The sequence below is a fragment of the Pezoporus flaviventris genome, unplaced genomic scaffold (genome assembly GCF_033815535.1).
Source record: "Pezoporus flaviventris isolate CSIRO_AGI_PZ_B2104156 unplaced genomic scaffold, CSIRO_AGI_Pfla_v1 ptg000002l, whole genome shotgun sequence".
Taxonomy (NCBI): domain Eukaryota; kingdom Metazoa; phylum Chordata; class Aves; order Psittaciformes; family Psittacidae; genus Pezoporus; species Pezoporus flaviventris.
In genome coordinates this window covers 37,057,719-37,201,897 of record NW_026892550.1, presented here as the reverse complement: position 1 = coordinate 37,201,897, position 144,179 = coordinate 37,057,719, and the positions used below count along the sequence as shown (strand labels likewise).

At 39.6% G+C, this 144,179-nt stretch overlaps 2 protein-coding genes across 5 annotated transcripts; both read right to left on the bottom strand.

Annotated features, from left to right (window-relative positions):
* Positions 1-11,207: 11,207 nt before the first annotated feature.
* Positions 11,208-19,007, bottom strand: MFAP3L (microfibril associated protein 3 like). 2 transcript variants are annotated; one of them, XM_061475312.1, is made up of 2 exons: positions 18,100-19,007; positions 11,208-13,678 (listed from the first exon to the last, which is right to left on the bottom strand). In XM_061475312.1, the coding sequence occupies exons 1-2, from the start codon at positions 18,380-18,382 to the stop codon at positions 12,816-12,818; spliced, it is 1,146 nt and encodes a 381-aa protein (XP_061331296.1). In that variant the 5' UTR covers positions 18,383-19,007; the 3' UTR covers positions 11,208-12,815. The 2 variants fall into 2 exon arrangements, with proteins under 2 accessions (XP_061331296.1, XP_061331287.1); XM_061475303.1 differs by having other exon boundaries at positions 11,208-13,681; positions 18,100-19,006.
* Positions 19,008-59,944: 40,937 nt separating this feature from the next.
* Positions 59,945-124,016, bottom strand: AADAT (aminoadipate aminotransferase). Of its 3 annotated transcripts, XM_061475058.1 has the most exons (14): positions 124,011-124,016; positions 75,410-75,479; positions 73,572-73,740; positions 72,367-72,499; positions 71,632-71,706; positions 70,140-70,337; positions 69,345-69,410; positions 68,078-68,160; positions 66,774-66,870; positions 65,886-65,947; positions 63,598-63,662; positions 62,566-62,672; positions 61,803-61,904; positions 59,945-60,775 (listed from the first exon to the last, which is right to left on the bottom strand). In XM_061475058.1, exons 2-14 carry the CDS (start codon positions 75,474-75,476, stop codon positions 60,734-60,736), a joined length of 1,266 nt encoding a protein of 421 aa, XP_061331042.1. In that variant the 5' UTR covers positions 75,477-75,479; positions 124,011-124,016; the 3' UTR covers positions 59,945-60,733. The 3 variants fall into 3 exon arrangements, 2 of the variants coding, with proteins under 2 accessions (XP_061331042.1, XP_061331052.1); XM_061475068.1 differs by lacking the exon at positions 124,011-124,016 and having other exon boundaries at positions 66,807-66,870; positions 75,410-75,476; XR_009747151.1 differs by lacking the exons at positions 62,566-62,672; positions 124,011-124,016 and having other exon boundaries at positions 75,410-75,476.
* Between the last annotated feature and the right edge of the window lie 20,163 nt (positions 124,017-144,179).

Here is a 144,179-nt window from a genome sequence, read left to right as displayed (position 1 = left end):
CCCTACTCCCGGAGGGTTGGAGAGGAGAATCTAAAAGAATGCAACTCCCACGGCTTGAGATAAGAACAGTTTAGTAACTAAGGTGTAACACAAATCACTACTGTTACCACCAATAATAATAATGATAAAGGAAATAACAAGGGAAGAGAATACAACACCTCAGCACCAGCCAACCGATAACTCGCCCCCCCCCCCAGCCCGACCAAGCACCGACCGATACCTCCTCCAACCCTGCAGTCTCCCAGCCCTTCCGGCTAACTCCCAGTTACATCCTGGGCATGACGTGCTGTGGTATGGAATACCTCTTTGGTCAGTTTGGGTCAGGTGTCCTGTCTCTGCTTCCTCCCGGCTTCCCCTCCTCCCTGGCAGAGCATGAGGCTCACAAAGTCCTTGGCCAAACCAAAACATCGTGGTTATCAGCTCTGTTCCTGAGCTGAAAGTCTAAACACAGCACTGCACCAGCTACCAAAAAGGAGAAAAATGACTGCTACTGCTGAACCCAGGACAAGAATATTTAGCACTTAATATTCCAACTATATTGTAACTCGTAAGTCTTAACTACTTATTCTGCAGTGATATTTCCCTAACTAAATGAGCTACCAGTATGATCTTTCTAAAAAGTCAAGCTGAGCAAGCAAGCTAGCCAACAGGTGTTCTGATGCATGTGAATTGATTGGGATGAAATGCAGTGCTGAGAACTGACATCTCATTTTAAACATGGAGTGTTTAATTGTCTCCATAAAGTGTGTTTTATATCTCCATTCTTCTGAGAGGCTTCTCCTCTCAGTCTTTGGGAATGATCATGCGCATAGTATGCACCCCATTATGAATCTGTAGGAAAATCTTGGGAGAAAAAGAAAGGCCACATGTAGGCAATAATGGGGAACAAAGAAGCACTAGCAGAAAAAAGACTGATGGCAAATATTGGGAAAGAGCCTGCACCCTTCACAATGGTACTATTCATATATATAAATTGCATGCTTATGTGTTTTTCTGGATCTGGGCCTAACTGCGCAACTGGATTTCTTTCAAGCAGCAAGTAAGTGCAAGCAAAATCAGAACACAAATTTAGACTTAGATTCCTCTGGTGGAGGGTGCAGTTCAGGTCAGCAACTCAGAAAGTTAAGGGCTGTAAAGGAAAGCTGCAAAAGACCTGGAAAAGGGAAGAGAGTAGAAAGTGCCTTTGCACAGTGGTGGTTTAGTGTTAGTATTTAAAATTGAAGATGTTTATTTGTTGAGCTAGAAGGTTGTTTTCCTCCTCTTAATCTTTGGTTGTATTTTAAGAGAATGGGACTGGATGTGGACTTAAGTCCTTTAGAGGTAAAGAGCAAGGGTATATTTTGGTCTCTGAGTACGCTGACTCCTGTTTCAGTGCAGAATAAGGTTTTGGGAGCTTTTGTAATAGTGCATTATGAAACTCTGATTTGGTAGTGGATGGAGGACTGTGAAGGATATCAAGGGTATGAGGTGTGGTAACATATTGGTGAGTATCCTGAGTGCTGTGCAGTGTAGAACTGACATGCATGTGGGTCACAGCAGATTCCCTCAGATCTGAGCAATGTTAATATGCAGAAGGCAGATACAGCTTGTTCATCTGCTGGATCAGAGATCCTGTTTCCTTGCTTAATCTGTTCTTTTGTCAGGTAGCCAGTTGGAAGCCTAAGCTCTGTGTCAGATATTTTCTTACTTTTAATGCTTGTGTTTCATAATAAAAACATGAGAGGTGTGGAAATTGCAACTTGGTCATTTTCATTTTGAAGCAGTTAATTCATTTGAATGGAAAATTAATGGCTATTCTAACCCATATTTTTCTCTACATAGATATACATAGAAACAGAAAAAGCATTTATTAATTGAGGATAAATTAATGTCATTCAAAAATCTAGTAAAGCAGGAAGATAATTAGATTAATGTGTAAAATACAATATTTGAGCCCATCAGATTTAACAAATGTGACACTGTGCTTTATTTAATGCATGCAAATGAAACCTCACATGAGATTAGAGAATGCAGAGCTTTGTAGTGCAGAATCTTCCATTACCATTCCAACCACATAGCCATAATCATAAGTCACTCATGACAAAAATCAATGATCTTAGTTTTTTGACAGCTTTTGTTCTGTGTTCCTAGGAACTGTTTTCTATCTTTCTCAAGAGGGCATTTAGAATTTAAGCTCCTTCTCTCTGCTTGTTTATTATGTGTAGTGCCATTCATTTGCCAAGTGACCATGGTGCCAAGTTCCAGCTTGGCATTTGTGGAACATTTTCCTTTCAGTCCCTTGAGAATACATGCTTTGGCCTCTCAGAAGCCAGCAATTTCTCAGCACTCTAATGAAGAGGTGTGGTCTAGGCTGAAGTGGGCAGAAAAGTTACCAGCGTCTGTCTCAGTGTTTGCGGCTATAACATGGCACAAATGATTAAGTTATTGATGACAACTTTTGAAAGAAAAAATAGGAAGGAATACTTATTATTTTCTGTTTCTGTATTTGAATAAAATCTTTCTAATTGCATGGGTAGAGCATTTGTAGTACATATTATATCCAATAGGAGACTCTTAAGAGAAGAGAAAAAATGTGCAGCAGTAAACCAGACTTTTAAAAGATTGTGTAGTTCTGCTCAGTAAAGTTGGCCTTTTACAATCCATTATATGGCAAGTCAATATAAAGGGAGCAGATCTCATTTACAAACTTGGAATTCCCACTGTAGTTGCTTTCCAACAGAGTACCTAATCAAAAGCATTTGTTACCAATTCTGCTAATTGACAGTGCCTTGGAACCTTTTATTCTGTTATGTAGAAGCAAGATGAGGACAACCGCCATCACTGAAAAAATATTGATTTTGCTAGGATATCCTGTGTTTGTTCTGCAAATTGCAAATAGACACAGAACACAATTTATAGCATTGTGAGAAGAAAGTGTTGTGATTAAGTCTGGAATCTGTTCTCTTAACCCTTCATTGCTCAATTTGCACAGGTTTAAAAAAAAAACCCATATAGTCCTCTCCTTTAAAATACAGCAATAGATCAAGTTGTAGTTTGTTAAAACTGGCCAGCATCCTCTCATTATGAAATGAGAAGATGAATAAGCATACAGGGCTTAACCAGGCAGAGGCTGTAAATCTGTTAATTCATTTTGAAGTGCCTAGCTTCTGAACATCCTCCTTTAGAACAGAATAGTTGGTCTGTTAGGTCTCTGAGGACTAGCTTTTTGCTTGTGTGCTGGCAAGTGAATCCCATGCCTTCTTTTATGTTAGTAATAGGGAGAGACAGGGCAAGAAAAGCCAAAACAAATGTCCATTAGGATTAGACAGCCTTGTAGCTGCTCAGTAAGAAGCAAAAACTGGCTGGTCAGAGCCTGACTAGGCAGAAGGACAAGGAGCTGTTGCTGAGCTGGCGATGGGTGACAGTTCTTTGGAGACGAGTGTGTAGGGACAGGGAGCTGATTTTGCTGGAGGTGTTTTCAGCAGGAAGTGTGTGATTGTCATCTTAGTTCTATGCCTATTGGACTGGACCACTGCCTCCAGCTCACTCCCCCCTGCCCATTCTCACCTGCTTCTGCTTTTTTTCCGGACTCACAGCATCACTGCCCTTTTCCATTCAACGCTGGCAGGCCCCTGGGAACATCTTTATCTGGTATGGTACAAAGGCAAGTGCACATCTGTCAGTACAGCTGAGACACATTTGCATGGTTTTCAGCAGTTGCCTCACTGAAGAGTCCCTACTTAGTCTTCCTTGAAGAACTATGAGGTAGTGCTAGAGCAAATAAAGAAGAGGTGTAGTCTGGTCATGATATCAAGCCAAAAGGAAGGACTTGGGTTCTCATGGAAGGTTGTCTGACTCCACCATCCCGGCACAAAGCCTTTAGTGATGCTCCCAGTGCCCTTCTCTAGTCAGGAAACAGGCTTGAGTTTCAGGTGCAGTGCCATCACCTGAACAGTTTGGGGCCTGCATCTTGCAGCGTCATCCATAGACTCCAGGACATTACCAATTTACATGCTATGGAGTAACACTGCCCTCCTTATAGTATCATGGATTACTGTGAGAAGTGTCTTTAGCTGCTGTCCGATAACTGACAGCTACCTACTGGGAGTGATGAGTTTCCATACTGCAGTGACCTCCATCATTGGTGATGGAGCTCCTGCATCAGTTTCACAAGTAAGGACCTCAGTAATCACCTAGCTGGCAGCTGGGGGGTTTGGGGCTGTTTTCTTTTTTCTGAAAACCAATTGAAACATGAAGTACTTGAGAGGCTTTCAGTCCCTGCTTCCCTGATGAGAAGGGATGGGTTTTCTCTGGAGTTTTTTTTTCCTGAAATTGGTGTAGAGTAAGTGCATAGTTCTCAGTGGCACTGCATTGTGGCACTGTATCATATAACATTTGGCTAATGTTCTGGGGCTATTTCTGGTAACTGCAAAGGGAGTTACAGTGCCAGGGTAGGTATATGTTCTAATAAAATAACTAGCAGTCTGATGCAGACTACATGTATAACAGATTTGAAGCCTTTCACCTCATTCATGATGTATATATTAAAGAATGAGCTCTGTGCTTAGCGGAGATTACAGGGGGATTATGAAATATAGAAACTGTAGTTGCAAAAAGCAGCTTTATTTGGCAGCATATTACTGTCATTTTACTGAACACATGAAAAACTGGAGTTTCTAGTTAAAACAGAAAAAGAGACTCCATCAACATGTAAATATCAGCCTATATAGAAATACAGCATTTCCGTTAAAAGAATGCAAAAAAGCATTTATCAATGCATTTGAAATAAATATCATTTACATAGTGTCACCAAGCTGTCCGCAGTCCTTTCACAAATATCTAATGTATCGACACCCCTGCACTTGGCATGCTATCCAATGAATAAGATAAACCAATCCACATAACGGATAGCTGATGTAAAAGTGTAGGGATGGTGCAAATGTGCTATTCCATCAATGATCAGAGGCTAAGCCAAAAGAAACATGTTATTTAAGGCTTTTTTGAAATGAACAAACAAAAGAACATATATTCATAGACCCATATGTGACTGAGGACACTTATTTCACTTGTATCTTGGGAATTACAGCTTTACCTGTTCTGTTGGTGCTGCTCTGCAAAAGAAATCTGCTGCAGCCTATTGATTAGCTCATCCTGCACCAACCTGGGAACAGTAATATGTACATCAGTGTAATTAAAAATGAATTATACAGATGGGTGTGAGTGATCTTGCTCCAAAACAGGCAACTGAAAAAACATTAGGATCCTCTGATGTTTTAAAACATGAGGGACTTCAGTGCAAACAACCCAAAATCCAAGCAGTAAAACAAAACACACAAAAAACCAAAAGGTATCCAAATGGGATGGGGAGGGGAAGAATGAAGATAAATCTTTGATGGAACATTGATTTTTATACATAAAGAGGAGATCATACAGGGTATAGACTATTTAACCAAGAAGAAGACAGCAGAAAAGAAATGCACCTTCACCAATCCCTTAAGGAAGCTGCAGTCACCTAAGCAGAACCATAGAAAGGACTAGAAATATCTTCCCTGATAAATGGTATCCTGAGAGATGGGCTGAGCAATATGTTTTGTACTTTCATGATAATTTACTTTCGGGGTTGGTGGTGAAAATGTCATTGGTTTTAGGAATCTCCTTTTTCTCCACTTGAGTATGTTTAAAAGCACATCAAAGCATGATTAAATGAGTTAGAATTTAATATACTTTGAAGATAAATCACCTCTGGATGTTTTGAATGAGGAGAAAGATTTTCCATTTTAATCTTCTTAAATTTCTTTCTATTTTTTACCACCTTTTCCTGAGGCAGTTTACTCTGTGCATATTAGAGAGAAGGATAATGAAGCATTTTTATCAGGCAGCATCCATGCTTACCTCCTTAGAAGGGAGGTTCTTTTCTGGCTGATTTTTGTTATTACTCTTTTTTTTTTTTTTAATCTTTCTTTCTGGCTAAGGTAGTGTTCCCCAGCAGGAATGAGATAACGGATACCCAAACAACTCAGGAGCTATCTGTCCATCAGGGCTAATCTTGAGGTAGAAGCAACAAGAGGCTTCAGAAAGAGGGAAGTGGTGGCAGCATTTAGTTTTCTTCTCCATAATTATTAATTGAGAATGACCGGTGCCATTAATAAATGAGTGGTTTATTGGGTGGTATAATCAAAACCTATGCAAGAGAAGGCAGACATCTCAGAAAAACTTGCTCATGCATCTCAACTGGAAGCTCCCAAACTCTGTGGCTAGACACTAAGACAGGAGTGGCTGGCCAGATCTTTGGCAGGCCTTTGATGCATAGCTAAATAGTCAAAAATAGTAGATGAGGGAGGCAAGGCTCCTTCTGATAACTCTTGTACTATTTCCATATCTAAGGTGCTTGCTTACATAGGGAAGTTCTGCTTAGAGTAGATACTAAAGGAATCTGTTCTCAAAATAGAATGTGGCTACAGAAGAGCAGACTGATTTGATACTGATGCTAAATTTCTGTTTAACCATAAACAGGGGTTTACATGTATTCTCCATCCTATACAAGGTTGACTGTTAATTTTTCTCATCCTTGCCTCATCTCGTTGTGGTATGGAATAGCTTTTCATTGCATAACTTGAGCGGCCTAAGTCTACCACAATTACTGTTTGCTGCTATGCAGTCTGATTTTGTATAAGGAATAGGGAACTTAGCTTCAGTTTATATTACTGTCTTTGCCGAATTTATAGACTTATATATGATGCTATGGATTCACAAGTCAGCCTTTACTCTAAGAGTATGACTCAGTTTGGGCCTGGGAGCCAGACAGCTAAACATAGTACATAGCATTAGAGCCTGGTACAGTTGGTGGAAAAATAAAATCCATTTTGGAACGTAATGAAAGGTCAGTTTGGAACAGAGGTACCTGGAGTGCAGAAACACTTGTCCTGACCACTAATTTCACTCTGTTCTCACTTGAGAAGTAACACTGCAGAAGTGGCAGGGACAGAAAAAAGCACAGGAAGGTAAGATAGGGAGAGGAAGAGATGGAAGAAATGGATGCTGAGAAGGAACTGATTCTCAAGTCTTAGCTGGTTATTCCAGGAACTAGTGCACAATGCAAGTTAGAAAACCAGCAGTCCTGTGGGAAAGTGGTGTTGCAGCACTGCAAGGAACTGGGCTACCAGCCCTGAGCTACGCACCAGCTTTCCTTGGCTCAAGTCTTAGTAGGAGAGCAGAGACCCCACTGTCCACAGGTTTGTCTCTGTGCAGATACTACCCACCAGCAGCTTTTAGTTTGGGGGTGCCTCTGTAGTACTAATGTAAGGCAGCCTCCTCCACATGATATAAAGATCTTCATAAGAAACACTGAGACTGGGAGCAGCCTGTTTCAGTGTTCAGAAGTGTAGCTCATTGGGACCAACTGCTTGGTGGTACCCTACCTTCCTGAAAAATGCTCCAGCAAAGCTGTTGCAGGAGTTCAGCATGCTGGAGGGGAGCAGCCTGAGGTGGTGCTGTTCTAGATGAAAAAAACCATCACAGTGTATCGAACTGCAAGACAAGGTCCCATGCTGAGACAGTAAAATAGCATATGTCTCTAGCCATATGTATTCCATTTTTATGATGAGTTTGTGACTTCTTCACGATTTTTTGTAGATATCTGTCCACAAATTGTGGCTGTCTCACCACCAGTAACTCAGACAAGACTGCTGAATAAAAATGCTTCTGAAAATATTTTTCAAAATTGAAGCACTCTTTCAACAGCAGAGTTAAAACACAAAATAGCTATTGTTTTCCTGCTGTTGGATATGTTCTTCAGCCTAGAACAGGCAGCTGGCAAGAGCAAATCTTTCATGTGTGAAAGGGCAAGTCCCCCATTCCATCTCTGTCAATGACTGCCACTGACTGCTAGCTGGGTAGCAGAGCCAGGACAAGGTATTACAGTGTCTGCTTCAACCAAGTCCTGCTGAAGACTATTAGGGAGTGATACAGTCCAACTGCTGTGGTACAGGAAAGCCATTTCACCTCATCCTTTTAGGGTGGGTGAAGGAATGGGGGCGTGGGTATAGCCACTCAAGATTTTATTTAGTCTTGGTGCTAGGGTGCCTCTGGGAGAAGAGGCACTTATTTGTTGGCCCCAGTTCTGAAACAGCAGCAATACTTTTTGCAAGGCCCCATGACAAGGCTCAGAGAAGAAACAGCAGACAAAGGAAGTCCTCTGGATTACATGCAGAACTGCTGATATGTTTCCAAAGAGAGACTGCTTACATACATGAACAATTTAGGCTATTGATAACAATACTGATTAATAATTAAGTCTGCATTCTGATAACAACAACAGCTCCCTTTCAGACCTTTATTAAAACTTCCTTTTTAGGTAATTAATTCTTTTTTCCTGATCAAAGTTTCTGGAATATTAGCAGATGTACAATGGAATACATAATTCACTTCCATTTGAGTTGGAGCAACAGCATACTCTTACTAAGAAACTATCATCTTTTTAAGTATGTACAAACTCTGCATACTCTGTGCAAATTCTTTATTGAAACAACAATCAATTTACAAGCTGGATCACATTTCATTTTGCCACTTCAGCATGAACTGGTCTCTTTGTGGTTTACGGCTGCGAACTATAAAATCATAAGTTATTTAAATCAAAATACAGTAACCACTTCTCAAAAGAACACATTCATATCTGTCTTACATTTCTCGTAAAATCAAAAAGGATTTCATAATAAATGAAATATAACTTAAGATACTTTAGTGCAAGCATTTCCTTTGCATCTAAGAAGCTTTCAGCTGTCCCACTAAGTATGGCATACTTAAGAGGCCTACTCTTAAAACAGCATACTGCCAAGAAACTCCATGAGAAATTTCAAAATTCGACACTGTTAACACTTTCCCGAATTAACTGATCTGAACCAAACTGAATGTCAGAAAGCCCTAGTTATAAGTTACAGTACTTGTGTCGAAAAGTAACTGCAAATCGAGGAACTGACATAGTATGTACATTAGAATAAACCAGGCACTGATTAAAAAGAAAAATAAATCAACATCTGCCATATATGCCATTCTGCAAATCTTATGGCTATACAGTAATTCTTTAGCACAGGAACAAAGGGCTGTGCCTTCCCTAATACCAATAAACCTGCATTAAAATTCTGATCTATGGGTTCTTTTAAAATTGTTCAATGACAATCTCAAAAAATGACTGAAGGGCAGGTTTCATCACAAGCATACTCAAACCAGAGAACAAAAAAGGATCAGCAGTAAACAAATGCTGCTCATAAAGAAAATGTTGAGTAAGTAGATAGTACTCTCTTCAAGTGGTCTGATCAATGTGGTCTTAGATTTAGCAAAAAAAAAAAGAATAGTAAGTGTAAAATTCAAATCTAACAATGCTTTCTTGTGCTGCAGAAATCTAGTGATGTTTCATGAAGCTTTGGCAAAAATATTTTACAATGGTGTAAATATAATCTGCAGATCTCTTTTCCTTTCCAAAGCTGCCCTTTAGAATGCAAATTTAGAATGCCATTCAGAATGCAAATTCAGTTAGAATGGATTTTCCAGATTGAGTACGGTAAGAACCATTAATGTTTAGTGCTATAATATATAGAGCATAGTCTGTGACAGGAACAGATAGCTGTAATGTCCCTGAAGTACCTAAGTCGCATGGAAATACATTACAAGCAAATATTAGTATTTTCTTAGAGCCATCATTATTTTTATATTTGTTAATTGTGTTCTCATACCATAAAATGGCCATTCCCTAAGAAATACTGCAGGACAGAATTGTCTACTTTATAATAGCACAGACAGAAAGTTTGGAACAGGGAAGATGGGTTTGTGTCTTGCTTCCCATCTCTCTCTCTCACAAAGGAAGTGCCTGAAAGTATGTAGAAAGCTTTAGGCTTTACACATATTATATCACAGAGTCATAGAATCGTTTGGGTCAGAAGAGATCTTTAAGATAATTAAATGGATGCATAAAGATCCTGAGCAGCATACATGAAAGCAGAAAACATACTTAAATCAGACCCATTACAGTCTGGATTTTCTTCAGATACAGTGCTGTTCTGCTTTTATTCCCATAACATCACAAAGCTGAAGAATTTATAGCAGACTGGCTGGTGCACTGGACCTGTTACATGCATCTAAGCCAAATCACTGTTGCTCATATGTGATTTGCAATGTACATTTGTGTGTGCTTCAAACACATGCATTTTATGGGCAATCTCTGGGGGAAAAAAGAAGTCTTTATCTTCAAGGAAGTTTACACAGAGATCTTGAAGAAAACCATAGGGATTGATTGCTTTCTAATGTATCTCAGTAAAAATAAACAGGATAGAGGACAGTCTGAGGGCAGCAGCTGGATCAGAACTGCCTGGTACCAATCACCATATGAATACATGAAGGGGGCTGGTCTCTACTGTAAGAAGTTTATAATTAGAAAAAAATTAAAATATTTTAATAAATAACTTTGAAACTTTTTCTTTTTTTAAGTGTAATTTAGAACCTATTTTTATGTTTTCAAGGAAAACATTCTTGCTCATCTGTGCAACCTTAGCTGGGCACCAGGCAGGTAACTTCAGAATGCGTGAGCATTGTTTGTAAATGCTGGTCAGGCAGAAAAATCAAGATGCCTATATTCAGGAGTTTAAGGTGAATTAAAGGAATTTAGTGCAAGTTCCTGCTTTTGTTTCTGCCCTCAGCCTTTTTCGTAGCAGAAGCAAATTAAGTAACTTGAAAAACTGACGCAAACACTAAATAGAAACATAGTTTGGATGCAGACAAGAAGTTAACAGTTTGCTTCAGTAGTATTTTCAATCACACTGGTCAGAAGTGAGGTTCTTTATGGTATTCCCTTAATTTACCCTGTGTTCGAGATTTACATTACTTTACTGGACCTAAAATATTTCCAGGCACTGGAATGGACTTTGCCCTTTTTTTCCTTTTGGGAATGTGCAAATGCATTTTGTATAGATGCCTGCCATTGTGGTGAGCACAAGCAAACATTAGGCAATACCGCAATTTTCACAAGTTGGTCACAAAATCTTAAGTCCCTTATTAACCATGGTTGTTTTTTTTTTAAATAACTTTAGAAAGGTACATATGGAGCCTTCTCTACATCACCTACTTAAGTCATGGGGTGTTCCTGTATTATGCTGCTAGTGAAGCTCTGCAGTTTAACGTGAGGAAGTTGAGATAAAATGTCTGTTCATTATCAATGAATTTTTTAGAGAGCTACAACATTGACTTTGTTTGCTCTCAATTACCTGTGCAGTTAATATACCTGACTGCCTTGAATGGACACCTTATGTAGATGTGGGCACTTCAGTAAAATGTCCAGAGAGCCATCCACACCTCATCTCCCCAGAGACCTAAGTGACTTCCGCAATATGCTTAATTCCAGATTAGTTTTGAGTAGCTGTACTTACACTACAGTCCTTCTTAAAAACTGTAAGGTGACAGTTTGTTCATTACTTCCAAATTAAAGTGTGCCAGGTGATTAAGTAATATGTTATGAATCTTACGCAACTCCTCCTTGGAAGAGCTTTCATTCCAGACTCACTCCAGAGAAGGTCCTCTTTATAGTCTACTTGCAATAGGAATTATCACTTCCTTTCCACTCCTGGCATTTCCTGGCATAAACATTGACCCTTTTTAATGCCCCAGTCACTGTGATGATTAAAGCTTTATTGGGGTAGGGACACATGTACTCAAGCAGTGAACATCCTACACAGGTAGGAGGTAAAATAACAAAGCAATTACAATGTAGTAAACAGTTTGTGTGTGATCGTCATATTGGAATTTCACAGGACAATTATATTATTTTGTTTTTTTAGTTTGGATAAAACACTGTCAGACTCATAGATGAATTTAGGTTTGATCTTCAAAATACGAATCTGCACCAAATTGAGAATCCCAATAAAAGGGTCTTCTGCCATTTCAGCCTTGTTACCAGCTGATTACTGGCATTCGCAGGACTGTTAAGGAACCTGCGTATCTTTTGGTAAGGTAGTGCATACTTACTCCTACCAAATTACTACCAAAAAAACTCCAAACAAACAAAACCCAAAGACATCTTGCATATTTGCAGCTATTTTCCATATAAACTTCTGGCAAAGTTAGAAACGGTCAATTATAAAAAAATCCATGCAGAGTTGTTGGATTGGAACTTTCTGTGAGATGTTTACACACTTTCCCATCTGTAAAATATACCTCAAAGTTGTTTCTTGATGTGAAAAAAACACAATTGTTGGCATCTTCATTCCATGGAAAAAGGGAAACTATTTCCCCTGTGCCTGAGCAGTGCAGTCTCAAATGAAATGGAAACATTTTAACTTTCTTTAATAGCCCTCTAAATGACAATGCAGCTGAACAAACGGGTTTTTTAAATGGGACCTATTAGGATTTGATTTGGCTACTGGAGTGCTGCCTCTTGGGCAATATTTCAAATTCACAAGATAATATCTGCAAAAATGCTGTAGATGGAAATAAGAGAGTCAAGGAGGAAAATGAAAACCAGTTTTATGTTTAGTAAGTTCAAGTGTCCTGCATCGAAGACTACCAGTGACTTTCAGGAGGCCACTATAGGGAACTCCAACCTAGAAAATGCTGAGGTAAATGTTTCTTGGAAATACTCCTAATCAAAAAGAGCAATTAATATTAATGTAATAGCAATTACTCTGCCATACATCATGGTAAACTAAAGTCAAACTGAGAAGAAAGTGCCAAATAATCCACATACATGCTTTTGCTATGATAGTCTCCAGGTAAGGCTTAGCGGCAATTACAATATGTATTTTTAAAAGAGCTCCACCTGATTTTCCTGCTATGCATAGATTCAGGAGTAACTATCATACATGGCTTTCATATATAATGCATGTATTTTTGTCATTTGCCAATGCTGTGTCATCAGAACTGAGTTCAGCAGAAGGCTCAGGAAGGGGTTCTGCAGGAAGTGCTGGTGTTTGAGAAGTGTCCTCTTCCTTGCTGTCCAGCTGCATGCTTTCTTGTGACTGACCGTCCATGCAGTCCTTTTTAGACAATGGGTGAACTGATACTTTTATTGCAATCTGTTGAGGTGGCTCGTGCAGTGATGATGCATCGGAGTCACCTGTGGGAGAGTCACTGCGCTTCAAAGCATTTGGGATCATGTATAGCTCATCTGTTTCAGTGGTTTCCTGGCCTTCTGCTGTCTGCCGTACAAAATTCTGTCCTTGCTCCTCCAGACCGACAACCTCCATAATTTCTTCCATTATAGTCCTGCAGTTCATGATGAGAGGTGGCAAAGGTACGCTCCGAGCAAGCTCTTCGATATAGCGAGCAAATTCCATGGTCTTGAACTGGGTTACTTTGGCAAGCTCAAGTGTTTTGGCTGAAGTGATAATTGGGATACGCTTTGCAATCTCAAAGGCTTTCTGGAGTTTCTCTGCCCCTTCTGTTCTGAAGAATTCATTGATTGCTTTCTCAGTTTTCTTCAGATGACTGCTCATCATACATAACCGAGTAATGTTCAGTATCATAACAATGGTAAAAGCTACAAGGCAGACAATCATGTAATAGATGCCCATATCTCCGGAGGTGAAGACAACCCTCAGAGTCACAGTATTGTTAACACTGCCGTACGTATTAGATGCAACACATGTGTATTTACCTCTGTCTTCAAAAGACACGCTGGTAATGTTTAGTAGCCCATTGTCAAGAAACCACCATTTTCCTGCTGGAGAGGAGACAGAGTAACTTAATTAGAAGCATTTTGTTCACATAATCATCATAGTTTTAAACATCATCTTTGTCAAACTGGCTTCAGATTTTGGAAGAAGGAAATAATGTTCACAAGAAGACAAAGAATTTACCATCACAAAGGCCTCTCTATCCCTAGATGTGTTACTATAAAATCCTGACATCAACTGTGAATAATCTGATCATGCCCTGAAAGAGTCTCATGAAAAAAATTAATATGCATGACATCTATCACAATCTTACGGCCAGTTAAGTTACACAGATAGAACTACTTACCCCAGAGAGCCTCCCAAACGCATGCCACACTTCCTTAAAAAACAGTAACAATGGGATTGTGAGGCAGACAAACCTACTAAGCCCTCCTTATTTTATTCCCTGACAATGCATTTTCTTACAATTGGGTTCTTTTTGGTGTTTTGTTACAGTATCTCATATAATTCTGTTAATGTAAACTTTAAACCCCTAAAATTTCAGAGATCATATACTATGCTGCCTACTCTCTGAGGTTTTCAAAATCTAATTTTGAAAGATGATTTTAAAAAGAAGAAATAGGAACCAGGGAGTAAAATGGATGGGAAAGGGAAAAGACATGACAGAGAACACCTTTTTTGCCAGTGTGAACTTCTACACATCACGATGGAACTTATTTTACTTTTAAGAGTCATTTCTATCAATTAAATGTAAGTGGTATTTTTAGTCGTTATATGCAGTTGTACATTTCATATCCTTTGAACCTGGCACAGCAGAACAATTTAGCTATTAAATTGAGACTAAACAACATGCTAAAATCCAGTGCTGCTATCACTGCTAAAGTGATTCAAGATTCAGCTCATTACTGTGTTTGGCATTACATATTGGTAATGAATTAGATTTTCAGTTCCCCGAGTGAGTTTCATTTTTATTCAACTATCACTACCATTTTAGACCTGAGGATGTATATATTTTTTTTTTTTTGCATTATTTGGTGTGATATGACTTATTAAATTACAACTTTGATATAAAAAACATGATTCAACTACAATGGGAAAATCTGGTATCAATTCTTTCATTCATGTAAACCTATCCCTAGAAGGGTTCACATGGTGAAAAAAAACAGCCACAAAGTGTAGGAGTGCCTCCGTGCCTTCTGAACACTTTCCACAGAGTGATGTCATACAGATTTCCTTTTAGAACAATGACACAGGCCTATGTAAGATGGCAAGATCATCTAATACGGCTGCTCAGAGGCAGGCTCAACTGTTTTCAATCTCTGTAACGCAATCCCAAGCAGGCACCTGGCAGATATCTGCTGAAGGCAGTAATGGAATCTTCCACAGGAAGGAACTTCAGGTGTGCACCTATCTTTACTATCAGAAAGTTGGTTTTCCTTAATCCTAACCAGTTTAAGTCTATTAACATGAGCATTGTTTTTACTTGGGGTTGCAACACACTCTCTTTGTGGCAAAAGCTATCGCTAACCCACCCAAGCCCCTTTGGACCCCAGCTGTCTTTGCACAGTTCCTACATGTGCCCACACAGAAAATTTGCTCACAGCTCCCTGAAAAACAGTTGTGTCATGCAGCACAAGTGGGAAATGGCTCCAGAAGCCCCTACAAAATGCACAGGAGACAGCAGATCCTGTGGGAGCAGGTCAGGCTTTGCTTTTATCTGCATGCCAGCCTGGAGAGTTAGCCTGGTGGCAGAAACAGATGCCAAAGGATGTGCTGAAAGTAGATTAAAACAAAATAGGAAATTCAGTTTTGCTGTCTTACTAGCCATACTGAATGATGAAGAAAAAGCTGGAGCAGGACTTTTTACAAGGGCATATAGTGATAGGATGAGGGGGAATAGTTTTAAACTGAAAGAGGGGAGATTTAGATTAGACATTGAGGAAAATATTCTTCATTATGAGGGTGGTGAGACACTGGCACAGGTTGCCCAGAGAAGCTGTGGATGCCCATCCCTGGCAGTGTTCAAGGCCAGGCTGGATGGTGCTTTGAGCAACCTGGTGTAGTGGAAGGTGATCTTGCTTGTGACAGGGGTGTTGGAACTAGGTGATCTTCAAGGTCCCTTTCAACCCAAACCATTCTATGATTCTACTAAGGCATCTAAGCAAACACACAGAATCTGTGATGAGAGGACTAAAACCTCTGTGCAGTGCAGGTAAATGCACTCCTGTCACATGTTGGTGTACACTTTGCTTCTACATTTATTTTATCCTTTACATAGTTCTTTGGTTTTTGAAAAGATTATTTTTTTTACATTATTTCTTTCAAGGAAGAATCTGTGGGCAATTTTGAAACTCATTAGTCAAAAAAAGCCTTTATGTCAGAGTACTTACGGGCTTTTAGCATTTTGAAAGTTTTTCTAATTAAGCATGGCTTATAGAAACCTATATAGAAAGTATTCCCACAAGATCCTTGCCTCAATTCCTGTGTGGACACTTCTTAATTACATCTTTTTATCTGCTTACTTACAATTTTTAACTTATCTGAAACACTGGGTTTTGCCCTAGTGTAATTCTTGAAAACAGCTGCATCACTTTGCCTGAAATTTAGAAATATAGAATAAATAAAAAGCTCAGTCTAAAGCAGACCTTCACATAAACAAATCACCCCAATCTTCTAAAGTTAGGCAAATTCAGAGGACAACACTCTTATAGAGGAAATGTCATGGGATGCCCAGGGAAGTTGGGAATGCTCCATTCCTGGTGGTGTTCAAGGCCAGGACGGACAGAACCTTGGGTGGCATGGTTTAGTGGGAGGTGTCCCTGCCCATGGCAGGGGGTTGAAACTAGATGATCTTAAGATCCTTTCCAACCCTAACTATTCTATGATTCTATGATTCTATCTGTAATAGGTAACACTTCTTTCTCCATCTCTAGAATAAGAAAAAAATACAGAGTATTGGCTGCTCAGTATTTCTTTGAATTGAAATGTTGGCAAAGTGGGTGTTTATTAATTGTTAAATGATAAGCTGCCTTGCTGATGTATCCTGGCTCCAGCTGTTATAAAAGACGTAACAGCACTGAACTGTGACTCAATGACTGCATCTGGGCCAGTGGATCCTGGCAGACAGTATAAGCCTAACAAGAAAACAATGATTAGGAAAGGTATCATTTCTGGGTTTTGGTAACAATTCAACGCCATATGCAACGTAACTGTATACATAGTAAGGAAAGGCCTTGAGCTAGGAAACATTTCTTATAGGAAGGCAGTCATTTTTTTAAGGGGGGAAGTGCCCTGTTGAAAGTCCAAGTGATGTTGTCTTAATACTACATATGCAATTTTTACTGACTTGGTCAAAGTTTTTGCTCAGCTACCTAAATATTTGTGTTAGTACCTGCCTCTCTCACTTGACTATACAAAGACCTAAAGTTAGATGCCTAACGAAAGGGGAAAATTTCTATTAGTGAGCCTTAGGAAACCACTCCAGTGCACTAATTACAGTATGTTGCTATGACTGCACAGATTACACCTGAAAACACTAGCTCAAGTAGTTCCTATTTCTAGCTTTACTCAGAAAATTATGAAATACTATCATGTAAAATGTAACCAATTATGCAGTAAGCTTTTACAGATACACTATGCTCTTGAGTATCCAGCTGGGTCAATCATTACTCCTGTCATAGCAGCATTCTCCCTCAGGTCAGCTATTAGTTAGGCAAGCTATTTTGAATTTAGTATGAATAACTAGTTTATTTCATGATGCTGTGAACAAAGCAGTCAGTATGGAAGGATTACATGAGCAAAACACCTTCCCCCCACCTCCAATGAAATGTTCCCTAGAACTATAACTAGGATTATAACCTAACCCTTCCATTTAAGGAAAACAAGCTTGTGTAATTAAGGTCTCCAGCAAATGCAACTGAAGAGTCTTAACTAAAGCCAGGAAGGCTCAGACTGCTTGTCCTTCTGACTGCTGCCCTATATAGCTTTCTGTTGGTCATTCAGGGCATCTCCTGCATCTCACCCTTCATGGCACTACACATAAAGACCACAGGTGTATCAGGGAGTTAGCTGTGTTGAATTCACATCAACAAATTACTGTCATATGTCAAGAGAATCCTCCCTTGAGTTGGAAAACAGCTTTTTAATCTTTTTTGGTTCCAGAGAAGAACAAAAGAGGACAGAAAGGGAAACAAGATCAAACCCGAAACCTTCCAGGGAAAGAAGCCTGTCTACACGTTCTGTTAAATGTTTCAGCTTCATGCTTTGTGTTGCTTTAAATAACAACAAAATGTTACTGTTTTCTTCCAAGGTGCACACAACAAATTTATGGCTGCCACTGTGTTTTCACACAGTTTCACACAGGAAAATACCACAGTCAGACTATTAAATTCAGGTAATTAGTCAACCTGCTGAAATCCGAAGTGCCTCTGGACAGGCTATATCAGTGAGAACATGAAGATCTTACCTTTATTCTCCTCCTCTTTGAGTAGGTAGCCGTTGGAATTGTACCATCTGTAATGTGGACTAGGGCTACCTTGGACATTGCAGTCAATCAAGGCACTACTCCCCTCCTTGACTATAATATGGTCGATGTGGGAGATCACCGAGGGCACGGATCCCGTGTTCATGTCAGTGCGGTTGAAAGTGCTATTAGTCACATCCTCAGCAGTTGCTAAAGCTGCTAATAAGATGACAAGGCGTGTGGTAGGCAGAAAGTACAAAAAGTGGTGGCTGTTCAGTATGTTCATTTTCCTTCAGCGGTATACATACACAACTGGCTGGGGACTGGGATTGGTTCCGTTCAACACAGGCCCATGACGTGAGGAGGTCACAGGAGAGTTCTACCTTGATCTGTGCAATTTAATGTTTAAAGTATCCTATAAAATAAATAAATAAGTACAATGAGATGGATGTATAAACAATCCATTAGATGTGCTCTTTTAAAATAGTGACACATCCATTAATGCATTTCACAATCATCAGCTCAGTGTCTTGTCTAAATGCTAAAGTTATCACAGTCCTTATTCTTACTGGAAAAAGATGCATACATTTTCCTGATAATAGTGTTGTTCAGTGTGGCAGGCGTGGGAGAAAGCTTTTATCACCTAGACACTTAGCAGCAATTTAGCTAGAGCAGCAGCTACAGTTGTATGCCAAAAGTTCGACTGATTTTTCTCTTTTTTTTTAACATTTGCAAAATCAACAGGAGAAACAAAGGTACAGCACATTAAAGCTGTCACTATGGATTCAGTGCTGTAACTATGTCACGTGCATGAGTTTAGGTGAATCGTGGAGCATGGTGTAAGAAAGAACTGGTCCAGGAAAAGTTTTCGGAGTTGCTGTTGGAATCCTTAATATACACAATTTTGTCCAAATACAGCACATACAGGAAAGGCCATTCACTTTAAGCTGCTGCATTTTTTTAAGTCATCTGAGATAAAACATAGCATGAAAGAATATTCTTAAAAGAGGATATTTGGTACTTGGTAAAGTCATTTCAATGTCATTTTTAGAGCAGACTGTCACGGTTTAAGCCCAGCCAGCAACTAAGTACCAAATGAAGCTGGGACTTTTCCATTCCTTATGTGGCACATACTTTTTGCACACTCTCACAAAGTATTTTCCCTCAACTTATCATCTACAATGAGCCCTTTCTTACACAGTGATTTCAAATTGTAGACAGAGGAGGGGGGTTTACAAATGTGTTCTGTACTGCAGTCATAATGCTTTCAGCAAACACAACTGGCATTCAGTACTGAGTCAGGACACAACATATGCCTCGAAATGAGCACCTCTGAAAATTTCACTCAAGAGTCTAAAGGTCATAAGTTATGCTAAAATCACATCAGAGTATCCAACTACATTGGTTTTACTCATGTGTTTCAAAGGTAAATAACTGAAACTTGGTGAAACTTACTAGTTAGAGGAGTGTACCTGGAATCCAAATACAGGTAACTATCTAAAAAAATTTCCCCAAATGAAGATTTCACTTGCAAAATTGTTTATATTTTGTTAAAAATCTGGTTGACACTGTGGTAACTCCTCTACCATAGCACAGAAAATGACTGCTGACAAGGCTACTTCAGTTCCATATATAAAGGAAACACTAAAATAAAAACAAATGAACAATCCCATTCCCCCTTTTTTTCTTTATTCAAAAAGGAAAGAAAACAATATTACTGTTTTTCACTGGTAATATTTGACTTAGGTTATTTTCTTCTCCATTCACCGTTCTCTGTAAAGTAATGAACTTAATTTCATACAAATAGATACAACTGTTATTAAAAGAGCAAGAGAGTTTCCTCCATTTTGCAGGACAAATCACTACTAGAAATGACAAACTATGTGCTTTTAGATAAGCTGCACACATGGTGTGGATGCCTGTCACAGCTCCAAGTTTGCCCTCATTTTTCTCTGTTTTTCTAATTATTGAATGTGGAAATCTTTTGTCTTGAAAAGTCAGAATAATTTTTTACTTTAAATTAGTATGCAATTCTCATTTGTCATATAAAGCTATAAAAACTTTAGAAATCCATTTTAAATTATGCAATATGCGTAGAGCCTGTGGGTTTGAAGTTCTGTATAGGTACAGCCTGTCTGAATCTGCACTTTGGAAAAAATCCTTCAATTCTGCCTATTCAATTCAGTAACTATTTACATCTCATTTCTATTGCTCCATTAACCTTGGAGACAGCCATTCTATATGGTCACACATATTCACTCTCTAAAATGTTTCTGTGCAGTGTTATAGATCTGCATTGCGCCATACACAAAAGCCAAAAGACACGTCACACTTCTTGGCAAGGGAGCAAGAACAAAGACTGGCTGGATTAAGACAATGGGAAGGGCAAAAGAACAACATAAACTGATTACGCTTTGTGTTGCTAATTACTAACTGTGGCTTGTTGTTACTGTATTTGAGCCTACCATATTTTTTGATGACAGTAAAATCAGTAGCAATCAAAAAAGGTGTTTACCATGGAAAGCAATTAAATAGCATCACCCCAATGGGTGAATAGAAAACCTGTATGGAAGGACCTGCAGTGTATTGGGAAGCTTAAGGCAGGTGCCTACTCTGTATGTTTACTCGTGTTTAATGCAGAGCATATAAAAGCAAAATATAATGGTAACAAACATGACTGGTTCTTAATATGGTCAAAGGGCCAATTACTTGTCTGAAAATAACAGTGACTCCCTCATTCTGGCACGAAATTGAACCATAAATAGCAACACTAAATGTTAAGAAATAGAGCCAAATAATTTATGCCTACTGTGGGAAATGCATACCTACTCATGTCACTCCTGGGAATGTATGTTCCAATATATGTTCCTGGAACAAAGAATATTAAGAAAACACTAAATACTTCTGCAGATACATTTCTGTTTGAAATAAATAAAGTTTGATGGCTTGTAAGAGGAATAAGCCGGCACTACATTTAAAGCAGAATGTCTGGAAATGGTGGCTACTGCTTTCATGTGCCATCCAGGGAAATGCTCTGGATGTTCAAGGAGTCTGGGAGAGAGATCTCTGAAGAACGATGTTTTAAACTGCAAGTTTAGACAAATGTTCCAGGGCAACTAGGAAGGGGCAGGGAATCTTTTCTTTGGCATGCATCCTCTGCACTGCTAGTGGGGAACAAAAAAAATGAAGGAAACCAAAGAAGGCTTTCTCAGACTCACTTAGAACCAGAAAGCTCAAAGATGGACATGAAAGGACCTGCAGGCCCAAGACCCTCTGCTAACCTGTTGGACAGAACCAAAAATGATGGAGTCAGGTTAGGAAAGCAGGAAGAAGCAGAGAGAAAGAGCTGAAAGAGTAGAAAATGTGCTCACATCAGACTCTGGTGCAAAGGAAAGTTTCTGTTCTACTGCTTTGCTCCAGGCACAACAGCAGCCTGAGGACATCAGGGAAAACAAATTTGGAAGCCAGCTGCTTTGTTAAACATAAATGACGTAACGGGTTATGATCCAATCACACAACTAAATGGGGAGAAGGCTAAGGAGATCAAAATAGGACTGCTAGTGACATCTGCCCACTTCCGGCAAAGAAGCTAGACAATCCAGAGTATAGGAGAAGTGGGTACAGTGCCACCCTGGATCTTGGCCATGAGAGGCAGCTATCAGCTGTGGCCCATGATAAACCTGATGAAGGCAGGCAAAATTGTAACCTTTTAATCTAACTTAAAAGTCAGAGAAAGCTGCACTGACCAGACTAAACCAAAGATTCCTGTAATAACTCCTCAAGACTGACAGTAACTCACAAAACTCATGAAGGAAGCCATCTGCAATGCTGAGTATCGCTCTCTAGGAACAGACTGAGTCTCTGGGAGCACTTTTGCCACAAAAGGGTCATTATAAGTTTCTGGTCATGGAATGAATGTAAGCATTCCCTTCTCCCATCCCAAAGCACATGACCTACTTGTAAAAGACTTATATAGAGTAAAAGTTCACAATATTTAATTTGGTTACATAGACTTCCTTTTTTTTTTTTTCCCTCTTTTTATCTCTTAACTGTGGTGCATGAAAAGCAAAAAGAACACCTCCGGCTACTCTGAGCTACCTTTTCCACCCAAAGTTGTAGTCAGGGACAGGCTTACTCCCAAGATGGAAAACAGAGGAATCCCCCAACTCTCCTTCAGGACCTAGAATTTATATATATAGGTAACTGGCTCTGCCACATTTTATCTGTAGCAACATTTGCCACTGGTTGCCAGTGATCCTTACATTTAATAGTTTTGTTTTTTTTCTTACCCAACCCAAATGGTATAAACTGAAAATCTGAAAGTAATAAATCTACTGCTTATGGGATTAACTTTCACGGAAAACTGCACGAGACTTGAGCCACATGAGGGACCTATGACAGGCTTTTCTTCCAAGTGACATGATATCCAACTCTACTGTGCTCTCTATGCACTTCCATCCAGAGATGTGCTCCAGAACAAACACAGCTGCAGGATCATGGCACTCTGTGTATCAGGGACAAAAACTGAGGATAAAATTTCTCTGTCCAAAATCAAGCATCAGTCTGAACAGAAGTCCCAGCTTGGACTGGCTGGGAACATTAATCACTCAAGAGACATGTTTTGATCGACCATTTATTTTTTCATGTCACAGATGACTTTGCTTCCCAGTACTACCACCACCAAAGAAAATTACTACAAGTGAGGGGCTACATTTGCAAATACTGCATTTGTGCAGAACAACATGATGACAGAGCACAAAAGAACAGAAAAGCAGGGCAGTGGTGCATACCTTTTCCTGGCTCTCTCACTTCTGTAAGACTGCCCTGTTCTTGTTCTTGGAATAATGTGTAATCCTATTAACTGTGAGGCTGTTCAATTCAGAAGTAAAGTACAAGAAACCAGCTTATTGTATAATGCATAAATTATGTTCCTATAGCTTTAGCATCCCAATGCTGTCTTGGCTTGTAAGTGATCAAGAAAACAAAATAATTTTCATTCTAGTTCTCATTTGTCTATAAATAAATATCAAGGATGATGCTACAAAACAAAACTAGAGCTAATTCAGTATTATTTAGAAACTAAGTACTACCTTTCCTGGTTTCCATGGGCAATGCCTTTACAGAGTGGGCAAAAGTAAAAGCTAACAGGTTTTATGGGAACAGGAATGCAAATGAAGGAACTTATGCCACATAGAAGGCTAGAAGCTCAGTGCCAGTTCACAGGCTTAAGAATGAGAACCACCTCCTGAAAAGGTTAAGCTATTAGGGGCTCAGACAGGCTCTGTTCATTCCCTTTGGGGGGATTTCAGTCCTTTATAACTTTGTGTTTTTCAGTGTCCCTGGCTATGCTGAACAGGCTGCATGCTGGTGATGCTTGTAAGATGAAGAGCTTTCCTCTGCACATCTTAACTGGGGCTTCCTATTTGGGTAGCAGCTCCCAACTATGGGTGTGTTTCAGCCTCTTCAGCTGCCTGAGCATGTTTTAGAAACTTCTCATCAGGGCCGTGTGGTACTGCCCCGGCCACATATGCTCAGCCACCTGGTGAAAGAGTGCAGAGAAGACAAACTCAGGCTTCTCTTGGGAGTTGTGCAGTGAAAGGACAAGAGACAAGGGACCCAAGCTGCAACAACAGAAATTATGATTGTTTATGAAGAAATTTTTAAGCATGAGGTCAGTGAAACCCTGCAACAGGTTTCCCAGAGGGGCTGTGGAATCTCCATACTTTGAGATGTTCAAAACATGACTACCCACAGTCTGAGAAAACTGGTCTACACTGGCCAGGCTCTGAGCAGGGTACGGGATCAGATGGCCTTCAGAGGCCCCCTCTATCCTAAAGAAACTCTAATACTCAAGAAACACAGATGCAAGAATCGCCTTGTGGAAAAGTTATTGTGAAAAAATAAGGCTACTCTTAACAATTTCTATATGGGATGCTGGGAAATTGCCTTCATGTTCTCCATAATCCTTTTATATTTGAGTAGCAGTACTTCAGAATGACAAGACAAGCTGAGGATATTGACTACAGCTTGAAAAATAAAGTTGTTTGGCCTTCTCCATTATACTTACATGGTAAGTACAATGATAAGTCCTCTACCATATAGAGAGGACTTATTTCCAGCCTAGATAACTACTGAAATATCATTTATTCGGGGTGTCTGCAATAGTGAATGTTGCAGATCTACATGGGAATGTTTTTTTCCCCATGTAGATAGCCAGACTCTCAAGTTCATGGGTTATTATCTGCTGATAAAACCAACTTCTTCATGCTAGAGAACTGTCAGTTGTGCTGAATTTAATCTCGAAATAGAATAAAGCAGAAATAAGCCAGACTGGAATGCCGACTAAGGTAACTTTTTCAGACTACTGACTTCAGAGGGTTGATGAATAAGAAGAGATGTTATTAAAAATACACACAATATTGAATGGTATAAAGAAGACAGCTGAGGCATAAGTATTTACTGCTTCTCATAATATTAAACAGAGAAACTGCAGTGAAACTGAGGTGGAAGATGGGGCACTGGGAGGAAAGAGAAAGAATTTTTTTTTGACTAACAATGACTAGACTGCAATTCCTTGACACAAGATAAAATAAATGCTGGGAATTTAGGAAGATTCAAGAGAAACTGTATATAATTTACCTGTGCATATAATTTACCTGTGCAGGTTCATAGATTATGATGGTATGTGCAGAATGTGGGGACTTAACTCTTTTCTGTGTGTTCACTGTCCTCCGAGTGTATGGCCCTGGGCAGTGAACAAAACAGGCTGTCAATATGGCAATTTGGAGCCCTTTTCTAGGACTCCCATCTAAAAGAAACGATAATAAAGAAGCCTACAAATTAATTTTGTGTTTTGTAGGCACTGGTAAGCTATTACAGGCAAACATTTGTCAATCAGTTTTGCAAGGTGACGATAAATAACAAAAGAAAATGGAAAAATCAGAGGCTGTAGCTTATTCTGCTATTAATGCCAGAAATTGAGTTAAATTTGTAATGAGTATTTTCTAAAGTTATTTTGCTCTGAACACATTCAATACTGTAGGGGGTAACAGAGTAAAGTCAGTGACTGTAAAGATTCACTTATCTTAGTGTCATGCTTACACAGTGTATGAATTAAATGCTAGGGCCAGGCTGGATGGGGCTTTGAGCAATCTGGTCTAGTGGAAGATGACCTTGCTCGTGACAGGGGTGTTGGAACTAGAAGAGCTTCAAGGTCCCTTTCAACCCAAACCATTCAATGATTCAGTGAATAAACTCCAGCAAGAAAGCACCAAGCAATAAGGTCATTCCACATTTTGTATGTGTGATTGAAAGTAAATGCTATATCCAGACTTTTGGTGGAGGGAAAGAAGCACATGCCGTTCTGTTCAGCAATGGTACAGTGAAGGAGCTCTTGGTACAGTGAAGGAGCTCTTCATGTTGCCTTTATGAGTGTGTAAATGTTTTAGAATATTTTTACTGTAAATTTATTTCTCTTCTGTTTTGTTCCTCTTTATCCTACTTCATGTCTCGATATTGCAAAACTAGAGAGCATATGGTATCCTAGAGCCTTTAAGACCCCTTTCACTTTAAGTATTTGATTGGATTCATTGATTTAACTATGTCTTTGAATCGTCTGATGTGCACTCCCCTCATGTCAATTAACATTCAGAAACCCTAATCCATTAATCTAAAAATGTATTGATGAAAGTAGGTAATCATAAAAGAGATTATTTAAAAGTACCTTAGGAATGCCAAATCTCTGAAAAGTTCCCTTTTGGTGTCACAGCTCTTGTAATCCCAGCATCTCTGCTCCATCAAATCAATTTATTGCAAAACACACTGAAGTAACAAGAACAGTCAGGCAACTTGGATACTTAACTTTTCATTAAATAAGCTATAGTTTGTATGTGCATTTTCATATGGACTGAGAAATTTATTGTTCTTTCTTTAAGGTATTTTAATGACTTCAGTGAAAACATAGTTTTATATTCAGTCAAGAAACTTGCTGGTTTTAATCGAAACAGGTACTGGGGTGGAAACATCCTACTGAGTTGTGGGCTACCCTGATCATAAGGCAAATTCAACACTATGAATAGTGGAGACTTTTTAAGGCCCAGGTCATGCTTGGTTTATGCACTCTTTACAGAATTTTTAATCTTACAAATAAATACTTTGTTTACTTAGATTATCTAGATTTATTTAGCATTTATATTTATTTGGAGGCTGGACAACTATCACTTAATGTAGTTTTGTATACAAAGCTATTATTCCAGAAACATCCCTATGGCTTTAAGAGATACTTGCTTAACTCCTTGCAAGCTTTCAGCATAGCTGTTGTCATGCTGCTGCAGTACATGCAGATGGATCAATGCTTAAAAGTCCCCTTTGTTGAGAAAGGGGGAACAAAGAAGATGCACAGAGAATCTCTCCCACACTTCCATATACCTCTTTGTGCTGCCTGGACTCACCAAGTTCTACATATCTATCATTTTCTTTACTCACCTCTTATCTTTTATTTATACTGGCACTCTGTAAGCATTATTCTGTCAACAGTTTAAATAAGCAAAGTCAGCAAATACAACAGATCTCATATGCTCTTAGCATGGCTTAAGTGACCCTGCTAAGGACACAGCAATACAGAATGCATTCACTTTACCGATTCACTTCCCTCCACTTCCTCTTTCGAGCTGCTCCCCAAAGCTAACCATCCTTTAAGCACACCTATTTGTTTTCTTTTCCCAAATGAAGACTAAAAATTCCAGATGTAGGACATTAAAACAAGACATAAAGTGAAAAATTAAGTTTTGCTTAAACAAAGACATGATGGGCTTTGCAGGGCTAAAGATGTCTTCTATTTAAACTCTGATTTTTTTATGTGCTTTGAATAAGTGAATGTTTTCAATGCACTGATCTAGTTTTCATTATACTTTTTTAACAAAAGGGTCCCATTTTAGTTGGAATATAAAAAAGAAAAAAACCCAAACCAAAACAGGAGAAAACAGACATGCGTACAGATAATTCTTCTCTATCCCTATAGAACTGCAAGATGGATGTAATTTTTAATGACTGGCTTTCACATTTATTGGTTTCCAGGATACAGGGCAAAGAGGTTACACGTGGATGCCATGATTAGGATTAACCCTGTCAGAGGGGGAATTTATAGGAAATCTAACCATTCATGACTGATTGCAGTAGAAAAGGATTATTTCAGGTTGAAAGTGCCTGTGCCTGTTTCCTCCTCAAGTAACAAAGGGGATAGCAGATAGGATTCAAACCAGTTTGCCCTGCATCACACAACAACTTCAGTCTTGCCTGTACATAAAAGCAATCAATTCTGTTCTTTCCAAGCATGTATATAGAAGGCCATGTATGTGCAATAATTTAGTTGGAAACCCTCAAGAGTTTATACTAAAGAACCTCTGTAATTTCAGACTTTTGTGCCAGTTATTTCTACATCAGTTTGAAAAGTAACATTAAAGTAACATAAGTTTTTTCAGCACCCACTATTTTCAGTAGGGTAGCTGCCGTGCCACATATGTGCTCTGGCCCTACATGACTTAAAAACCTCAGTAGAAATACCTTCTTGGTATAAAACTCTAGAGTGACAGAACCATGTCAATTAACTAAGTTTGGGCTAGGTAGGTTATTCTTAATGCAGTTCCTCTGCACACAGTGGCCCTCTCCAAAATATGATACTTACACGCATGTGTAGAGAGTTCCTTATTTCTGATAAACTGGTGCTACTCATTGTAACTACTTTTATTCGGAAATAAGAGCCCACTACAAAAATTTCTTGGATAGCTAAATCAAAATCACTAAATCTCTTTGAATTTTTCAGTCTTGAAACAAACAGGTACAAGTTTTGTCTGCCCTTCACAGCCTTCCTGGCAGATAAAAGACAGGATACTCTAAAATGCTGCAACAAATTATTTCAATCATAGTAACTAGTGAAAAGGAATAGCATCTCCACTGTCTTGGAAATAATGTTTCCAAGATGGGTCTGTATGTGGATAGAAAATGCCACCGATTTAGTTAAGAGAACTAAAAAAAAAAAAATTAAGATTACAAAGGGACATTTGTGAAGGCACACAAGTCAGCATGGATGGACAGCAGCTCAGAATCGCAGGAATGAAAAATTCCAGAAAGTATCCAGCAATTTGGTCTTACACCACTGTCTTCTGGTAACATTAATCTGGTCCAGGATGTCTCAAAGTAAGATCTTCACACCTGCAAAAACTTTTCATAAAGGTGCAAAATGCTTATAGAGAAATAAGACCCTGCTAGCAAAGTCTGGTACTGGTTCCTTTAGCTTCTGGCAAGCTCATTCTTCCTGTTCTAAGTTGCATCCATATCTCAGTGGTGCCTTACACCGGCAAGAAGTTTAAACCGCAATATAAATTACAGCCCCCAGATTCCAAACTTTCTGGGCAAGAACTGAAATGGTGATTGGTTTTGTTCCATTTAAATCAGTCCCCACAGCACTGTGTCACAAACGTGACCCTCTCCTAAACTGTATGGCACGGCTTTGCATATTTCTGTTGGTCGGTTTTGGTTTTTTCCCCTGTGAAAACGGGATGAACATTATTTTAAATTTAAAGCTCTCCTAAGAAGCTAGGTTCCTGTGCTAACTCCATCCTCCTCTATATTAGCACAGGACCTGTCTAATTGCAGGGAGGCACAGGGGACAGGACAAGGAGACAAATGGAGCTGTACAATACATATCACTTCCGAACTCACTGTCACACTCCCACCATGTGTTAAATGTTTTAAGAGCAACTGATTTTATCTCACCACTTTCAGCATGGGAAACACGCCTTGGACAAATACAACATATCACTATATTAGAGTGGGAAGAAAGCCCTTTTTTTTGGTGGATGTCCTGCTGCTTATCTAGGCCCCCCCGACACCTACAAATTCTTCAGAAATAAAGGGTGTACAATGTGTACTCCAGCTGTGTAAGCTGCACTCAACATCAACTGATGTTGATATACTGCAATCTAAATACGAAGGCTTTCTAATAAAAAAGGATTCTGACTACACCAACCACAAGTAGATCAGTGGTGCTGTTGCTAACTGTACATGCTAAGCCAGACAAAAGATTCCTGCCGTGCAAACATCATCTCCATTGAAAACAGACTGGCTGTATTTTGTCATAACTGCAGTGAAGAGAGAAACTCTTCCACAGTGTTAATGGCTCTAAACAACTAAAATGCTACATTTTCCCCCTTTTAACTCCTTTGTCCTTTTCCTTTTGAAGTAACTTTACAGCCTTTCAGGCAAATACATAACAAATTAGGTCGCATTTAGTATTTAGCACTGCTTTGCTTACACAGCTGGTGCTTTTATTTCTGGAGCTGGGTTATGAGGGAAGCTCCATTTGAGATGCTTCAATTTAACAACTGGACAAAGACTGTTATAAAGTGTAGTCTCTTATAAGGCTCTCCAGCTCAATGCACTAGAAAACTGCTTGCTCAGTAGAACTCTCTGTTCTCCTCAGCTCTCCTCCTATACTGTTCCAATTTGCCCCATTAAGAAATAGTACCTAATAGTTATTTCAAGACCGCTCTCGAGTTTTAGATTCTTGTTCCCTCAGGGCACTTCCAAAATTGAGTTTTATCTTATTAGACCATCCTGTGAAGTAAAAGGTAATTAAAGGAAAGCATCAGGAGGCAGCTTTTAAATTTAAAGCTCTCCTAAGAAACCAGTTCCACTGAAGAGCACAGGACTGCTGCCTTCCTTTCTCCGTCCCAGCGTGGGACAGCATCCCGAGCCGACGGTCTCCAGCAGGGGACTCGTTAGGTCTCTTGCCTGAAGCAGCACATCTTCCAACAAGCCCCGGTGCTGATCTGAATTAATCTTCTGAACTTTGATGCTGAACACAGCATTACCCCACTCCCGTTACGCGGGGTAGCTGCTGCTCTCCACAGCGGGCTACCCGTCAACTGCCGAGGACTGCCGCCGCGGGAGAAGCACGGTGCCGGGCATGCCAGGCTCTCAGCTATTCCCCCGGGCACGGTCACCGTCCCCGCGCTCCAGCCCTCCGCCCGCTCCCAGGCTCACCGCAGCGCCTCTGCGCCGGGACCGCGGAGCTCCGCAGTCCCCGCAGCACGGCGTCCGGCGCGCAGGTCGCAGGCAGCCGCGGCAGGTGCCGGCGAGGCCGGTCGAGGCGGCGGCGGGCAGCGCCTGCCCGAGACCACCGCTCGCTCTACCGCAGGAAGAACCGCGGTCCGCGCCCCCACAGCACCAGCTCACCTGCCCGCCGGCTGTTGCCACCGCCCGCGGCAGCGCCCACCGCCGCCGCCGCCGTGCCCCTCAGAGCGCCCCGCGCTGCGCCATGCCGGGGCCGGGGCGGGCGGAGCGCGGCGCCGCCGCAGTGCCGTGCCGTGCCGTGCCGTGCCGTGCCGTGCCGTGCCGTGCCGTGCCGTGCCTTGCCTTGCGCAGCCCTACCCTCCGCTCCGCTCCCCTCCGCCGCTGCCGGCTCCGACAGGGGAAAGTAGGTCAGGGCGGTACTGAGCATGCTCAGGGCCGGGCCGGGGGGTGGCCCCGGGGCCCGTAGGGGGCGGCAGCACCCGGGTCCTCCGGGGAGAGGTGGGAGTTGGGGTGCTGGGGCCCCCGTAGGGTCGGCGGGGGTCGTGCGGCGGCCAGGAGCGAGGCGGCGGAGCGTGACACGGGGCGGCGGTGGTAGGAACGGGGGTGTCAGTCAGCCGTCCCCGCGAGTTCCCTTTGCCCCTGCGGTGCGGCGGGAGCGCTTTGCCAGGCCGGCCGCGCAGCCGCGCCGCCGGGATGCGCACGCCTGTCCTCACATCGCTGATAAGCTATCTCCGCGGGAGCCAGGGCTGCAGGAAAAGAGGGGAAGGCCAACCTGTTCGGATAGTCTTCGAGATCAGAATGCTGTCCTTCAGAGAAATGGCACGCGTGGTTTTCCCGCAGGACTGTATTCATAAGGGGATTACAGTACCCAGCGCCGCTTCAAAGCCAGTCTGTGGAGGTCCCAGCTTGCGGGAAGCTGAAGCTGGCTCTGTAGGTATCCAAGTCACAAGAAAGTAAAGCTGTCTTTTAGGCTGAGCAAAACTGATTGTGGTTGGTGCTACCTGTGCAGGCTGTGCACTTGCTCAAAATGGATTGGTATGTAGATGGGCAGCTGCAGGCAGGAGTCTGGCAGGTACCTGCTCTGTGCCTGTGCTGTCCTGTGCCATTTGCCTGTACTTCCTTCCCGACCTTGTGACATCAGAAGAGAAGGACGAAGGGCTATCTTCAACTGAGCATGAAGGGCAGCAGGTTAAACCATGGAGGTTTATGCTTCCAGATGTTTGTAATTCTCCTATAGAGAATTGGCTTGGACCTTGCTTTTGATATCCTCTTCAGATTGCTTTCCGGGCACTAGTAACTTAAGATTCTCTGCTCCAGATAAGAGTAATCAGATAAGTGAGCATTTGCTGAAACTGCTGGAAAAATGGGGGTTAGGACTGCATCTCATTGCACGGGGAGGAATACGTAGCATATTTCAAAGCAGGTCTCCAACCTGCCTAGGGAAAACTGAAGAGGGATAGCAAGGAAGGCCTGAGAAACAGAGAGGAAGACCCACTCCAGGAAACTGGACTAATTAACACCAAGGTTCTGGGCCCCTGGACCCACCACCTTGCATGCTGTTCAGAAGTGGCTGCAGTGGTTGAACACAGGTGCAGCCAGTGCTCAGGAGTAGTGTAGGCACTGGTGAGACCAGGGCTGCTGACAGCCAGGGCGTCTTGTGTTCAGGGTCTCCAGTATGGAAAAATTTGCAGACTCTGAGGAAGGCGTATCTAATATAGTCAGTCTTGGCCAGAGCCAAGTGCCAACTGAGTGAATAGGTCAAGGAGTGTGCTTCTTACTCATCCATTTTCCCAGCATAACACTTTCTTGATGGGAGGAGCTGTTTTGGTCATAGGACCTTGTTTAACACTGTCTTGTGAGGTGTGCTACCTTGGCACCACTTACTATGCATTTGATTTTCCTTCTTCCTATGTTTAAGTAAGTACTGGTTTTGAACAGTCAAGTGGCTTATATTTATTGCTTAATGATGGAGCAGTTAGGTAACTGAGTCCCCATCCTCACAAACTCTTTCAAGTCCAGTAGCACCCAGCAGCTTTCTGAATGCATGTCAGGTCTGTGTGAGATGAGGCTGAATGTTTGTATTTGGAAAAGTCATACAGTTTTCCTTAGTCTCATGAAAGTGGCTTCCCTTTCAGTGTCCTCAGGTTTCAGTGAACATTAGCCTGAACACAGCTGTAGGAATTTTGATGCCCACACACCTGGGACTTCTGTCTCTTCCCAGCACTTGCACATCTCAGTGTGGAGCATGACCCCACTGCTGACAGCAAAGGCACCACATGATTTGCTCTGTGCCCTTTCCATGGAGATCAGTGTCTCCTATGTCTGGTGTGGCCTGTGCTTGTCCTCCCATTCACAATAGCTGTTCTGGGGATAACTCCCCAGGGAGATGTAGCTATGTAGAGTACCATGAGAAGTCTCTTGTTGATCTTCGTGGTCTGCAGCAGGTAGGAAGCAGGACTTAAACCACCGCAGCAATTAAAAGCAGTAGCTATCCTGCAGAGCTTCCTTTGATTCAGTGCTTCCTTGATGTCCCTTTCTTCCCCATCTCCTAGTTTTGCCACTGACACGTAGTAGCAATGAGGAAGACAGCTGAGCTGTGAGGGCAAGCTGCCTGTTCCAGCACCCATGGCACGCAGCCGCGATCTGACAATGAACTCCCAAAGACAGGTGAGGAACTGCCTTCTAGCAGGTCAGGCTGCCTTCCTCAGGCTTGAAGTGCCTGATTTTCTCCCTTGCTTCCAGCGTTAGGTATACCCAACTGGTATATCATCTGTACCTCAGAAGATGCAAGTTTGGCAGGCTTTCTGAAACTAACTCTGCGCCCTGGTGGCTAAACTTGATGGTTTTGGTGCATAGGAAAAAAACAGCTAAGGTCTGTGGGAGAAAGCAGGAGAGCTGGCTTCTAGTTTGTGCTTTGTCCAGAGTGGAGCAAGGTCTGAAATCCCAGTCTTGTCAAATGAGTACATGGACTCTCCACCTTTCCAATAATGCTTGCACCAGCTGCATACAGAAGACTGGTGCACTGAGTGGAGCAGGGGCTATAACTCAGGTCTTCCGGATGTGTACTGTAGTTTAAGATTAGCTATGAAAATTCCCTAATCTATCTAAGTTTATGCACCTGTGAAAGCACATAAATAATAAAACTGACAATGTTGTTATTTTCTTTGATAATGCCTGCCATAGTTAAACACTGGTGTTTTAGACAGTACAACACTGAGCAAATTTTACATCTATAATATCATAGTATCCTTTAAGAAAAAGCAGCCTTTTACCTTAGAAACAGCAAAACTTTGGCATTTCTGATAGTTGTATCCAAACAGCATGATCAGGGAAGCCTTGTAATCATGCTGTTAGTAGTCTAAGATAAGATTAAATTGTACATTCTCTGTAATTACAGTCCCTCCATCCACTAGTCAGAGTGGGACACAGGAGTGCCCGAGACAAGCTTGTGTGCCACACAACATAAAGTAGCAGCAGAGAAACAAAAGAAAAAGGGAAGTTTTCAAATAATATTGAAGAAAATAGCTGTATTAATGTGACAGTCATAGAATCATAGAATCATAGAATAGTTAGGGTTAGAAAGGACCTTAAGATCATCAGGTTCCAACCCCCCTGCCATGGGCAGGGACACCCTCACCACACCATGCCGCCCAAGGCTCTGTCCACCCCAGCCTTGAACACTGCTAGGGATGGAGCATTCACAACTTCCTTGGGCAGCCCATTCCAGTGCCTCAACACCCTTACAGTAAAGGACTTCCTCCTTATATTCAATCTGAACTTTCCCTGTTTAAGTTTGAACCCATTACTCTTTGTCCTATCCCTACAGTTCCTAATGAAGAGTCATCCTAAAGTTGGTTAAAAACAAGTATAGGTTAATGTTCTCACCTACAACATTCAAGAATGCAATATTGAACTTTGGTTGATTTTTACTTGTATATTGATACATGAGGGGATATTTCATTTGGAAATCACGTTGACATATTTCAGGTAAAGTAGAAATGAAATTTTTGATGATTAGAAATGCCTTTTTCCATGTGGTGATGTTACTCATTTCTTTTTTAAAATTTCTAGACCCCAGTACAATTAGATCTTGCATGAATGCTAATGAGAAAATGCTGACTTTATTATTACGTATATCCTCACCATGCTATATTAACTCAATTTGTTTTCTGAAAGATGTGCTGCATTTTATTTTTATTTGTATCTGTTACTTAAGATTGTTACATTAGTCATGTAATCATATGAAAGACTGCAGTTCCAAGCTATACTAGCACTGCATTCTTAATTGAGTAGCACCCCAGTTTTGGGGAAGGATATGGACACCTGAAAGGCATGGATCTGGCCTAAAACTGATTTTGGTTGGGAGGAAGATGCAGAAATGCTATGGTCCTGGGAGCTCCAGGCCTGCTCCAAATGTGTCGGACTCCTGTGGGATGAGGTGTTGCAGGAGGGAATGGGCATTCCTACCTCAAACCGGAAAACTAGGGTGTATCTACTTCAAAATATTTTATTTATTAACTTATTTAAACCATCATACATTCTTGTGGCAAGTGAAAAAGGACACACTTCTTTCGATGCCTCATCAGGGAGAGAGCTTGCTTTGTATCAGACCCCTTGGAAATATCTTACTCGGGATTGTGTCCTAGAGCACTGTGGCTTACATCATGGCTTGTGTTTTTTTCTTGTTTCTCCTCCCTATCTTTTGAAATAACTCAAAATAAGTTAAAAAAGATTATGCACGAAGCTCATGAACTTTTGATGATTTTTATTTGTACCTCACAATACCATGTAATGATAACTATTTCTCTTCTGCACTTCTGGATTTGTTACTTTGGTGGTGGTTCCTTGTTCCTTTTCCTACTTCCTCTACAAGTGTAAGAATGGGAATGACCAATTAAATTTTATTCCTCCCTATGCCTTTTTTAAGGAATGAGGTTACGAAAGTAACCTGGTTTTATACTTTTACTGTGATCCTTCTTTTTGCTCCTCCCAGAGGAAGAAAATCCTTGTCTTGTTGAGGAAGACCTTCTCTGCAGTGATCTACTTTAATCACTTACTTCTGAGGGAATTTCCTTCCTGAACTATATTGCAGGCACAGTCCATAAATGAAACAAACCCACCAATTACATGGGTGCTATAATATTAGTTTACACAAATGCAAAAGGTATTTTTCTTGAAATTACCTCTTTAAGGTTATCTTGGCTTTGCAGTACATTTTCTTGAGGTAAAGATCTCTCCCTCTCCTATAGCATGTATGTGGATAGTTTCTACATGCACTTGTGTTGTTGCTCAGGCTCTTCAGTGATGTGTGTCACAGGAGGCCTAGCCATGTGGATATGCTAAGCCAAGGACAGATATGTCTGCATAAATTATTGGCAGCTGAGGAGAGGGTGAAATCCACACCTCTTGTGATTGGAAGGGAAAATTCCACTGTGAGGTCACAGGAAACTCCGTTCAGAGGGTTTGGCACCACTGTTTAAAAGCTGCCAAGCTCTTTAGGACATGAAGAAATAAAAGACTGGTGAAAGCTCTTCTGTCCCCATCCTCTTCCCCACCCCCAGCAACTTGCAGAAAAGCTTTCCATCTGTAAGTTGACGCCAACTGAGAGCATTTCTTAAAAAAGTTTTTGTTTCTTTCTTTTTCTGCACCTCACCACCGCTTTCTTGCCCATGATTTCCTGTACATTTCCTTCTAGCTAATGAAAACTAGAGTCATGGTATTGCTTCAGAGGACACTGATGAGATGAAACTTGAAGCTAGAAATGAAGAGTCGCTGAGCCAGGAACAGAAGGATCTTGGTTCTCTGTTAAAGCCTAAGAGGGCTTTTGTCTTTAGACAGAAATACTAGGTGATAAATGGATTAGTGAGGACCCTGGGTGAGCCAAAGGCCTAAGGGTCAAAACAATTGGTTTATAGTTGCCCTAATAGTATCAGATACCTCAGATTGTTTAATTATTTTCTACACCAAATAGTCTTATTTATTTCAACTTCTGTTGTATGAAACAATCGCCTTTGCTGACCTTGCCTGGCCCGTAGCTCTCCAGCTGAATAAACGGAGATAGGGCAGCAAAAACAAATCTACGCCACGAATAAGCTTTTGAAACATTAGTGTTTACCATTCACTGCATGAACTTACTATCAGGCATTATACCACCATGGAAACACTCTACAACTGCATGTCATGAATGTAAAATAATATGAAGCACAGAATACAGTGCTGAATTGCACATTGAGAAGATACTCGGAATGCTGCATGACCTTCAGCAAGATTCAGTGTTTATGTCAGTGAGAAAGTGAAGCCAAATTATTCATGAGGCTGAAAGGGGGAGAAAAGACATGTGATCTGGGAGCAGTTAGAATTATGTTAGTCTTGTGGGAAAAGATCGAGACGATCACGTTAATATTACCATTTCTGTTACACTCTCACCAGAAGCAGAATTTTAGGAATGTGTCAAGCTTTGTGTGTATTATCCAACTGCAAAAAGACAGTAGGATTTTACAGTGTCAATTGATGCAGGTTTTATTCCTTTTTGAGGCTGTATTTTTACAAAGCAAATGCTTTCAGAAACAAGGTGAATCAATAGGTGTGACTTGTCAGTAAGGTGGCTATAGGATGAGGGAAACGTTTAAGGAATATAATGTAATCATGCATTAATATGTAAAAAAACAAAAGAAAACACCAAAATATGACAAAAAACTATTAAGGATTTTGTAAAATAAAAACAAATCCCAAAACTATTTTTAGTGATGTAGTCAAAGGTATGTTCTTTAGTGACACTCCATGCTTCCCCGAGGAAGTTGAGTATATTATTGCAGGAAATAATAGGAAATGTGACTTTGAAGATACTGTTTATCACTAGGAATGAGAATTCTGTTTTTCTGCATGGTCTGCAGTCGGGTAGTGCTACTGAGGGGCACTGGTGTAATAGAGGTAGAATTTGTCCTCACACAGAAGGTGTGCCAGGCTGGGCACATTTCAGAAGCCCTGTGTGTCATCAGCCCATGCATTTTCTTATTAGATCTTCACAAAAGAGAACATGTAATTTCTCTGTATGAATAAATATAGTATTTCCACTAATCCTCTAATTCCACAGTATAATAGTGAAATTAAATATGTGAGTAATTTTAGTGAGGCAAGCCAAACCTGGCACATACCAAAAGAGAAGCAAAAGTATTGGGTGTCTGATGTCTGAATCTTTTCTGCTAAAGAAAACCATATAAAATGTGGCTTGGTATTTTTTTCTGTAGCCATATCAGCTTACCTGCAGGTTGATATTAGTGGTCATCCACATATAATTTCAGAAGCTGTTGACACAACCAGAATGACCACATTTATATCCACTTCATGGATATCCAGCTATCCTTCAAGCATGTGCCCAAACAACCTTGGGACAATTATAAAGGAATTAACTTAATAGAATCATTACGAGTGTTTGAAATACAGTGGGGTGCTTCTTGCTGCTTCGGCTGGAAAAGCAGATTCAGAGAATTGTTGTTTTAAGAAACCAAAGCCTTACCCATTTGCAGCCAGTTATTTTGAAGTCAAACTGGGCTGAACAGTTTGGTTCCTGGCACATAAAGAAAGCATTTCTGATTCTGATTACTCGCACCTCCATGGGAGCTCAGAACCAAGGTATATTTGTGATTGTATTTGCTGTTGCTGTATGCTGTACCTTGTGATACTATTAAAATCTGTATAGATTCTCATTTATATACGGGTCCTGTAATTATTCAATCTTTGTTTAGCACTGAGTGCATCAGGCTTTCCTTCCATCTGCTTCTGAGGGGGGTCCCAACTTGTGAACATATTCTCTACCCACCGAGGTCATAATTTCTCATAGTGACAAACATGGTACAGAATTCCCTTTTTGGGGTCCTCTTCTTCTGCTCAGTCCCTAGAAAATGGTGAACACTACAACATGCAGTTGAACTGATTCTGGTCCTGAAAGCCACTTTTGCTGGTCACTTTCAGTAAGATTTGTGGGGTTTTTTTTTCTTTTCCCATGACTTTATTCTGCAGCTGGGAACTGTAGTGGATTCTAACATTAAATAGTGTGGTTTTTGTCTTGTCAGTTTTGTGGTATAAACAATTGTCTAAATGAAACTCATTTTTAACAAAGTTCATTTTTAATACTGTGTTTAGGTTCAAGATTTGTCACTATCTTAAAATCTAACTTCTACATTTCCTAGTTTACATTAGATCACTTAATCCAGCATGTGTTTGTGCCTTTTCAGATATCAGTTCATTCTGCTAATTAAACATACTTACCCAGTACTTGAACCTTTATCCAGGAGCATTTTCAGCTCAGGACTCTCATCTTTGGCATAACGTAACCCTGCCATCTACTGGAAAGTCTTCAGTAATGGTTTTTGTTTGTGAAATTGGGGTGGGGAATATCTACAGTTTTTACCTACAAAGGTGGCCACTTCTAATTCTGAAAAGCAGAGGCTGATTTCCTGTTGTTCAGGGGAAACGTGTCTGAAATGCAAAGACTATGAGTTTTCTGGGAGGGGATCAAATATGTGGTAAACAAGAGCTTTTCCTTTCCGTCTCGGACAGCCAACATTTTCTCCATCAAAGCTTTTCAAATCTCCCATCCTCCACTCTAGCTACTTTCTGGATGGTGTCCCAGGGCTAGCAAGGATTGCTGGGTTGTTCCCTGTCCTCCCAGATCTCTGCATGGTCAGAAAGACTGGGAGCTCACTGGGCAGTTGGGAATGTGACTGTGACAGGGACTGTGAGAATGAAGACCTTGGGCCCACTGTAGGAGAGGATCTGGTTTGAGACCATCTTAAGAACCTGAACGTACACAGGTCCATGGGTCCTGATGAAATCCATCCGCGGGTCCTGAAGGAGCTGGCGAATGAAGTTGCTAAGCCGCTGGCCATCATATTTGAAAAACCATGGCAGTCAGGTGAAGTTCCTGATGACTGGAAAAAGGGAAATATAACCCCCATTTTCAAGAAGGGGAAAATGGATGACCCAGGGAATTACAGACCAGTCAGTCTCACCTCTGTGCCTGGCAAAATCTTAGAGCAGATTCTCCTGGAAGGCATGCTAAGGCACATGAAAATCAACAAGGTGCTTGGTGACAGCCAGCATGGCTTCACTAAGGCCAAATCCTGCCTGACCAATTTGGTGGCCTTCTATGATGGGGCTATGGAACTGATGGACAGGGGTAGAGCAGTTGATGTCATCTACCTGGACTTGTGCAAAGTGTTTGACACTGTCCCACACGACATCCTTGTCTCTAAATTGGAGAGACATCAATTTGATGGATGGACCACTCAGTAGATAAAAGAACTGGCTGGATGGCTGCATGCAAAGAGTTGTGGTCGATGGCTCAATGTCCGGCTGGAGACAGTAACGAGTGATGTCCCTCAGGGATCGGTGTTGGGACCAGTCTTGTTCAACATCTTTGTCACTGACATGGACAGTGGGATTGAGTGCGCCCTCAGCAAGTTTGCCGATGACACCAAGCTGTGTGGTTTGGTTAGTACACTGGAGGGAAGGAATGCCATCCAGAGGGACCTTGACACGCTTGTGAGGTGGGCTGATGCCAACCTTATGAAGTTTAACCATGCCAAGTGCAAGGTCCTACACCTGGGTCGGAGCAATCCCAGGCACAGCTACAGGTTGGGCAGAGAAGAGATTCAGAGCAGCCCTGTGGAGAAGGACTTGGGAGTGCTGGTTGATGGAAAACTTACCATGAGCCGTCAGTGTGCGCTTGCAGCCCAGAAAGCCAACCGTATCCTGGGCTGCATCAAAAGGAGCGTGACCAGCAGGTCAAAGGAGGTGATCCTGCCCCTCTACTCTGCTCTTGTGAGACCTCACTTGGAGTATTGTGTGCAGTTCTGGTGTCCTCAACATAAAAAGGACATGGAACTGTTGGAACAAGTCCAGAGGAGGGCCACGAGGATGATCAGGGGACTGGAGCACCTCCCGTATGAAGACAGGCTGAGGAAGTTGGGGCTGTTCAGCCTGGAGTAAAGAAGGCTGCATGGAGACCTCATAGCAGCCTTCCAGTATCTGAAGGGGGCCTATAGGGATGCTGGGGAGGGACTCTTCATGAGAGACTGCAGTGATAGGACAAGGGGTAACAGGTTAAAACTTAAACAGGGGAAGTTTAGATTGGATATAAGGAGGAAGTTCTTTCCTGTTAGGGTGGTGAGGCACTGGAATGGGCTGCCCAGGGAGGTTGTGAATGCTCCATCCCTGGCAGTGTTCAAGACCAGGTTGGACGAGGCCTTGGGTGAGATTGTTTAGTGTGAGGTGTCCCTGCCCATGGCAGGGGGGTTGGAACGAGATGATCTTAAGGTCCTTTCCAACCCTAACGATTCTGAGATTCTATAATTCTATGATTCTATGAATGCACAGCTCCTTTAACAACTCAGAGGTTCTGCATGTGTGCATCTGATTTCCCTTTAAGCATGTGTCTGGACCCTGGTGATCATGAAGTATTCATCTGGAGAGAAGGCAGAAGCAAGCATGGATAGACCAACTGATAGACCAGCTGTGCTGAAGGAGCTGTGCATATTTCTCCGCTGCTAGTCTCTGCTAGCAGGTGATGCTGTGGAAGAGGCTCTGGGGCTACTTGGTCCAATTTTGTCCTCTTGTCTGTAGGCTACTTTGTAGCTGGTAGATTGCTGGCATCTGGAAGTACTGGGTCTAGTAATAGATGAAGGCTTTTCTTGGCTTTCTGTGCTCATGTTTTTCTTTCCCTGTGTATTTGTATAGCTGAGATGAGCAAAGAAGTTCTTGTAACTTGGTCAGACATATGCTGTTATGTCTGCCACGTCTGTGCTTCTGGAGGCATCTACTCTCTCTTTAGGGGTGAGTTTTGCTGTAGTTATTCCATAAGACTCCCCCCGGAATTAAGCCTATAGCTTTGTGTGAAAGTCAATCTAAAGAGCAAAAGGAATTATGTCCTCTGGAAGAGAGGGAAAGACAATCCAACTCAAAACAGTAAAGCAAAATTTGTCCCGTAAATAGTTGAAGGGATTCATAAGTCATCTGGCATTGGTTTGTAAGGTCTGGAAGCTATGTCCCCATTTAATCAATTGCCATGCAGAGATTCATAGCTAAAACTGCCCATACAGGGGTCTGTACTGTTAGCACAATACAGGCAACTTCATCAGCTCCAGTACAGCTGTATGTTTTGTACAGTGTTTAGTCCCAGCAAATAAACTCAGTGGTGACTGTTGTTGTGCTTATCAGGACATAGTGCTTGATCAGACTTGGACATCTTGGGTTGTGTCACTGTAAGGTGCTCACTGCAGAAGCAGCAAGGTTAGATGTGCTAGCACCTGGCAATGCAGCTATGCCAAACTGTAACTGGCTTAGCAACCGTGACAGCTACCCATTAGCAAGCAGAAGCTTCTCCAGAATGGTTTTTTAAGTGTAAACAGCTGTACAAATGAAGTATATTAAGCATCTGCTTCAGTTTTGGTTTTAAGATTAGATTAAAAAGCAAGATAGAGCAAGCAGGCAATTTTAAGGATTATCATGTAATGGCAGAGCTGTAATCAAAGTGTCATTAGTGCTTTCTTTCCTCCACACACTATTTTTCAAAAGAGATGGTACTTAGTAGGAGACCATTCTGTTATGGAGGAAATGATGTAACTTTCTCTTTGCTAGCACAAAAGACCAAAATTGTTATCTACTCTTCATTAAAATTGTCATTTTACAGCTCACCTCCTCACAGAAAGACCTTGAGTAGGGTTCATATTACTTCCAGATAGCAAAAGAAAAAAAAGTAATTGGTAGCAGCACATTGTCTGGATGTTAATATTTCAGCTTTACCTTTGTTGAAGAAATAATTTATTCCCACCATATATTAGAAGGGAGGAGGCTTGGCACAGGCATGGGCTTACTTAAATTTAAGCTCAAAACCATTTCAGGTTATTTAGTCTTATGGAGGATTTTCTCCTACACTATAATAGATGGAAGGTTTAGATGGCAAAGTTTTAAAGCCCCAAACATGGGATATAATTCATCTGGGACTGTATTGGGATAAACTGCAGAAAGTACTGCATCAGAGATGGGGCTGATGGGGTCAGCCTTTGGGTTTTGCAGAAAAATCTTTGCTCTAAGCACAGACAGGGGTAGTTTCATAGGGAGAGAACACAGGAAATGATCAAGCTGCTCATGATCAGAGGACAAACAAGAATGCTATTTTGGGTGGTTGCCACTGAAATCGGTTCTGATTTTCTGCTTCAGCATTGAACTAGCAATGCTTGTACTTAGGCTGAGAGAAGGGTGGCATGGGGTGGGACGAGGTGCTGTGATGTTGCTCAACCTCCCTGCAAATGCCACGTCTCTTTCATGCAGTCAGCCAACTGATGTGAGTTGGGATATTTTTTTCCTCCAGCTGCAGTGTATCTCTGTGTATTACACTGAAGTATTTCTTGAACAAAAGCAGGACAATTTTAGTCATGGCTAGATCGTAAAGGGAACCAAGGGTATTCTGGTCTAGCTTCTCCTGTCACACCACAATACAGTATGTGGGGCAGTAGTAGGAAAAATCTCTTTCCTCTCCCCTGCAGTTCACCTCCTGAAGAAACAGCTATGTCTGCTCTCTGCAGAGCATGTTATTATTTGCCCATATGCCTCCTTTTTTCCTCCTGATAGTTTTTAAAAGCTCATTAGAACTGCTTCTTCCTTTCACAATCCATTTCACAGGGATCTGATATTTATGCATTATAAAACTTGCCTTTTGTCTACAACACAGGTTGATTTTGCTGCCTGCTCTCATTGTTCTTAAGCCTGCATTAATGAGACATCGTAGGAAAAATCCTAACAGGTACTGGCAGATTGCTTAAGATGGAGAAAGTGGTACCATCTGCTAGAATAAATAAAATTGCAAGAAATTCCAAGGCCCACAGACTGCCAAAATATACATTGTTACAGAGTCAAATAGGGTAATTCTTATTTGCAGAAAGTTACCTATGTACTTTTCAGGATAGATGTACTAAACTTCTTTGAAAAACAGGAAGCACAGAGCAGAGTATCCATCTGCACAGCCTCCCACGAGCAACCAGCCCTGCTCTGAAGGTGGGAATGGCTGCTGTGAATACATTGACCATGGTCAGGAAAGGGGAAAAACAGTAACTCCAACTGGCAGAACAAACAGGATATATTTGCCTTCTTCTGTGTTCTGTAGAATGTTATTCTGCCTTTTATTTTCATTTGTGACAAATACATGTCACCTTTAGCACTTGCACTGGGTTGCAGTGAGTTGTATGTCCACTCTGAAGAAGAGGATGGTGTCTGTGCTTGCTTACAGTGGAGATGCTCTGAAGGAAAGCAGTGCTGTGGCAGTACACCTTGAGATGCTCTGGAGGAAAGCAATGCAGTGGCAGTGCACCTTGAGATGCTCTTTACCCCATTCTTCCTGCTTGTACAGGCCAGGAGTCATCTTAGGTCATAAACCCAGCTGGTAAACCCAGCCACCTCACAGATGTGGTGGAGCAAACACTCAAGCTATCCACATCAGGTATTTGGTGGGAAGTGTAGCTGTCATTTCAAGCAAATAGGTATTTCAAGGCAACTGATTCCTCACAGCAACAGGAGCACATGGCTTTGTCTTCACCTCAAATGAACTGATATGTGGGTAATTGGCTTCTCTCTGCATGATATATATAGCCCATGTATTGATGACAAGAAGTTGTTGGAAGTATTTGCAGCGCTGGAAAAAGAAACCATTTCCACTCTTGTTTATTGAAAGATACATAATTTTGCTTGAACAGTTTATTTCTGGAATCCAGAGAAAGCTTAATCACTTTAGAAAGCTAATTTACAAAAATGCTGGAAAATGCCACAGTCCGGAGGGTAACTTATCATGTGTACTGCAGGACTTATAAAAGCAAACAGTATTTAAGCATAAAAAGTGAAAAAAAAAAATTGATAGTATATCTATGATTTTGATAGAAAAATTAGGTAGGATATCAAGATGTATGAGAAAAATCAGTACTCTATATTTTATTTTGAAAATCTAAATTGCTGGTAAAATGAATTACTGTAACATCTGTCGATTTGAAGCTCAACTGAGACTTTTTAAATATAAAAATTAAATGGTTATTCACTCAAATGTCATTCATTTGCATAAAGATAAAGCAAACTGTCAGTTCATCTGAGTGGGGATTTCCTATTACTTTTTTTGCTTGGATATAGTTTATGAAGACGTTTTCAAAACAAAACTTTTTCTTTTGAAACAAGATTATTATTAAAAATTACCAAGGCATTAAGGATGCAAATGAGATTTAAATATTGTCACATTTCTTTGTGGAATGTAAGGCCAAGTGCATCAGACTTGCTTAGGTCCTGTGTACACAGAGGTGCTGCTGGGTGGTCGCATGCTGCTCTTGTGGTTCTCTCCTCCTTCACATGCTGTGCCAGAAGGATTGGAAATGCTCAGATTTTACATGGGGAATATAGAATTTATTCTTTTGGGTCTGTTACTTCATATTTTACTATCTCAGAGCACTAGAAAAAGTTTATGAAACCACTGCGTGTAGGCAGCCACTTTTAGTATTGCAAACATTATGGTTGACACGGTAGTGACACTGCTGAGCAGCCAGTATTTCTTTCAAACTGAGTTCTTGGGAGGCTTGTTGAGCATAAACACACTTATTAAAAAGTGCACAAAATTGCTGTTCGCTTTGGTCACACTGTTCATACACCAGTAAAATGGGGGTAGTAGGTTCATAATTAGGTTACAGAGGTCATTGCTGGATGTTCTGTTTGCATATACTGTGTAAGGTATTACTATTTGGAGTTAATTGTGCAATTCTTAATAGTTACTGAAGGTAAGATGGCTACTTTTTTTTGATGTCTGAGTGAAGTTAGAGACACAATTTCTATACATTAATGAATGCAGGTTTCAAAAAGTGCCAGTTCACAAGAGAATTTTGTTTCTGATCTCATGCAATTTCTCTTACAGTTTCTGATAGTGTCCTAAAATCTTGCTGTTGAAAATATAGAAAAAAGCAAGTGTCATAAAAAAAGAGAAGCTGGAGTTGACTTAATCCAAATACCAGCAACTAACATACTGACTGCTAATATCAAACTGTAATACTGTGCCTGCAAGGAACTTTAGGCAGTAGTGTCATTTAACACATTAAAAACCCCAGGCAAACTTTCCATCTTGCGTCCCCTCCATGACATTCCACTTGATGGCATGTTGAGCCTTTGTTCTCTCAAATCATGATGACTTGACTCACTTAAGTCAAGTTTAGGGGGGGCATATAAGATAATGTCTTATGCTTCCAATTTTAAACTTTAATGCAGCAATTTGTCAATATCTGAAATGACCCTCCTCTGAAATGAACTGAATAACCAGTCTGAGGGAGTAGGGGAGAAATGGGATGCATTGCTACCTCCCTGGGACAGTCTCCAACACCCAGAATCAGCAAACACAGTGGTGTCTGTGAAAGCTGTCTGGTGAAATATACAAATTGTATATGATCTAGAGATAGATGGTTCAGCTCTGGAGAAAAGCATATGGAAGCAGTGAAATATATTGGGAAAACTGCAGTGATTTGTTATGTTGCATTTGCTCCCTTTCCTTGGGCAGATGGGTGACTTTGCTCTGTGCCTTCTGAGCAGCAGAGCTTGGCACTGCAGATGCCCAGTGTTGATTCTGTCCTGCTCATCTCACCTGTGCCATACACTTTGCATCAAAACAGCTCAGAGAAGTTTGCAACAATATGTATAGCTCAAAGTTGCCAGGCATTAACAGTTATGAGTTTTCCAGTGTTGTAAAAATGAATTTGGTTAAAAATAATGAAAACAGCCACACATTAGCAAACTGGGTGGCTTTTTGGATGGGCCCATTAGGTAGAGAGAAAGCTAAAGCATGTGTCATTATCTTGCTTTTTGGTACTCAAGCCGGTGTTGGTCACTGTAGACAAATCCATTGTCAGGCACTGTAGACAAATCCGTTGTCTGCCTGGGCTGACTGACTCTTGTGAATGGCTATGAGTTCATCACTACCATGTCTGGAACTGCTGAGATGTCCAATGCATTGGTTCCTGGATTTTCTAATCCAGAGGGTGAGAGCCAGTAAGTATTTTCGGAATATTCCTATGACAGAGGAAAGGAGGGCATGTGTTTATGTGTCTTGAGGAGTCTTGAGAGTTCAGACATACCAAGCAGAGCTTCTACCTTAGTCTTCAGAAATAGCCAGCTTCGCTAGAATGGTACCATGCCACAACTAATAAGCCTTCTCTTTCAGTTTTACACATATCACCACTCTAACGTAGCTTCACTCCTGCCAGCTGCAAAGTGAACCATCTCTGCTAATTGCGGAATGGGCTCCATCCCCTTTAGCCATCATTTGCTCAATCAGGTTGTAGGGCTCCCCTCATGAGGCTGCAGATTCATTTGTGCAGCAAAGAGGTATTGCTTCCAGGAATGAATAATAATTATGATCTACTCTGCATTTTACAGCCGAAGCTCCCAACTGTCAAATGAAGATTTTATCTACATAGTAGTCCTACTGTGAAAATACCTACATTGCTTATTATGCAGCATTCCAATACTAGGGTAGTCTCCAACAAGCAGAAACAATGCTGCTTCTGAATTTGTTCAGAATACCACTTCTTAGGTCTGTGTGACTTCAAGTAATTACTGACATGCAGGATCACATACCAGCTTTAGGCTTTTAAGAGAGTTTTTGATAGCTAATTTCACCACTACCTGGCAGATCCTTCTCGCCTAGCATTACACCGATCCAGGCTCAAAGTAAACAGAATAGGCTATAATGTCATGACAATTTCAGATGTGATTATAGGCTATAAATAACTTAGTAAAGGGTTATCACAGACTCTCTAGGCTGATGGACAGAAGAGGTTATGGCTAACAGGAGCTGGGAAAGAATGTAATTCCTTAATTTAAATGTAGAACAAGTTTAGGGTCAATGAATGCATTTGTGATGGATGTGCAAGCCAACTCCAGTGGGGACATAAACCCAAAGTTGTTAATTGCATTTTAGTTGCCAGATGGAAAATGGATGTAAATATTTGACAGTAGTGCAGTGCAACTGCTGTTAAGTGTCAGTTTATATGATTTGGGCACTCATCAGTTTTTTAAAACAAATCATTTGCATATGAAGGCAAACAAAAGTGAGGAAGATTTGACAGGATTCAGCAGGATTAAAATTAAGCATCTCAGTCATCAGCTTTAGTTTTCCTCACAGCACTCTCATATGTTTTTCTGACAAGCTTAGGTATAAGAGCTATCCATTCCCTGCCATCTGTGGAGGTTATGCTTCCTTGAGTCAGAAGCTTAATCTGAGCCTAACAGAGCTTCAGACAAGTAATTGCAAATCTTTTGGGCTATTTTCTGACAAATAACCTGTTCAACTATTTACAGAAATAACTGAGGGTTTTTCTATTTTGTGGAAGTACCATTCCTATTAGTAGTGAAGGAAGACTTAGGTGCCACTTTGGTTATGTTTTTTGTATGAATGTCTCTTGCCAATACCATAGCAAAGGAGGATGTATTGCAGACCTAGAAAACTCCTGTAAAGTCCTTTCTGCTAATTGTAAAGTGATTCAAAGTGACTGTAGGACCAGAAATGTGTGTCTAGTTTTGTACTGGAAGAAAGTGAGTCAGTGGCTTGGTTACAAGTGTGATTGATGTTAGAACAAATATTGAAGATGGAAAGAAAGCCAAGACTATTGCCAGGATATTTCTTAGACTTTAGACAGCTCTTTGTTGGGGTTTTGGTTTTGGTTTTTTGTTGGGGTTTTTTGGTTTGTTTTTTTTTTTCACTCTAAAGTTTGTTTGTTTTTTTTTTTCTAGTTTCCTTTTGGTTTTGGCATGATGTTTGTAAATTGCATAATGTTCCCAGGTATTTATAAAGAAAAATTAATCAAGAAATTAATTTTGGGGCTTCCAAGAACCAGCAAGCTCACACCATTTAGAATTCTCTATAGTTTGTGTAAATACATTTTACATACTTATATCTAAGATTCAGGCCAGGTTTCACTGGGGCTGAAAGAAATTAGTGGAAGTGCTGTTACTGGAGTCAGCAGTTCTGAGTATGTGAGTGTGGTCACTCAGAAGACCTTCTAGGCTGATGGTGGCCTTATAATAGAATTCATACTTCTTCTAGTGTTTTACATTTCTTTAGTGTAAAAACTATAAAAGTGCTAAAAGTTCACACCCTAGTCTTGCTAATCTTGTTATCTCTGTGGTGATACTTCTTGCTACTTGCTGATCATGTTACCTCTGCAAAGAATCAGGTAAACAATTGGAAGAACCTTTTTCGTCAGTAAGTGAGAGATTCACCCACCCTGAGGGTTTCCCTCAGGCTTGTCTCCCCAGGCTTTTATACATGCCTGAGGAGACAAGCATTTTTCTCGGTTGGCATTTTCTGTGTCCATTTCATTTAATGAAATGCTATTACATTCTCAGAGGAAACAATGTGCTAATAATGGATCAGATCCAAATCACTGTAATAACCATGTGATTCCCCCTTCCCACCCTCTGAAATTTTATTGCCTTTTGAAAGAAAACATCACTTGACTCACGGCATATTCAGAACAACAAAAATTCACAATGCAGGAAAAACTACTTGAGGAATAAGTTGGTGTTTTTTTTCCCCTGGATAGTTTTTACTTACCCCCCTCTCTGTGGCTTCTTCCATGATTAGCTGTTGTGTTTTGGAGGTTTCCTTAATTGTAATCCATAAAACCATTCCAGTGCATAAACAGTCCTACTCTGCCAAGGCAGGCAAAAAAAAAGATACAAAATTAATGTTTTATTGATCCTGCAGCTCTCCAACAATGTCATACTGAAAGTAACTTCAAGATGGGCAAGATTTAATTTGCCATCCAGTTGTTTTATAGCCATGTTTTATGCAATGACCAAGCAATTCTTTCTTTTTCTGGAGCCTAGGCTAGGTTTCCCTTTGTCAGTCAATGATAATTCCAAATCACTGATGTACGCAGTTCAGCATAACTTAATCAATGCTTGCTTTAAGTTAAATATTTGTTAAAAAGAATTTTAGAAGCATAATTATCCTCCATTACTACCAGATGTGTGCTGACACAAAAGGTGCAGGAATGCTGTCTTCATTTGCACTAGTAATGGTCATGCTAATTTGATTTCTGTGCAGCAGATGTGTGCGCATGCAAGGATCCATGTGTAGACCCTCTGGACAGGTTTTCAGAGTCTGGCAGCTTGGTACCCTGCCTTTTCCCATCATTTCATTATGTGATCTGTGCCTGCTGCTCAATCATTATATTTGAGGCAAATCATGGAAGCAGTTTGCCTCGTATTTCACTGTGAAAGTTGTAACTTTAAAATCATGCCTCCTCTTGAAAAAATACTGTTTCTAGTCAGCCCAGTTGCAGGTAGCACTTTTTGGTGAGAGGCCTGCTAACTCCAGTAGCTACTGCCTCTTAGAAGTGTTGGGCTGTAGGCTCATTGACAGTGTCAATTTTAAGTTGTTTGAGTAATGATTATTCTCTCAGACGATCTATTTAATTTTTACCCATTTTCTGCTCATTGTCGAAGAAGCTAAACACTGTTTTGTGCAACGTCCAGCTTACCAGGTCAATTTTGCTGGCATTTGTTCTTTTAAATAAAACAGACACATCACAAAACAACTTCGGGGGAACATGCATGTCTTCTATAATTACCTCTGAGTAAACTTATGCTTTGAATGTAAATCTGAACTGCAGGGTTGTTCGATGCAGTTAGAAAGCGTTCTAAATAGTTTTAATATGTGTAGCACTCTTAAAAAGGGAAGTCCAGCTTGTTTAGCGAGCCATGCCTTGCATAGATCATTTACCCCACAGACACCAACTACTTCTGCCGTTTATCAGGTGAAAAAATATTTCCCTGAAGAACATGAACCCAGTGTACTCTGTATTATGCAGCTTGTATACAAGCTTATAGTCTGCAAGCCAGCATTCAGTTTCCTTAGCAGTGTGTTTCAGACACTGCTGGTCACTCAGACTAAGCAGCTCATGTCCTAAAGGCAGTAGGACAGGCACAAAACTTTCCTGTTCTGAGCACAAGCTGCAGAGGCTTGTGACCATTAATGGTCACTTACTGACCATTTCCTCTGGCACAAGCAGTAATATGGATTAAAAAAATAAACTAAAATGAGGTTATGTTTTATGCTTTGTCTGGAAGTCATGACTTACCTAAGGAGAGATGAATATAGCAGTGTGCAATCACTTCGCATCACCAGAGTGACTCCAAAGTTAGGTCCTCCTCTGTCTGTGAGGCTCCTGCTCTTGGCAGTGCTCAGAATATTTTATATCTTTGCTAGGCAAAAGATGTCACCAGACCTGCCTCCAGTCGCTGGCCCTTGACAGGCAGCAGGACAACCCTTGGCAGAGCCAGGGTGATTTGCCTTTGGATTCCTGTGACGTTCCTGCAGCAGATGAGTCACCTGCTTTGTGAGCACTGCAGTATGACGGGCTGACATGCCTAGCTCCTGCTGGCACACTGCTCTCTGATACCTTCTGGTAGAGCTGCAGGTATCACTTACAATATGTGATGACTTGGGTCATTTAGGCTCTCTGCTCTTTGCCTCTGTCTGTTTCATTTCTTCTGTGTGAGGAGCTCACTGAAGATGCGTGGCAGGGTGTCCCTTTCAGGATGGGCTCCCAGCTGAAATCTCCCTAACTCTCATGTTCAGAAAGCTGTGAAAATTGTCCAGTTCATCCACGTGTAGTCCTTACTGTCTGTCTACACTTCTGTATGGAAGTGCCTTTGCGCTCTGGGTGAAGAGGGGCTTCTCTGCCAAGCCAGTTTTTAATAGCCTGGCGAGGTGTTACAATGAGTGTGACCTGTAAGTTGAAAGCCATAGATGATTATGTTAGTTTAAACCTTTTCGATGTAGTCTGGCTCTATGCGTGTGTAAGTCTACAGATGCAGACTCACATCCAAGAACAGGCAGAGGCTGCGCTACCTCTTTCCCTTGTTTGATTATGTGGCTCACCACTACTGCTAATGGATTATATTCACAGCTATTCCCAGCTGCTCTTAGTTATAGTTTAGTCTCATTAGATGCTTACTTTAAATGTAGGCAGGGAAAAAAAGACACAAAAAAAGGGCAATTTGTTATCAGATGTAATACTTTTGCCTCGTAAAACCTTCTCGATTATTAACTTTAAGTTAGTCAATCATGTGTTCTGATGCTATAGTGTAAGTAGTAATGTGGCTTCCAAGGTAATATGAGACAGCACAAATGCACAGCAGACATTCTTATCTCTAAAACATCATTGTATTCCTACTACAAGAAAAATAAGTCAATTTTCATGCAAACTCAAAGAAATGCTGATTCTTATCAAGCTTTGAGCATTTTTAATGTGTTTGAAGTTCTCTTGGCACTGCTTCTGCCTTAATGAAAGACAGTTTTCTGCAAGATAGACAGATCTGAAAGGCTGGTACTCCTGGCTGTGTATTTCCTTCCAAATTAAGGTTACGTGTCCTAATGCAATAATTAACAGTTATTAATAGGGCCCCCAAACTAAACTGAGAGGTGTGATCCACTGTCATTGTGAAATGAGCTCTGAGATGGGAGGTTGTGTCACTGGATAACACGGTGGGGTAAAGTAGAGTTTAACCTCCAGCGATAAAAGAAAAAAGGCAAACCTTGTGTTCATAACAGGGAACCTGGGAAGCCTTTTAGGGTTTTGTCATAAAGCACTGAGCTGTGTTTATGTTGGGATCCTAAAGCAGTTTTGATGATTAGCTCTGGCTGGGATGAAAGTAAGGAGTCAGACTGAGTAAAACCATGATTTATGAAACCTAAAAAGTAATACTAAACTCCATCATAATGCTAGTTGTAGTTTCTAGCTGTCCCAGAAGAGGTATGGGACAAAACCACATCTGGGAAAAAGAAATGGGGTACAAAGGCCGGAGCTAGAGTTGGAGCTTGAGTTCACATTGCTCCAGAGTAAAGGAGAGTGCCTGCAAGGGGAAATGCTGTCCTCTGTTTCAGATGGCAGGTTGGTGGCAGGGTAGGAAATTCCACTGTGAAAGGATGGAGGTGAGATTGAGATACATGTTGAGTCAAGGCTAATTGTTTCAGACTTACTCAGGAAATGATGCTGAATTTCATTTCTGAGCCACCTTTTGTTCTGGGGCTTAAATGCAAGGTTGGGGAAAAGATTAGTAAGTGTTGCTGACAAGCTGGTTACACAGAGATGGCCACACTATATTGGGTGTCAGCACCAGTTTGTATCACTGTGATGTTCAGTACATGTAGGACTGGATGGTGTCACTAGGTTAGGGGAAACTCTGGGCTTCTATTTACAATTACAGTGATTCTACAGATGGAAGGGTGGAAAAACTCAAGATGCAAGCCTGTTTAAACTGATGTGGATTGACCTGCAAAAATGTAGAAATAGAATTTATCAATGATGGGTATTTTTCAGGAGGCTGAGATAGAACTGCAGGTAAACACTTCTGAAATATAATTTTCTTCTTTGAATTTGCTTGGATGTTGGCACATACAGCAGCAGCACAGATGCTACCGATGTGCATGGAGCACACTGACCTTTCGGCAGTTTGCCGGTGTGTCAAGCATTGTATCCTTCTGGGCTCTGGGAAATCTCAGGATGCTGGAAGCAAACCCAAGTAAAAGTATAAAAAAATCAATGCTTTTGATTTCAAAGAACAGCAAAGACATGAGTCAGTCACAGAGACGTCATTCCTTACTGCTCTCCCTGTCATGTTCAGCCATAATTTCATTGGAAATCAATTTTAAGTGCTATCCTAGATGGAGCTTCTTCTATTTTTCCCAAGTCCTTCGATTTCTTTTTTCTTCATGCCAACTTTAAAAAGAAAAACAAAGTTGGTGGCTGACCAGTGGCAATTGATGAGTTAATTGAATGCCTGGCTTTGGGAGGAAGCTACCAGGCCAAAAGTGCAGCTAACTATTGCCTAACCACTGGAGAAACTGTCCAGCCTGCTGGTATCTGGCTGCATAACCCCTGGGGAATAGCTGTTTCTCATGCCGAGGATACCTGAAACTAAAAAAAAAAGGCAATGTCAAATTCTGCTGTACATTACATGTGTTCTGTAAATGTAAGTTATAGTAGACTTTGGTCTGTAATGCACCACTACGATTACACGTTTGTCATGGTTCAACACTATCCGTCAATTAAGCACCACACAGCTGCTTGCTCACTCCCCCATGCAGTGGGATGGGGGAAGAATCAGAAGAGTAAAAGTGAGAAAACTCAAGAGTTGAGATAAAGACAGTTTAATAGCTAAAGAAAAAGCCACACACACAAGCAAGGCAAAACAAAGAATTAATTCTCTATTTCCCATTGGCAGGCAGGTGTTCAGCCATCTCCAGGTAAGCAGGGCTCCCTCACACGTAATGGTTACTTGGGAAGACAAATGCCATCACCCTGAATGTCCCCATTTCCTTCTTCTCCCAGCTTTATATACCGAGCATAACCCATATGGTCATTTGGGGTCAGCTGTCCTGGCTGTGTCCCTTCTCAACTTCTTGTGCACCTCCAGCCTCCTCTCTGGTGTGCGGATGTGAGAAGCGCAAAAGGCCTGGACTCTGTGTAAGCACTACTCAGAAATAACTAAACCATGCCTGAATTATCAATGCTGTTTAAAGCACAAATCCAAACAAATCCAAAACATAGCCCATGCTAGCTACTATGAAGAAAATGAGCTCTATCCCAGCCAAAACCAGCACAATGAAGGAAGGTCTTGTGGCTGAATCATAGAACTGAAAGTCAAAAGATCTAGGTTTTCATCTTTACCACGATGTTCCAAACTACAGAATAAAAATATTTGAAGTATGAGGTGAAGGTACCATATTTTGTAAAGTTCATCTTAGGAACAAAATGCTTTGTCTGGGTCCTCTAACATGTTGCATGCCTACAACCATCTCAGCTTGTGAGCCCTGGCATGATCTAGTTCACTTTCTTACCTGCAAGCAGGTACTTTTCCCTACTTTTGCTCTGATGTGCACAGAGAAAAAGCATCAAAACAAATGCATATGATCTGCAGCAGTTTCTATTAGACTGTGGTTTTGCTTCATTAGAATCTGTTAGATTTAATCATGTTTTTGGAAGCTAAAGAGTCACCGCACTTTCAACGAGTGGGTTTTTGTGGTGCAATTATTGTCTCCTATTATATCATATGCACATTGTGCATTATGTGAAGTAGCTCTGCCTTAGTTTGCTTTATCAACAATCATTAAAAGTAAAAATTAAATATAGAAGGGAGTTATCATGTACATTGGAGTGTAAGGTTTCATCGATAGACAGAGGGGCGATGCCTATTTGGTGTTTGCCTTTGCTAAGTAATACAAAGCCTGCTTGCCAAGGACGAGCCCCAGAGGAATCATAAATCTACACATTTGCTTGTTTAAAGTATAATCAGAAGAGGCCACTCTGATCACTGATAGGTGAAATGAGAACGGACAGTACTTGATTCCTCAAAGATTTACCAGGGAGAAGGACTACTATAATCAGGACACTACTTTGAAGCACTGCAGAGGGCATACTGCTCAGAAGCGTGGTGTCAGAGGGAGAAGGGATGTTCTTAGACCTGTGTTATGAAGCACTTCTTTTCTGCTGACCTTGGCTATGCCTTTAGAGGTTTGCCTTACACAGCACATGACATTCTAGTTTAAAAATATTTTCTTAGCAAAGACTATTGACGACTTGAGGCTCTTTGTTCACTTGACTGCTACAGAAATGAACATGTTCTGGAGGTTGGTAGTATGAGAAAACGTTTGTGTTTGCCCAGAAGAGATGATTTTGAAGAACAAATTAAACCTGACCACTTTAGCTTCAGTGTTGGTGGAAAGAAAAGGTAGTATCTTATGCTTTTAATATTAATTTAAACAGCCTAGATGGCACAGAAATAGCCTGGATGGCTTTTCTGGTACAGTGTAAAGAGGCAATCTCTTCAACTTTGTATCTCTGTGAAGGTTTAAGTGAAGCCTAGGAGAGCTTCACTGTGTAGAACTAATGTCTGTGGGAGCAGAGCTCCAGGGAAGCTGAATTTTAGGGCAAGTTCAGTGATGAGTCTGTGGAAATTCTACTTCTCCAGCTAGCTTGGCCAACACCACCTGCTGGGATCTTTGAGGAGGGAATTGGTGCATTTAGCATCCCTTACAGCGTGTTGGTGACCCTCCGCTGTCAAGTGCACTGCTGGAGTACAGGAAGCTCTCAAGGTGAGTATTGTGTTAACCAGCAGAACTGCCAAGGCAGACTGATAGGATCAACACTCACAACCTGCTTTACTCTGCAGAGGTCCATAACATAAGCACCAGTGAGTTTAAGCAGCTCCTTGAATTTGCATATAAACAGTTGTATACATTTCACTATTGCAATAGTCTAAATGGGTTGTATGGGCTCTGATTTGACTGAATGACAGCTTGGATGGCCTCTAACTGCCAAAATACATTTAAAGCAAAGGATTCTTTCAGTATGTTTTACTATTTGAGTATTTTAACTGGGGCAGATGAAAATACGTTGCTCCTTGTGAAAGAAAAATAATTCATGACAGGAATACTAAAAACCACAAGCAAGTACTTATCTATTCCCACTGAAGAATGTAATATGGGTCACCCTCTGTCAAACGAAATCAAAATCGTGCAAGGAAAAAGGAAACTGTATTTAAAAAGGAGCTATATTCTACATTTCCTTCATATCACTGAAGCATACTGACAGAGAAGTAGTGTGATCTGTGATTGTCTAACAAGGATGAGTGGAATTAAATTATATTGCTCCTGGAGCTGTTTTATTCCTCTCAGCATACTCACTCACTAGGGAAATTGAGGAATGATTACAGGCTGGGTGAACTAGAGGGTTTTCTAACACCTGCATGTGCAGAACCAGTATTTTTCTCTTTGAGTTATATTCTGGTTATATTCCCCTGTAGGAGGGCCAGAAAAGTAACTGAAGTCTGCTCAAAGTTACATTACAAATTTGTCATTGACAAAAGGTGCCTTTCATTTACACAGACTTATTGCTGCAAGTTTGTGGTGACTCAGCGAGCTGAGGAGTTCGGCTGTCAAATAAAATAGTCTCTCGTGGCACAATGCCAGAGTTCAGTGTGCTTTCACTTAGTGTTATCAGAAACTTGAAAGTCAATAAAATTTATAGCAGCAAAATTTTCCAGCAGGTCCACGACCTTGCTAGAGAAAGTTGTGCATTCAGCAGTCCCAGCAACTGTCTCTCACTGTTCAGAGGCTGAGTCCTTGCTGTGGTGTGTCTAGGCTACCTTTTGTACAGGAGGAAAAAGATGGAGTTTCATGATGTTTTAAAATCTAGTCTTATGACATGGTGTGATTTAAACTAGATTATATGTGATAAAATTGCTATGTAATGAATCAGTCTCTCCATCTTGCTTTATCAAGAAGTGTAAGGCAACAGCTCTCCATAGAACTTTGAAAAGGGATAATTTTCCTTTCTGATGGGGGAAGTAAGAAGAAGCTTCAGGGGGAAGAAATCTGGATTATTTTTCTGGTCATTCTGCATATTGCTTTCTAGCTGGAAAGAGTTCTGTTACTTTATTATAAGCTCAGTCCTTCAGTTCGTGAAGGCATTTGCCAAATTTTCTGAAAATATTCTGGAGAACTAAAACTGAATGTAAATTCAAGAAATCCTATTCACATGTTGCACAGCCTAGAGAGTGCATATTTTCACTTCAACACTCTGATGAAACAGACTGCATATTGTTGCGTCAGGCTTCATGACATTAGCGAGAGCTCACTGATGGCATTTCTGAAGTTTCCAATCACCTGGATGCTCTGTGCTGTCAGGGTTGTATTCTTTCTCTTTCCTTCTCAATAGGATGATCCCTCTCTCTTGTTAATCACAGAATCATGGTGAAAATGTATGTAAATCAAGGAACAGAAATACCTTCATGTTATTATTTTGAAGTCACATCACAGCATATTCACTGGCTGTATCAATCCAGACCTGATTTACCGGAAGCTGAAAATAAAAAGAAAATATAACTTTAAAGGTATTCTCCTAGCAGGAAATCTAGCAGCATTCTCAAAAAGAGTCAACAAGGCTCTTATCCTTTTGTGGTGATACCTGAGCTTTGCAGGGTCACACAATAGCTTCCACAGCCATTACAAGGCACTGGTATTCCTGGTAGCAACGTTAGAAGAATGAAAATGTGTGTTTCTTTGTATTTGCAGAATGCTTTTCATTCAGAATGACTACAGTTCAAACACTGCAATCGTTCTGTTCCCATCTAAAACACAGTCTACAGTGGGCTGTTCAAAAACTGTTATTAAATACTAAAAAAACCAAGACAGTTTAGGGCATGCACCAGTAGAGCTCAATAGAGATCTTTTAAATATTAGCCCCAGTATATCACAATTCATATTGCAATGGCAGAACTGAAAGTGCTGTAGGCCACAGGGTTTTAAAATACAAGGTTCCGCACACACAAACTAATTTTAAAGGATGAAGTTTAAAATGAAATTTAGGGGACAACCCTCCAAAACTAAATCAAGTGTTTTCCACGAGAACTCCGTTCTTTGACACCACCACTGATGCTCAGGAACTCGCATTCAGTTAGATGAAATAATCCTCTGCACACTCACAGTTTAATGTAAGAACTGTCATATTGGATACACACATACATTCTTTCTTCTAGTGAATTCCCCATAAAAATCTTTTCTTCTCAATTATTCATTAATCAGCACAGCAGTGCTGAAGGGCTCTCTTTAGAAAGTAAAGGGGAATATTTTCCTTTAGAGTAATGAGCTGCAGGAACCTAAAATTTGTAAATGTATTTTATGCAGAAGTTCAGGAGTTATGTTGAAGTTGTTATCATTAGTATTTCCACTCTCCCAGGGAAGAACTGCTGCCCATTGCTACATCAGTAAAACCTGCAAAGCAGAAGTGGATGCGTTGCACAAGTCTGAATGTGTGGAGCAATAGGGTGGGTTGATATTTATGTCCCTTGTACAGAATAGTTTGGGTCATATACCGCAGGTATTTGTTCAGAATTTCTAGGTCTTTCTAATCTGCCAAACTCTGAAAATCCACTGGAACCAAAGTGTAGGTACAAGAGAATGGGCAGGTATTGATCACTCAGAAACAAGTCTGGAGACTCAGCCTGCCAGAACTGCCCGCACGTTGGGCAGTTCTCTACAGCACTGCTGTAAGCTCTTCCACAGTTACCCATATCCAGCACCAGAGGATGTGCTTATGACACCAAGCCCTTTCTCTCCCCTGTATCTTCTCTTCCCAAGCAGTGGATTGTGCCACTTGTAGCAGATTAAATCTGCTGTGAAAGAGAGGTTATTTGTTCTTAGATGGATGAAACAGAAAGGGAAAAACAAACCTTTCATTTGCCATGTAATTTCTTTCTATGTGAACCTGTTGCCTTTTGTCCTTTGCCTTTTGTCTCTACATGGCTTCCTCCAGGAACATTTAATTACAGTGAATGCCTTCTCCCAGGAGTCCAGAAATTCTGCTTTCAGAGGTGCAGGGAAACAGTATGTGCATAAGATTTCACTGCCATTGTTCAATTTGCATTGTTCAGGGTATTAATTTAATTTTAGATGCCTCACCACAGTCAAGGAAAAAATCTCTAAATTAAATTAGCTGATAGCAAAAGCATCTAATGTGCAGCAAATGGGATTGCATTTTGCTTCCATTCAACTAAATTAATATTTAGTTAAGTGGTGTATTATTCAACACATCACCAATACAGAGCTTGCTTAATAATGATATTTTGATTATGTTTTTCTAATTCAGGTCAGGCTGAATGACAATATGACAGTAGTATTTGACAATAGCATTCGCTTGAGAGCTAAAATCAGTCTTACATAAGATTTACATTTATTTGATGTGGACTATTGTACAGGGGGGTTGTACAAGGGCAGTAGGTAAATTGTACAGGGGGGTTGTACAATGGGGTACTGCTTAAATTACATAGCTTACTTAACAGATATATCACTCAGCAAATACCTATCGTGCTTTACCAGGCAGTACCAGAACATAACCTCCTAATAAGGAAAACAGTTACTTAAGTTTCAGAAAAAAACATTTGGACAGAGACCAGACTCATCCAGGCTCCTAAAGAGCATGCGTGAGGACCAATGGTGAAAAGTTCAGGTCCAAGGAAGACTCTTTACTTCATCTGAAGACCCCTGCCCACGACCACCAGGAGGCACTGCGCATGAGCAGAAGACCTGAGCTCATTATAATACGAAGCGGGAATAGGACATAAATATGTATAGGTGTATTGTGTAACCTAATGCATATGTAGAAATTTAGAGGATAAATGTAGAGGAAATGACACTGAGGCGCGCATGCCTTTGGAGGAGTAATCCCCCATGCGTCTTCAGCTGAATAAATGCATACCTACTTTACAACTTTAACGGGTTGTGGAGTCTATTCCGATATCATATTCCTCTGCAAAATGTTTTAATTAAACAGACACACAAATTCATTCTGTTGTATAAAATGTTTTAATAAATTGAACCCAGAATAAAAATTACCTTACTTCTTAGCAAAGTCAGACCTTCCAAAATTTCTGTGTGTGGTTGAGAAACCAAGTTGAAACATGAACACTTGCTGTTAAGCAGCACTACGCAGAAGGCACCGATAGTTTGGACCTCCCATTAGCACCATCACACATTGTATAAAAGGAGAAGTTTGTCTTCAAGGACAGAGGTGGTGCCCTAAGAACAGCTTTGGGACTGTGGGCTCTCCCTGGAGAATCTGTACAGTTAAAACTTTCTGAAGGTTCTGTATTTGTTGCCAGGAATCAAATGTTTGGGATGATAAGGGCCAAGAGATTAGAAATCAAAACATTTCTTTATTTTTCCATTTTGCTTGCTTTGTACACCTGGCAGTGTCAGAATATTGTCCATTCCACTATGTACCCTGTTTAGTTACTCATGCTCCCCATTCAAAAGCACATCTGATTGATTAACTAAGAGCAGGTAGCAGTTCTATTAGCACATCCACATGCCTTTGCAAACCACAGAATTTCTAACACAGGTACAGAGTAATTGTTCACAGACTGAAGCTAGAAGCCAGAAATCAGAAAACCTTGTACAAGTTAGAAAATGAACTATAATCATAGCCTAATTTTGCTGGATCAGTTTCAGTTTTTCCACACCCGTACATCAGTTTTACCTGAAAAATGTTAGTAAAATTAAATATTGATCTTCATGATCTTCACATCTTCAAAACCAGATGCCATATAACAGGACAAGAAGGAAAGTGACACACAAGACAATTCCAGCATAAGGTGTTCGAGGAATGTGTCAGTTGGGATTAAGTAATAGTGGCTAAAATCACCTCAGGTGCGACTTCCTAAGTAACTGATTTCCCTCTTTTGCAACCCAAATGGAAAACAAAAGCCAAAACAAAAATCAATTCAAATGTAACAAAACCATGGATTTGACGGGAAACAGAACATTTTGTGTTAGAGTATTTTAAATGCTTCTGAATTTGAATAAACTTAGCGATGCAATGACCTGTCAAAGTAAACCCCCAAAAAGTGTTCTGATGAAATACAAATGTTAGTAAACATTTTCTGGAGATGATTTTGATTGCTGCAAGATCTCTATTTAGCTTTTTCATAAAGCTTCTTTTATAAGGTCAGCCAGTCTCTTGAAGGCCTGCAATGACACAAATATGGCTCACATTTATACTCCAGCATTACTTAAACAGGCAACATGTCAAACCTGTAAAGCTACTGAAACCAACTTACCCATATACAAACTCAGTATTTTATACTGCAAAATTCTGCTGATATTCCCTGTTTTCCTTTTATAATGTATAGGTCTGGAGGTTCCAAAGGTGAAAAGTAAAGGAAGAACAGTTGAATTGGGAAGCATATAAAAGATACCTTTGACTATCAATAGTATGGTTGTGAATTTTACAAAGAAGGAAGGAACAGAACTACAAAAGAAGGAATAGAAAGGCAGTAGAAGCACTTAGAAATTACAAACCTTCACAACTGAATGAAAGTACAACTACAAATACCAAACTGTTTCAAGCACCTGAATCAAATGAGTATTAAATCTGCACAAATAAAGGTCTCCTATCTATCCACTGAATTTATAGATATAGCCAAATATCATCCAAACTGTAAAATACATAGATTTGTTCCTGAGAAATGAAATACAATGTATATTTCAATTGTATGCAAGAAAAACAATATTCTTTCTTATAAAGGATTGACAACACACAGAGAAACAGGTAATTCAATCTCAGGAATGGAAAGTCTGGAAAATAAAAGATATATGATGCCTGCTAATGCTAAAGCAAATAGCAAAACTTACTCTAGCCTCCAGTAAAGCCTTTATGGGTAATATCTGGGGGGGGGGTTAAGTGTGAGAATCTCCATATATGATATTCACAGAAAAATTTCAAGCGGTCCTAAAAATCTGGTACCTTTCAGGTCATTTGGATATGAACGTCTTGGCTAAGAAACAGCTAATACTGCTTCAAAAGTACTGCTTCATAACCCAAGTACTAAACAAATGTTTAAAGACGTTTACTAAAATGTTTACTAAAACATTTACAAATGTTTAAAAAAGTACTAACACTCAAGAAAACACATAAGGAGAAATAAGGAGAAATAAGGGAGCATTATTACATGAGATACTGTCTTGGTAAGAAAGTAAAAGGAAAAAACCTCACCAGATCCATCTGGGCTGGAGAAGACAAAGAGAAGGAGGCTCTGACGTAAGAACTCGGCTCTGAACTATTGATATTGAATGCTCCTCCAGGAACCAGTAGCACCTAAGAAAAATTGATTAGCCACCTGGTTATTGCCACTTGTGCAGTTTTAAAACACTATGTTAAATTAAATTTGACAGGTGTCACTGCTGAAAACACAGGGATCAGAACATGGCATAATGTATTTCTTCAAAATCAGAAGCCAAAAATAGCATTTGAGTCAGACTTTTCAAAACAAAATCAAAGTGCTCTTACATTTTGTTTACCTAGGCTGGTGGGTTACCAGGTCTGCCTTATCATCACAATGTTTTGAGGCACTGGTAAGGTGGGATGCGGTTTGCTCAGTACACAGTGCTGGCTCTTACAGAAATAAAATCCCACTTAATTTCTCTTATTGAAAAGAGATAGTGGACAGCCATTATTCATATAGGTATGTATATTAATATTCTGTATGTATGTATGTTGTATACATGATGTATTGTGCTATTATAATAGTTTAAATTTAAGTAAGCTGATTAAATATCAACATCTGAATAGAGACATGAAAATATTTTATTAATTAGTCACTATGTGACCGTGCCTGACTTGCAGACTCAGTGACGGTAGGTGGCAAGTTACCCTGCTTTTTTACGTATGCGCATATGTGTGGATAGAGATGGTAAAATTATTTTATCCTTCCCTCATTTCATTTTAACATCATAAGCCATTAAACCATAGGTTATACTTCTTTCTGCAAAGCTTTTTCCATGATGAGCTGCTGTGTATCAGAAATACCCTTAATTTTGATCCATAAGAACATCCCAGCAGCAGGAGGGTACCATTCTGCCAAGTCTGGGGAGAAGGAGAGAAAGAGAAAACAAAGGAATTGGGAAAGAAACTTCCACCCCATCTTTAACCGATATGTCATCAATTCAGTGAATAGTAGATTTGTTGCCCTGATAACCTCAAAGGGAAGGTAGGCCACATATCCTGATGCATTGTTCAAAATTGCAACACATTTTAGGGTAGCCCAGTGGTATTACACTGTTTTGATACTTTGGGAACTGAGACAAAGAGGGCCTCGCCAGGTCAACAACCCCCGTTTTTTCACATCCATGCAGAAAAAAAAAGAAATACTTCATCTCTAAACCCTGGAATTAGCAAGAGTAAGTACATTAATGATTGCGTGGTACCCAAGCACTCATGTCCCATGAAAGTATCATCTAAGGTAGGTGGGCAGTTCTTCAACAGTTATTGCTGATTCCACTTAAACTGACTAAAAGGAGTGAATCCCTAAGTGTAGTTGCATTATTGTTGATCAAATTTTTCTGCGCTGTGTGATTAACCACAAAAGGGAACATCTGAAATTGATTTCTGACAAAAAAATTGATTATCATTACTGCTGTATCTATCATTTATTTCTTTGAAATTAAAGCCACTGAATCTGATGACTATTTCAGAGATTTTAAGGACAGAGATTTTAAACATAAACAGCATAAGAACATACTGGAGCGAAATATATGCTCTTTGTAAAAGTGCTTTATGCAGTAATGTGGTGAGCTTTGTACTCATCACAATCCCCTTGTCCCACCAGAAAAGCATGAAAACAGCAGTACCAGGTAATTTGTCCTAAGCTGAATATTTAATGTCATTGATTTGCTGTAGTGCTTATCTGTCACTTCAGTCAAGAGATGAACTTTAGTGATTTTTCTTGAACACAAACATGATAAACAGTTTGGAAAAAAATTAAGTAATTAGCTATGTTGCACTCACTGACCTTTTAACCACTTGTCAGCAGCAGTGAGCATTGCATCCCGTTGGGCCCTGTAGAACTCTACCACTCTGAAAGTAAATTATCAGTTCAAAGTCATGATCTCATAGAGCTTCAGAGTACATTTCCTTCCAAAGGCAGAAACAAAGCTTTTCTACTTGAACAACTTAAGTGTACACTTAATGGAAATATAAACATATCCTAGATGGGCAAATACAGTATACTGTGTGTATAAAACTTTGTATATGTATCAGAGAGGTCTTGAATGCTTCAGCATGTCTCCAACAAAGCGCAGATCAACCACACGGAGAAAGTGCCTGCCTTAACTTTACATAGGTCATGAAAACTTTTTCAATATTATATCCATTCTGTCTGTAACAGTGAATGCAAGCCCTGTCAGCAATATTTACTGCACAAAATGGGCGTATCGAAGAGAATTAAGGACCTTACACATATGCAAAAGCACAGACTCAACATTTGTGCCTTTGGGTTGATTTCTGTAATAGGTACACATGGAAATGGTATTTCACAAAACATATGATAAATGTATCACGGCTATTTGACAGCTTCCCCTTTTCTACACTTCTGAATCTATCTCCTTCTCACGTTAAATGAAGCTTACAAATAATTCACTCTCTTCCTGGGGAAAATGAGGAAAATGACCTGAACCCAAGTTTCAACATGGACAAGTCTTTCTTTTGTTAACATGAGACACCTGTGCCAGGGGAGACACAAGAGAAATGCCTGATACAGAGTTCATAAATCAGATGGCAAATGTGCTCCCAACTCTAGAGAAAACATAATCAGTAGTTTTCATAATTTAATATTTTTTCTTATATACTCTCTGAACCAATAGCTTTAATTTGTGGGTGCATTTTAGTACACCTGATAGACAAACACCAACATAGACTCTATCTATAGTTCTGGGACTCAGCCTACACCAATTGCTACATTCTACATGAAATGGTGAATCTCACTTTTACCACATCACAAATTCTGTTGCAAGATTTTGCCTCCCTGGTACAATTTTTCTCTCATGTCAGAATGAAATTAGAAGTAGTAGTAAGACAAGACTTCCACAAAAATGTAACTGCTTCAAACAACAGACTAACTCCTACTCAAATGCATACTCTAACAAGTCAGTCTTGTCCAAATAAAATCACCTGGAAGATAGTCCAGTCAGCTGTTTGGCCTCATCAATAAGTCACCTGACAACAAAGCCTAAAAGGTTATAGAGGACTGCAGCTAATCTACTGCAATACTATTTTCATTATCTCAGAGGAAGAATGATCTTCTGGCTTAAGCAGGCATGCCTTTTGGCCTAGAAGAAGGAGGTAAGTGGAGAGATGCACTTGGGATATGTTTTTCAAAGTGCTGAAAGTTGAGCTGAAGCGTGGTTCAAGTTTCCTTGCAAAGCCCATCTTTATGCTCCTAATCTTTAAAACAAGGGCTAGGGCTGCTGTGTCAGCTTTGGGGGTTTTGCTGCTTTTTTTAATGCTGGTATTTACAGTATGGACAACAGGCAGGTGCTGTGGGGATAGAAGTGCCTGTTACAGTGAGGTATAAGAACTTTTTCTATGTTTTGCTCATATTCCTATTTATAGGTTTCTGTAGAGTTTACCCCTGCAAAAGTAGGAAGCTTGGGGTTCTAATAGAAACCAAGTATGGTGTCTGAAATGAACCATGGATAGTCAAGAGAAACTACGCTCCTCCAGCATAATAAATAAAAGCAAAATGCATGTCAGTCAGTATACAAAAAAATGTTCTGTTTCCAAGAATGGCAATAAAGGCAATGCTTAGCAAACGCAGGTGAACCTTGCTGTAGATCTTTCCATCAGCATCCAAAATCATTAGACTAAGGATGTTAAGAGGGTGAATCCCTGCTGAGTTAATGAGGCAAGAATTCCCTTTATTGAAGCCATGTTGACCATTTCTCAGTAGATATGTGCTCAGTGATCTTAGCCTTTGCTATAGACTGTACCACATCAGCAGAGAGTTGCTGCCTGGGAGCTCCCAAGATCCTCTTGCATTCCCTTCACATGGGAGCTTGCCTAATGACTGGGCCTATGGATTGCCAGACTGCTGATTTGTAGTGGTAGGTTATATGCATTGACTTGCACATCTGCAGTTTCACACTGAGCTCCTTCAAGACTCTTCTGTGAATACTGTCAGTCTTGATGATCTGGCTTAATAGTGATCCAACTCTTCTGACTTTTTGCTGCAAAGAATGTTTTACATAGGAAACAAGAAGCAGAAGGACAAATGATGGGATTCAGCATACGACATGACCCTACCTTTCTGTATGCTCCAAGAAACCCTTTTCTCCCCATTGCTGAAGCAGCTGTAATATCATAATCTAGAGAAATAAAACATATCATCAGAACAGGACTGTTCTGCGATCATCGTAAGATACATTTCCTGATGCATTATTCAAAATTCCACACAAGCAAGAATTGCCTTTAAGATCTCTTGGAGCCTTTTATAAACAGAGGTGGCAACAGAAACAGGCCATTGTAGTTCATGTTACTGCTGTCTCTAAGGATCATGGCAGTGTTTGGATGTTGGGATGGAGGGAGTTAAAAATGGATGGAGAGCTAAATATGACAATCAGGAAGAAAAAGGAAGGCAGTGTATGTTGATTTACTGTTGTGCCCATAACAGCCTCTTTGCTTTAATGTTGCCTCTCACAAACTAATGGAGCTGGAAGACGGAAGTAATATTTAGATGAGCTCAATGTCTCCTTTCCTTATAATTAACCATAATGGGGCAGTAGATGGTAGACTTCTTTGTAAGGTTTTTGTGGGCTGCCAGTATTGTTCTAATTATAAAATAATTGGGGAAAAAAACCAACCAAGTCAAGCAAAACCCAACCCTGAGTGCTTCTTCCAGTGTATGTTTTCCATTGAGGCTTTTCAAGGGAACCTACTAGCAAGAGATAAAGTATTTTACATCTTTATTCTTGAAATCTCAGAGTTAAGGGCATATTAGCTGTGCCTTCTGTGCACTGAGACACCATCTATCCCTGGTTCTAACTTCTATGGCAGTTTGTCTTCCCTTGGCAGAATTGATAATGTATGTGCTTATAAACAAAACTGCAAAAGTGCAAAGCAGTTTGTGGTTTCTTATGACCTGGAATATCTTAGCTTTTCTAAATATAATTCAGTTGACAGTTCAGTACTTGCCTGTGTGAAAGTGCTGGTGTGCATCGTTGAAACCTGTATGTGTAGAATAACTCTGTCGATAAGAGGCTTGGGTCCTGTCAGAAAACCTATTCTTAACCTACAGAACAAAACAACAGAAAAAAGTTACTATAGAAATGCAATGGGCTAATACTTCACGAGAGTTACGGTTTAACTTCTCACTGGGAGAACATATAACAATTTCATTGGTTTTGTAAGGATCTTTTATGCTTTTAAGTTTATCTGTACTTTAATACTGCCCTAAGCCCCAGGCTTATGCAACTTATGACTATTCAAAGTAATGAAATAAAAACATTTAAGGTTTTTTAATGCTTACAGTAGCTTCTTAGTTCTGACACTTCAGAACATATCCCATATTTTTAAGTTTTCCTCTACAATCATAAAGATTTAGATGACTCAAAGATAAGGGATTGCACATAATGAGAAATCATGAGTGCTCAGGCTTTCTGAAAAACAGATGGAAGCAATGAACAGCTTTACTCTTTCACTCCCTTTCAGTACTGCAGGATAAATGGAATTTAGACTGATAAACTAAATTTTTATTCCTGCTTCAATTCTAATGATTCATCTTTAGGGACTGGCTCAAGTTTTTCTTTGAAGAAAAATAGAACCAGTAAACTTATATGTCTGATAAAGACAAAAATGAACCATGGCTTTTCAGTGTCACTTTTGAAGTGCAATCACACTTAGCATCATGTTATTGCCTCACTTTCTCAGGTATAGGGTTATAATGACTAGCTGCCAGTGCAGAATTCATATTATTTTCTTATATTTCATACCAAACAAAAGCAAGTTAATCAAATATGTTCATTTATGTGAAAGCCAAAACAGCCAGCCTAGTTTTTCAGGCAGAGAATTGTACGCCTAGAAGACTAGAAAGCACTACAATGCTACGAACAGTTTGTGGAGAATGCCATCATCTCTTTCTATACTACAAGTTTAGAGAGACTGCAGGAATGGTAAGAGATAGGAGAAATGGAAGAAGAAGAGAGAAAAGCTGCTAGGAGTTCCAGGAACACAGCTAGATCCAGCATCTGTCTTTCTGCCTAGATGGTGCCTGCAAGAATGGACTGCCTGGAGGGTCAGTATCAGAAGAGAAACAGAAACTGGAGTTACATGACTGCCAAGAGGTAACATGAAAAGTGAGTGGACTGCAAAAGCTGTGGATCCAAAAGTGCATTCCAGAAATGGATAGATATTAGATGAAAAAACTGACATGTCTGATCATTTTATATGAAGTCTTGTGCCTTAACAGGCAGTGCTGAGCAGTCCAAAGCTTGCCTTACCCAGATGAGAGAATTTTAGAGAAAGAGTCAGTTCTGATAACTCGACCATCCACATCCATTGAGAGGAAAGTTGGAGCCCATGGCTTGGGAGAAAAAGAAAAGTAAATTCAAGATGCTAGTCAAGATTATGATGTAATAATTTTATTTACTATGAAGACATAATTAATTTCTTAATGAATTATTTTGATAGTAAGTAATTTGATGTGCATTCAAAGAAAAATAATGCAGTAAATTGCTGGCAAGGGCTGTTTAGGGTATCTGTCTGTGATTACAATACTCCATGAAAGTCATCAAGAAAGCAGCCTTGTTTTTTTGATGCTTAGCCCACTGTTCAGCACACAAGTGCTCAGTTCAAGTTTTGGTATGAAGCCAAAGTAGAAGAGAAAAATAATTATTTCTTCGCCAAGATTTTTTTGTGGAGTGAACAGACACTGTAATTTCTAAGATGAGGCTCCGTGGCTTTTAGATTTATCTTAAAAAATAATAATAATAAAATAAATCAGAAGCTATGGCCAAATTTTGATGGACTTCAGCACACTTTTTCCTTATCAGTAGTTCTACGTTTACGCCTTCTCCCCTTACACTCTCTAGAAAAGCTGTGTAATGCTATTCAACAAGTGAAGCGGTTTTATTGCCTCCTTCCATAAAAACATATTGCAAAACAGAAAATGCTGAACCAGTGTTCAACATTCTACTGGTGTTTTACTGCTTTGTAAGACCAGCTTCTAGGTACTTGTGCAGACTGTGTTACTGTAGACCCCTGTGTGAAGATGGGTCAACAGCCAATTGTTACCCATCTGGGGAACATTTACATGAAGAAAAGAACCTGCCTATCCAGTAGCACTCCCTGTGGTATCTGGGAAAATTCTCTCAGGTTCTCCAGAAGGCCAAGGGGTAAAATTAGCATATAGTGGATTGGGAGTAGGCAATCTTCCACTGAAAGACTGGGCTGAAGGGATCACTAAGGGGCTGCTGTTTTCAAGTGCTGCTTCAGTGGCATACTTGTTTTGCTCTGGAGGCAAAGTCTTAGCTATTTTGACTACTGCAGGAAACTCTGTCCTGTAATAAGGCCTGAGGAATATAAACATGCCTGAGGCAATGAAATGCCAAAAAGGGGACAACAACTGAAAGTAGCATAGACCGTGAGGCCTACAGCTATCCTGGAGTAGGACATGAAGAAGGAACATGCAGGAAGATCCATGGCTCATATCTTGGGTCTCTCCTGGACCAGAAAAGGTATAGCTAAGGATTATGGAAGACAAATTACCTTTTCAAACTGAACAAAGTAGTAAGGATCATCTTCTATTATGAGAAAATCATATTTTCTTGCAAGCTAAAGAAATTAATAAAAAGAAAGGATTTATTAAAATGTAAAGACACTGTAAATTAAGTACTTACTCTACCCTGGGCCTATTACCAGGACCAGAAGGATGAAATTCTTTCCTGTTAGGGTGGTGAGGCACTGGAATGGGTTGCCCAGGGAAGTTGTGAATGCTCCATCCCTGGCAGTGTTCAAGACCAGGTTGGACGAGGCCTTGGGCGACATGATTTAGCGTAAGCTGTCCCTGCCCACAGCAGGGGGGTTGGAACTAGATGATCTTAAGGTCCTTTCCAACCCTAATTATTCTATGATTCTATATTATCCTGTGTATTGCTCATTCGCTGTATACAAGGCCCTATCAAGAGAAGCTTTCAAATGCCCAATTTGGACACCAAGCAATTATAAGAGTAAACATGGTACCTGCTGTACAAAGTCAAGTGTAATAACTGAATCTGTACCATATTAGTGTTCCAGCTGTGTAGGAATCTTGCAGTAAGTCCAGTTAGAAGCCCATGGCAAAGATACTGGCAAACAATGGGGTACTATTGCAAAAAACAATTTATCTAATGCATAGTCTGCCCCTGAAGAGTTGTCATGAAAGAGGTTCTGCTAGAACCAAGTTTGAGGAGGAGTGTCTACTGGACCAATAATTGGCCCAAATACCACACATAGGATATCTTCAACTGAGACTGACACTTCTCTGTTTCCAGCTACAAGGCTCACAAGGCCCCAGCTACATACCTGGTAAATCTCTTTCTTGCGCTCTGTGGTCAGAGAGTTTCCAGTTGGGTTGCAGCCATTTGGAACAGTATACAGGAATTTTGGAAGGTGACGGCTATCATCTGGGCTCCAAGTAGATAGAATTTCTTTTAGAGCATTTGGAATAATGCCATGTTGGTCACTAGGAACATTAATTATGTTACAACCCAGTGGTCTCAGCTGTTGACAGAAGGAACAAAACTGTCACAATCCCATAATTCAAAGGTCTTACTTTTGTCATCAACATTGTTAGATTTCACTAATACACAGTCCTTCTGAATTTATAGCTATAATCTCAAGCTCCATTTGCTCATGATTAAAAAGAGGTTGCCTGAATTTGCTGTGGAGCTTGTCAAATTTACCACATTACTCTTTATTTGGCCTGTTAAGCCATCTGAGGAGAAAGGGGTAGCTCTTATGTCCAATTGCTCCTCTTCTCTAGGAAATTGCATATGGTTTTTGCAATCAAAAAGGGATTTTGTGAATTTGAACTGTGTTCTCTCAGGACTCCCTTGGTCTCACTACAGATGCTATGTTCACAGTACCTTCATTTCCTACTGACATTTTGCATTCTACTTCAGTGGAAGTGCCAGAACTGCAAGCTACCTCTCACTGACAAAGGACAAAGAATCTGTTCTTAACAGATATACTCAGCAATACAAAAGGGAATAGAATGATGCTACTGCAATGACACATTAACAGCAGTACGAAAAAATACAGGTAAAATTCCAACAAAAAAGCATGTTGTCTCCCCTCTATGGAATTTCAATTTGTACCAGGTAGCAGTCTCCATTTTTAAACAAAAATGCAAGCTGCTGCATTGCCAAAATATATTCCTAACAAAGTATATTTATTAGACAAGATATTCAAACTTGGCACAGTAAACATCAACATTCCTTTTGAAGCATGAGGACATGACTGAAATTGTGTATTATCCATTCTAACCCTTCTTTTCTTATGCATGTTGAGCTGACATTTGAGTACATACTGATAGTTATTTTTCAGAAGTAAAATTTGCTATTTTTGTATAGTTCTTAATAATTCACCTCTTCATACTCATATAAGGATGTGTTAGGCCTATTCCAATTTTATACTATCCATAGCTATGGTATAATCAGACCACAAAATACTTCAGGTGAATGTGCTGACATGTTAAAATACCCACTTGTTATAACTTTGTTTCAACAGAACTAGGTTATAATGGCTTTCTTTCCCATCCCAAATGTGACCCTAGTCCTTGAATGAATTAGGATAGAAGTTCCTCTTCCAAATCCCAGAATAATTTTTATAGAACTTAGTAGAGGGGCTTCTATGAATTAAGATTTATGAACTTAACTTGACTAACACTAAAAACGTGATTCCTAAATATCTTTTCACAGTAAACAGAGCATATATAAGCCTGCAGATCAAGTACTAAATTGCTGTTTACTTCAAAAGTAACCTTCACAATGTTGTGTAGCTAAAAAATACTTACAGCTGCTAGTGTTCCAGAGTATGTTGGTGCATCCAAGAGGATGTTGTCCCCAGGGTTAATGAGCATTTCAAACACCTGTAAAAGAGTATTTTAAAAGATTGTGCTATTCTTGTATACATGCTTCATACTTCTGACTTCTTCATGGGATTAAAAATCTTGATTAGGTATTAGTAATTCCCTAACCACATAATTATGCTGTCTGTGAGAAAAGCATTGAAGTGATTGGATAAAAAAAAAAAAAAAAAGAAGCTTTAGAGCCAAAAGAAGCTGGGTAATCAGCTATAGAATACCAATCTGAAATGGAAAGACAGCGCTCTATTACACAGTAGAAACAGTACTTCAGTTAGGAAGTCAGGATCAACTGAGTGAGTGGACTGGAAAGGGTAATTAAGTGAAACAATTAGAGTCGAGTTACAGTAACACAAATAATGCACTTATGTACTTATTACTGCACTACCCGAGTAATGTAAAATGTTACCTTAACAGAGTATTTTCTGACAGGCTCTGGTTTACCTCAGCATTTATGACAGCGAGACTGCCACACCAGTTTTATTTCAGTTCTATTACCTTGTATTGATAATACTGGGACATGTATTTAATAAAGTACCCTGTTCATAGTTATACAATGGCATGTCATGCCATATATAACTGAATAATGAATCATGTATAACTGAACTAATGGGAGAACAAACATCTCAAAGAAATACTTTTAACATATGAAACTTTCAGTCTTACTTTACCCAAGCCTTCCTGACTGCCGGTTGTGATACACACTTCCATTTGTCCTTGCTCAGGACCGTAGTTGGCTGTGGGGGGATTATGTAGATTTCGCTGGAAATTCTTTAGCCAAGATAAAAGCTCTGGAACCCTGAAATGTGAATAAATAAGGTGTATACAGTGTCTTCTATAGGCCAAAGCTAGGCTGTTCCTTTAAATCACTGCCAAATCTAGCACACAGTCCTAAGTCTGATTTCAGCTGTCATACAGATACACTTTGATGTTCATTTTATGACTACTTTATCAAACCATGAAAATCAGACAAATGTTTCTTATGGGAAAGCAGAAGAGATGGGCATCTGTGGTTCGTATACCAAATCATCTGAAATGGGCAGAAATGATTTGACAAGGATGGAATAGGGGTGGAGGCTGAACTATGTCCACTCTTAGGAGTGATCTTCCCATACTCAAACTTGGCAGTGTGGCAAAACTTTCAATGCTGCTAGTAATAGGCTGCAGCTAATAAGGATTTCTGAAACAGGTTTTTTAAAAAAACAGGTATTAAGATCTTTCAGGATGTTCACAAATGGCTGGGCTCATTTCAGTATCAAGAAAAGTCTGAACTTCACTGATTAATGCCCTGCTTGCATCTATAAATTGTGTACCTAAATATTTTTGCCAACTTGTCACAAGGCTGACTCAGTGCTGTCTGCTGGGGCGTTCACATGACTGCTAAAGTAACTTACTGATATGCAATTTCTGTACTAGAAATGACAATACTATAAATAGTTTCAACTATCACTAGCAATATATATTGATTTCAGTCTATGGTACCAAAGGAAAGTAACCCAAACACTCCAGAATGTGGGAAATATGTAGTGCAATGCAGCATCTTTTAATGAGGATCTTACTGCAAAACACAGAATGATTCCTCCTAGTGATCTGGGAGTCTGGAGTCTCAAGTACTAACAGACAGGAAATGCTCTGGCATGAGAATTACTAGTATTAGGTTTGTGTTAACTTTTTAAAATCGCTTATCTGCTGAAAACTTTCCACTTAAACCAAAATGTAAATAGTGAGGCAAATTGAGAGAAGTTAAACCTTTTTTGTAAAACAGATTTTATAACCAGGTTTTAAAAACACAGGTGAATTAATACAATAATAAAGGATTTTGTGATCCCTTAATTCTGGTATCTTGACATGCAAGCAGTTGTGAAGGATACCCTGCTGAGGCTGAGTATTGGAGAGCTCTCTTCATCAACTCTTCCCCAATCTCAATAGCACTTCCATGTCCAATGGCAACAGTAGCCTTCTTAAATGGAAAAAGGTCAGGGTTTGGTGCTCCTCCAGCCAGAGAGATGAGAGATGGAGGAGACTTCTCCATCAATTCAGCTAGAGTAAAAGGAAAAAAAACCTTGGTTACAATTTGATTATTGCAACACTGATCATATCCTTTAGTCAGTATGCAATTATACTCCAGAGAAGCTTGTTCCATTTCTAACTTCTTTTTAAACTGTCATGAATTCAGACGGATAATGATTCTTTTCAAACTCACCTTTCTACCCAGATTAAATGTGTGCGTGCGTGTGTGTGTGTGTGTGTGTGTGTGTGTGGCAAGGGTACATGAATGAGACTGACCAAAAAAAAAAAAATATCTTTAAAGTAAACCATAAACAGCTTTTTGTAATCTTATGTGGTCTGTTCTACTATTACAACAACTCGTTCTGTGACCGGTGTCTTTTAAGCTTCAAGAATTCAAAATCTTACTATCTTCTGTTTAGACTGACTTGGCATGATTGGCTTTTGGTTCAGTGTCACTTTAGTTTATGTGGCTGGCAGTAGTGCATCTACACTGATAGTTATGTATATGATTATAGCTTTTTCCACAAGGAATGGGAAAGTCTGACTGCCCAGCTTCAGTGGTGGAGGCACTGTGCAAGTAATTCAGTATGAAGGAAAAGTTAACAACTCTTGCTTTAAAGTCTGTTTCATAATCACTCAGACCCAATCTATGCAGCACAGACTAGACCTTAATCCAGCAAGAGCACTAGACTGCATTAAAGCTAAGAGCTCACAATATAGCAGCCATGTGGACTTGACAGTTTTACATCAGGTATGAGAGGACAGATGACACCAGATCTGGCTTAAAGCCTCCTGTTACAGAGTTTATTCTCCACTATTACTTAGCAAACTTGAACATGGGGAGTTAATTTTTATTTGTTCAGTAACAGGGGTCATGTCTGTGACTTTTGGTCTGGTAGACAGATTTACTTTGTCATCAAAACTGCAGCCTCAGTGTGTCTTTCTGCACAAGCTGTGTTAATTAGCACTGGTGTTATGATGTGTATCAGTGTATTACTTGAAAAAAGTACAGAGACTGTCTATAGTGAGTTAGTTGATTTAGCATGGAGCATTTTAAGCAGAACAGCAAATGCCAGCCCCTTACAAAGAGAGGTAATTGACCCCTGAAGGTCCAACTAGTGATGTATGTCTCATACTCTGATTCTGTCAGGTCCCTGTAGGTTTCAACTGAGTAAATAAATAGGCAGTTAACCTTTTCTATCTGTCACAGAAGACTACGTAACACGGTAGCCTGAAGATAGCATAATGCAGAAAAGGAAAGTGTAGCAACACTGAGGGGGTTGTTGTGGTGAGGAATTTATGGACAGGACACAGGAAAGCTACATGTAAAGAAGCTGGGCCTGAATTTCAAGTCATTAACAGTTGCTTGTTCCTGGGCACCCAGAGGAAATTCAGTGGAAAACTGTGCCAAAAGCCCTCCTTCAGAGGCAGTAGCAGAGATTTTCCAGACCCATGCTGAAGTGACAGTACTCTCTCTCTTCTGTCTGGATGGGTTCAAGGCTATCCACTTTCTTCTTCTTTACACCTCCTTGACATCTCAACTTGACAAAAGCAAAAACAGTTAACTGGCCTTGCTATCAGCTTACAGCATGGTTTTCTTTCAAGCCTTTTCAAGCCCTCAGCGATGATACCCCAGAAAAGTCCAGAATGTAGAACAATACCCTTCTAGAGAACCTGGAAAGAATGGGCAAATACTCACTCAGAAGTCTTATTGGAGATGCTTTTCTTGCTGCACTCACAGTGGTGATGAACCGAGAGTAATTCATGTCTAAAAGGAAAGTCATTGGTTGGACATGAAGCTAGAAAAGTGAATAGGAACCCTAGTGCCTCTCACACAAATAATGCTTCCAATTTATCATTTCCATAGATGTGCTCTATCATAAATTAAATGTCACTTTATGTTAACATCAGCGCTGGAATTTATTTCCCTCTTTGAATTAATGGGAAAGATCTCACCTTCATACTCACAGGTTCTATCACAGCCTCCCAGTGACCACTGTGACACTGGTGTAGTGAGATGCTGTTCTAATAAACAGATAGTGGTATAGCTTTGATCTGGGGAATTTTGGTGTGCCAGTGAACAAGAAAAAGCCCTTTACTGCCAGCTGTGGAGTTAAAAAGGCAAATTACAAATTCGAAGATCTGTCAGATCTTGAAGAACTATTAGCTTTCTAATGAGAATCCAGCTTTATGTAGCTGTATTAGGTCTTGCATTTAAACTGATTTAACTGTTGCAAGCCATCAGTGAATCAGTGCCTCAAAACGGTTCAGATGTGGTTTTCCCCCCTTTCTCCTGGTGCCCACAGAGATTTGGTGGATAGTGAACCGCAGGCTCGTGGGAAGCCTCAAGGCCTGTTGTCGCAGGAAAACAACTCGGTAAAGGAGAGCCCAGGAATGAATCAAAGGGCAAAAAGACTGGCACTTTGGCCAAGCTTCCAAGTGTGCTTCTCCCGAGCTCAACAAATAATCCCCCTGGCAACTACAGCAACACGTACGTGCTTGCAGCTGTTAAAACTGATCTGTCGATCAAGGCTGCTTTAAAGAATAAAACCAACCTCCTGCTTTCTGAAGGTACCGTTCTTCACCCTCCTCCGCGTAACGCCCCAAAGCGTGCTTCCCCCAGCAGAGGCGCACCAAGGCCCTGCCGCAGCGGTGCTGATGTATACAAAGGCTGCGCTCCAGGGCAGCGCTTCTCCCCCGACAACCCACCGCTGCCCCACTTCCCGGAAGGGGACACCCCGGCCGCCCCGCCCCGCCTGCCCTCCGCTGCCCCGGCACCTCACGGCGGGCTGGGGAGGACCCTGAGGCGGCCGTATGCCGGGCCGCGTTCGCACCTACCGGCAGGCCAGGGCGCAGCGGGCAGCGGCGGTGGGCGCCGCTGCTGGGCATGTGCAGGCCCGCCCGCTCCGTGGCCGCGGGGGAGGTCCCTGGGCGTCGGGCCGGGCAGCGGCGCGGGCTGCCCGCGGTCTGTGCGGGGCTGAGGGGCAGCTCGGCTGGGATTCGCTGGGCGGGTTTGGACACCGATCCTGTGTAGATTCCTGCACAAGTCAAAACGCACCGCTCCCCAGTCAGCTGCTCCCGTGTAGTGTCCTTAAAGCCGGCGTGGAGCCCCATAGGTGCGGGAGAGGGGAGGGAGTGACACAGGGAAAGCAAGTGCCTGGAAAACATAGGGTTAAGATACTTTCAACTTAACTTAGGTCTAAGATAGAGAACAATGTTTGTGTTGTAAGTTTGTGGTGTGATAACAATTCAGTGGTCTTACTAACAGAAGTTAATTATTTCTTTCCATCCTTCTAATTATCAGTTAGTTTGGAGTCTGACTCCCGAACATCCGCTAGCTTAGGATACTCCTTGTCTGCCCATCCTGTTCTGCTTGCAGTAAATTTTGTACGAAGGTCATGCTATTCTAAATCTTTGCCAGCTACCAGAAACTTACAGATCTGTCTGGTTTCAGCTGGTTTTGTGGTTACTGGGGCATCCAACTGTGCCAAAGGTGAAAAGTGCACTGTGAGGAAGACTGCTTACTGCATCTTGCAGACCCCTGCCCACGACCATCGGAGGGCAGTGTGCAAGTGCCAAAAGGGAGGACACTTATGCGAATGAGTACCTAAACTAATTGTAATATCCCCTCCACTCTGTCGGGAACCTAATGAACATGTATGTTTGTGTGTAATAAATACCTGCCTGCTTAACCCTTTGGTGTGCAAGTTAGGAGGAGCGATCCCCCTTGCACCTGGCATCGTAATAAACATAGCTGCTTTATAACTCTGAGTTGTAGAGTCTGATTCCGTGTTTCAGGAGTGGGGGAACGTAGTCGTGCGGAGAGAAGTGCTGCGAGGCTGAAGCAAAGGTTGGTTATGGGGAGAGCGGAGGAGGTGAAACCGCTTGTTTTTCCTTCATCTGGGAGGATGGAATAGTGGGCTTGGCCTGCTTGATCAATGTATTTGTTTTCTAATAAAACAATCATAAGTCACTAGAAAGAGGCTGTGGAACAGAACCATATCTGGTGGTGCCTTACATACGAATTAGGTAATTGAGTAACCACGGGCTTTGTTTTTATTACACTCTAAGCTTCATAAAGCAGTCAGTCTGTGCCTCCGCCCCTTGATGGGGCTTCCTCTTCTGGAGCTGTACAGGTTGAAGGAACTACCTTTGGTTAAAGCCCAGCAAGAACCTTCTCATTTTTCAACTGAATTACGCTCTAATCCACTTTATCATGTTTTCACTACAGCTTCTGTTGATAAAAGGAAGCAAGATGAAAGATGTCCTCCACCAACTTCTTTTTTCTTTCCAACAGGTGAGCAGGTTCGGTTGTCCTGGGTTCAGCAGTAGCAGTCATTTTTTCTCCTTCTTAGTAGCTGGTGCAGCACTGTGTTTTTGACTTTCAGCCTGGGAACAGTGCTGATAATCCCGATGTTGTTAGTTACTGCTCAAATGTTTAGACTGGCCATAGGACTTTGTGAGTCTCATGCTCTCCCAGGGAGGAGGGGAAGCCGGGAGGAAGCAGAGATAGGACACCTGACCCAAACTGACCAAAGAGGTATTCCATACCACAACACGTCATGCCTGGGAGGTAGCGGGGAGTTACCGGGAAGGGCACTCTCGGTCCGTCTTGTTTTGGTGGGTGGTACCGTATTCTCTTCCCTTGTTATTTCCCTTATCATTATTATTGTTGGTGGTAGCAGTAGTGGTTTATGTTATACCTTAGTTACTGGACTGTTCTCAAACCGCGGGAGTTACATTCTTTCGATTCTCCTCCCCATCCCTCCGGGAGTTGGGGGAGTAGAAACTGTGTGGTGTGGCTGACTGGGTTTAAACCACAACATCAGTGCAAGGAAAAGCAGGATCCGTAGTGTTGTGACACGTCCCTTCCTCCCTAGGTGCCATGTGCTGTGCTTTGGGCAGCGCATATGATGGGAGTTGCTGCTGCCGGTGCTTAGGTCCAGAGACACGATGGTGTTTCCTGGTCTTTGGACTTAAGTGCTTCAGGGCTGGTATGGGCCTTGCTCCTGAGAGCAAAGTGGAAGGGAGGGGTCTAGCTGTAAAGTGGCCTGAAAAAACAGTGCAGGGATGTATTAAATGAAAAAACAGTGCAGGGATGTGTTAAATCAGGCACATGCAGCATGTAGGTCTTCCTAGTCAGCTTAGAGGTGGGAGAGTAAAAATGCTGTAAGGGATCACTGGAGCATTTCTAGTCTTTGAATCAGTAAATCACCAGGATTTAAGGTGCCTTGTGCTTAAGGCACCTTTTAAACTGGCACCCATTAAAACCTGCTCAAGGCAAAGCTGAGGTATGACAACAAGGTGGCTCTAAAAAAGTGAGGCAGCACCATAACAAGATACCTTTTCCTCTATAATTTGGGTGACTGCATGATGCTCAGATCTGCTGAAAGGCTCCATAAGTAGATGAAGTGGATTGAAATAGAAATGGAGTTCCTTCTTAGTTTGTGATGGAAGTTCTTGTCAGTGAGGAAGGATTGTTTGCTTAGTTGGTATGTGAATGCTGTTACGCTGAAAATCAAATTTTGTCACTAAATTTTGGTAATTGCCTTCCAATACTGTGATGTACAGACAAGAATGTAAGACAGGCATATAAATATGAAATAACTTAGAGAATGACAGCCTGTAAGAAAACCACTGGGTATACTGATTGTGTCCCCAAGCAGCCACATATGGGGAGATGCCAAACTTGTGTGGGGAGCTGGCTGTGAACCAGTTGAATTTGAGCTGGTTTTTGTGTACTTTCATGTGTTCATTTTCTGGGTTTCAGTGCTGCAGTTTGTGGCATAGGCCAAAGCCCAAAGAAGTCAAAAGCAACATTTTCATTGATTTCTGTGGGCTTTGTCTGCTCTCTTGGCAAATTATAATGTCATCCTATTGAAACAAATTTGAAAGGAAAAAAAGGGAGTCATAAAGTGTACCAATGCCTGGATGCCGATGCCCACTGTATTCATATGGCGGATTTCTGCATTATTTTCTATTCCTTAGCAACCACAAATTGAGTGCTCTGTTTTTCTACTATGTAAGAATAGTTATTTTCTTGTTCTTTGTGTATTACATGCACACTTAGAACAATGGCTCTTCGTTGTAAGCCTCGGCTAATTCAGGAAGCATTGTTAAGGCCCAAGGTTGTTTCTAATGAGGAACATCTCCTGTCATCTAAAAATGTATTCTGCCTCAAAATCTCTATATGCTGATGCTAAGCTAGGGCGTAACACCATTATGTGTTAAAAACCCCAAAGCAACCAACAAACAGAATGAAAATCCCTAAAGAAATTTGATTTAGGAGAACAAGGACATTAGGCAAATGATTTTTTTTGCACTATTTTATTCTCCTCTATGGACTTCAAATATGCCAAAACAATATTCCTTTTAAGAGGAGCAAGAGGAGAGCAAAGAATTGAGACAGTGAACACCAAAATTCAACAGAGATGTGTCTTTTGCAACTGTATCAATTTTAGTGTAAAGTGTAAGTAACCCTTAGGGAGCTACATTGTAGCCTGGGATTTTACAATTCTTCATAGTTTTAAAGCAAGTTTACTCTATTTAGTGCCCTATTTGAAGTGATAATTTAACATCTACTAAATGTGAATCTATGGAAAATAGGATACTCTCTGCAGAGGACCTAGTCGGGAGTAAAACCATTAGAGTTCAAACCTGAGTCAGTGGTGGTGTGGTTGGTTCAAGCGATGTAAAGGTAGCTTGTGAAAAGCATGGTTTGGAGGCCCGCACCGGCTCTCTTTGTCCATGAGATGGCGCATACGCACTTCGTTTCCAGGTAGTGGACTCGAGCAAAGTACAAATTTCAGATTAAATCATATTGGCATATTTTATTTGGCTGTAATTGCTTCACTGCAGGCAGTTTCTGAAACTCGAAATTAAGAGTCCCACCTGAACAGCTTGGCTATCTGCATTTCAGTTAATGGGTTAAGTTTTGGCCAGTAATGCTTATTACTAGTTGTACATCACAATTAAAATGTGGTACTGTCAAAATAGGGTGATGACGTGAAGGTGGAAATTTTAACGTGATAGACTGGAATGGCTGCCCATGTGAAAACAGCATAAAACCAGAAAATGGGTAAGTGTGAGATCAGCCATTTTAAACATCAGAAGCAAATTGCTGCTGCCAAGGCCTGCCTTCTGCAGGAAAAATGCTGACTTTGGCAGTACCTTTGTGTTTGCAGAACACCCTGTATGCAGCAAACTATCACTGATGCGCAGAAGCTGCAAAGATCAGGAAGGTCTCAGCAGTGCAGAGCAGTTTGAATCTAGGATGTAAACATCCACTGACACAGTTACTGCAAAGATCAAAGGTACCTCCTGTTCCTGTGGGAAGCTAAAACTGCTAGGAGAATGTTGGCTCTGTGTCTAGAGAGAATTAGTGGAAGAGATGTGACATTAGCTGTCCTTTGGCTTACAGATTACTTCAGTAATTTCCTGACTCTTTGTTTGTCTTCACTGTAAGCTTCTTGGGAAAGTAACTCTCTTATTCTTCCTTTATGTAGTGCCTTTTTCAGTGGGACCCTGATCTTGCTGGCCCCTAATCAGAGCTATTGCAAACCAAGTAGAGTGGTGTCACTTGCTCTTTTCCCTCTCTTTTGAGGTAACTGCATAGTAAAAACCTCATCTTAGCATCTTTATCGAGGGTTTTAGAACTTGATGCATCCCAAAAATGGGAGAGGGCTTAGGAAGTGGTGAAGAAAGATTCTGAAACAGTTACAAATCTGGCTGCCTATCCAAATAAAATTAAACAGCAGCTTGTAAACAGATCTTGTTGACCACCTCAGAGTTAAGAGGACATTCTTGTCAGTGTGCTTTCTGCTGGTGCTCATCATTTGGTCTTTTATTTTTAAAGGCCACTTCCTATACTTCAGAGACTGTTAGACAAAAGTAATGAGAGATCCATGTTATTCATAATAGTCATAACAGCTGTCAGATGATACTGTCTTAGAGTGAAGGACTTATGGTTCTGCAGAGTGACAGCTGTGGCTTGTATATGTTTAAAGTAACAGTCTGTGCTTGAAAGGAGGTTTCAGCTGGATATGTAGCAGTCATTTTCTGATTGACAAGCATTGACGTGTACCAGGGCTGTCATCATTGTTTTCATCTTATCCCTCTTCCAACCAAGCAGAAAGAAAGGCATGGTATCTAGGAAAATAGTTTTCTAGATATGCTACTACAAACTCTAGAAAAGCTGAATTTTGCAGTAACATTGGAGTATTGTGTGCAGTTTTGGTGTCCTCAGCATAAGAAGGACATGGAACTGTTGGAACAAGTCCGGATGAGGCCATGAGGATGATCAGGGGACTGGAGCACCTCCTGCATGAAGATAGGCTGAGAAAGTTGGGGCTGTTCAGCCTGGAGAAGAGAAGGCTGCATGGAGACCTCATAGCAGCCTTCCAGTACCTGAAGGCTGCTATCTCTGGCCTACAAGGATGTTTCGTCAGGGGTTCTATCAACAGGGCAAGGGATAATGGGTTTAGAGTTAGACAGGAGAAGTTCAGGTTAGATATAAGAAAGAAGTTCTTTACTTTGAGGGTGGTGAGGCGCTGGAATGGTTGTCAGAGGAAATTGTGAACGCTACATCCCTGACAGTGTTCAAGGCCAGGTTGGACAGGTCTTTGAGCAACCTGGTCTAGTGTGAGATGTCCAACCCTTGATGATCTTAAGGTTCTTTCCAGCTCTAACTATTCTATAATTCTATATTCTTCAAAAGCAGTTGTTTATTCCGGAATGCATTCCTTTGATAGGATGTCTAATACAATGAAGTGTTTTCCTTAGGTATGTATCAGACACTCCTGTGCTTTTTTTGGAGAGGAAAAAAAAAAAGCCGGGAGTGATATTTTTCAGATCACTTTGTTCATAGTATAGAAACTGAAATTGGATGGAGCAAAGATCAATAATGTACCCAGTTAATACACTAACGTATAAATGAAATGAATCATAAGAAATGAAATGACTTTTCCTGACAATCTTGAGATAAATATTGTTCCATAATACCTCAGTCTTGTCGATTTGAAATTATTATAGACAAACAGTTGCTGACATGTGAACTCCATTGTGTAAATCTCCCAGGAAGTGGGTACTCGCTATTATTTGCAACATACATTATTCCCTAGGCTCAGCCTTTATTACCCATTTTCATTTAGTGCAGGCAAAAGCTTTTCTCCCTTGGCCTGGTATGATGTTCTGTTCCTAGCAAGGTCATATGTTTTAGTCTGACGCAAGAGTGGCATGGAATAATGAATGATCCTAAAGGCAGAATGAGATCATGGAAGAGTAAATTGTTGTTTCGTTCTTGTCGTTGCCTGGAGAAAAAAAATGTTTCTCAGGTATGGTGACAGCTGGTACCAGCAATGGTTTCTTGTGTATTTTGAAGTTTGTCTGTTCAGCGTGGAAAAATTTGCTGGTTTTGTATCTGGTCTTCACACTGCTAAGGATACCTCTTTGTTGCTAATTCTTGTTTACAATTCAGACTCTTGTCATAAGAGTAAGTTTACCTCATCTTGGGCATTTATCTGTTTAATTTTAATTTCTGGGTCTTGCTTTTGTAAACAAATAATTCAGACTATTCCTCTATATCCTACTGTGACTCATCTTACATTCAGCAGTTGATAGAATTGTTCCATTAGCTTTTGTTCTTCAGAGCCAAGTTTCTTCAGTTCATATTCAAATTACATCTGTAGTAAAAAGAAAATTACTTCTGAGAAGAGATGTCTACATGTGTTACCAGAGTGGGGTGTGGATAAGCAAGTCCTCGTATCAGTCAGTCTTGCAGTGGTTGTCTGCCTGCAGTCATTACATGGCTCCAGAGATGATACAGAATTCCTAAAGCAGCCTGAAGGTGCTTCTGTCACTCTGAATGTGCAGGAATCTGGGGAGATTGCCTTATGTAGCTATTGCCTTTGAAGTGTGCGGATTCTCTCCTGTGCTGTGTACCCTATGATATCCAGTCTTAGCTTAATATACTTCACCATTATAGCTTGTAACTAGGACTCTAAAAATCTTGGAGAACTCTGGAAAAGTATATTTGTAGAGACTTATTAAATGGACCAACTCCATCTCCTGATTAACTTCACTAGTGGCTATTGTTCTAGTATGTTGACATGCCATAGGACACTTTGGCATATCACATGTAACTCGCTGTTGGCCAATGCCTTTGAGATTCAAACCTAAAATTGATGAGAAACTTCAGAAGCTGCAGATTCTGTCCTTTGTAAAAGTTTTCTATAATGTTGACAGCAAGTTAATCTCCAATGAAGGTTAAATGTCCTTTATACTTGAATGAAGTTACAAAAGGACTAGGCATGAATGGGAAGAACTGAGAGGGTGAGTGCCATCCATTCATAGCAGTGCTTCAGGGACACTTTGTGTATTTATTTTGTTATTTCCTCAGAACATCTCTCATTTTGTCTTTCTTTTTTCTCTCATATTTGAGGGTATTGTCTCTGTCAGAACATGCTCAAAGCACCAGGTTTCTGTTCTGTGGACAGTATCTGCTCCTTTCCTAGTGAAATTTCTGAATTGCCTGTGGTTCTGATAATGTTAATACGTTCATTCAGGTTGAAGCAAGGTCTCTTTTTAATTATGGCACCTTTCTCTACTCTGTAATCCTTATTTAAACAAGTGCTGAGCCTTGCAATCCCAAGAGTTGGAAAAATATGCATTGTTGCTCAGATTCTTGGGCTTTTATCCTTGCAGGTGGTCATGGTGATCCTTTTTCATGAAGTATATTCATGTCTGCCTGAGTTCTGCAGTGCTGCAGGGTCGTTGGGTATCATCTCAATTTTTTTACTTTCTTTTATTTTCTTCATTGCTCAGTCCCTTGTTTCTCTTCCTGCTTTCCTCTTGTACCTCTAGCTCTGTAACTGGTTTCTTGAACTTCTTTGTCCTTTTGCTTTCTTTTGTGTCATGTTCTCTCATATTATATGGAACAGCACCCCGGTTAAAGTGCATCTGATTTCTCCTCTCATTTCAATGGATATCTTTAACCAACCTTTTAGTTTATAACCAAGGTACATTTTGTTGTTTACATGCTACTTGATACCAAATGTGGTGTGTTTTAGTTGTTTTTTCCAAACACAAAACTGTCCTTGGGCAGTGACAAACTGTTTTACTGCTACTGTGTCTAATTCTCTAATGCACAATGTAACTTTTGTAGGACAGTCAGAATAATGTATTATCTGTTGGAATAACAGGAAATATTGAAGCAAAATCATGATTGCTGCAGTTTGGTAGAGCTTGGAAATGCTTCTTTAGTGGTGGTGGATATAGATTGAATAAGGTTATATTAATTCATCATCAAATAACAAAAAGAAGGTTCTAGGAGGGATAGTTTTATCTTGTTTTTAAATAGTACAGTTGGTTTCTTCTGATGTTGAACTCCTCAGTCTCACTTTGTAAAATAGCTTTATTCCTGTGTCAAGTGAGTCTTGATATGCTATCATTGTTGAGTGTATTTTGTATTTCATTGTTTCTCTCCCAGACAAGTTCCTCATCCTTTTTCCTCTTATCTGGGGCATGATTCAAAATCCTCAAAGAGACAGGCTCAGCCAAGCTCAGTTTTACGATTTGGATTTGTAAAGCGCACTCGCTTTCTGTGTTTTCACATACCACTAAATTTAAAAAATGATAAATGGTTCTGCAAACACCAACAAGCTGTGAACTTGTACTTCTCTGTCAGCATATTCAGAGGAAGCAATTGCATTCACAGAAAGAATGATAAAATTGACTATCATATGGGCTATGAACAGCATTTTAATGGCATTTTAGCATTCATCAAAAGCTCTTAGCTATGCAGTTGCTTTTGTTTTGCTCCCTGTTTGCATTCATTCTATAAGTCACTGCTTTTAAAATGGATTTAGACGGTGCTTTTCTAATACTGTCAGCAGTTAAATGTGTGAAAGTTAGTTCCTTGGGAATTAAGTTATATAAATTAGTCTGATTAATTAGTAAAACTAAGGGAGGGATTAGTACAAGTAAGATGAACTGTGGAATGACAGAAGTAAACATAGAAAACAAGAATATTCACAAGACAAATTCAGTAGGTGGCAAAATAAAATGGCTTCATATATAGAGTATGTCTGAATGTCCTTCATTTCTCTGAAGCACTAAGTATATATGTAAGTAAATGGTTACCTGTTTTTGTGAGAGTGTCCTTGGAATCCCAGAAATTAAGAATCAAAATTCTAAGCCACATAAGAGTTTAGAAGATTCTTTAGAGAAGTTCCTTGTTTCTGTGGTGTGCAGGAATACTTAGGAAAAATTATCACATGGATATGGGACTGGTAGGTGGTTGGAAAGATTGATGAATGTTGTGGGATTGCCTGAAGTAGCTGGGGTCAGGATTTGAATGAATGTGCTTTCACTTTTAGGATGGCTGCTTGTTGCCCATGCAGGTACTTCAAGCTGAAACTTGCAGTAAATTTTTGGAAAACTGGACTTAGCATACTTACCTTGGGCCTAACTTACCCAGATGCCAGCTTTGCTCCGACTGCAGCTACCATAGGCAGAGGTAAGGATGAGCCAAATATATGAAAATATAATTCAGAAAACTAATCACCTTATTGAGTGTTCTTGGAACGTGGCCCAACATTCTTGACATTTATCGTGTTCTGCAGTACAGGGTATATACCCCAGTAATACCCATGCCTCTTGGGTATTAGAGTTTTTTAAAACTCAGTACAAAACTCTCAGACTGAAGGAGTTTTGAAGTTTTCTTTACTCTATACTGCAAGAAAATCATGATTCCAAAAGGGAAGCATGTGGTCGATTCCTGGCTACCTGTTTACAAAAGACTGTTGAGATGCTGCGCTGGATATTTGCTATTGAACCTTAGACATGTCAAGCTTGGTAAAATACTGGTGTTTTTATTCTCTTTACTGTCTTGAAAGTGTTGCAGCTTCTGAGGCTACCTGGGCTGAGGTGTAATAGACGCCTTTTGAAGATTTCCTATCAGGTGGCATGCTTGAGCCTCCTCCAGCTGTCAGTCAGTTTGATAGTTCTGGCTTCTATGGCATGAGTCTCTTGAAACTAAAGCATCTGGGGGTGGTGAAATGCTCTTGAAAAGATTCTGTGACTGAGCTTCACTGGAGGAGGGGTGGGGGTGGAGGAGAGTACTTTATGTACAGGGCTGTGAGCCTGCAAGAGTGGAAGGAGTGAGGCTCAAATGGCAGAGTGAGAAAGCCATAGATGAGGAGCCATAGCCATCTTGTAGACATCTGGGCTGTGGCCAACAGTAAGTGGAAATAAATGCGAGTGCCAGAGGTGAGCGGAATATAATGTATGAGAAGTTTTTATGTTTGTTTCTTAAATGAGTTCCACTGTCAAATGCTTACAGATATTTTTCTCTCTCATAATGAAAATTAACATCAGTTTCAAAATGGAAATATTACTATGCATTGATCTGTTTGTAAGAAGACATCATATACCCTGTCTTCAGACTTATTTATTTAGATGTTGCTGCTGTTTTCTAAAGGCTTTTGAATTACCTACTTGAAACATTGTTTTTGCTAACCTTCCTCTGTAATTTAGCTGTTTCATGTCAAGTGAAGTTCAGTTTGGATAGAGCTGCATCAAAATTTTGGACTCTAGTTTCATACCATACAAAACTGAAAATTTTAACATCCTCCCCCCCCCCCCCCTTGGTTTGATGGCTCTCTAATGTAATATTAAATGACTACAGATTCTGATGTATTTTAGTTTTGCTTGTAAGTAAGTGGAAAGTAAAATATTTTGTCACATATTTCAGCACAACTTTAGACATTTACAGGCGTGCTTGGGTATCACTGAGGCAGCTTGAAAGCCTGACCAGTTCTCCTGATTATTCTCTCTTGCAGGAGTGATGAGCATACTGTGTAATTCTGGGACTTCATATAAAGTAAATCTTGCAGAAAGTAGCAGAAAGGCCTTGGAATCCATGGGGTAATAAAGACTGTATGGGCTTAATGAGAGAGTTTGAAGTCTGAAACTGTGCTGTGCAGTGCTGGACAGTTGAGAGGGAAGCTGTCCAGCTGAGCTTGCCTGCTTACTTAGCAAAAGCTGTTGTATTGAAAGATAAGTGGGGAAATTCTTAACTTTACTGGCATATTCCTCAGATCCCTATGCATCTTTGATTATTTCCCAATTTACAGAATATCTGTAATGAATGCAGTATTCCATAATAACCTGTTCTTTAAAAAGCTTTTAGCCTAACTGGTCACTTCAAAAGTTTTTCTTCAGCTTTGAAGGATACCTTTTGAAGCTGTGGAAAGCATAAGCCAGCTCATAGGATTTCCACCCCTGCTCTAGGGGACTGATAGGACTAGCCTTGGTGGAAGAAATTCTTTTTGTGTTGCAGTTGCCCTTCCTTAAAGGAATCTTCCTATAGTTTAAGGCAGAAGCTTCTTTCCCCAACCTGTAAATCAGAGTTTCAAGGCAGAGAACATTATGGCGCTAAATATTCAGAGAGATGAGGTCTAATCTACCCATTTTCTCCTTGTAATTTGTATCCACAGCATTTCATTCCACCAGAAGAAATTGCAGAAAATGCATATTCAAGCCTCTTGACTATCTGTATTTCCCATATGAGTGCATAGATGGAAAGGATGGTGAAATTTGCACTGGAAACAAAATTTTAAGTTAAAAATCAGTTGTCATTGGAAGAAGCTGCTTTGAAAATTTGATCTGATAACTCATGAAGATTTTTGGTTGCTAAATAGTATGCATACAGAGTGTGGGAATAAGATACTTTTATAGGTTTGAGGATCACATCTAAACTGATTAGGGATCTGTGAAGGTGCTTGTGTCAGGGTGAATAAATTGAGAAACTGAATGTATTTTGAGCATCTTAGTCAAGACTTGCATAAAAGAAAGTGATTTTTCTACTATTGCCCTATCAGTTGTTTACTTTTTATCTCTATTTTTCAGTGTCCCTAGAAGATAGGGCAACTATGACCTTTTATATTTTATAAGCCATGTTAGCTGCTCTGCTTTCCATAAAGAAATTCTTATTTATCTGATTGTCAATTGACTTTTGTTTATCCAGCTGTAGTCTTTGTTTTGCAAGTTCCTGTAAACAAAACTGGCAGTAAGCTTTCAATAAATCTGTTAAAATGATGGCTTACTTAATGTCTGTTGCCATGAGGAGAATCCAGTGTTATATGGAAGATTTTGAGGTTTGAATGAAGTGTAAGAGTGTTTTTGAAAACTTCCAAGAGAGGATAAATCCCTCATCTTGATTGAAATATTGTTTATAAGCCAATTTTCAAACTCTTCCCCATATGCTCTGAAGGTATTTCAGACTTTTCTTCACAGAAATACACCATTGACAAAACTGATGTTTGTTTCGTGAAACTTAACTTCGATATAAAGGCCTCTCCTGAAAAACAGACCCTCTCAAAGCTTTGCCATATATCTGTATTATATTTGTTTGCATTTTGGCCTGACTTTCTTGCAATGTCTTGGGTTAGGAAAAGTCATCCAAGAGGCTGTTGTGACGAGGTTTTGGAATTGTCTGAACAGTTTTCCCTCCTGCTTTTATGCTGATACTATCTTTAATGTACCTGGCAGTGTAATGCAGTGTGAGTAAAATTTCTTTTTATTCATTTGGGCTGGATTACGTTGCTTTCATTCACAGGGTAACTGTTTGCTATAGTGTGGTCATAGACATGATATGTGTCAACTCGCAGACTAGACTGAACTGGAAGTGCAAACACCTGAAAGTGATGGCCTTTATGTCACTTCACTGCCTAGGACAGAAGGGTGTCTGCAGTAGTTAGAACAAGAGTACACAGTACAAAATATTAGTTGGAATGCATACACTAACTTCTTGTTTTGTATTTGTCATGGTGTCTGAAGTATGAAGCACTGATTACTATTGATGACAGCATGCCAGAGGCTGGATGTCAGCTCTTGTGTTCAAGGCATGTTTTGTAATTCATTTTCTGTCTAAATTCTTGAGGCATCCTCCTGTATTTGACATCTTTTGTACAAGACATAAGTAATAATCCTACAAGATTAATTAGAATATGCCTAAGCTGCAAAGGCTGAATTTCATAGCTGTTTGGACTTCAGTGTTTGCTTCCAATTATAAAGCATAAAATGAGTAGGTTTAGTTTTTAGACTCATGAAATCAGAGTTATTTAACATTGAGTTCTCTCAGCCCTGACTTCAGTGAAGCAGTCTGGTTCAGTGAACAGAAAACAAATAAATTTTTAAGGTAATCTTTGAAATTCAAGAACATAGGCTTTAGATGCATATAAAAGCTTCCTCCCTACCACATTATTTTCTTTTCTGTGTTTTTTGTGAACAGTTAAATTTCTGAGGTAGAACTCGCACAAAAATAGTAAATGGAGAAGAAAACATTCTTTTATTATACTTTACATCCAGATCACACTTCTCTTCATGTCAGCTGAAGATGCAGCTGTTCTTTCAGATAGTTGATTTATGTCACCCACAATTAAAATGTCCTTGCTATTTAAAAAAGTGCTTCTCAGCATGCCTAAAAAGGTTGTCAAAACAATGGGTTATTCACAGTGAGAGAAAGGCTCTTAATGCTTTATAGAAGACTGATGCAATGACTTGATTAGAAAAATCTGGTTTTAGCTGATTTCAGATGAAGTCATATGTTTTCTGGTATCTTGACTGTTAGTTTAAAACCGCACCTTCCTGATTTGGAGATGGAAAGTTATGCTGTATTTATGATTTCTGATTTATACAACATATTTACAAGTACATTCATACTTACCTCTTTCAATATTGCCATTTCGATCAAACACTTCATTTCTTGCACCAAATGCATTATTTGCTATAGGTACTCAGGGCTTTGCAGTCCAAACTTTCTAAACTCCTAACCCTTGATTATTGATAAAGAAAGCTGCATTCTGATATTAGTGAGTGCTTTAAGGAAAGCCACATCCTGAGGCTTGTTCTTGCTTACTTCATGATGTTTGGGCATTTCTAAAATATTGAATACCCTCTCACCCTCCCTCAACTTCTGTTCGTTCAAGTTTATGAAAAGGTTGAGTTGACACAACTCAACATTGTAGTGACATTTTAGCAATGTAATTTTGAACTCCTTGCTGCCTTCTGGAATTCAGTATCCCAAACCAGACACGTAGCTATCTTGCTCAGTGTGTGTGGGAGGGCTCCTCTGCTTTTGAGTGCGAGATTCTGGTGCATAAACTCCTAACTAAATGAGTAATGGCTGTATTTGTGTCTTTTGTACTTGTTAGGATCCTTACCTCGTAGGGCTGCCCAGCTCCAGATTGTGGTGGTATTTTTTTGCTGTAGTTCAAACCCCACACTTCTCCAGGAAGCTGCCTGGGAAGCAGCAGTTAGACTCTTTGCTGGAATACTGTAAAACAGACTCTTATTCCCTTTCTCAGTGAAAGCTCCTGACTGCAAAGTTACGGGTGTTTTGTAATGTGAAGTTTTTCCAGTTTGAAGCTGTTCTTCTCTTGATAATAAAATGTGGTGTTCACAGATGGGATGCCTGTGATTGTGGATGGAGGGTTATATAGATCCTTTTTCGGTGAAACAACAGCATGCACTGAAGCAGGAGCTGGAGCCCAGCTTGTTGGTCTGATCAATAGGACTGTGGAGTGTACTTCTGGGTTCAGGCTCACAGAAGCTATTACTCCTTTCTGAACTGCAATAGCTTCAACTGAAGAGTTCCAAATTTCATAGCAAGCGTTAGCTAAGAAAAATACCTGCTAGCTCGACTGTTGTAGCAATTGAGTAGCTAGACTGCTTGCCTGCCAGCCATAGTTTAAATAAAGAGACTTGCATGTTTTTTTTTGTTTGAACTGTTTCGAAGCATAATTCCCAATTAAAGGTTGTGAATTTCAAGTGGGGGAGGCCTTTGCAGTGCGAAAACAAGACGTGTCTTTTACTTTTTCTGTGGTCTGGTCAGCATGAGAAGATTTGTTAATCCTTCCCATATATTTATAATTACCACTTGTGTTATTAGGGGGGAAACAGAAAGGCTCTTGGGGTTTGTGTGATTTGTTGCAGTTTGAAGATGCTTAAAAATTGAATACTGCGGTTCTAAGGATTGTAGTGTCTAGGTCTTTTAAAAAGAGCAAAGTACCTAAATTCAATTAACATTTGATCTGTTGCACCTGTGCCGCTTAAGCCTGGAGACTTTTTTTTCTATTTTGAGAGGGCTAAGCCATTCATGCGTTTCCCATTATCCCTTCTGTGCACAGATGTGCTCAGTGTGATTGTCATTGTATTCCTTAGAGATGGCTGCAAGTCAGTGTGGCAAAGGGTTTATGACATTGATGTGAGTTTTACATGAGGACTTCTAACAGTTGAATGCTCTTGCTACTCTTTGAATCTCAGTGACTCTACCATTTTCATGTTGCACGTGGAAGGAAGTTTATTCCTACAAACCCTACTAAATAGGCACTATTTCTCTTTTCCCTTTCCTTCTCCATCATCTGCTTGTTAACTACATGATGTGCATGTCGCTTGACTAATTTTTGCAGCAGGCATTATGGTGATAAAACCCCAATGAAACTGATAGGAATTAGCTTAGGATTTCACATTTAACTCAGTGTATGTTTTTAATATTCTCTCTTACCTGTGGAAGGAAATGTCTCTCATCTAGGAAGACTACGTGCTGATCTTTATGTACATATTCCATGGCTACTTTTTCGCCGCATTTAAAATCAAGATGCTTGTAGTCTCATTATGTTAAAAAGTTCAAACTGTCTAAATTGTAATGTTCAATTGCAAGAAAAAATATCCCTGTTCATAGAAGTATACTTTGAGGCATAATACAGGTTGCTGCAGGTAAAGGGAATTTGCACTTTGGAAAAGTAAATGTGGTATGGTCATGAAAACAATGGAGATGCTTCTCCTTCAGAGAGTGCTCTCTATGAAATATAAAATAAACCAGCCTGAGTTTAGTCAGGCTTGTCTCACCATATCCTAGGGTGGCAGTTGCTTGGCCTCCTTTGCTTCATGTCTGTTACAAGATTAAGAAAGCAATAAAGAATCACAAGAGAAACATAAAATCAACATCTAGCAGGACAATTAGCAATCTATTCAGAGCTTATCACTGTACAAATTAAGATCGATTACATTTTGCTACTGTCTTTAATTTAATGAGGGTAGCAGCTGCTTTGCTGCTTCTTATAGGAGTCACATAATTACAACACTGTGTAGAGGGGCTTTATTTATTTTTTATACGCACAGAAGGTGGCAGAGTATTCAGCAAGTAGTATTTCAGGGGAAAAAACTGCCTGTACTAGGACTCTTCCGTCAGTCCCCCAGCTCTGTATCACTTCTGGTATATCTTCACCAGTTTCCATTATTCAAAACCTCATTTTACCATTAAATGATAAGAAAATATTTTCCACAGATAATGGAGTTAAGGGGAAGTCTGGAAAAGTCAATAAACCATTATGAGAATCATAAACACAATAATTTCACAAAAATGATAAATGCCCTGCTCAAAGCTGCAGCTGTATTGCTGTGGTTTATGACAGACTAATGATTTAGCTGTTACCTTATTGTTTTGGTTTAGAGGACAGTAACTTATTGTTTCCAGTTGATTTTTAAGTCTTCCAGAAGAAGGGTTCAGGCTAGTCAGATTGAGTTTATGGTGACTAGACTTCATTAACTCTCAACTGCTGGCAAAGAGGTAAGTTTCTTCCAGTGATGATTTAAAGTAACAAACAAGTTTTGTTCTGAATTGACTCCTAAGGAAGGACACTCTGTCTCTCCATAAACAGAGCCATGTGAACATTTGTAAATGCTCCACAAGTGAGTTTTGAAACCTTAAGTTTCAGAGGCTCACATAGCTTAATGCTGAGATTCCTAATTTTGGCATAAAGATTTTTGGTGTTACGGCAGAATAACACTAATATGGTGTAAGTGTGGGAATAATTGGGTTATGGGGTTTGGTTCTGTTTATATTGGAATTTGAATGGGGCATTTGGATCACATAACATTTTTTTCTCCAAAGTTTGAGTAAGTCAGAATGAAAAGCAAATTACTGTGTGAAGTTGACTTCAGCGTTTAAAGAATATGAGGTTTAAGGGTTTTGATGCCAGAAGTTTCTCAATGTGTATTTTATATATATGAAAATATTGTACATATATATGTGTACTTCAAAAACTAAAGGTTAGGGAAGTGTGGCACTTTCAAAATGCTTCAAAGAGTTTTTATAATATGAAAAGTTTATTGTAACTGACAAATTGTAAAAGCATTTTATATTCCCATGAATATTTTGCTAAAAGCTTGGGTATTCTTTTCTTTTTTACATGGTCTAATGTTTTATTAGGTCTGTATGTCTCGGTCTTACTCTTTAGTGTATCTATAGTGCCGAGATAGTGTAGATATATTTCTGTACTGTGAAAGAAAGGCATATTGATCTGATACCAGCTTTTCATTTGTAGGCGTGATTGGATATAAAATGTATCAAGTGAGCCACTTCTATTTAATTTGAAGGCTGTAGAGGATGGGGCTAAGGAGTTACTATTTCAAGGAGCACTGGATCTACAAGCTTAGAATAATAAAAAGAAATTAGGTTTGGCTGACGGCTGCCTCAGAAAGATGCACCCTGAAATGAGCAGAAATTGTAAAGAGAGGAGTTATTACATTTTGTGGCTTAAGACTTTCAGCCTGAACCCTCGTGCCCTGATGCAGTTATTGTTTCTGATTGGAAAGGTTATAATGAATTGTTTGAATTCACTCATATGAGTAGTTTCTTATCTCAAAAGCAGCTAGCTGTGGGGACTGGCTGAAGCAGAGGGGCTGGGGTCTAGGCTATGGTTTGCATGGTCTGGAGAAGCCCAGATGCAGGCTGTCTTGGGCAGATGCTTTGAGGCTGAGAGTTTTGTCTCTTTCCCTAACATATTTCTTTACTTTACAGACTAGAGGCAGAGTCTGACCTGGAGGGGCAGGTTTGTTGGCTAATGTGCTTTTCAGTCCAGATTCCCCCAGCCTCTCACTTCAGGGTTGGGGCTGGTTAATATTGTTCTCAACTGCATGCTCCTGTTTTTCTCCTTGTGAAAGGGTGAGGGCGGTAACATGTGAGGTAGGGTCTGAGTGCAAAGAAATGCTCCAAGGCCCTACCTTAGGACTGCATTTGGAAGGAAATGAATGGTGGGTCTGAAGAGCCCAATATGCATGCAAATTTTTTATCCTGTGTGAAGGAGCTCTATCGCTGTGGATGGGGCTATGTTTTGGATGGATTTAAGGTAGCTAACTGAACACAGACTGGGGTAAAATCCTGTGTCTATCATTGAGGAAAGAAATTGCTTCAATATTAGGTGACAGAATGCATACCTAACCAGAACATAATAGGAACTGAGTGTTTTGAACTTGATCAAAGCTCAGGTGTTGGACACATTTCCACTTGCTTCTCTTACATTAAGCAAGCAGCTGTTTTTATCACTTGTTTAACTGCAGCTTCTTAAGTCTAAGATGGACAATAATACAGACCATCTGACCCCTGGATTAGCTTCATTTTCCTCTTGAAAATAAGTCTCTTCTGTTCTATGCCGTTTGTCTTGACCATAATAGCACTTGTATTCAGTTCATCGTCTTTGTAGCTAATCACAGTATCTAGTCTCTTCTGTCCCTGAAATTAAAACATCAGCATTTTCCAAGCTCTCATATCCTAGTTCAGTTACAAATGGTAGCTTGATTCTCAAATCTGTCCTTTCTCTTTGAAAATCTTTGTATTTTTAAATGTAGCTTTATATTGTGGGACTGCACCTCTGAAAAATGTCATCAGACTTGAGGCATAGCCTGAAATTTCTCAAGGCAAATAGTTTACAAAATCTAGGGCAGAGCAATCTTGCCTTTGTAACAGGAAAAAAGTATATAAGAAGTATAATTCTGTTTGCCTGTATGATACATAGAGCTCTGTTTACATAATTCATATTATGATCATGCTTATTTGCTTGAACAAGAGAGGACATTGTACATGGATTTTTCAAGTCTTATGAGTCCTTTCTGAATTTTTTGAACTCTCTCAAAAAAAAAAGGATATATAAAATTTATGTGACTTAAATATTTAAACATGGTTTTCCCTTAAATATTTTTGAAATCATGCAGGGATCTGCTTTTTATCCCTTGTTAATTTAGGTTTTAAGAGAATTAAATCATTAAAAACAGTGAGATTTGCACTGCACTGTTAAAGTTAATGAGAGGTTTATAGTTTATAGCAATGGGCTTGCAGGATCAGTAGTCACCCAAGTACTTTTAAATAAGGTCCTAATTACAAATAGAAACATATTGAGTATGTGTAGGAACATTCATCTCTGCTGGAGTAGAACATCGGTGCCTATTCATTTTGCTAGATAACCATCCTCCCACCCTCTTGTCTTGTATCAGCTTAACAACATTGCAGAGACAGTTTTCATTTCTGGCCAGTGAAAATTTTTAGGGAGTGCCTATCTTTTAAAAGCAATGAAATTAAGGACAAATTTACTAAAAAGTCAGCTGTTACGACACTTTTGCTTGATTGGCAAAGGAGAGCCCTAGCTTCAGGCATTCTTTGTGTTGCTTATTGATACAATGTTGTGTCTGCTTTCCAGGAGCTGTGAAGAAAATCTCTTCCAAGGAGTTTGCAGTCTAATTCCCTAAACCTACATTGGAATGCAAGGAACAGAAGGCTGCAGACTTGTTTCTTACTGCTTTGTAAAGTAAATGTCCATGTAGGTGCCTGTATCCATTGTGCTTTCCACACTGATCAAAGTATAAGGAGGGGAGAAAGGAAACAGAAGAGATATTACTGCTTTTAAACACAATGCTTTTTTAACACTCCAAGTAGTGTTGTTGGTTTTTCCCCTCACAGTTCCTTCCAATAGACAGAGGGCTGCATATGGCTTTGCAATTCCACCTAGAGGTGGGATGTTTCAAAATTAGGTAAATGGATACAAAATTTGTGACAAATTTCACATCATTGTGTGAAGGCACGGGATCTGAGCCTATACTTAATGGTATGTAGTTATACGGTGACTATGTTCTTTGAAATACTGATGCTCCAAGAAGGACCTACCTGCGTCAGGTGACCATGTGGAAGTTCCATGGTTTGGATCAGCTTTACCAGGCAGCTGACATTTGTTAGTACTAACAGTGATTACCTAAGAAAGGCTGCATTGTGTGTTTTAACCAGAAATCCATTATGTTACTCCTTGTCAAAAACTTGCAAAACAATGGCTAGTCATTCAATTTTATTTCTTGGCATTAAGTAGTTCCAGAAGCTAAGTGTTAGTAAAATCTGCAGTTTATTTACGATTACAAGAAATAAAAGCTGTGGTCACAGTGTAAAGTAGTAGTTAAACAGGTTAAGCAAAGTTCTTTAAACAAGAATTGAAATTGAGTATTTAAATTGGCTGACATACCAGTGGGAGGTGTATTTGGTTCTTCACCTTGGACTTATCTAGTATTTTCCTGACTTGTAGGTGAAGGAGAATAACAGATATTACAAAAAAAAAAAATTACATTATATAATTTTACACCACTGGTATATTTGACTCAGCTTGTGAAGAAATTTTAACCAAAAGAGCAGAAATCAGAGAGATCTTTCTGTCATAATGTAATTCTGTTGCTGCTCAGTTGCATCCATGCAACTTAGTCCCACTCAGCTGAAGCATCTTAGTTGCAGTGAATTTGGGTAACAGAGCTGGGCTTTAAAAAAAAGAGTTTATTTGGTGACATTAAAAACTGTTTGAGTAGGGATTTCAGTGATGACACTGTGTCACTGGGGATTACCTGGGTATTTTTTAGTAATGCTGTTAACACAAATGTTGACAGAATCTTTGAATATGATGGGAAGGGTACTGTAACATGGTGAGTGTGTGTATACCCATGATTTGATTTATAGCTTATATCCCACATATTGATAACTTTGGTCTTGGAGAATAAAGCCTGTAATGGAGTGGGAAAGATGCTCAGTTTCCTAGTATAAGCTTGAAAAACTGCATTTAGGATGTTGTGACACAGCATAACTATCTATGTTTAATGTAAAATAGTAAGTGAATGTTGCTTAGGTTTCAGATACATGACACTCAAGGTAGTTTTTAAAGCTCGTCTGTTATGTTTCAGGAAACCTTCTGACCTGCTGCTCTCTAACCATTAGGCTTACCCAAGGGCATACTTGCTACTGCTTTTATTCTGTTTCTGATATGCGAGCAAATTGGCACAATGTATGAATAGCCCCAGCTGCGCAGAAAGAGACCTGCTTTGCTTCTCACTCTGTCTCCCCTGGGCAAATCTGATATGGAGATGCTCACTATAACTTTTCGTACCTGTGGGGAAAATGCATGAGAAATCCTGCTAGAAGGATAATCATTCAAGCGTGATAAACCACTGAAAACCAAATAGTTGTCCTTCAGTGACACCTGCTCTCCTCTCATTTTCATTTCTGAAAAGTTAACTGATGAAAGGACTATGTTCTCCCCCTTCGCATATTGCATTAACATTGAGGAATATGGTGTCTGTGTTGCATTACCTTTCATTGTTCTTTGTAAAGCAACTACAAAAAGTAAGCTCATCAGAAAAGAAAGTAACACACCTTCACTGATGGATTGTGCTTAACTATTGCTTATTACCGTAGCTTTTGAAGAATTTCAAAACTGTAATAATTCATTTATTTGTGTGGTACTTATTATGCAAGTCATAGGAAAAAAGCATGGATTTCAAAAAGCTTTTGATCTGGGACTTAAAGCCTCTGACTTTGTAATTCTTGTAACTTCTACCAACTATAAGTAGAGATAGCGTTATTCTTGGGCCAAATGCATTATTTTTTTGCACAAGTTTCATAGAGAATCTCTGTAGTCATTTAATGATATTCATATAACTTTTTTTCTTGCTTTTACTAAATTAATTACTTCCCTGAACTGTTGTGGCAATAAGTCTCCTGAATTTATTTTACAGCATAAATATGAAGCCCTCTTAATACTTCTAATATATACTGTAATCTTGTTTCACTAATTGAGTTTGTACAATCCCCTAGCTGGCCACTATTTACATAGAGGGTCAGTGGGTTTTCCAGTATTTTCTATCTATATGCTGTGGGTGTAGAGTCATGGTTTGCCATCACTATGGAATTTAACAAATTGGACGTAGACACATCTTTTCAGAATAAAGTTTTGTGGTTTTTTTTTTTTGTCTTCCCTCCTCTTAGTAAGCTGAAATTTTAAATTGTCATACTTTGCATTAATTTTCTTTTGGTTACAGTTCCTAAAATACCTAGATTCCATAAATTTTCATAGGTAATCTTTGAGTGTTACTAAATATATTCCAAGGTAAAACACTAATTGTATGGTAAAAATTCTGCCCTAACATAGTTTTGTTGTCTATTTTGCAAGCTTACAGAGCTGGAGGGATCATGATACCTACTTGACATGTGTGCATGAGGAGTGGTAAGATTAAACTAGAAAACCTTGTAACAGAGGTTAGGGTACTGTCTTGGTTTCAGAGGCTTAAATCTTGGTACCTGAAAGGTGAGTGAAGTCCAATGTTTCTGTAGAGTGATCAAGGTCTTTATCAGTGTACATGAAAGTAGATATGTGCCAAAACATATGTTTACTATAAAAAGTTGGTTTTGAGGAAATAGTCATCAACCAGAATTGAGTTGAAGAGCAGTGTTATCTCTAAATGATTTGCGTTTTAAATTGCTTGTTTTTTTGCCTATCTGACCACTTATTTAGGATAATATATGCTAAGAATGAAAAAAACCCAAAACATTTTATATGTAGATTAGGGAAGATAGAGGCCCAACTGATTAAATTACATTCCAGTAAAGTGAATTTAGACATCTAAGGAGGCAGCTTTGACTAAATAATTTTAGAAGATTTCACTCTTGAATGTGGTGTTTATATGGGGAGAAGAAACAGGCATACTTCAGTATTGATTACAGGCTATTCCTTATTTATCTGTACATTAATAACAGTCACCTTGAGTGATAGAGGACACAAATTGGAAGGCTGTTCCCTTAAGAATTTTTGTGCAACCAGCCTGTTTCGGGCAGCTTCACCACCTGTCATCACCCTGACATTGTACGTATCAGGAGTGACAAGTCCAGCAGTATTGTTTGGATAAATAGTGTTGTTTGACAGTAAACTTCTGTCTTGCTCAAGAGCTCCCTTTTCCCAACAAAACTTTCAATGTTCACTCACCTAAGAATTATGAGTGTTAATAGGGTCACAATCAGCGTAAAACATCAGTGTGATGTTAGAAGGATGTGTTGATGAACACCAAGCTTAATATCTGCTGGTTGTCTGTATTTGGCTTGTGACATTGTGACAATGATGTTCATTGTTAGAGATAAAAATATCGTGAGCAACATGTTCCACTCTACATTTGGAGTCCAGCTCAGGTGGAAACCCACATGGAAGCATCAAAATCTTGGCAGGCATGCATTAATTTGTCACAGTTTGTCAGACAGTTCTGTTGCAGTCAGTGCTTATGCCTCACAATTGGTGTTTAATTTTTTTCCCCTGCTTGTTCCCAATCACAAACCTCTGTCATTGCTACTAAGTGACTCTACACATGCATCAGTTTATTATACAGGGCACAAACATGTGCTATTCTGCCTATCTGTATCAGTTCATGTCTGTCCATTGCTTATAGAGCAATATACAGGGGTAGAAGCAGCAGCTGTAAAGGGAGTAGGCAAGGAAAGCAGCTGAGGTAGTTCAATACCTGTGTAGGGAGTGGGTAGTTAGGAAAGATAGAATGACAATGGAATGGGTAATGCACTTGTCCTTAACACATCAGCTGTTGTTTGTCCATTCAAACTTAAGCAGAGCTATCCAGTGACCTAGGAGAAATGGCTATATTAGTCTATATCCCTGCCAAAGTGAAAATGCTTGCTGCAGCACACTTTAAAAACTTTTATCTGTAATGGCCTGAAACATGAAGTGGTTTCACAGTGTAATTATTTCACTGATGAAATATTTCAATAAGGAAGTTCTTATAAAAATTTCTCTTTTCTGGTCTTCATCATTTACTTCTAATCCTTGTGTGTCACACTAGATAGATCTCCTCCTTCTTGGAAGTTACATCTGTCAAATATTCATGGGTACTTACGCTCAGTCTTCACTGTTAGCAAAGATCCATGTGTTTAACTCTTAATTTTTCTCCATAAATCAGTTTCTCAGTCTTATCATTCATGTTACTCTTCACAGCTTGGTGGTGAATACTACCAGAGCTGCACACAGCATTTTAAGTGGAATCACAGCTAATAGAAGTAATGGGTATTGCTTTTCTGCAGTGTGGTTTCATCTCCTGTGATCACCAGGAATGCTCTAAAAACTACCAGTAGCACATCCTTTATGTCAGGTGTTTCTTCATTGTCTAGTTTCAGTCTTGTTTCTGATTTAGCTTAAGTTTAACCTCTTACATCTTGGCAGGAAACAAAATTTTTGTCTCTGAGCTGCATCTGTGCAGAAGTGATTTTGCCTATAGTGAGCCTGGCCTACAACTCTGAGGTGACACCTTGACTGCAAGGTCGTAAGGTGTTCCTTACAACAGAACTAACACTTTTATTATTCAAAGTGGTGTTAAATACCCCCAAATCCGTACCTAGTTACAAGAGGGAATTCTGTAGTTATCTGCTGGGAAAAATTTCCTGTAGATTTTGCAGCTTCTGAATGAAATTTTTTTTTTTTTTTTTTTTTTTTTTATGGTAGTGAATTGGTGTGATTTATAGTTAGAAGAAAGTCAGGCTTTCAGTGCACTACCTTTATCTTTGTTTCTTCTCTTTGTTTAAATGAATCATTTTCCTCTTTAAAAGCTTACTATTAAAATGTTTGTAAGTTTGGATTTCATATGGCCCTGTTTCTGTCAATGAATATCTGAATGTTTTGAGAAATAAGCAGTCTGTGGTGGTTTGTTTTTTGTATTTCTCAGTTAGTTGTGTGCCAAAGATGACAGCCACTTCAGTAGTAATTTTACGGTGCTCTAGGTGTTCAGAACTGTTGTGGCTGTGATGATTTTACATAGCACTATGCTGATACTAATGTCCTTGTATCATTCCTACTTTTTGGATCGGTACACAAACTTGTATTTGCAGATGTAAATCATAGAAGCAGTCATTCCTGCTTGAGTAGCAATCCAGGGCAAGTAAAGAGTGACTCTATTTGAAATGCATTGTCAATTTGCTTAGTATGTATTTTCCAGCGGATCATTTGTGCTTTTAACCTTGATATTGCTATGGATAGAAGGACTCCAGGCCGTACTCGTAGCAGCTCCATCAGTCATGAGATAAGTCAGCTCAAATACATCCTCCTCTTTGCACACTGCTTTTGTCTATTAATGGTCAACAAATATCCTATAATTTTAAATATTTTAGTTTCCTTTGTTAGCACTTTGCAGTACACAGAAATATGTGTTGGTAGTAATAGTCACCTTTCTGTAGGAGTTTTGGTATGTTTGTCACTAATTTCCAGTATTTAACATGGGGGAGGAGTAAAATTGTAAAACAGTGGAGCAAAGAGTGAATCTTTATTTGTGGCCTGAAAGGGTCAATTTCTACTGAAAAGCAAGGAGCAGAGAATGTTTATTTGGTCAAGGAAGAGGTGTATAATCTGAATTACTGTTGGAATAAAATAAACACCTTTCTGCAGATGTTGCTTTCAGGAATGAAAGCTATTTCTTTTCAGATATCTCATATGTGTATTAACAAAGCTGGCATACCACTAAGAAAAGATAAAATACTCAACAAAACAAAAGCCAAAGTGCTGTAGAATGCAGAGTACTGCTACATTATTAATAGTGCTCTAGAAACTGTTGAAATAGCACAGTACAGTTGTGTATTGTTTAGAAGAACTTTTGTCACATGTGTTAAGAGAATTTTAATTATTGGATTTATGGATATGAATTAACAGAACGAGGCTATTTTTTGCTTGCTACTCAAGCCTTACGTGTATCATATAATGAGAAATGTAATGAGGGAGTATTTTCTAGAGTAAACTGCTTCATAACTCTGAGTGATGTATAGAAATGTTCTAGTTTCAGTAATGAGTCTGTTTCAAATAGACATGGTGCCTTTCGGGAGCTTTTTCTTTTCCTCATACAATATGCAGTCTTCTTCTGAGCTCTACATTGCTGACTCTGAAAGATGCAGTTTTCAGCTCTGTCTTCAGTAGTTTGAGGAGGAGGACTGGGCCTGCCCTTTGAGAGTGATTGTCTTTCTCTTGTCATCTTATGAGTGGGATTGTTGAAGAGAGATTCCTTTCAATAAAAAAAGGGAAGAGGTGACAGGCAGGAGATTCTCAGCATTACAGGATTCTGTGCCTGCCCTTGGTGTAAAGCTTTGACCTTTCAGACATGCTGTTAAAGCATGGAGGGTATTTTGTTATTGTTTTTCAGGTAGCCAGTCCTTGGCTCTCACGTTTATTCCACAGGAGGGATATGCACAAAGGTGTTTCTGTAAGCATTAGTTCAGTCTGTTCCTTTGAATGTAGTGATAAAGTTCCCAGTTATGGTTTTTAGCTTCACTGCAGCTCACAACTACAATTGTAAAGAAATTCCTCATCAGTTGTGGGCCGAACTAGATAAGTGTAAGTGGCATCTATCAAAGTTTTGGCATTGAATCTCTGTCAAATCTTAATCTTCAAAGCACAAATAATGGAGGCAAAAGCTATATATTAGTCTTAGTGACCTGTAGCAAGTTTTGGCTGCAGACCACGTGCATGCTCAAGATTTTGATTATTGATGTGTCAATTTTTTGACATGGAGAAGGCATTTTAGCTTAAGTGGTTGTCTTGTTTTACTTGAACTGAAAGTATATGTAAAAAAATTTATGCATTCAGACAAGGTTGCAGACTTCAACCTGAGCAGCTAATGAACATGCTAAGTTACAAGCAGCTGAAAAAATCTTATGATGAAGACAAAGGAAAATCTTAAATATTGTCTTTGTAAGTCTGTTCTGTATGTGAAAACAAACTTCAAGCTATAATCAAGGACACTATTACCTTGAATCTGGTAGAGCTTTAACAGAAGCTCATGGCTTGGCAACATGAGTGTGTATCACGGACACCTTTCTTTTATGAGATGCTCAAACAAATGCCGATAAGCAGTGCTGATTAGGAGGCAGGATGGAAGCAATCTTGTTTAATGGTTTATAGGTATGTCTGGGATCGAAACTTTGTCTCTGTTTGCTTATTAAAAAACAATCTGTGAAGGGAATAGCTTAACTGTGAATATCCAAGGAGCTGGGACAATCAGCTTGCTGACAGTTGCTGAATTTGAAAGTTGCCACCTGTTAACAGTACAACAATGCCTAAGTATTGCATCCGTTCTTTCTTGTAAGATATTGAGCCTCTATTGGAAAATCTTGACACTTCAGTAGCATGTGGTGAAGATGAGTAGGAGTTCATCTGGCTGTCTAAATGTGGAGAAACATGCTGGCCTGCTCATTCTTCTTTATGTAGCCTTAGCATTAAGAGAAATTTGCTTTGCATTATGAAGCTTGCTGATGTCAGATGGAAAAAAAAAAAATTAGGCCCAGATGGCATGATGCTAAATAGAGCTGAGTACGAAGTGTGCATATAAAAAGAGGCCAATCAGTTTTTGCTGATCCTTTGTAAGTATGAGCTGTAAGAAAAATACTTGCTTTTCAATTCATCTTCCTTAAAGAGACCCAAATTATGTATATGTTATAGCTGAGCAGAAACCTGAGTGACAGAAGCCTCTCATTGCTTTTAGCAGGGCAGTTCTGTCACTAGTTAGATTTCCCATCTCAATCATTTTTAAAACTGGCTGTTATCTGGAAGCTTAATTTCATAGGTAAACAAACATCAACCTCTAAAGATGGGAAAAATATTAGTTGATGACAATTATAGTAATTGCTCTTGATTTATTCAAATCTTCAAGTGAGCAAAACTTTTTCATGTGCATTTGAGTAGGTTGGATACTAATTCAGCTAGACAGGAGAAATATGTACAAATTTGTAGTCACACGTATTTATAGTTAGGTTATTACTAGAAGACTTTCTTTTGAATAAGAACCATTGATACTCATAAAATAAAACTTGTGAAAGATTCAAGGAAGAAAATCTTTAATGTTGTTTATTTCTCACCTTTAAAGTGGGAATACCAGGTGCTTTTTCTGTTTTAATTCGTAATGGCTTCCTTCAAACAAATTGGAAAAAAAACACCCTAGGCAAGGTAAAACATATTATATGGACTAAGTTTGATTTCTTTTATACCCTTTATACTTATTCCAGGATAACTCTAGGTTATATTCTGGCTTCTATACTTATTAAGGATAAAAAATAAAAATCAAGCTTACAGTCTTGTTCAGTTACAGGCCGGTCATGTAGCTCTTATTTTGCAGGCTTTTACATGCAGCAGTGTTATGCATCAGTGCTCTTGCTCTTTGGTGTGAGTTTATAATGTTACGTGTCCATAGCAAGAACTACAGTTGTTCTTTTTAATTTGGACAAAAAAGGTGAAAACTCAGACATATACTTCCATTCTTCTGCAGTAAAATTACATCCTTGACTAACAGGCTTTTTGCTGTAACTTTCAGTTATCCTGCTGATTAAAAATTGCCCTGAAATATTTTGTATATGAGGTCTGTGTGTAAAGATTATTGCTTCTTAATAAAAACTGGTTTAGCTTTACCAGACATGAAATACCCTCACCTTTGCACTGCTTTATCAGAATCTTCTTAGTATGCCTCTTTTTCTTCTCATCGTTCTGGTTTGAACAGGGTTCTTTCTAGTGATACATATGTGAATATACATGTTATATATGTTCTGTTTTTTCATAGAGTACCTGGGTTCTAGGTAGTGTTTGTGATCTGAGACTTCCCCTGCCCCCACCCCAATGAAGGTAATGAATCACAATCCATGTCAAACAGATTCCTTTTAAAGGATGAGAGGAGGAAGAGTGCCTTGAGTAACCTGGTCTACTGGAAGGTGTCCCTACCCATGGCAGGGGGGTTGGAAATGATTGATCTTAAGGCTCTTTCCAACCCCAACCATTCTATGATTCCATAAACCTCTACACAAATGAATATGACAAAAGATCTCTTATACATCCTATGTATCACCTTTTTTTTTTTTTTTTTGCTTTTAGTGTTTTATAATGTATTTGAAACTTTGGGAGTAAACAGAAGCAAAAAAAGTGAACTTCACAGGATGTCTAAACTGGAAGGGTTCAAAGGTTTAAAGAGGTTCTTCATCCTTTTATTTGTCTAAAATCTAGCTGCACCCTTATTCACTGAGTTGCATTGTTACAGAATTCTGTGGGTGGCAACTTTTTCACAAGAACTAGGAAAATAATTTGGGAATAAGATTTATCCCATTGTCTCCCTCTTCAGTTCCTCTCTAAGCTTCATCTGGGCAGTAAAGACTTACGTTGATTCTCACTCAGTAGAAAACCCTAAAATACTCCTGTTCTCCTGTTTTAGTAATTCGTCTTTTTGCTTTATTACTCAGAATTGATCCCAAAGAAATCAGAGCAGAATGAAGAGGCTGAACCTCACAGCTGAGCACTCTTTTAAATGAGAAGATAAGCAAAAAGCCAAAAGTCTGGTTTTGTCTTTTTTTTGCATTTGCATGTGGAAATTTGCATGTGTCTGGAAACAGATGATGCACTAACCCCTTTTATCACTATTGATTGCTTTTTATTAAGAATAGTCCAAGCAGAGATACAAGAATTGCTTCCTAAAGCCTTTAAAGTCATGACAGCTGACTTTCATAGGTGTTAATTCGGTTTGCTGTAGCATTTAGCTACCTTAAGCGTTCTGGTACTTTTCCATCACAATTTTATTTTTACCTACAAAACTTTGCCCCCCCCACACCCCCCCCAAAAAAAAAGAAAAAAGAAAAAGTGATAGTCTTCAGAAAATGGCATGTACAGTGTGTTACCTAGGTTCATTCTGAAACCTGCTCACTCTGCTGTAGGGTGGAATATGACTCTAAGGAAATACTTTGTATAATATAGTGGAGGAAAATAGATTTTGTTGTGACCTTTAAGTTGAGCTTTTTTGTCCTGAACCAAATTATTTTGCTAAATAGACGGGAGCTGGAGACAGCCTGTGACCTTTTGTTATCATGCAGCTTTGAGAAATGGCAAAAGTCATTCTGATGCTCAGAAGCTCCATTACAGAGATAACTGTGTTTTTTTTTTTCTTTTTTAAGGAAAAAAAAAACCCACCAACATTGAAAAGTTTCATTGTACTACAGCACTATACCAGAACAATGTAACCCTTTCAATATTGGCATAAATTAAGGTTTCTTACAAAGACATCTGAAGTTAATACATGTTGTCCTCAGCCCTTTTAATCGCAGAGGTTCTCAATACCTCTGAGGAATGGATTTTCATTTGAGCAGTTCTTTCAAGTAAGGAAACTGTAGCATATAACTGATTAAATGATTTATCCTTAAAGTTTTGATTTTTGCGTGTTTGTGGCCTGTATCTTTGCTGTCATAGTATAGTTGACTTTCAGATGGTGTCTGTTGTGGTTTAAACCCAGCCACACAGCTTGTTCACTCACTTCCCCCCTTCTTGCCCTCCCCCTGTTCCCGGAGGGATGGGGAGGAGAATCAAAAGAATGCAACACCCACGGGTTGAGATAGAATCATAGAATCGTTAGGGTTGGAAAGGACCTTAAGATCATCTAGTTCCAACCCCCCTGCCGTGGTCAGGGACACCTTATGCTAAATCATATCACCCAAGGCTTCATCCAACCCGGCCTTGAACACTGCCAGGGATGGAGCATTCACAACCTCCCTGGGCAACCCATTCCAGTGCCTCACCACCCTGACAGGAAAAAATTTCCTTCTTATATCCAACCTAAACTTCACCTGTTTAAGTTTTAACCCATTACCCCTTGTCCTGTCACTACAGTCCCTAATGAAGAGTCCCTCCCCAGCATCCCTATAGGCCCCCTTCAGATACTGGAAGGCTGCTATGAGGTCTCCACGCAGCCTTCTTTTCTCCAGGCTCAACAGCCCCAAGTTTCTCAGCCTATCTTCATACTGGAGGTGCTCCAGTCCCCTGATCATCCTCGTGGCCCTCCTCTGCACTTGTTTCAACAGTTCCATGTCCTTTTTATGTTGAGGCCACCAGAACTGCACACAATACTCCAGGTGAGGTCTCACGAGAGCAGAGTAGAGGGGCAGGATCACCTCCTTTGACCTGCTGGTCGCGTTCCTTTTGATGCAGCCCAGGATACGGTTGGCTTTCTGGGCTGTGAGTGCACACTGCCAGCTCATGTTCATTTTTCCATCGACCAGCACCCCCAAGTCCTTCTCCTTGGGCTGCTCTGAATCTCTTCTCTGCCCAACCTGTAGCTGTGCCTGGGATTGCTCCGACCCAGGTGTAGGACCTTGCACTTGTCATGGTTAAACTTCATGAGGTTGGCATCAGCCCACCTCACAAGCGTGTCAAGGTCCCTCTGGATGGCATTCCTTCCCTCCAGCATATCAACCGAACCACACAGCTTGGTGTCATCGGCAAACTTGCTGAGGGCGCACTCAATCCCACTGTCCATGTCAGCGACAAAGATGTTGAACAAACTGGTCCCAACACCGATCCCTGAGGGACACCACTCGTTACTGGTCTCCAGCCGGACATTGAGCCATTGACCATAACTCTTTGCATGCGGCCATCCAGCCAATTCTTTATCCACCGAGTGGTCCACCCATCAAATTGATGTCTCTCCAATTTAGAGACAAGGATGTCATGTGGGACAGTGTCAAACGCTTTGCAGAAGTCCAGGTAGATGACATCAACTGCTCTACCCCTGTCCATCAGTTCCTTATCCCCATCATAGAAGGCCACCAAATTGGTCAGGCAGGATTTCCCCTTAGTGAAGCCATGCTGGCTGTCACCAAGCACCTTGTTGTTTTTCATGTACCTTAGCATGCCTTCCAGGAGAATCTGCTGCAAGATTTTGCCAGGCACAGAGGTGAGACTGACTGGTCTGTAATTCCCTGGGTCATCCATTTTCCCCTTCTTGAAAATGGGGGTTATATTTCCCTTTTTCCAGTCTTCGGGAACTTCACCTGACTGCCATGATTTCTCAAATATGATGGCCAGCGGCTTCGCAACTTCATGCACCAGCTCCCTCAGGACCCGCAGATGGATCTCATCAGGACCCATGGACTTGTGCACATTCAGATTTTTAAGATGGTCTCAAACCAGATCCTCTCCTACAGTGGGCGCAAGGTCTTCATTCTCACAGTCTCTGCATCTGCCTTCCAAGACTTGGGTGGTGCAGTCAGAGCCTTTGGCAGTGAAGACCGAGGCAAAGAAGTCATTCCAGAACCTCAGCCTTCTCCAAATCCTGTGTAGCCAGTTCTCCTGAGAGCTTCCTGAGGAGGCCTACCTTCTCCCTAGTCTGTTTTTTTATTTGCTATGTACCTGTAGAATCCCTTCCTGTTATCTTTAATACCTCTAGCTAAGTTTAATTCTAACTGAGCCTTAGCTTTCCTAACCTGGTCCCTAGCTTCCCGGACAACATCCCTGTACTCTTCCCATGCCACCTGTCCTTGCTTCCACTTATTATAAGCCTCTTTTTTCAATTGAATTTTCCTCAGGAGCTCCTTATCCACCCAAGGAGGTCTTCTGGCCCTCCTGCTGCACTTCCTTCTAGTTGGGATGCAACACTCCTGAGCTTGCAGCAGGTGATACTTGAATATCAACCAACAGTCTTGGGCCCTTCTGCCCTCTAGGGCTGTACCCCATGGAACCTTCTGAAGCAGGTTCCTAAAGGGGCCGAAGTCTGCTCTTTTGAAGCCCAGGGCAGTGAGCTTGCTGCACACTCTTCTCACTGTCCTGAGGATCTCAAATTCGAGCATCTCATGATCGCTGCATCCAAGGCTGCCCTGGAGTGTCACATTTCCAACGAGCCCTTCCCTGTTGGTGAGCACAAGGTCAAGCATGGCACCTCTCCTTGTTGGCTCCTCTATTACTTGCAGAAGGAAGTTGTCTTCTACACAATCGAAGAACCTCCTGGATTGCTCATGCCAGGCCGTACCGTCGTTCCAACAGATGTCAGGGTGGTTGAAGTCACCCATGAGGACAAGGGCCTGTGAGCGTGAGGCTTTTCCTATCGGTCTATGGAGTGCTTCATCCACAGGTTCTCCTTGATCAGGCGGTCTGTTACAGATCCCCACAGTAATGTCTCCCATAGCTATATTCCCTTTAACCCTGACCCACAAACTCTCTGTGGACTGCTCACCTGTCCCCAGACAGAGTTCCATCCTCTCTAGCCTACTCCTAACATAAAGAGCAACTCCCCCTCCCCGCCTGCCAGTCCTGTCCTTCCTAAAGAGCCTGTAACCTTCCATTCCAACACTCTACTTGTAGGAGCCATCCCACCATGTTTCTGTGATACCTATTATATCATACTCCCATAGATGTGCACACATCTCTAATTCCTCTTGTTTGTTCCCCATGCTACGGGCATTTGTATAGCGGCATCTGAGCTGAGCTCCAGCTGAAGCCAGCTCATTGGCTGGAGCAGCTGGGATATCTCTACATTGCTCCAAGCAATGGGCAGTTTAGTAACTAAGGTATAACACAGATCACTACCGCTACCACCAATAATAACAATGATAAAGGAAATAACAAGGGAAGAGAATACAACACCTCACCATCCGCTGACCAATAACTCGCCCCCCCCACCCCAGCCGAGCACTGACCAATACCTAGTCCTACCCCGCAGTGCCCTAGCCCTTCCGGGTAACTCTCAGTTACCACCCGGGCATGATGTGCTGTGGTATGGAATACCTTTTTGGTCAGTTTGAGTCAGGTGTCCTGTCTCTGCTTCCTCCTGGCTTCCCCTCCTCCCTGGCAGAGCATGAGGCTCACAAAGTCCTATGGCTAGTCTAAACATTTGAGCAGTAGCTAAAAACATCGGGGTTATCAGCACTGTTCCCAGGCTGAAAGTAAAAAACACAGCACTGCACCAGCTACATAGGAGAAAAAATGACTGCTACTGCTGAACCCAGGACCGTGCCTCATTCATAGCTTGCTAATTAAGAGATACAATGTCTAGAGGAAGCAAAGGTGTACTTTAAATATTGATGTTGCAATTTAATCTTCTTCCTTAACCCCTTTTCTCACTCAGCTGCTTAGTGATAAAGATTGATTTGTTCCTGTCCCTGTAAGCTGTTTTTCTCTGTTCTTTACAGGGCAGTGTTACAGCTGAATGATGATGACCTTCCCTGGGGTGCCAGATCCTGCAAATGTGGCACCTGTTCAAGATCTCTTCTTCCCTGGAACTGGAGTGCTGGGTGCTTGCATGACACTGTAGTGCTTTGCAAAGCTGTTCTCATCCACCGTGTGTTGGGATAGATTCAGAGCACTGAAAAACAATTAATGTAGTAGCTACCCGTGACTCAGGATTAACTCTGAAGCGTGCCTTTTATTTGTTTCAGCTAGCAGGCTGCCAAATCAAGCTGCTCCCAGGCTGTCTTCTATGGTTCTCCAGAGCTGATATACCATTGCCTGGGCAACCTTGGTCCTTAGGTGTCCCTCTGTAAAATAATTACTGAAGATTCTTCATGTAGATATTCCCCTTATCTCCTTTCCCAGAGAGGGTCACCCTTTGTGCTTCTGACATTTTTCAGTTCTGATCATTGACCTGGTTATGAGCCTGTTTCTTTGGCAGGTGAAGTTGCATTGTAATAAGAGGCACTCTGTGGTTCCCAAGGAGTTGGACCTCAGGTAGCCCTATAGTTCATTTTTTTGTAAAATCACAATGTATTCACCCTGTGTCAGAGCCTCTTTTTTTCTGGCAAGAAAGGCTTTCTGGGTATCACTGAGTTTAAATGCATTCTTCCAGGTCACGTACAGATTTAGATTTAGTTCTATAAACCTGATAATGAGAACAGGGAATCCAGTCATTACTAGCTCTTTAAAACTACACCCAATGAAAATGGTTTTGATAATGTTAGAAGTGGAGCTATATTTGTGATTGATGTCCTGAGCAGTATGTTTCAAGTTGCATTCAGACCATGAGATGGATTGCTTTATTTTGATTGATGTGGGTGTGCTTTATAGAAGGAAGGGACTTCAGAAACACTCTGTCTTTTTAAAGCACAGTCTAAAGCCTGAAGTCTTCTGTGTAGACAAATTGTACTGGCAAGTTTGGATCTGGATCTGGTTTGCGACTGGAGACCACTGCTATATTTCCAGCAGATGGGCTCTGGGAGTTTGTAGGTGATGAAGAAAAATAATGTGCATCCACTGTGTCACTGACAGCTGATGCTGTTCTGTTTTTAAGCCTCACTTCCTTCCATTTACCACTATAGTTCTCTCATCTCTGCCTTCCTCTTCAGCCCTGGGCTCTCAGGAGGAGTGAAACACTGTAAATCATTAGTCAGATACCAGAGGCTCTGCTGAGTTGTTAATCTAGAACCAGGTAGATTGAGGGATTGGAAAAAAAAAAAGAACAGTCCTAGGCTACTGAGTCTTCTGGATACTCCAGTACTGATGGAGCGAAATCTGAAACAGCTTGACCGGTCAGACACACAACACTCAAGCAGTGCTTGCTTTAGAAAGCTGTATTCTGAAAATGCCTGGGAGATGATGGGACAAGGCAGCCCACAGCAGTTGTAAAAGGATTGTGTTTTCAGTTAACTAAGTGGCTTTACAGTGCTTTCATTCACTTCTAGGGACTGAAGTGGACAGGAAAGGAGCAGCACTAGGAAACTTGGGAGACCTTTGACCCTATAGGACAGTGTAGTAATATGAGATGGTGGTGGTAAGTCAACTCTGATTAACGTTACATACAGATGTATTAAGGCAGCAGAAATAAGGATGATGTGAGTAGTGAAGAATCAATGGCATCTGGTGGCTACGCATTAAAGGAAAAACAGAAGGGGGCATGGCAGAGATGCAACCATAGGTCTCTTAGAGCTTTTAAGTTTGCTAGGTAAGGGATCAATACCGCGTTAGGGAATGTGTCTGAAACTTGTGGATGTGGGAATACTTTCTGAGCAAGGAAACTGAGAAACCTGTTTAGTGAAACCCACCATCTTAATGATGAAGGAAGTAGGATATTTGGTGTGCTGCAGAGCGCAGCTCCCTATTCGTATTGATTTAGAGTTGGCTGGTAGCAATAGTGATGTACTGCAGTCATACAGATACAAAACCTGCCAGGCCTCAAACTGTCTGAGCTTTTAGTTCATCAGTAAGCAGAGCTGTGTCAGTCTGTACTCATTTACCAGTTCGTTCAACTGAAACATTTTCTTGAGGACATGAGGTTCCTGTCTACTGATCTGCTTTAATCCAGCTGATGTCTGATTTGGAGAGGAGGCCTAATTTCTTTAACTTGCCATTGCCAGCTCTAAATGTGGCATTAAAAAATTGCATGTAGTGTCTGTAGTCCTGAAACGCATATGAAAGGCCAGAAAGCTATTTGCCACTCATCCCTTTTTGCCTGTTGGCTTGCTTGCTTTCTTGATTGCCTTCTTTCCTGTGATGACAGGAAAAAAAGCTGTTTACATTGTCAGGGTCTTGCTTTGGGATTGTGCAAGATGTATTATAGGAAGAGTTGAAAGCCTGAATACACATCCTAAATAATGATGGTCTCTATCCATAATTTAGAATTTTCATGGTTTTTTGTTAGACCACTGGAGGAACAATACAGTCCTATTCAACACATTAGGAGATACATAAATTCCTATCTGTGACAGACTGCTTACTACAGCAATTTGTATTAAGGTATAAATCCAAGAGCTGCAGCTTGTACTTCACATAATTAATAATGCCTCACTTTGTTTTCCTTTTATTTGTGTCAATTTTGTTTAACTTGCAACAGCAAATTAAAGTCTGAGTTGTTTAATTTGCGTGAAACAAGTGAGGCAAGGGTAGGTCCTGTGTTCACTGAAGGTTAGTTAAAAGTGCAGGGCAAACGGAGGCAATACAAGTTCCATTGCACGTAAGAATAAAACTCAATCTTTGGAACATTTTTAGGAATGATTTATTGTGGCTTAGTTCTGAGATTTCCAGTCCTGTTTGAAAAAAATTGAGAAAGTTTTTTCACTCACAATTATTAGAGGAAAGTGCACCTAATCTGACCACTAAAAGTGGATATCGGGTAAGCAATGATGTTTGACATTGCTTTTTAGCTTCCAGCCAGTGAGAGTTCTCTGTAAATCTAGCTTATTGTGTCTTCTGGATGTACATATTTGTTTTGTGCCAGAACTTCTGTTTTCTTTCAACTCTAAATATCAACTCAGGTTCATTGTTATTTTTGTCTTGATTAATTTTTTTTTGTCCCTGATTGACACCCTTTGGTTCTTTCAAGACCATTCTCCTTGTTTATGTGATCTGGCAGGAAGGTTGTTACATTTAGTCCTGTCTCTACTGCTGACAGTTAAATCTACAACACGAAGATGAAAGGAAACAAATTCCTTTTCAGCTTATTTCCCTAAACAAGGTATTCTAAGGAGAAATCTACCTATTTCCTGCTGTCAATTTGTTGCTTGGTTGCTCTGGAAGTCACATTGTAACCTTTCAGGTACTTTTTTTCTTAAACAAGGTATTCTAAGGAGAAATCTACCTATTTCCTGCTGTCAATTTGTTGCTTGGTTGCTTTGGAAGTCACATTGTAACCTTTCAGGTACTTTTTTCTTGGAATGATCATGCTGTATCTTCCTCATTATGCGTCTTGCATTGTGCCTTGCAGACATATCTGTCCTCCTAGACTGCAGTAATGAAGGTTCTGTTCAAGAGTATTAAGGGCAGACTCTGTTCAAGAGTATTAAGTTTTGGATTTTGTTTCTAAAGTAAGTAACTACCTGGCACTGAAAGGGTGTCCCAGTTTTATCAGAGCAGGCAGTTAATCACTCATGGACTACCTGGGCTTCTTTAGCTGTTTCTTTGCTCCTGTGCCACTTCCTGTTGTTTGGATTGTTTCAGCACATTGCATCATCTTGTCCTGAGCTCATGCAGAAATGTTAGCAATTCATCTTGGCATTTTCCCTTTGTCAGCTGAGGTTGCAAACCAAACTAACATCGTTTTTCAAAATGCCACTTTAGGTGGCAAAGAACTAAGTCCTATAGTCCTTACTCAGCCAGGAAAAAAAGCCCAACCCTGAATCAACTCAAAACCCTCATGCTTGCCAATTTAACAGTAGAGAATCAGGCTGAGCTCTGTATACAATTAAAGTGTTCTGAAGCTTACCACTGATTTTTAGTTACTGTTTTCTGCCAATATTAAAACCAAACTGCATTACACTGTACATTTCTTTTTTTTTTGCATGCTTGTAATACCTGAATGGTAAGTTGAGATGTGAAATTTTATATTCTTAGGTACAGATTCTAATTCCACAACTGACTTGGAAATGTTATGGGCAATAAGACTTTTGACTTATATATAGTGGTAATAAATCCTGTCTTGAGTACTTCTTCCTGTCTGGGGGTTGTATGGTATTTTCTTTGACCTGAAGTCCTAAGGTAACCAGAATTTTGACTGAATTGTTTGACAGTGTGAGGAGCTAGAAGATTGTCTTCAAATTTCATGGGGGAAAAGAAAAATAGCCAAGCAAAGAAAATATCTTTTTATGTTCCAGAGAACCGGGGCTTTGCAGTGTCAACTCAGCCCTGTTCTTTAACACAGAATTCTCAAAGGGAAATTATTAATAATAACCTAAAATGTTTCAGTAAAATTTGTGCTGCATTAGAAGTCAGAGGATGTAATCCCTATAAAAGCGTGCTTTTCCTGTCTATTGTCTAATAAGGGGTGAGCTGATATTATTTTAGAACTGTGGATTCTGAAAAAGGCTTGTGTGCTCAAAACTATGCTGCTCTGTCAGTGGTATCAATTGATCGAAAAAGGTATTGCCACTCTGTATAAACCTTGCCTTGCTTCATTACAATGCAGTTAAAAATATCAATCAGGCATGAGACACAAATCTATAGAAACATGTCATTATCTTCTCAAACTTTTTTGTTATGTGATCAAGATGGGCTTCTTTAGGGAGAAAAATAAAAAGACAAGTGATGTTTTAGAAGAGCTATAACTTTGAGTTGCTATTAAAACAGTAACTGATATGACTGAAACAATCATACTTATTGAAAAATACTGCAACTTCATATTTTTCTTAGGGAAAACAAATCTAAGAGTGTGCAGGAAGATATCTATGGGTAAAAGAAATGTCTTTAAAGTTATTTGTCTCCCACTTGCATAGTGTCATATGCATTAATCTTTCCTCAGACTCTGGCAGAATGACTACTTCAATTTTATAGATTGGTAGAAATGGGAAGGTCAGAGAATTTAGGAGCTAACATTGGCAGGCTATACTGCAATATCATTTCTACTTGGAGAGTGGTTTTGAGTGACTGTTTCCCCACTTGCTGTTGTGGGTTTGGCCTGAAGGGTAGTTCTGGGGCTCAGAAGTAGATAGCTTCCAGCATAGCGTCTTCTGCAAGGATTCCTTATATCAGTGAAATCATACATTATTAAATGATTTACTATCTCATTGAAATGGGTTGAAACAGCCAGATACCCAGATGTATTTTGTCAGAATCCTTCACTTAGGTGCTGTTGCTCAGCTGCCATCTTACCCTGTAAGTTCTTGTGTTTTTGCTGTCAGTCATGTCTAGAGGGCTGATTCAGCTCCTCATGCTTTGCACTACTGTTGTTTAGACTGAAGCCTGAGGTTCCCTGAAGTAGCATTCTTGAACTCTGAATGTATTTTGGCCAAAGCCCCTACCACAGGATAGTTTAGTTTGTAACATTAACATTTGATTTGTGACCCTGCAGTTGAAGTCAAAACTGGCTATATAAGATGTGAAGCAGAATCCTGCGCAGGATTTTCTGCGTGGCAGATGAGTACATTAAACACCAATGCAAGACATAGTGTGGGACATATTTTCTCATCATCTACTATTAGCTTTTCTTTGTTTTAGAAAATATTTAGGGCAGGGTTGTGAGCCTGTTTTTTATGCCTTAGGCAGTTGCTGGATATGAAACTAGAGGGACAGTGTCCCCTTGGCCACTGTGTGTAGATCAGAGGCCATGCTTTATAACGTTCCATTTTGTAACATACGGTTGTTTTGTTTGGTCCCTGTTTAGTTGTGGGGCAAGTTGATTACTTAAATATTCACAAAATGGTATAATAGTTTCCCTTAACTCATAAGTTGCAACAGCTGAAAAGCCTTTTCTGATTTTAATTGTTTTCCGAGCAAAGACAAATGGACTAACTGGGTAAAAAGTGCTAAATGGAAGTGAAGATCTGCATTTGCACTGAAAGCAGAATTTTAGATGAAATCAGGACTCTTTGTTAGGAAAGTAATTCAGAGGTTGCAAGTCTTTACTTAGAAGGGTTTGCTATTTTAAGGGAGTTAAACAGAACAACATTGCTTTTCTAGAGACCCCAAATGAGTATGCAGTATTCTGAAGGTGTATAAAACACTTAAAAGCTTGTAGTATACCGATTACTTTAGCCAAGGTGTTTTAATATCTCATTAAAGAAATGAACAGAAAGGAAGACAAGACAGGAAACAGTGTTGTGTGAACTGAAAATTTTATGTATGGAGTCTACAGAGTGGAATCTTAATAGATGATCCCAATCAACTGCAATTAGTGAGCAACGGGAAAACACCTTATGACTGAAATTATCCACATCTATGATATCCAGTCTGTCATATTTAATATAACCTTGAGGGAAAAAAATGCTGGGCTCAGTAACCCTGAACTTAAGAAATCTATACCTATGGCGGGGGGGAAAAAAAGGAGTGTGTTTTCTGCAAAACATTTGTGATTATCTGTAAGTGAAGTGCTGTGTTTGGAAGTTTGGAAGCACACTGTTTGGTTTTTTTTACCACTGCCTGTACAGGAACTGAAGCTGAGCCATTTTTTTTTTTTTTTCATTTGGTAGGGGGAACCAAAAGTCCAAATGTTTCAGAGTAGTCCTATTAATAAAGTAGCATGAAACAGCATCTGTCTCCTTCTGTCAAAGACTTCATGTCTGATAAAAAATATAATTGCTTGGACTACAAGAATATGTAACATTGGGGTATACTGGGGTGTAATAGGTGTCTTGCTGAAAAACTCAAGAGCAAGACTGGTTCAAAATATGTGAAGTTATGTTCCTCAAGGCAAGTATGTGTTCTCAAAGTTTACAATAGTGACTTAATAAATTAGGTATATTATGGAACAGGTTTAAGTGGTAGTGAAGTATGTGAAGGTTAGTGTAGGTTAGAGTAGATTTTGAGTTTTTTCTAATGTGTGGAGTAGATAGAGATTTTCTGCTGCACTAAAATAAGCATTCAAAGAGCTCAGTGGTCTAAATGTCCCTGTACTCAACAGATGTTCCCTTCCATTTTAGGGACAAGGGATGGTTAACGATCCTTTCTTAAGTTTTACTGTCATGTATGTCGTAATCCTTTTTGTAGTACATCAGGGGAAAGCACTCATTTGAGGATCATAAGCTATTGACTTCAGTTTTATATTGATAGCATTATGAAATTGTGACAGCTAGAATAATTTGATATTTGTTGCTGACCTTTTCCAAAGGTATGACTTCAAGTCATATAATTCCTTGATTGATACCATGCAGATATTGGAATTGTTCGTTGAATCAAGGCCTAAAGGATATGTTTCAAAACTGATCAGCAGGTGCAAGTCATCCTCAAGTAGTTCAATCTGAAGTTCAGTTTAGATCATTATTTGTTGTCAGAAAAGTGGAGGATTAGCTAGAAGCAAGACATATCACTCCATGTGGAGAGCTGTTCTGGTTTGCTTGTGTCTGCTTCCCTCCATTATTGCCATTCTTGTTCTTCAATACTTGTTTCAGATCCTACCATTTCTCCAAAGCAGAGACTTTTTCCAATAAACTGAACAATTTTTAATAAAATGTGATGTTCTAGAGTGATTAAGTTATAAAATATTATAAAAATGTCCCAGAGTGGTTCATTTACATTGTTAGACACAGAAGTGTCTCGCTGTGTTTGTGTTTTGTTGTTTCCTTAGCCTAGGGTTATATGTATGGGGTAAACTAAAAGGTAAGGATTATTTACATCTAGTGATACTAATTAAAGTCACAGATAAAGCTATTTGTTCCTGCCTTTCTGCCTTCAGATTAGAGGAATTTTGATTTCCTGCTCATCCTCTCCACAGAAGGGACAGATTACCTGTGCTGGCCTTGTATGAGTCCAAGTGATGTGGCTCCCAGCTACTACAGTTGAAGTTGGTCCTTTGCTTTTTGCCAGTTCCAAGTCTCTTGGGATTTAATTTCATAGTGAAGAGAAGAATAAAAGAAAACATAATGATAATCTGTCATGCTGTATGATGGTTGCTGCTTTCAGGTATGTTCAGAAAAGTTTCAGCTGTTTTAATTGCAGTAGCTGTTTCCTTTGGTCCCATATAATGATGAGCTGTTGTCCTGGAGATATTGTCCTTAGTACTCCTCTGATGTGAGGTCATATTTGAGGTTCTGATTCTTTGCTTCAAAGCACCTAGCTGCAATTAGCCCAAGGAGGCGTTTGTTGTGGTATCCAACTGACCTAAAATTCTGCAATAGATCACGGAAAAAACCCAAATCTCTTAAGAGGACACTTGATGTGATGTTAGAGCTGATACAGTTGGACAGCTGCAGATTCACTACCTTCAGTTATCCTGGTATAAAACACTTGAAAAAGTTATTTTTCCAATGTCTGTGTAACAAAAAAAAATTCTAAAAGTATGCTCCTGTCTTACCTCTGCAAAAAAAAAAAAAAGGAATAGCAACGTGTCAACATTCTACTAGTGTGTAGAGGTGTCCTAGTGATGAACCTGCTGTAATACCTGAACAGACAAACTAAAATGCACAGAAATCATCCAGGATATAAAGCAAGGCAAGACCTATTTCACATCATCCAGAAGAAGGGGCAAAAAACCAATTCTCTACCTCCTGTAAACATTGCAAGACTGAGTATGGCAGGACTTTGTTATGAAAAAATGTAAACTCATGAATTTGCTAAACTTTGAGACTAAACCCAGTCTTTCACCAGGTGATTTATTGCAATTTGCTGATTCCATGCTCTGTGCGGCCAAAATGCTGTGTTTTGCAGCTTGTGGTTCTGTTCTGCCAGTCCTTTTTGAGTGGCTTTTGGGCACACAACTTGGCACTCAGGGTGCAAACTGAGATATGCCAGGAAACACTGAGCAGCTTTATGCTTCTCTTGAATAGCACTGGGATTGGGAGAGTGCTCTTGGAGACCAAGTGTTGGTGTTCAAATGTAAGCCAAGTCAAAGTGGAACTGCCCCTAAAATGTCCATTTTAGGGGAGCAAAAATGAACAGTCAGCTTAAAAAATAAAAATGAAAGAATGTTATCAGCAAACAAATAACAAACCCCAACACTTTTCTGCTGACTTTTGTAGACTTCTGTAGTTCTTTGCACTTCTCTCAATATTTATCAGTTTCATCAGCCTTGAAATGGAAACTGCAGTTGCTTTGAAAAATAGATGCAGGTTATTTAGTTTCACTCTAGTCTCTTATAAGCATCAGTGTGTTTTCTGCTGGAATGCTCTTTTGTAACTTCAAGGAGGATTCTTAGTAAGTTGTGAGCTACACCCTATCTCATGAAAACAGTGGGAAGAGGGTGGTTTTCTAGCAGCCATTGTTTTCCAAAATGTAATAGTGTCAAGCCTTTCCTTCATTAGAGGAACATGGAGACAAAGTTGTAACTGCTTTGGTCTTGCAGCACTCAAGTTAGTGTAGTCTAGACCTCTTTTGGTAGATATTAGAATTTGGATCAAAACTGTGAGCTCAGGTGTAAATTTTTTGCCTTCGACTCACAGTGAGCCACTTATCTTACATTCTTCCTGTGTGTGAGAGAGGATTTGTTGAGGGGTTTGCATGGATATAGCATATGAATGCCATGTGTTTTGAGCAGTATGCATGAACTGAAAAGAAAGCTAGTATGACAACTGTTACAGGTTATGGTACATCTAGTGAACACTGGGGAATGTTCTACAGCAGCCATTTAAGCATGCCCACTAAGAACAGGTCAGTTACTCAGCTTACCCTGAGCTGTCTCATCTATCAGTTCAGAACCTGTAATGTTAAGACTGAATAAGCTTGCATTGAATGTGCAATGTTTTAGGAATAACAGACAGCCCAATGGTTTAGTCTCTTAAAAAGTTAGTAATTTTCAGTTCAACATAACTAACAAACTCAACTAGGCTTAATGGACAGGCTTTGCTCAAGAAACTGTATCTGGGAGATAACTTAGAGCCATGCCACAAATAGGGTTCGAAGCCCAACCAGACATCCGCCTGTGCTTGCTCTGCATTGGTGACTCTCAACCTTTTCCCTTGCCTGCTACCTGCTTTGCATATCCTGCTCTGTGCTGCTTTTTTTAAAGCTAATGCAGACCCTATCCATGTTTTCAATGAAGTGCTTTGTATAGTAATTATGCACATACGCAAGATTTCAGTGACCCCAGTGCAGCCCTGCATTTGCAATTAAGTGTATTAAGATGAGGGCATTACAGTTTAATTTTTCAGTTCTTTTTGGAACTGAGATTTTACATTATATAGAAGCATACCGTCATATAAAAAAAAAAAAGTAATAAAAAATAATAACTGCTAAGAGAAAACTATTCTTAAATAGGAACGTGAGCCTTGATCCAGTTTTTGACAGTTACCAGCAATGTTTTTACAAGCTTGCAATGTGCAGTATTGTCTCTGGATTTAGCTGGCATGGGATAAATTTTTAAGTCTGCATTCTTGCTGGAATCCCAACTTTAGAAAAGTAAAGGATCTGGAAAGTTAAAGATTAAAAAAGGGTAACTGCAATGGAGATTAAGGATGCCACATTGAATACATTCTGTATGCATGTGATATTGAAAGTAAATATAACCAATCCCATTTATCATGTCTAAATCTGCAGGTTTCAAGGTTTGTTTTTCTTTTTTTTTTTTGTGGGAAACTGCACAGGCTTGGTTTTAATTTGTTCCATCTTACTATTGAGGTAGTTCTGTACTGACAGCATAAGCCCTACAGTTCTGATAAAGCACCTGTGGCCTAAATATTTAAGTTATTTGTCTTTGGGAGTCTACCTGCCCTTTCAATCCATGTTTATATCATGAAATATTGAAGTTTTGCATGACATTTATCAACTTCCAGCTGAAGGAAGAAAATTCATTACTGGCAATAAATGGATACAGCCATACTGTTATCACTGAAGTAACATCTGCTTATGAGCGACTGTGGTCCAATATTTTATTTTTCTCTACATCAGTAGGATTAAATTTGGAACCATATTTTTCCTACGTAATAACTATTCTCAGGAATTGAAAATCAGAAGCATTTTATAAATGAGCATATCCTATAAACTCAAATATGTATTCCTTCAGACCTTTAAATCCTGCTTTCTGCATAAAGACTTCTTGTTGGTGGACTAAATTGAAGCTGCCTTACTGCAGCTATTTTGTCCAGTGTTCTATCACAGACCAATATTAATATTTTATCCCCTTTAATATCATTACATGATGCAGGCTTAATTTAAATGGATTTGACGGGCCTCTTGGTTGGCTTGACAGCCAGAGGGAAAAATTAATGTTCTGCATTTAATCTCAGCTCAAGGCGCTAAATTATTTTGGAGGTCGAAGCTGCCATGCATATCATGCTAAATTATTGAATGTAATAACTATTAGCCCAATGTCTATTTATAGATTATTTTTTTAAATTGTTGTTTACTCCATGCATCTTCAGCTAATTTTGAAGAGAACATTTCAAGTTTTCCTCATCCAATACAGTACTACTGTATCTTTTACAGATACAGCACTGGGTATTATTTAACCAGCAATAACAAAGGAGATAATGGAGCCAGCAATCGTTAAAGCTGCGGAAATAGAATAGCTTTCTTGCTGCTAAATTGCATGGTGTACACAGCCTATGTAACATACACAGTCTTCACTACTTCAGTTCAAATTACTTAATTTTAAAATTTTGTAAAGGAAATTATTTCCTTGTTTTTTACTATTATAGAAGAGATTCAGGTCCCAAGGAGGAGTTGAAGAGCTAAGCATGTAACTTAGAAACCCAGATTTAAAGCTATATGACAGTGACTTGTTACCTTAAGAGTACCATATGTTTTAGGAAAAAACATATTTCAGGTTAGACTGAATACAAAATGTTGTTAGCTGTTTTTTAAAGAATGCTATAAATAGGAATTGTCACGTTACAGCTTGCTATAATGTAACTATTCCTACTGGTGTCGATACATATTTTCTTAGCTTTGCATCCCCTGCTATCTTAATCTGCCATGCTAAATAATGTCAAGAAATGTGATAATGTGTACGTGCTAGAACACTGTTAGGCTTAACGGCCTGTTTGTATAGCGAGGGCTCTGAGAAATACCAGTCTCTAGAACTGGGTGTGTATGGCCATTATCTGAAATGCCTCTTCTTTACTGTGAGGGTGGTGAGACTCTGGAACAGGCTGCTCAGGAAAGCTGTGGATGCCCCATTGCACGAACTGTTCAAGGTCAGCCTAGATGGGGCTGTGAACAACCTGGTGTAGTGGAAGGTGTCCCTGCCCATGGCAGGGGGGTTGGTACTAGATGATCTTAAAGGTCCCTTCCAACCCAAACCATTCTATGATTCTGAAACTCTGTCTCCTGGCACAGGAATCAGTTTCTCACCTCAGTGTTTTCTGTTTTGGTGATGAAAATAAGAGGTACTTAATATGCATCGTTTAACAGCAATACCTATCTGTGAAGTAGAGCTTCTGTAACTGTTTCCCTTTCAAGCATCATCAGTTGTGACCAATGGATTATAAGGAAGTGCTAACGTCTGGAACACTGTCTTCCTTGCAGTAAGTAATGGTGGACCAAAAATATTTATGTGCTATTGAACAGTGCATACTTACCACAAAAGTGGAGACCATTGTACTGGTTTTATATGAGTTAATACATTTTTAATTTAGATGTACAACAACAGAGACAAGTTGCCTTATGGTATGTCTTGTAGGGTCCACTGATTTAATATTACAACAGTTAAATAAAGTGACTCTTTTTAGGTATTGGTATAACCAGAGTAACAGCAGCTTTGCCTTGTCATTCTTACAAAACAAATTCAATGTCTCTTTGTACAAAAGCTCACGTAAAAATGTTTTCCTTTTGTGTTTTTTTTTTCTTTAATTTTACTTATTTTTTGTACCCTCTAAACCCCAGCCCACATCCATCTCACATGAACTCTTCAACTGCTGCAAGTTCATTGTTGTAAGACAGGGCTTGAAATTTCCCTTTAGCAGACTCTGAGGAATATCTTGGGTTGTGAATAGAAATGGATAGATGAAATAAATGCTTTGGCATCGGTGCACAAATGTTTGTAGCAAAGCTGTGGATAATGCCTTAGGCAGCTCAAGTCTGTGTGCCTTGACCATAGTGGTTCTTGACTCTGGGGAAAAGAGTTGTGTCCTGTCACTTCAAAAGGATGTTTTTTCTAAAAGATTTTTCTGAAATTGTTGTTGTGTTTGGGTTTGGGTTTTTTTGTTTGTTGTTGGGTTTTGGTTTTGTGGGTTTTTTTGCTTGTTTTTTTGTTTTTTTTTGTTTTTAAGATTTTCAGTTACTTGATACAATTTCTCTTCTTTGAGATTGGAAAGGGGGAAGGGAAAAAGCCAGTTCTTCCTTTCTTTACTCTTGACTGCCTCCCTGGATAAAATACCCCTAATGGTAACATTAATCCTCTGTGGACTTATTCCTGCTTTTAAAGATATTGGAGATGGAGGGGAAAAAAAGAACGAGGACTTTCTAATACAGGATTAAATCCATAGTCTGTTTACTAGCATTGTATCTCTGATAGGTCTTGAATATGAGTAATAGTGTCTTTAAGCTTTTCTCTTTTCCTTCTTTTTTTTTTTTTTTTTTCCTTCTCCTAATAAAGGTTTATTTCTGTTATATCTGGGCCTCCACACTGTATGGTTGAACAGAAAAAATTCTTGGCAGATTCCTGCATTTAGCACCTGTATGTATGTAGGCTTGGTACTTTGCTTTAGGTACCTAAATGTTCCAGCATTATCTCTTTTTTTCTGACCCCTGCCACTTGCCCTTCATGTGCTCTGCCTCCTACCTCAGTAGGAAAATGGAAGTCTAATTGCTCAGGCTTCTAGGGCCAGTGCTGATCCTTTCCTTACAATATCTTAGTTACTGAAGCACACTGTTTTCCAGAGCTTTTGCTTACTCTTTTGTGTATTTCTCAGTAGAATAGAGAAAATTGAAAATAAATATTTCTGTCTCTTTGCAAAAAGATATTCTAAACAAGTACAGCTGGTACAGGACACACATAAATCCAGACAAGTGGTAGAAGCCTGTGTATGCTTTTTTTGCTTCTTCACCATTTATTACTATTATAAATGTAGTCTGAATTACTAAAATATTTATTCCCTAGAAGCTTATCTTTTTTCGTACATGTGGTTTCTCCTCCAAGTCAGGTAGCCTTTTTTGCTAAAACTGCTGGGTGTTTAACTGTAAATAGAAAAATATTGTGTCTTAGTTACCTGCTGTGGTTTATTACTGCAATTAATTTTGCTAAAATAACTTCTTATTTGTATCTTAATATATTACTTTTGTCATATTGCTACTCTTTAAATTCCTGATCCAAAATGAAGTTATAAATGCAGTCCACTAATTCTGTGAGTAGAGTAAGATTTATAATTTTAAAAGTGCATGAAATTCTCTTGAACCAAAATTATAAATAGCCTGTAGACTCCCTTATTCATCACAGCTTGTGTTTTGCTGTGCACTGTGAAATGCTGATAAAAAATAAAATATGGCTGTATAGCAGACTAGACTAGTCTTCTAGATACAGTGTATAAGTTATCACTTTCTGTGTTGCATTTCTGTCATTTTGTCTTCCAGTGAATTAACATGACATGCCACTGTTACACAGTTAGGGTATGTCTTCATAAGCAAATAGGCGCGTGTCCTTCACTCTTGTGAGCTCAATTGAATGAATTTAATATGAGTAAATAGGATCTTCTTTAGTTTAGCCAGCTAACACATGGCTTCAGATTTTCTAGCCTTCTCCTAAACAGTGCTTTTCAATCATATCATACTCATTCAGCTGAGTAAACGTGACTTAAAAAAGCACATACAGGTTTTTGCTCCTTGAGACTTAGCCTTAGAGAAATTTTTTGGGAAAGGGCCTGAAAATGCCAAGTTCAACTTTATTTACTTTAAGTCAATGGTAGCTTTGCTATTAACTTCCGCAGGATCACATAGTATAAGAACGTGATTTCTCGAGCTATTTCACTAATTAAAAATTGATTTTTGGCTTTGTGTGGATTAACACTGCTGGATAGAGAGTTGTAGGTGTTTTTATGTTTCCATCCTGTAAGCCCAATTGCCATATAGCTTGTGCCAGAGCTGAGCTGGAAATAATGGTAAATCTAATTCTGCTATTAAAACAACAAAAAATACTGCCAGCAACTGTGTACAGCTATGTACACAAATGTCTGGTACCTGCAGAATTTCACTGACTTTAATCTAAAGCACTTAATAAAACTGCCAGAATCAATGTTAGTTACATCTTTTTTTCTGAGGGAAAATTCAAGTTCTGACTGTATATCAATTTCTTTTTTTGCTAAAATCCTGTAGCATATTAAGTTCTTTTTGTACTGCCAGTTTTCACTGTTCATGATGTTTAATATTAGTTATTCCTAAAGGAAAGCAGTGAAAGCCTTCTGGATTTAAGTGTTTGTTCCTCCTTACATGGGAAAAAACTTCCAATTGACAACAGTCTACTTTCCAGAAACACTGATGCAGGATTTCTCTCTTTGCATCTGTCTGGTGGCATTTAGAGTCTAAGTAGATTCAGTCTGATCTGAACTGCTCCAGTGAAAATTTCTGAATGAAGAACATATTTCAATGACCTATTTTCAGTTTAAACAATGTGCTGAAATTCGTTGCTGAACTCAGAGGAAGGACTATATGGATCATAAACTTATATCACCGTTTTACTGTTGAACAATTATGGCTATTTCTTTAGTAGATTTTCAGGAATTAATATTTTATTTTAAATGTATTTTGTTTTGTCCAAGCAAGTATGCTGGCAAATATACAAGAAGCCTACAAATCTGCAGGAGTGAAGCATGTTCATGACTTACATTTGGGGACTGTGGACCACAAGACTGCTTAAATGATATTAAGTGAAGTTTTCCTACTAAGTTAAATGTCAAATTCTTAGTTTAGAGTTTCCTCCAATTTATCTACCATTGAACATTTCACTCTGTTTTTCATCACTGACTTACACTGCAGTGAGGAGAATTTAAGTTAAACAGGATGACATTTCTGGGTATCAGCTGTGAAACAAAGGGATTGAAAGAGCTTCACCATTCAGTCTGGACCCTTAGGGGGGTGCAAGAGGTTAGATATGCATGTCAGAATGGTTCAGGTATTCTTGATCCTTGTTTAGGTCAAGCATATATCCTAGACACCCCCTTTAAAGTGCTCCCAGTGCTATTTTATGATGGTTCTGTCTTAGGCATGTTGTACCTTGTAGTGAGCACTTCGCTATGGGTAAATGTGATATAACAAGGAAGAGAACTTGAACTTAATAGAATATACTTAAACCAGTAGAGTGTAATTCTTTGTTCAGAAGTAGGAAATCCATGTGGTTTTAAACTTTCTATATTGTAGATAAATAATGAGAGGTTGTACTTGCTTAGATTATAGCATTCAACTGGAAAAAAACAAAGCAATTCTTGGAAAAAAGATACTAGTGTTTCCATATAACACATAGAACTCTGATGTATTGAGATTTTTGGAGTTAATCAGTGAACTTGAATTTCAGGTTATGAACCAATACCATTAAGTCATTGAGCATAAACAGTGATTGCTTGGTTGCATATCCCCAGTGTAGCAGCGAAGTGTGTGGGCGTTCAGAAATGTGTCAGAGTCATTTTGCTGTTGTAGAGATGCTGTCCCTTTAAGTATCTAGCTTTTACCACTGTTTTTAATGAATACGTGCTTAGTAACTGGGTTTCTTAGGTTGAATAATTAAGTAGAAGCAGAATACGCAGGTTAACTTCTATCAGTTATTCTCAGGTGAAAGCTGATGAGAAACCTTCTTATTTTGCAATTTATCTTAAGGAAAGGGACAATATTTTTCATATTTTCTAGGGCAGACAGCCTCTTTTCTATGCTGCTGTTCAATAGCATGAATTAAGCTCTCTGAGATCAGCAAAAAAGGTGTTTGAACAACAGCAGGCTATTGAAAAGGATTAAAAAAAGTAGCTAGCTACCGACTTTAATGCAATAGATACTTAATGGTGAAACATTCCTGTCTAAGCAATTCTGTTGCTGAAAATCCACAGACTTTTAATGGTCCTTTCATTATTTTCTATAATTTAATATCCTATTTAGTTACCTAGAATTCAGAAACCTCGGTGAAGACTATCTAGTCAGCTTTAATTTCTTAGCAGTGATCTTCCTATGCAGTCTTACCTTCTGTTGACCTACATTTGAAGTGCAGCTCTGTGCTGAAAAGCTGCAACTGTCTGCTGAAACGCATTGTGTAAGATAGGCTTACTGCTCAACAGCCCCTCTTAGATTGAAAAGTCAGCAAAAATAAATAACATTCCTACTTCTTCTGCCTACTTGGAGGCAATAGAAATACAGGGAATTTGCATCGCATATCATTCAAGGGTTGGTTGTTGAGATTCAGTAAGAAAATTAAATTGTATAATTGCAGGAGGTGGGAAGGTGGCAGTTGCACAGGCCCCCAGCAAAGTGGGGTGGGGGAGTCTGTGCCAGCAGAAAGCCCCTTCTTAGCTGTTTAAGATCTGCTCAGAGGCAAATCAGACATATTCATTCCTTCTTGCTGCATAAGTAGTGCTGGTGAGTAGCATTGGAACAGGGCCCGAAAGATGTACTAGATCTTTTTTAGCTTTCCTGGCTGGCTACTTTTCTTTAAAGGAGGCTTATTCGAAAGTGGTATTTATGTATGTATTGACTGGCACGGAACATTCTGGCTGGAAACACTAGCAGCTGTGGGGCTAGAGACATTAATTTCTTCTCTGACTTTTTTCAGAATGTTAGATTCCCTGTGGGTGGAGTAAAGCCTCCTCTTTGGTGTTAGTTCTGACTTTGAGTTTTCTTATCCATTGTCAGGGTTGGAAGTAGAAACGGAGTGGTGGGTGGGAAAGAGTATCTTAATCAAGAATCATTGCAGACAATTGGAGAGGGATCAAGGATAAAAGTAATCTCTTACATCAGTGAAGTTATAGAAATTGATTCATTTAATAGGAGAATGACATGCGATCCAGTTATCAAACTGTGGTAAAGAAAGGGGAATGATGCCATGGTCTGTGGAAATAGTTTCCTGAGATGGATTTCAAGGACAAGTTGGATAAACTTTGGAAATGTTTTGAAATATTTGAGACTTTGTCAAGTATACAATTTTTGAGGCTGGTGGAACCCCTGTTTGAAACCATGTTGTAATGGAGCAACGTGGTTACAAAGACTGCCAGACCATCCTGGTGCGATGTGGGAAAAGAAATGAAAATTTGCCTGCTCAAGAGTGAGATCAGGCTATAAAATCAGAGGAAATCTTGGACAGTGTTATCCTTAAACCTAAGAAGGATTTTATAATTTAATCAAAAGAATCTTGTAAGAAATAATGCAGAGGATTTCACAAATCATAAAAGAAACCTCTGTCTTAATCTGTGCCCAGTTTTCGGACAGATAGCTGTGAGGTGCGAGATAGGTGTGCTGAAGCCTGAAGGTAAGAATGGAAAATACCTGAGGAGAAATAAGGTGCCTTTTGTGCAGCAAAGTAGTTGTGAGAAATTTTCCATAAACCTTTCTGTCTAGTGATGAAATTATCATCTTGAAAACAAATGGAACTTACATGCTTAAAAATTTGCCCAGTCATGCAGAAAACAACACACTATAACTAAAGTTACAATAAAGGATATATGGACTGGTAACATTGAACATAGACTGATCTTTGTGTCTCAGCTTGTGCAGCAGGGGAACATGCTTGCTAAATGTGTCTGAGCTAGAATGGCTTGCAGCAGGAAATGAAATTATGTATTCTGGGGCTGAAAATATGTCCCAGAAAACACTTCAGAAAGACATGATATCATAGAATAACAGGCATTGCTGTAGATAAAGGTAGAGAAAAAAAGCCAAGCCAAGCTAAGCAGAAGGATGGAGATGTTCTAGACCGCATTCTCAGAAAGGAGGCAGATGATGCCATTAAGCAAAGGGCAAAACCTAATACTTGGCGTGATTCAATGTCTGACAAAGAATATTACATGTTAGCATGCTTAAGGAAAGGTAAAGGCGTCAGGCTAAACTCAAATTGTTTGTGCATCCTATTATATAATTACCCTGTGGTCCTTCAAATGGTCATTATTTTCACAGTCCATAAATAATGTATCAGAGTGTCACTCCTAAACACCTAATTTGATTCACAAACTGCATGAATACTAAATGTGGTAAGTGTCCATAACAGATCCATTTTGTCCTTATGATTTATCCTACCAAAATACAGGGAGCACAGGATCTGTTCTAGTGTGTGGTGCTGTCTGCTGAAATGCTACTGCTTAGAAAACCCGACATCAGGTTCGTAGTTGTATGCTCACTCTTGTTCCAACATAAGAACGTCCAATCACATCATATGCTACAGTGAGGAATGACATGACCTACTTAGCTGAATCTGAGACTCTGAGATTAGGACACATTAGTGATTTTTTGCAACTGGAGATGTTACAGAGGAGAATCTGGAATTTCAGCAACACAAGGGAACGTTATCTCTGGGGGAACCAAGTAGCAGCAGGATGAAGGGCTAAGCAAAATGGCACAGTCTAAAACTGCCAAGGTACATATTTTCATATGGACTGTGCTACCATAGGCTGTCTGACAACTTTAATTCACATGTTGTTTTGTCAAGACTTTTTCCTTCTTTCAAAGAAGGGAATAATTAGAGCTAGATTAGAATTAAAGCATGACAGATGGAGATCTTTCCTTGCTTCTTATGTGTTGCCTTTTTAGAAGTAATTTTTTTTTATGTACCCAATAAAAAGTGAAAAAATCATAGCTACAAGATCATACTTAGTGTTTTCCTCCATTGCTTTCACCTAAAATAATGTAGGCTGTTATTTGTAAGGCTGTTATTTAATATTATAGTACTAATTGGGTACATTCTTTTCTAATCTGTATTCCCTCTTACATACTAGTGAAGTGCTTTTAAAATGCAAGATATCAAATGTCACAACTTTTCTCCCATACTTTTTGTTTAAAAAAAGATAAAAATAAAAATTGCTGCATCTGCTAGTTCTAAATCAGCTCACTGCTGCTGCTTCTATAAACAAGATAGCTATAAGCAAGTTATAAAGAGACAGATGTGAAATCTCTTTCCTGCTTATGGCTAGTCCTTTCTTCATTACCGTTAATTATCATGGCATCTCTGTGGACAGAAAGTTCTTTTGGTTTCAGATTAATATGGCCTGTGAATTGCTCCATTTAAGGACAAACATTAAGCTAATTTCTGAGAGGTTTGAAGTTGTGTATTTTGGGATGTTTCAAACATTTCAGTCTCCACTTTGGAATCATATTTGTCTTGGTGCATGAAGAAAAGTCAAGGGATCTTGAATTTTATACCACTGCTTCCTTGATCCTCTGGCATGACAATGTAATAATGTAGTTCTGAATCTGGCTCACCAAATGCTTTTTGTACAGTGTTAGTATGCATAAATGCATAATCCCACAGTTGCAGATTCATGTAACTCAGCAGAAGTTTGACCTTCTATTTTATGGCTTTTCTGTGCCAAACTCTCAGATTCTGATGAGGAGCATCTTATGGGCATGTTGTAACAGGACAAGGGGGGATGGCTTTAAATTTATAGAAGGGAGATGTAGATTAGACATTAGGAAGAAATTCTTCCCTGTGAGGGTGGTGAGGAACTGGCACAGGTTGCCCAGAGAAGCTGTGGCTGCCCCACCCCTGGCAGTGTTCAAGGTCAGGTTTGATGGGGCTTTGAGCAACCTCGTCTAGTGGAAGGTGTCCCTGCCCATGGCAGGAAGTTGGAACTAGATGGTCTTTAAGGTCCCTTCCAACCAAAATCATTCTATGATCTACATTGAGACAAATAAAAATCTACATAGATATTTAACATCTAAATCTTTTCATATCTTTTACATTATCACTTCTGGATTTATTTTGAAAACAGAATGCTAACCTGGTGCTTTCCATCTCACTGTGGTAGCATGGCAGGAAAATGGGATTTTTCCCCACAAATTCTAAACTATGCTAGATCGATTTTATAGAGGAAACACCTTTTGGCTTCTAAATTGCTTAGTATGTTTTCCCATGTTGAAAGCTGTTCCTTAAGCACATATTATTGCAGCGGAGGGTGGTGGAAAAAATTGTAGACAAGTTGCGCTCTGAAAAGATGGTGGTGTATTCAGTGAGAAGTTCTATGAAGTCAATGGCATGTTCTGCTGCTAAGTGGAGAAAAAGTATTAGAAGATGAATTTAAAAAGCAGAAATATCAAGGGCTCTGTTCCAATGTGTTTCAGTCTCTGGATGTATGATCCTATAGTGCAGCCATGGATGTCAGAATGCCTCTCTCTAGGGAAAACGAGTAGCCAGATGATGGTTCACTCACTTTGGGATAATGGCTATGGCAGATAATGGAGAATGTCCTTACCTGTGAATCGCATCAATGGATAACTTCTTTTCATTAGCAATGGTCCAGTTGTATCCTGTGACCTGTAAAATCAGAGATGTCCAAGTCATTGTCATAAAACCACACATTTTATAAGTGCACATGACTGTTGATAGTATTCAGTTTAGGCAGAAAATAAAAGGTGAATTTCATCTTGGAAGAAGAGTTTGAAAGGATGTTTTAAGAAAAGTGATATGCAAATATGATTGAGGTTGGTATTTAGCTATAAATGCTTGTCTTCTGGGAAGCTGAAGTGGAGCAGCAACCAGAATGCCAAAGGCTGTCCCCCTCTGACCTCCCCCACAGGTTGTAAAACACCAGTATTCTGAGTTCCCAAGTGGTGGTATTTTTGGTTTTCATGGAGATTAGTTGATTTAATTACATTTAATTTATTGATTGAAATCAGTTTAGTTGATTATATTTAATTACAGAACTCAGTTTTTCTTCAGGGTACTTTTGATCTATTAACAATTGTTGAAAATATTTGTCATACTCAGGATGAAATTCTGTCCACAGAGGTGAGTGTCAATATTGCCATGGACTTTAAACCAATTGATCTCTTGTCTACTAGATCTTCCTGTAAGCAGTAATTATACTGTATTGAAGCAAGAAGTCAATGAGCCAAATTTTCAGTGAAAGGGTGAAATACTTCTCAAGTCAAAAGTTGCTCATTAATGTTAACAGCATGGCTGGCTTTAGAATATTAAGTTGTTCAGTTAAGGATTCCAAAGCCAGGAAATGGCAAATCTTGGTCTTGCGGATGTGTAACATCACAGTTCCTAATTAGATTAATGCGTACTGTTTCTCAGATCATGCCATATGATGTTTAACTGGCTAATTTATTCATTAGGTTGTGTTTTCAAGCCTTTATTTTTTTGTATAATTTGAAATCCATGGTTACATGCAAAAGCCTGTATAACATATGGGATTCAAGTGATATAAGAAGACAAACCTTTCTTAAAGGGAAAAATATAGCTGATCTCTAGAGATATAAGTCCCTGCAAATTAATCTTTTTTTTTCCCAAATACTTTATAATGAAGCTAAATATGTGCTATGCATTTTAGTTTTTTTACATGTTGTTTAGCAAATGACCCTGTGATTAAAGAAAATGAGATTAAATAGTGAAGATTGACAGTCAGTGTATGTAAAGTGTATGTTTGGATAGTTTTCTCTTTGTACACACAGTCCTGCAATAGTGTTCGTTGTGATCCTCAGTATCTTAAAGGGCAGAGAGGGTAAAGCTGGGAATAATTACTTTGCTAACAAAGTGTGATTTTGTTGTACCCGACTTCTGCCAAGTGACATCTAATACCCCTGAAGTGTGTGTCCCCCTCTCCCCACAGCACCCCTCAAAGCAGAGTTAAGTACTAGAAGTGGGCACTAATGGTCATGTTATAGTAAACTGTATGAGACTGGGGAAAGAAGGAATGGGAAGAAGTGGAAATTAAATTGATTCTGCTACATTTTATCCATATTCTACAGCAATTTTGAATCCCCAGTAACAGCAGCAAGGGGGAAAGTATGCTTTATATGTAATGAATGACTGCTTTCCCCAGTACTGCTACTGCATTGACTCTTTCATAATGCAGAACCAAGTATTTATCATAGCATTAGTAAAAAAGCCGTAAGCTTTGTATAGATTTTGGAATACAACAATAAACAGACTCATATGCAATGAAAGGCTAGGTTTCATAAAACCCTAAAGAAATCTGTTCCAACAATGTTTTAATTACAGTATAAGCATATTCAGGATGCAGTATTATTCTGTCTTGTTTCATACAAAAAACCTCTGGTAATTTTATCCATTGGTATTCTTACAAGACTATTCTTAGGCTAGGCTTTGAACATTGGGGCTTACTGTGATCAAAAGGGACATCCCAAATATATGTCAAAGGTAGGCAGTTTTGGAAAAATGTGTCTGCAGGATGGCCTAAAAATCTGTGTATTTACCTAAGGTATCAAAATAAAAGAGTATTTTGTTAATCTACAGTTATTTGGGTTAGTCTGGACTGTGGCAGTAACAAGTTTTGATCCTTCATGCAAGTAAGAAAAGTGCACCATGTGCACTTCACAAGACAGCTGTTTCTCTGTGTGCTTTGTATTTTCTGTAGTTTGTGTGGTATACACTGTGCTCACTGCAGGTAGTTAAATGTTTGTTCAGCTCATAAATGGCTTATTTCAAATAATGCACTGGTGAGTTCTTCCCACCTTGCAACTTAATGCATATAGTAATTATACTTCTTTGAACATGTATAGAATCATAGAATAGTTAGGGTTGGAAAGGACCTTAAGATCATCTAGTTCCAGCCCCCCTGGCATAGGCAGGTATGGCCACAGGAGAGATGCAGATCTTGCTCAAATCATGTATGCTGTTCACACATGTGAAACTGAATGTTTGTTTGTGCTAGGGCAGGCAGTGGGACAGGTTGCTCAGTATATGACCTGACATGTTCTCATTGCTGCAGTAACATGCCGTAAGCAGTAGTAGATTCCAGGGTGTACTCCCAGATGGGGGCAGCATTGATTTATAAAGAAAATCAAGAATCGGGCAGTCCTGGTCTGGTAATTAAACTGTTCACTCTGAGGAAGTAGATAGGCTCTCAAATCAGACTAATAAATCTCTGGGTTAATAACGTGTTACTCAGATCAGCATGCCCCATAATCACTGCTGTTGATCCATTTGTCTCTCTTTACACAGTAAATTGATTTTAACCAAGGGTTTGTCAAACAAGAAACTTTCATAAGAAAAAACAGTGTGAAAAACTAAGGAAACAAACCATGATTCTTAGCCCCAGTGGATAATTTCTCCTTAAAACTGTGCTGCTGCTGTTAATACTGTTGGGAAGTTAATTCTTGGTGGTGTAACTTTTAAAATATTCCTGAAATGTCACCCTCTGTTTTACCAGTATTTCTTATTGCCAGTAACTGAGTATGTAAAGAATTGCAAGAAAGAAGCCTTTTGCTGTAGAGAATAAAGGTGACCGAGTTTACTGCTAAGAGCCTGCAAAAGCATCAACTTCATCTTCTTAGTTTCTGGTAGTGCATTTTTGGGTTTTCCATACCAAGAGAGGATTTCCTTCTGCTTCAGTCAGACAGGTGTTTATGCACACTCACTTACCTCCCCTGTCTCAGAGGACCACTGCAGCAAATGGAAAACCATCTTTATTAATCCTGGAAAATGGGGAATATATTGAGCAAATGGCAGTTCGCTCAATAAAAGAAAAAATAAATGGGCAATTAAATTATAGTTAGTGTGTTACAGGTACAGCTTAGATCATTTTCAAATTCTGGCACTTAGTTGCTTTGGAACTAGATCATCATCATTTTTCTTCTGTTCATAAAGTTTAGTTGCATTGTCAGTGTTTCCGTAGTATAAAGATAAAGCTGCACATAAAGTTACTGAATTTCCTGGAGGAATCTTAAGGAACTTCTTTTGTGGCTTGTATTTCTGTGGCTAGAGCAAAGGAGAGAGTGAAAGGAGACATCCCATTGCTGCTCCTGCAGAACTGTTAGATTAATGAGTCTTGAAACCTGCTGCTGATTGCTTGTTTATTTGTTAACTAGCAAAATCCATTCCTCATTCAGTCTGAAAATGGAGGTGTGGCAATCAGAAAATGGGCATCTTTGGTTTTATTCCCAAGAATGGTGATCAAAGCCTTGTAAGAATAAATTGGTGACACTTGGTACAGAAAACTTCTTTCAAGCAGGTTAACTGTCAGCTATAAAATCCCCTTCTGAGGCAAAAGCAGGCTGGTGAGATAGACCTGTAAAACTTTGCACTTTTGTTCATAATGTTTTTGTGGAAGTGTACATAACACAATGTACATTGGCATAAATATATTTAATAATGAAAAATGTCTTGTGGATGTAGAAAAGGCTGTGGAGTGCGGAGGTGTTTTATAACTTGGCTGGAGTTGTGACTATGGCTAGTAGAAAAATGACACATATCTCCTGAAACAGATGCCTACGTTCATAATTTGTGTCACCATGTTTGTATGCAAAGAATCCTACCAGAGTGCTCGTGGTTTTCAGGTTGGTTTTGAACAGTTCTGTCAACAGTGCAAACACCCTTCTCCTTTCGCTCCAGATTTTAGCATTAATAAACTGACAAGGTGTGTCCTCGTGTTGAACACTATCTGAGAAAACTCATATGCCGCATTCTATTTGCCCCACATATTTGTGGGTTGACTGAATACTGTATATCTTCAGAAATGCCACCATGTGCTCTAGGCCAGCTCATGTAACAAAAGCACTTGTGTGTCTGGTATGGCAAAGGGGGCTGAGATTTAGATAAGACTAGATAAGACTGAAATCTTTCTGGATGACTGAACAAATTAACTGTTGGATACACAGGATTGCCTGCAGCCGGTGTAAAATTACATTATGTTCAACCTTCGTGTGAGAACTGCAAGAAGAGTAGTTCTGAGTTGCAATTAGGAGGAGAATAAATCAAAATACTTCCTACGGAGAGAAAAGCTAGAGGCAAGTTGTGTACGGAGCATGTTAATCTTGCTTCTTTCATATCTGTGTCTGCATTGCAGTGAGAGGTGTAATTACAGCACGCCAAGTCATACCTGACTGGTCTTTATCCAACTCAGCTGAACAGATGCCTTAAGGACATGGTAATATCAACTTCAGGAAGGGAGGGAGCATCCAAAGAGATGAGGGACTTCCTTTTTACTGAAAATTAGATTAAAACTGTGAGTGGGGTATTAAATATGCAAACTAATATACTTTATAATAATGCAACCGGAATTAAACTTGAGGGCTATCTCCCTAGATGGGCATCTTTGCACATATTGTTCTTGATATGGCTTAATAATTGCGCTGTTCATGTGGTCACTGTCAGAAATGTTCTTTTCAGAAGTTATTTATATAGTAAAAGATGGGTCTGAAGTGATAACATTTCTTCTTTTATCTGATTATGGTAGATAGGCTGAGGTTGTAGGATTGGTTTATAAAGCTAGTAGTTTGTTGGATTTTTTTTTAAGGCTTCGAGAGTATGCTTACAAAAAAAATACCTACTGTGGATATTTCAAGAGCTTGGGTAGCTGTTCAGATCTCTAAAAAACAGAGGATCTAGCAGAGCACCAAATATTACAGTACACAAGAACAATATTTTCTTGCTTGCTTCGCCTTTCATGGTAAATTCTTTTAATTGGAAAAAGCCAGCTATTAAACATACGTAGTTGTTTTGATTACTCAAAATATTCCCAGTGTTTTATGCTTGCAGGTGGACTGCAAATGTGTCATTATTAATTTATTTCTCAATTAATGTTAGTCCATTAGAGAAAGGATTTGTCTACTTGACCATGTATTATAGATAGCAAACTAACTGGTTCTGTACAGCTGCATTTCAATTTCTGCATTGAAATACTGTTTGCAGAATAAAGATCCTTCATCAGATTTATCTTTGTAGAACTCCCTTGACATTGGCCATATCTGACTATTAAAGTCAACCAGGTTTTACTGCATATGATTGACTACAGTGATCAGTGATGAAACACTAATGTTATGCTCTTCATGGTTTCAGGATGTGAATAACATTCACTGGTGTGTAAAGCAGATAGATGGAAAAACAGATCTTATTTTCAAAAAGGAATTTTGTGCAGAATGTAATTTTTAAACCATGTTTGATATATTTCACACTTAAGGAAGCTTCTCCTTACTTTTATTATTCAGAAAATCTGTGATACCAAAGTATAACAAATTGCTCAGTTAAGCCCAAGTCAGGTTATGAGGAAATCTATATGCAAGGAAGATAGGACTATATTCATATCTTTAATTTATGATAAGTTTTGCAGTAGTAACATCTATAACAATGAGTCAAGGACTAGCAGAAAAAGGGTTAGTGTCTGTCATAAAGCCTTTTGTACGCAAATATAATGGGGCAGAAGTGTGGGGTGATGAGGGGACTTTTAGGCCTTTTATTCATCTTTAAGAAGGAATGTATGTCTTTTTTGTATTTTTAACGATTTCCTCTCCTCGTCTGAAAGAAGAGTCCTTTCAAATGTTGTCACATTTACTTTCACCTACCAAAAATATATCAGACATACAGAATGATGGTACCATGGCATTGTGAAAGCTATCAAGAAGTGAATTAAGAATAGAATATACCAGGAATTTTCTAGTGGAACCTTTTTCATCACAAAGAGCTTAATAGTGCTGGTATGAATCAGGGATGTCTGTGACCCTGATCTGTATTCTTGTTCCTAGTCAGGGATCAAAAGGTATTAGATCATAGAATCATAAAAGTAATCAGGTTGGAAAAAACCTTTAAGATTGTCAAGTCCAACCATTACCCTAGGACTGCCAAATCCACCACTAAACCATCTCTCTGAGGGCCTCTTCTACAAGGTTTTTGAACACTTCCAGGGATGGTGATTTCACCGCTTCCCTGGGCAGCTTGTTCCAATGCCCGATGACCCTTTTGGTGAAGAGATTTTTCCTATTATCCAATCTAAACCTCCCCTGGTGCAGCTTGGGTTTTCATGAATGAATGTTGTGGTAGGAACATCATTATCTAAAGACCTTCAAAATTTTATTTTCTTATTTCATTTTTATTGGTGAAGAATGAGTTGAATACATTCTACATGAAAAAACAAACAAACAAACAAAAACTGTACTGCTCTGAGTTTACCTCTTTATATCAGGAGATGTAACCAAAACTTGTGTTTTCAATTTTTGAAGGAGGCTTAGTGGTAAAGTACGGCCTTTTATAGAATTCTCATGGAGCATGTACTACTGCATAGAACCGCACAAACAAAGATGTTTATATGATGCCTTGAAAATAGGGGAAAAAGTAATATTACAAATTGCTTGAATGTTGTCAGGGTAAATTTGTGCAAGGATGGTGACTGTGTGTGATTTGACCCATCAATGGAGCTGCTTTATGCATCAACAAGTGTATGCCTGGATTACATATGCTGTTGAATACACCCAGGTTTACGCTAACCAGGAAAAGCTGAAGATCAAACAAATACTATTTCCATTCTTTTTCTTCCATTCTGTTGATGTTTAGGATGGTAGGTTTTTTTGGTGAGGTGGGGTTCTTTGTGAGCACGATACAGGCAGTGCGTTACTTTATGCCTCAAATTTTGCATTCTCATTTTACTGGTTATCTTCCTTGTGATTAAAACAACTATTCTTTTTCTCCACAAATTGTGAATTTGATATATTTTAAGGAGCATCAAAAACTGTATGCTGTGTTCTGTTTGTTTCCCTTACTCGTCACTTTTCACGTGTCCTTCCTTTTACCCTTGTAAGTGCAGGAATGAGCCTGGTGATTCTTACAGGTTAAGGATGTTGTCATTGCAGATCAGAGTCATCCTGGTCATGGTGTATGTGACTGAGCAGAGAATACATGATTAGTATGAGTGTAGTGTCGAGAGTGTCAAAGATTTGGATGTGTTACTTTTCAGAATTTATTTACTTGCATCTCATGTTCTTCGCTTGCCTTTTCTGACCCTCTGCCCGAGTCTTATTTGACTCTCTTGTAGTCATTAATGACAAGTCACAAAGAACTTTGGACTTGTTTCTTCTAAATCATTCACAGTAAGCATATTTCCACGTGTACGGTGTTTAAAATTGCTGTAACCTAACTTTGCCACATAAGAGTAAGGGGCAAGCAGAAAGAGCAACTTAAAAAAAACAAAACCAAAACAAAATCCCACTGTTTCAAAGAATTTGTGAAGTCTTGTGTGTTAATTTTCACACAAGCAAGCTCTCTCTGTGGTTTGCATGTACGCGAATTATACATACAGGTGCATTGGAAAGCTGAAGGCAGCCTGGGTTTTAACTAGGTGTCTCTTTCCATTCCAAATCATATTTAGAACAAACATGAATGTTTATCTGTAACTATAGGAATGATTCAGATGTTTGGGGACCTAGGTGAAAGTATGAAGGTGTGGCCTCCAGCGCGCACATGTAACTCAGCATATCTGCTCTGCTGTAGCATAGCCTCTAAACAAAATAAATAAGGCATTCCAAGCTAGTTTTTCCTATAAACTAAAATAATTGATTTTGACTTGCCTGATAGTTCTCACGGGCTCTAGAGTCCTATTGCAACTTGCTGGTCAAAAAGAAATATGCTTATAGAATTCCACTAAGAAAAGTCTGCTGTCATAAAAATGTAATCCCGTGTTTTATATATTATACAATACTGGAAATTTTGTATGCAATTGATCATATGTAATTGATGTAATATTGTGCTGCTACTCCATGCAGCTAGGGGCAGCTAGTGCTCCTTTAGAGAAGCTTAGTGTGAGTGAAGGAAAGGATTTTAACAGAATCTAGTGGGTGAATCATTGTTAAGAGATTAAGAGCCCCAAAAATTGAAGGAAGAAGCCTCTAGGAAAACCATTGCCAGTTGTTAGGTAAAAGAATTATAGTAACAATATTATCCAAAAATTGGTGTCTGCCTAATTATTCATAATGTTATCCTCCAAGGTAAGTGGAAGGGGAGGTAAAGCAGGCTGTTACAGTAAATGTTGGGAGTTAATGGAAGAATTGTTCTGTTTCCATCTTTGCTGTAGACTTTGTGTATTGAAGACTTGCTACCACTCCACAGAATCAAAGTCCAGCTGTATAAATAAGGCTGTTAATTTTTTACCTAAAAATGAATGTACAAAGCCTTTATGGGTGTTCATTTAGAAAATAAAATCAGATCTTAGTGGGAGAGTCATATCTGTTTATTGCTTTTATTCTATGACAAAATAAATGGGTTAATAATGCAAACAATAAAAAGACTGGATAGAAAGTCTTGTTCTGCAGAAATGTTAGAAATAATAAGAAAATTCAATCTTTCTTTGACAGTCATGTCTGAAAGCAGTCTGTTTTGCCTGGGTTTTACAAGGTGATGAGAACCTGATGTGATGTTGTATGTTGGATGTGCTACAATATCCATAGCCTTAGGACTGAGCTGAAGCATGAACGTCAACTGTGATGACAGTTTTCTTGCTTTTTACAATTTGTACTGGATTTAACCCCTCCTGAAGTGTACTTCTGCATTTGCTTTTTAGGTTGATACACACAAAATGGATGATATATGTTCACACTTCTATGAATGTTAGTTATATCTTTCATACTATCACAATCATAGCCCAATCCTTTTTTGTTAGAGATCATAGATAAATGATGCTCCAGGAGCAGGAAAATCACATTTAGAACTGAATAAGGTGCCATCCTACTGAAATATCAAGTGTAATTTGTTTGTGCAAAAACTTAGCCCTAGAATTTGATCATGCTGCTAAATTGATCAAGTTTTTAAACCTATTAAATTTCCTATATATCTCTTTGCTAAGAGGTAGCTTCTAAAGATGATGTTAAAATGCTAATGAGAACCTGACTTAAGCTTTTTTTTTGGCTAAACTTCTCACCATTCTGCTCATGTGTTTTACAGTCAATATTACTGCAGCTGCCTCTTCTCACTGAGTGCAGATGTCTTAAAGGAAAACAAAGTTCTGAGGGAATTTACCGTTGGGACACAGCCTACTAAATCAGAGTCTGGAGAAATTAGAAATGGAGAGTGAAAATGCAAAAAACCTAGTGTAGGTGAGGACTGGATAATTGCAGTTTACGTGAGGCAGCAAGTACTTGCAGACTTGGTTACTGGCCATGTCACAAAAAGACAAAATGCAATGTGTTGGCCCAATTTTAAGAAATAGGAGCTCTCTATGAAGTACACACTGTTGTGTATGATAAACCCCTTATACAGGCAGACTTTTGCCTACATATAGCCTTTGAGATACTTACTCTAATGCCTGAAAAGCATTCATCATTGTGACAGAGGTCTACAGTGTGATTTCAGGGAAATGAAATGGAAAAATTGCTTGATCAGACCACAGTTAATTTCAGTTATTTGTTTTTAATTTGCCCTAAAGCAGCAAATTATTAAGCAAATAGCACTTTTGCTTTCTTTGCTCATCTTAATTCTAGAGATGAGATATCTGCATACATGTGATTGTAACTAGATGTTTTAAATTCTTTTCTTGCTTGTATACAACGAAAATGGTATTGCAGTGAATGTCTATTGCAATAAACACTGTCATTAGTGATGGGTTTGAGAACAAACGTGGTAAACATTTGTGTCTCCATCTGAATGAATGTGTCTTGTATTTTTTAAAGTTGTAATTTTGTGTAGTTTGGTGGGTTTTTTTAATTTTTTTTTTTTTTTTAATTTATTTGTGTGTGTAGCATGTGACTCCAGAAATCAGGAGAGTAGCTAACACCATGAAATGGCTACTACATGCTAATTTCATTCCTTTCAAACTTTGTGCTTGATGTTGAATGTGGAGCAACACAAGTCTGAGTTGCAGTCCACTTACTGATGCTAGAATCTAGTAAACAAATATTATGCTACTGTGAATACTGGAGTCAAGCTCGATGCACTTGCATTTGGAGCTCCTGCCAGCAGAACTGACTCCTCCATGAAGCTTTACCTTCACACTGAATTAAAGTTGGCTACTGTAATGCGCTGGTGATAGTTTTCACAAGCCAGTTGGGGACAGGGGGTGTCAAGCAGTTGGAAGTCAGTATTGCGGAAGAGACAGTTCTCATTAGGGAGCAAGGAGTATCAGCCAACATCAGTAGCCTACCCAAAGGAGGTTGAGGTGCTCACTGAGAGGGTGCTGGGAGCTTTAGACTTCTTACCTACCCTAATTCTAACCGTTGATGAGCCATGCACGAGTAATCCAACAGCCATCACCCTGATGGAGGATTTTCTCACGGTGGAGTTACCTTGAGAAATTTTTCATTTTGGCAGTGTTTGGGCTTGTCTAACATTCAGTCTGAGGTGAGGGCAATCAAAGGCAAGTGCAGGCTGCAGTAAGAGCTTGGCTGCATTTGGTCAGTAAGGTTTATTGCACAAGGCTTAGCCAGTGCTTATCGTGGTGAGAAAGCTTTGAGTCTTAGTAGTAGTGGGGCTGAACAGAGGCTGTCGAATATTGTGTCATTCTTTTCAAACTCATCTGTTTTTGAGAGAAAATAGTTAAGAGAAAACAGGGGAGTCAAGCAGTTACTGTTCTATAGAAATAAAGTCGGGTTTATCTCCTCCTCCATCATAACCGTGTGGAATTTTGCTGGTTTTGTCTTAAGTCAGCTTTATAAAACATTCATTCTAGATACTGTATGGAAAATGGGTTGGAATGGCTTTTGGTAGAGAAGCACGCATGGTCAGAAATCTCTTTCCAATATGCTCTTTCCCATTCTTGGTATTGTCTGTACTTGTGATTTTTGTGAGGTTCTGAATATAATGTTCTTGATTCAGATTGAATTTCTTTTCTTTTCTTTTTTTTTCTTTTATACTGTGGCCATGTGATCTCAGCTGGAGCCTGAGATGTGGATGTGACTGACAGCATCCCTTAAGCAAGGACAGTGAGTGAGAAAGAACTGATGGCCTTCACATTATTGTCTGATAATTAAAGCTGTGATCTAATTAACCCTCACTGCTATCACATGGTGGTTCCGACAAAAAACCCAGTCCCCGAACCATTTCTTAGTGGAGGTCTTTTGCTTAACCGAAATTGCAAGGAAGTAGATTCGGAGTAGAACTTGCCTGAATGCTTTTAAAGGTCGTTTGCTGTAGTACTGCTGTATCACATCATCTCCATTATCTCTAGTGTTATTATGTATTGGTCATCCTAAATTTACACTGGAATTACATATTCACTTTGGAAATACAAAGCCATGTAAGTCCTTCAAAATTAGCTTTCTTAGGAGGAGAGGTATTTAATGCCTAAAATGAGATGGAGGCAGGGAGAATTTAGGAAACATACTGCTCAAGAAAATGATTCAGAGTAACTGATCTTACTAATGTAATTGTAGTGAATCTTTTCTTGCCTTACATCTCTTATTACAGCTGACAGCATTCAAAATGATGTGATG

Bases quoted from the DNA above. Each gene is read 5' to 3' on its own strand.
- MFAP3L (XM_061475303.1), bottom strand. From the start codon at position 18,382: ATGAACATACTGAACAGCCACCACTTTTTGTACTTTCTGCCTACCACA. The intron at 13,682-18,099 runs GTAAGATCTTCA...TCTCCTCTCCAG, and splicing joins CAAAGAGGAGGAGAATAAAG to CAGGAAAATGGTGGTTTCTT.
- AADAT (XM_061475058.1), bottom strand. From the start codon at position 75,476: ATGAATTACTCTCGGTTCATCACCACTGTGAGTGCAGCAAGAAAAGCA. The intron at 68,161-69,344 runs GTAATTTGTCTT...TTTTCTCCCAAG, and splicing joins ACTTTGTTCAGTTTGAAAAG to CCATGGGCTCCAACTTTCCT. The intron at 65,948-66,773 runs GCAAGTACTGAA...TTATTTCTCTAG, and splicing joins ACACCAGCACTTTCACACAG to ATTATGATATTACAGCTGCT.